At 43.1% G+C, this 144,179-nt stretch overlaps 4 protein-coding genes across 5 annotated transcripts; all 4 read right to left on the bottom strand.

Moving 5' to 3' along the window:
• Nucleotides 1–47,004: 47,004 nt before the first annotated feature.
• Nucleotides 47,005–94,151, bottom strand: LOC311111251 (copine-7-like; the record flags this gene model as incomplete). Its single annotated transcript, XM_084153965.1, has 15 exons — nt 47,005–47,151; nt 47,770–48,006; nt 49,995–50,128; nt 50,488–50,539; nt 51,641–51,695; nt 62,698–62,831; nt 64,151–64,210; nt 64,934–65,020; nt 66,431–66,529; nt 66,682–66,771; nt 66,867–66,950; nt 71,779–71,853; nt 79,847–79,921; nt 80,208–80,390; nt 93,978–94,151. The coding sequence occupies 15 exons, from the start codon at nt 94,149–94,151 to the stop codon at nt 47,005–47,007; spliced, it is 1,686 nt and encodes a 561-aa protein (XP_084010091.1).
• Nucleotides 94,152–106,222: 12,071 nt separating this feature from the next.
• LOC311111478 (large ribosomal subunit protein eL13) lies at nt 106,223–109,420 on the bottom strand. The gene is made up of 6 exons (XM_084154213.1): nt 109,384–109,420; nt 108,788–108,905; nt 108,358–108,499; nt 107,599–107,772; nt 106,809–106,865; nt 106,223–106,429 (listed from the first exon to the last, which is right to left on the bottom strand). The coding sequence occupies exons 2-6, from the start codon at nt 108,889–108,891 to the stop codon at nt 106,271–106,273; spliced, it is 636 nt and encodes a 211-aa protein (XP_084010339.1). The 5' UTR covers nt 108,892–108,905; nt 109,384–109,420; the 3' UTR covers nt 106,223–106,270.
• A 1,468-nt stretch (nt 109,421–110,888) lies between these two features.
• LOC311111784 (glycine cleavage system H protein, mitochondrial-like) lies at nt 110,889–114,932 on the bottom strand. The gene is made up of 5 exons (XM_084154615.1): nt 114,681–114,932; nt 113,070–113,149; nt 112,578–112,641; nt 112,337–112,468; nt 110,889–112,004 (listed from the first exon to the last, which is right to left on the bottom strand). Exons 1-5 carry the CDS (start codon nt 114,829–114,831, stop codon nt 111,907–111,909), a joined length of 525 nt encoding a protein of 174 aa, XP_084010741.1. The 5' UTR covers nt 114,832–114,932; the 3' UTR covers nt 110,889–111,906.
• A 1,194-nt stretch (nt 114,933–116,126) lies between these two features.
• Nucleotides 116,127–126,647, bottom strand: LOC311111719 (lysine--tRNA ligase-like). 2 transcript variants are annotated; one of them, XM_084154527.1, is made up of 14 exons: nt 126,549–126,647; nt 120,545–120,686; nt 120,220–120,385; nt 120,020–120,113; nt 119,733–119,919; nt 119,450–119,575; nt 119,111–119,230; nt 118,866–119,028; nt 118,564–118,737; nt 118,373–118,458; nt 118,191–118,276; nt 117,895–118,021; nt 117,511–117,654; nt 116,127–116,638 (listed from the first exon to the last, which is right to left on the bottom strand). In XM_084154527.1, the coding sequence occupies exons 1-14, from the start codon at nt 126,590–126,592 to the stop codon at nt 116,564–116,566; spliced, it is 1,734 nt and encodes a 577-aa protein (XP_084010653.1). In that variant the 5' UTR covers nt 126,593–126,647; the 3' UTR covers nt 116,127–116,563. The 2 variants fall into 2 exon arrangements, with proteins under 2 accessions (XP_084010653.1, XP_084010654.1); XM_084154528.1 differs by lacking the exon at nt 126,549–126,647 and adding an exon at nt 120,855–120,867.
• Between the last annotated feature and the right edge of the window lie 17,532 nt (nt 126,648–144,179).

Raw genomic sequence — 144,179 nt, 5'->3', positions numbered from 1 at the left:
TTGAACATGGAGTACAGTGGAATGGTGTCTTTTCGGTGCTGACTCCGCAGGTTATTATCATAGCAACTATGCCTGGCAACAAATGGAGTGCCGAGGAGTTGGGACCGGCCCCTGCGCCAACGGATTGGCTGAATGGAGTCTGGACCACACTCAGTCCTTTGCTCTGGTTGGCCAACAGAAGAGGTGGAGGCTTTCTGTCAGAGTATTTGAGAAAGAATCTGTAAACAATCATTCTAGTTAACTGAGTGCCCTGCGTGGTATTTCAGTGGACCCGTATATACGAACCTTCATACTTATCATACATACATTTTGCATATAATAAATTAAGCTTGGATTGAAGATCTCTTGATTCTTATTCCAATACCAGATTTGAATTACGCAATTTCTAACAATTGGTGACCTCCGACTGTGATCTGGTGGCGGAACTTCGCTGGAATTCACCCAGCCTATTGGACATCACTGTCATCGAACTGTGTTTCACAAATTGCCCGGGCTTCTATAAAGGTAAGCAAAACACCTATTGTAATATAACTGAAGTTTTGCACATTGGCTTTATCCAAATTAATTTTGTGAAGCACCTGTTTGATGTAAGTGAACCCTATTATACTATAAATAACGATTACAGTATACTACTTCGATTTCATAATGTACTATGCAAATGTTTGATAATTGTGATGGTTAAACCCATGGAATAGTAGAGGTGGCTGTGTGCCCCATAGTAGAGGTGGCTGTGTGCCCCATAGTAGAGGTGGCTGTGTGCCCCATAGTAGAGGTGGCTGTGTGCCCCATAGTAGAGGTGGCTGTGTGCCCCATAGTAGAGGTGGCTGTGTGCCCCATTGTAGAGGTGGCTGTGTGCCCCATAGTAGAGGTGGCTGTGTGCCCCATTGTATACCTTTGTTATCTGTGTGTCCTAAGAAACTTTAGTTGTGTGACAAAGAATTACGATTGTGTGTCGAGTGTAAGTGTGTCATTTATGACTGTGATAGGATTATGACTGTGTATTGTGAGTGAGTGTGATAACTGTATACTACGTTTAACTGTGTAATAACTGTGTACCATTTTGGCTGAGAATACAAACAATATTTTAAAACAGTAAATAATGAGAATTACAATTAGGAAATAAAGTTTAAATTGTGCAAACGTTAACAAAAGACACCCATAGGAGGTACTTTAAATAAATAGGCAGTGCGACGCTATGGCACATATCAGTTCAGACTAGATATGACTATGTTCAAAGGAGACACTTACAATTCTTTAAGACAGGGGTGACGTATGCATGAGAGTGTGAATGATAAACCTGTATACCTTGATAGAAAACTAATTGGGAATCAAAGACGTCTGTGCCTGTCCAAACTGTATAAATTTGGGGATAACTGTTGGGTTTGTGGTTGCTTAAACCATATAACCCGTTAATAACAATTAGGAACATAAAGCTAAAGTGATGAATGACTAGTGTGACTGAACTGAAACGTTTGAGCTGATATGATTGAACTGTGGCGTTTGACCCTGCAAAATACTGGTTAAACAATTAGACTGAAATAATTTGGTTTATCGTTTCAATATAAACATGCACCAACTTTAACTAATTAGGTGGGATTGATTTGATTTAAATAAATAGATTAAAATACTTTAAATAACGGCAGAATATTTGGAACACTAAAACGAAAAACAGCTCTTCAAAAGAGCCTGCTCTCACCGAAAGCTGAAGAGAGAGTTGCGAGGGGAGGGGCTGGAGACAGCGAGAGTGTGGCTTTTGAAGAGTCAGGAGAGAGAGAGAAGGGGGGTGATTTAGATTGATACAAACAATTATTGATGGGTTAGGGCTGGGGATATCTGTATTTTGTTTTATGTGTACTACCATCTTTAGATAGATAAAGTAGAGAGTATTTATATTTGTATTTTTGGTCATTGAGTTAAATTCAGTGGTCTAATAATATTACCTTTACCCATTTGCGTTTTAAACTAAAAATATTAGACCAATAACATTAAAATCACTTTTTATACAAAATATTGAAGTCAGTAAGGTTTTAAATCAAGAATAAATAATAAAGTTCTTAAAACAAAAGTATAGATACAACAACATTGGCAAAAATGACAGATAAAGTAATTAAAGTGTTGAAATCCACCCTCGAGATAAATGGGGGAAAAGACGGGAAGGAATGGAAGAGGAGAGGAGAAAAGTTATACAAAGAATGGATAGCAGATGGATGGATAATGGCAATGAATGGAATCCCAGGGGAAGGAGAACCGAGGACAATACTGACAGCCCTGAAGAAGAGAACAGAGAAGGCAGTAAGTGAGTGGAAAGAGGAAGGAGAGCCCCTCAAAGGGAAGTCCAAAGACGCGATGGAGAAAGCCAGGTTAAAGGAGCGGATTGGTTTGGCTATGTTGGAGAAACTGAAGAAAATGTGGGAAGACAAAGCACCACCCAAGATAACAAATCGGTTGTATCCAGCCCTGCCATCGGCCCCACCACCGTATGAAAACCCTCCAAAAACAATGGCACCAGTGTTGGAACTGACTGGGCAGGTACAGTATCAGCAGAAAGACGGCGTGCTGCAGGATACATGGGTGGGTGAAGAAGAGGTGAATAGACGAAGAGGTGATATCAAACAGATGTTGAAAACTGCACGAGAACTGAAAGAACAGATTTCTCAGCTGAGTAGACTGGATAAAGAGGGAGAAGACTCAGAGAGAAGTACAGAGTACCGGGACTTGTGTCGAACCGGAGCAAGTGAGAGAGAGAATGAGGAAATAGGAGGTAGAAGCACAGCCAGTTCAACCATTTATGACAACAATGCCGAATTAAGAAAGGAACTGAAAGTACTGGAAAAGCAGGTGAGAGAAGACAGAAAGGAGCTGGCACTCACATCACTTCAAAGAACACCAGAGCGAAGGGGGGGCCATTGTATTGATTTGGGAGAAGAAGAGGAAGAGTATGAAGACGTAAAGCAGACAAAAATGCTCTATGGAGCTTTTCAAGGAGATATTTGGGATGAGGAAGGGCCTGCACAACGCACACGGGCCAAAACTCAAGGGAGAGGGGGTAACTGTGGGGGTCAGTACCCTCTGAGAGAAACAACAGGGGGAGCTTCAGTATACAAGCCCTGGCCACACAGGGATGTGCAAACTCTGGTTGACAGTTTACCCCAGCCTGAAGAATCAGGACACAGGTGGGTGAAGGCTTTTGAGAGCCTTACTGCAGCAGATGAACTCACCATAGGGGATATGGTAGCAGTAATGAACAGGTGCATGGGAGATCATGAATGCAAAGAGATACTCATACAAGCAGGCCTGAGAGGAATAGTAGGAGCAGCAACTGGTTTTGATCGATACTGAACTGTCATATGGGATGCAGTTAGAAGGAAGTATCCCACTCAGGCAAGGCCAGATCTCATGAGAACACTGACGCTGAATGATGATGAAACCATACCAGCCTACATGAAGAGGGCAAAGTGCCTCTGGAGACAAGCATGGAATGAAGAGCCCACCAAAAATACAATGAGTCACCTCTTCCTTGCAAACTGCCTGGGGGCACTCCCAGACCAGGCCCGGGTAGAGTGTGAAAAGGTTGTGGCACTCACAGCAAAATCCATCCCAGAGTTCACAGAGATAGCCCAACATCATGTGGAGCGATGGAGGGAAGGCAAGAGGAAGGAGGAAGATGAACTAAAGCAGCTACAGAAGAAAGTTTTGAAAAAACAACTAGCTGAAGACAAAACAGGCAAACAGATGGTTGTGACCAGTACCCCGAATCCACAGGGTGTGCCAGGTATTGATCCAGCTGCAGCCGCGGCTGCTGCAGTAGTACAGGCAATGGCTGGGATGATGGCACCCCAGATGATGGCTCCTGTGGGGCCAAATGGGTATTTCTCTGTCGGGATGTACACAGAACCAGATTTACCCCAACATCCTGGCTACGTACCCCGTCACAGGAGGTGTTTCAACTGTGGCAAGAACGGACACATGGCTAGAGACTGTTGGTCACAACCCTCAAACTTCAAACGACCAAGAGGACGAGGTTATGGAGGACAGCAAGAAGGGGGTGGGCCCAGATACCCAGGTCAAAGGCCAACCTGGCAAGGCGCCCAACAATTCCAACCACAACCAGCACCCCAATATCCTGGAGGGTCAAATATCCAGCCACAGCAACTACCCAACCCTGAAATGCTGCCAAGTATGTCATGGATGGGAATGCAACACCCCAACCAGGACCCCCAATGAAGCTGCCAAGAAACCCAATCTAACCACACCACCAACATCTACTCATTTCCACCAGGGTTAGAACCGGTAGTGTTATGTTTAATTGGAGGAAGCTATTTGTGGTTGTTGTTTTTCAAATTGGTTTTTCAAACAAAAAACAACACACCTAGTATGATGTTTATAAAGCCTTGTTGTTTCAATTTTGGGGGGGTTTCAGCAGGTCAAGGGTGATAGGTCTTAGAGGAGCACACAGTGAATTTTATGGAGTTTTTTAGCTTTTTGCTGAGTTTGGGGTATATATGATTTCTTATGAGAATGAATGTCATGAGGACTTAATGAACACTTGGGATAACTAACATTTATGAAGTATTTAGAATAATGGTAATGTTTAGTATACTATGGGATTAAACAGTTCGTTAAATGATTTCAATTGCCTCTGAACTCTGTTTTAACATTCTGGTGTTATTTTAATCATCCACACTAGTAAATTCTAAAGGCATGAGAGGAGGACTTTAAGATAGTTTATTTTACTAAGTTGAGGGTAATTTGTAATACTGTGCAAATTGTGAAGAAGATTATAATTTGGTAATAATATATTTAATTTGAACCATAAAATAACAGAAGAGAGAGTGGAGGAATGGCAATTGGATAATGAATTACCAATATTAACTAAAGTGATTGTTTAGGTAGGTGGTAATATTGACACATGGCCAAATCATGTGTCAAAAAGGGGGATGGTTGGATTAAATATTAAATATATACGAAGGAGAGGACAAAATACTTTAAAAAAATAAAAAAAATAAAAAAGTGTATTAACCACACCTGTATGTCAGAGGTTTTGTGCCCCACAGGTGAACTAAAGGAGAAGGTGACCACCTCTATCTAACCAGGAGACTGAATCAGGCCTGGCGGGAAGGGCCCTACCAAGTACTGCCTTTGCCAGCAGAATAGCTGAGAGATCCATCTGGGTGCATGTCACTCACTGCAAAAAGGTAAACCCAACTACACCTGACGAACAAACACAGAGTTAGGAGAAAGATCCGATCACCACAAGGGCTCGGGGGTTGGCTCCTTAACGAAGATTCCCTTACCCTGTCTGATCATCCCTGTGTGAGTTCGATAGAAGGTGAAGCAATGGGTTGGCCTCTGGCGTCTGACATGTTCTCAGGGCGAGGGTGGGGATTCACAGGTCTCCCGACGGTAGGTAGCTGTCTGATTGTGGGGGCCATATTCCTAACACACACGGACCCTCCTGTTTCAGCCAGAAGTGGTAGTTAACCTAACACAAGTTGAAAAGGCATAGGAGACAGCTAGACGTAGGGAAAAGGGGAAATACTAGGGACTTTAGGGAAGGACATCACCAATCTCCATACACAGTTTAGGGTTGTGAAAGTAGGGAATTATCAGAAATGGCAGTGCGACCCATATAAGGGTAGGTACTGTCTGAAAGTCTGAATTATGCTAAAACAGATTACAGACCTGACAGGTGAGATATCTTCATCAACTGGGGCACCCTATAGAGTAAACCTCTCTGAGGGAGGTAGTGAGACAGTGCAAACTATAGACCTGAAGGAAGTAGTACAGATGGAGACGGAGTAAATAGATTTTAACCTGTGGTTGGAATGGATTCAGTATACGGTCTAAAGAGGACTGTTATGCCTGTAGGACAGCCAAACCAAGGTTAACAACTACTCCGTTCCCCTTGACAGGCTTTGACTCTCTGTCAGGTTTATCCTCCATGCAAGCCACCTGGGGATGTGGTGAAAGAGTCTTATGGTAACTTGCACTATCTGTTTCCCCCGATAGCAAAGTCATCCCGACCTGGGTTGCCTCAGTTTGAAGTCACAGGGGATTCTTATTGTTTTTCTAGGACTAATAAGATAGGATACAGGGTAGGGCCTCTTAGCTCCTGCTCCCACACAGAGAATATCACAACTAAAAGAGACCATGACTAATCTCTCCTCTTTGTTGCAGCCAGAGGATTTTAGGAACCAAAACCAGGCCCGTGCTGACATCTGATGGATGTGTGGTGATAACTGATTGTGAACTCACCTACATACGCAAACAATCAAACGTGTCAGAGACTGGTGAGTTGTCACATAGAAAGTAGGACCTCCTCCCGGGATCCTTTGATGAAAGCATATATATTGATGGGATCCACAATCAGATCGCAGCTGGGTTTGAATCAAGTATTTTCTGGTGGTCAACAATTAATAAAAATGTAGATTGGATAAATTATATTTAATATAACCAGCAAAAGATTTATAAACCACACTCGTGATGCAATAAAGGGATTAGCTGAGCAGACAGCGGCAACTAGCTTAATGACATGGCAGAATAGAATAGCTTTAGATATGCTTTTGGCTGACCGGGACGGGGTTTGTGTTCTGTTTGGATATATGTGCTGTACTTTCATCTCCAACAATATAGCACCGGACGGGCCCGTGACCAAAGCGCTTGAGTGACCATCACCACGCTGGCGAACGAACTGGTTGAGAACTCTGGTATTGATAGCTCCATAAATGGTTGGTTTGATAACATATTTGGTAAAATGGAAAACTATTGTTGTGACTATTCTGGGTGAAGTTATAGCTTCTATGGGTATACTTGTTCTTTGTGGATGTTGTCTTATTTCCTGTGTCTGAGGTTTGGTGAGAAAAGGAGATGGAGAAGGTGGTTTCCAAACAGATGGTGAGATACGGCCCAATCCCGGACTCCGACCTAAGGAATGAAGGATATGACCTACCAGGCTTGGTGGAGTGACACTCTAGAGGGTGTCTAAAGGGGGCCAAAATGTACTTCCCTGTTGGTGTTTTATGTTTTAAGAATCTTATGTTTTGTGTTCTATTAATCCTGTGTTTTATGCTTTATTAATCAAGTTAACCATTGAGAATGTTTGTCTTTCCTTATGTGAAGGTTTGAAGTGCCTGGGTGACTTGTGGCCAACCGTTTGCAAAGTTGGGTGTAGATGGAGGGACTGAAGGACTTTTATTATCAAATTGTCTATTAATAAAAGTGTTTATTTTTGTTTGTATTGTATTTTAATGAGTGACACCCTAGAGGGTGTCAAAAGGGGGAATTGTTGGGTTTTATTTTTCTCATAATTGGATCTGTATGTGATGGATAGCTTGGAAGGAATGCATTAATGAACTGTGCTGATATGGATTGTTTCACGTAGCAGGCTGTTATTCATGTGGGGAACGTTGGGGGTAGGACAGATAAGACTTGTGTTTCTTGCAGATGTGAACACTCTCTCTTTGTAGTCTGTGAAGCTGTCCTTGAACATGGAGTACAGTGGAATGGTGTCTTTTCGGTGCTGACTCCGCAGGTTATTATCATAGCAACTATGCCTGGCAACAAATGGAGTGCCGAGGAGTTGGGACCGGCCCCTGCGCCAACGGATTGGCTGAATGGAGTCTGGACCATCTTTAAGACAGGGGTGACGTATGCATGAGAGTGTGAATGATAAACCTGTATACCTTGATAGAAAACTAATTGGGAATCAAAGACGTCTGTGCCTGTCCAAACTGTATAAATTTGGGGATAACTGTTGGGTTTGTGGTTGCTTAAACCATATAACCCGTTAATAACAATTAGGAACATAAAGCTAAAGTGATGAATGACTAGTGTGACTGAACTGAAACGTTTGAGCTGATATGATTGAACTGTGGCGTTTGACCCTGCAAAATACTGGTTAAACAATTAGACTGAAATAATTTGGTTTATCGTTTCAATATAAACATGCACCAACTTTAACTAATTAGGTGGGATTGATTTGATTTAAATAAATAGATTAAAATACTTTAAATAACGGCAGAATATTTGGAACACTAAAACGAAAAACAGCTCTTCAAAAGAGCCTGCTCTCACCGAAAGCTGAAGAGAGAGTTGCGAGGGGAGGGGCTGGAGACAGCGAGAGTGTGGCTTTTGAAGAGTCAGGAGAGAGAGAGAAGGGGGGTGATTTAGATTGATACAAACAATTATTGATGGGTTAGGGCTGGGGATATCTGTATTTTGTTTTATGTGTACTACCATCTTTAGATAGATAAAGTAGAGAGTATTTATATTTGTATTTTTGGTCATTGAGTTAAATTCAGTGGTCTAATAATATTACCTTTACCCATTTGCGTTTTAAACTAAAAATATTAGACCAATAACATTAAAATCACTTTTTATACAAAATATTGAAGTCAGTAAGGTTTTAAATCAAGAATAAATAATAAAGTTCTTAAAACAAAAGTATAGATACAACAACATTGGCAAAAATGACAGATAAAGTAATTAAAGTGTTGAAATCCACCCTCGAGATAAATGGGGGAAAAGACGGGAAGGAATGGAAGAGGAGAGGAGAAAAGTTATACAAAGAATGGATAGCAGATGGATGGATAATGGCAATGAATGGAATCCCAGGGGAAGGAGAACCGAGGACAATACTGACAGCCCTGAAGAAGAGAACAGAGAAGGCAGTAAGTGAGTGGAAAGAGGAAGGAGAGCCCCTCAAAGGGAAGTCCAAAGACGCGATGGAGAAAGCCAGGTTAAAGGAGCGGATTGGTTTGGCTATGTTGGAGAAACTGAAGAAAATGTGGGAAGACAAAGCACCACCCAAGATAACAAATCGGTTGTATCCAGCCCTGCCATCGGCCCCACCACCGTATGAAAACCCTCCAAAAACAATGGCACCAGTGTTGGAACTGACTGGGCAGGTACAGTATCAGCAGAAAGACGGCGTGCTGCAGGATACATGGGTGGGTGAAGAAGAGGTGAATAGACGAAGAGGTGATATCAAACAGATGTTGAAAACTGCACGAGAACTGAAAGAACAGATTTCTCAGCTGAGTAGACTGGATAAAGAGGGAGAAGACTCAGAGAGAAGTACAGAGTACCGGGACTTGTGTCGAACCGGAGCAAGTGAGAGAGAGAATGAGGAAATAGGAGGTAGAAGCACAGCCAGTTCAACCATTTATGACAACAATGCCGAATTAAGAAAGGAACTGAAAGTACTGGAAAAGCAGGTGAGAGAAGACAGAAAGGAGCTGGCACTCACATCACTTCAAAGAACACCAGAGCGAAGGGGGGGCCATTGTATTGATTTGGGAGAAGAAGAGGAAGAGTATGAAGACGTAAAGCAGACAAAAATGCTCTATGGAGCTTTTCAAGGAGATATTTGGGATGAGGAAGGGCCTGCACAACGCACACGGGCCAAAACTCAAGGGAGAGGGGGTAACTGTGGGGGTCAGTACCCTCTGAGAGAAACAACAGGGGGAGCTTCAGTATACAAGCCCTGGCCACACAGGGATGTGCAAACTCTGGTTGACAGTTTACCCCAGCCTGAAGAATCAGGACACAGGTGGGTGAAGGCTTTTGAGAGCCTTACTGCAGCAGATGAACTCACCATAGGGGATATGGTAGCAGTAATGAACAGGTGCATGGGAGATCATGAATGCAAAGAGATACTCATACAAGCAGGCCTGAGAGGAATAGTAGGAGCAGCAACTGGTTTTGATCGATACTGAACTGTCATATGGGATGCAGTTAGAAGGAAGTATCCCACTCAGGCAAGGCCAGATCTCATGAGAACACTGACGCTGAATGATGATGAAACCATACCAGCCTACATGAAGAGGGCAAAGTGCCTCTGGAGACAAGCATGGAATGAAGAGCCCACCAAAAATACAATGAGTCACCTCTTCCTTGCAAACTGCCTGGGGGCACTCCCAGACCAGGCCCGGGTAGAGTGTGAAAAGGTTGTGGCACTCACAGCAAAATCCATCCCAGAGTTCACAGAGATAGCCCAACATCATGTGGAGCGATGGAGGGAAGGCAAGAGGAAGGAGGAAGATGAACTAAAGCAGCTACAGAAGAAAGTTTTGAAAAAACAACTAGCTGAAGACAAAACAGGCAAACAGATGGTTGTGACCAGTACCCCGAATCCACAGGGTGTGCCAGGTATTGATCCAGCTGCAGCCGCGGCTGCTGCAGTAGTACAGGCAATGGCTGGGATGATGGCACCCCAGATGATGGCTCCTGTGGGGCCAAATGGGTATTTCTCTGTCGGGATGTACACAGAACCAGATTTACCCCAACATCCTGGCTACGTACCCCGTCACAGGAGGTGTTTCAACTGTGGCAAGAACGGACACATGGCTAGAGACTGTTGGTCACAACCCTCAAACTTCAAACGACCAAGAGGACGAGGTTATGGAGGACAGCAAGAAGGGGGTGGGCCCAGATACCCAGGTCAAAGGCCAACCTGGCAAGGCGCCCAACAATTCCAACCACAACCAGCACCCCAATATCCTGGAGGGTCAAATATCCAGCCACAGCAACTACCCAACCCTGAAATGCTGCCAAGTATGTCATGGATGGGAATGCAACACCCCAACCAGGACCCCCAATGAAGCTGCCAAGAAACCCAATCTAACCACACCACCAACATCTACTCATTTCCACCAGGGTTAGAACCGGTAGTGTTATGTTTAATTGGAGGAAGCTATTTGTGGTTGTTGTTTTTCAAATTGGTTTTTCAAACAAAAAACAACACACCTAGTATGATGTTTATAAAGCCTTGTTGTTTCAATTTTGGGGGGGTTTCAGCAGGTCAAGGGTGATAGGTCTTAGAGGAGCACACAGTGAATTTTATGGAGTTTTTTAGCTTTTTGCTGAGTTTGGGGTATATATGATTTCTTATGAGAATGAATGTCATGAGGACTTAATGAACACTTGGGATAACTAACATTTATGAAGTATTTAGAATAATGGTAATGTTTAGTATACTATGGGATTAAACAGTTCGTTAAATGATTTCAATTGCCTCTGAACTCTGTTTTAACATTCTGGTGTTATTTTAATCATCCACACTAGTAAATTCTAAAGGCATGAGAGGAGGACTTTAAGATAGTTTATTTTACTAAGTTGAGGGTAATTTGTAATACTGTGCAAATTGTGAAGAAGATTATAATTTGGTAATAATATATTTAATTTGAACCATAAAATAACAGAAGAGAGAGTGGAGGAATGGCAATTGGATAATGAATTACCAATATTAACTAAAGTGATTGTTTAGGTAGGTGGTAATATTGACACATGGCCAAATCATGTGTCAAAAAGGGGGATGGTTGGATTAAATATTAAATATATACGAAGGAGAGGACAAAATACTTTAAAAAAATAAAAAAAATAAAAAAGTGTATTAACCACACCTGTATGTCAGAGGTTTTGTGCCCCACAGGTGAACTAAAGGAGAAGGTGACCCACTCTATCTAACCAGGAGACTGAATCAGGCCTGGCGGGAAGGGCCCTACCAAGTACTGCCTTTGCCAGCAGAATAGCTGAGAGATCCATCTGGGTGCATGTCACTCACTGCAAAAAGGTAAACCCAACTACACCTGACGAACAAACACAGAGTTAGGAGAAAGATCCGATCACCACAAGGGCTCGGGGGTTGGCTCCTTAACGAAGATTCCCTTACCCTGTCTGATCATCCCTGTGTGAGTTCGATAGAAGGTGAAGCAATGGGTTGGCCTCTGGCGTCTGACATGTTCTCAGGGCGAGGGTGGGGATTCACAGGTCTCCCGACGGTAGGTAGCTGTCTGATTGTGGGGGCCATATTCCTAACACACACGGACCCTCCTGTTTCAGCCAGAAGTGGTAGTTAACCTAACACAAGTTGAAAAGGCATAGGAGACAGCTAGACGTAGGGAAAAGGGGAAATACTAGGGACTTTAGGGAAGGACATCACCAATCTCCATACACAGTTTAGGGTTGTGAAAGTAGGGAATTATCAGAAATGGCAGTGCGACCCATATAAGGGTAGGTACTGTCTGAAAGTCTGAATTATGCTAAAACAGATTACAGACCTGACAGGTGAGATATCTTCATCAACTGGGGCACCCTATAGAGTAAACCTCTCTGAGGGAGGTAGTGAGACAGTGCAAACTATAGACCTGAAGGAAGTAGTACAGATGGAGACGGAGTAAATAGATTTTAACCTGTGGTTGGAATGGATTCAGTATACGGTCTAAAGAGGACTGTTATGCCTGTAGGACAGCCAAACCAAGGTTAACAACTACTCCGTTCCCCTTGACAGGCTTTGACTCTCTGTCAGGTTTATCCTCCATGCAAGCCACCTGGGGATGTGGTGAAAGAGTCTTATGGTAACTTGCACTATCTGTTTCCCCCGATAGCAAAGTCATCCCGACCTGGGTTGCCTCAGTTTGAAGTCACAGGGGATTCTTATTGTTTTTCTAGGACTAATAAGATAGGATACAGGGTAGGGCCTCTTAGCTCCTGCTCCCACACAGAGAATATCACAACTAAAAGAGACCATGACTAATCTCTCCTCTTTGTTGCAGCCAGAGGATTTTAGGAACCAAAACCAGGCCCGTGCTGACATCTGATGGATGTGTGGTGATAACTGATTGTGAACTCACCTACATACGCAAACAATCAAACGTGTCAGAGACTGGTGAGTTGTCACATAGAAAGTAGGACCTCCTCCCGGGATCCTTTGATGAAAGCATATATATTGATGGGATCCACAATCAGATCGCAGCTGGGTTTGAATCAAGTATTTTCTGGTGGTCAACAATTAATAAAAATGTAGATTGGATAAATTATATTTAATATAACCAGCAAAAGATTTATAAACCACACTCGTGATGCAATAAAGGGATTAGCTGAGCAGACAGCGGCAACTAGCTTAATGACATGGCAGAATAGAATAGCTTTAGATATGCTTTTGGCTGACCGGGACGGGGTTTGTGTTCTGTTTGGATATATGTGCTGTACTTTCATCTCCAACAATATAGCACCGGACGGGCCCGTGACCAAAGCGCTTGAGTGACCATCACCACGCTGGCGAACGAACTGGTTGAGAACTCTGGTATTGATAGCTCCATAAATGGTTGGTTTGATAACATATTTGGTAAAATGGAAAACTATTGTTGTGACTATTCTGGGTGAAGTTATAGCTTCTATGGGTATACTTGTTCTTTGTGGATGTTGTCTTATTTCCTGTGTCTGAGGTTTGGTGAGAAAAGGAGATGGAGAAGGTGGTTTCCAAACAGATGGTGAGATACGGCCCAATCCCGGACTCCGACCTAAGGAATGAAGGATATGACCTACCAGGCTTGGTGGAGTGACACTCTAGAGGGTGTCTAAAGGGGGCCAAAATGTACTTCCCTGTTGGTGTTTTATGTTTTAAGAATCTTATGTTTTGTGTTCTATTAATCCTGTGTTTTATGCTTTATTAATCAAGTTAACCATTGAGAATGTTTGTCTTTCCTTATGTGAAGGTTTGAAGTGCCTGGGTGACTTGTGGCCAACCGTTTGCAAAGTTGGGTGTAGATGGAGGGACTGAAGGACTTTTATTATCAAATTGTCTATTAATAAAAGTGTTTATTTTTGTTTGTATTGTATTTTAATGAGTGACACCCTAGAGGGTGTCAAAAGGGGGAATTGTTGGGTTTTATTTTTCTCATAATTGGATCTGTATGTGATGGATAGCTTGGAAGGAATGCATTAATGAACTGTGCTGATATGGATTGTTTCACGTAGCAGGCTGTTATTCATGTGGGGAACGTTGGGGGTAGGACAGATAAGACTTGTGTTTCTTGCAGATGTGAACACTCTCTCTTTGTAGTCTGTGAAGCTGTCCTTGAACATGGAGTACAGTGGAATGGTGTCTTTTCGGTGCTGACTCCGCAGGTTATTATCATAGCAACTATGCCTGGCAACAAATGGAGTGCCGAGGAGTTGGGACCGGCCCCTGCGCCAACGGATTGGCTGAATGGAGTCTGGACCACACTCAGTCCTTTGCTCTGGTTGGCCAACAGAAGAGGTGAAGGCTTTCTGTCAGAGTATTTGAGAAAGAATCTGTAAACAATAATTCTAGTTAACTGAGTGCCCTGCGTGGCATTTCAGTGGACCCGTATATACGAACCTTCATACTTATCATACATACATTTTGCATATAATAAATTAAGCTTGGATTGAAGATCTCTTGATTCTTATTCCAATACCAGATTTGAATTACGCAATTTCTAACAACGGATGAGAGGACATAAGTAGCATGCTGTGTCTCACCTAACCTAACAATGTTCTTAAGATTTTCTTTTCATGGGTGAAGATAACTCTGCCCAACTGAGTAGGAGAATCTGAGTATTTTCTGTGCCTTGGAGACTATGTGATGGCAAAAGACTACAGAAGAAAGAACTGGAAAGACCCTATGTGGAGGGGCCTGTACCAGGTGTTGTTGGCTACCTTAATGATGGTAAAAGTGGTGGAGACAGATGCTTAGATCCATGTTTCCCACTATAGGAGTGTTCCAACCTCAGCCATTGGGTAGCATTGTTGTCTTTTGTGTGTGTCTGTGCTTGTGTCTTTGCAGCAGTAACTCCGAGCTTCCCTATGGGTAGGCTGATAGAAGGACACTCATCGCAGACCGATGTCGATAGATTGAGAGGGACTCTGGCTGATCCGGAGACCCTAGTGATGGGAGAAGGTTAGCAGCTAAAGGTGTCCATACATCATCGTCCAGGTTACACCAACAGCGGTACGGTTAGAGGGGAGCGTGATCGGGTGTCATCTAAACCATTGTACCAGAGTGAGGGAACTGATGACTAGGAGACCACCACAGAGACTTCCAAGACCTTCCAGACCACCGAGAGATTCCAGACATTCAAGATGTTATTACAGATGGTGTTGTAATGCATAGTATAAATAATTCGGTCCAGAGCGGTGTGAACCTCAATAAAAACCAAAAACCCTCTACCCGGCTGAAGAGGAACAACAAAGACGTTCCGGTCCGACACCACCTCTGCCAGGAGACCTGAATCCAGCATCAAATCAAGGCAATCAATTGCCTTCTCTTTTGTGCCTTTTCTCTCAGGAATGTGACAGGAGTCCATGTGGAGTGAGCAGGAAGAGAGAGGTCTATGCAAATGCAACGTTCTTCATAGGGTATACTGGTTTGCAAATTGACAAAACAGAATGATGGTGGAGGTGGGGCGGCTCAGGTGTGACATTGGAATTGGGACATTGCCATGGGCAATCCAAGATGAACTATGAAGCTATCTGAAGAACATAATGAAGACGCCAGAAGATTGAGTGCCGGTAGAGTAAGGGAGTGTTAGTTAAGGTAGTATGTTGATTAAGGAGGTATTATACACTGCTAAATTTATAGTAATTTAGACTAGGAATGTATTAAGATAATGATCTGTTGTAATTCTCGTTATGAGGAAGTTAATGCTAGAATTATGATAGTATAAATATACATTCTGCCAGTGTCAATATGTGCCAAGGTGAGAGATTTAGCTTTGAATGATGGAACCAAAGTGAATAACTAAGAATTGTCATTCTAAATTTGTTTTGGGTAATTAATCTGATAATGACTATGAATTATAAGGTGACTGATTGATTTGAATAAGTTATTAATATGTTAATAACTAATGATGTTGACATTGCAATTAATGGATTAGATATTGATATTGATTCTTTTGATTGTTATAATAATTGTGATATGGGTAAAAAAGGTAAGCTAAAGATGTTGACACTATTCTTAACATGTCCTAGATATTATGGTTAAAACAAAGTTGCATTTATTTCTTATATATTTTGATGTGTTAGGATACTACCACGTATATTGGAAATACAACAAAACAAAAAGGGGAGCAATGGTTACAAAGCTCAACAGCAACAATTGGAGGTTAGCTTAGAGGGAAACCTTCAAGACTTGTAACCAATACCTGACTGGGCTCCTTGTCCTCATCAGGATGGGTCAGACAATGAAGAAGATACATTGGTCTGAATATATATTCTTATAAAATGTAACCACAGATGGCAAGGCTAAGAATAAGTATATGCACATGCTTACACTCATTTTATGTTATCTTTTGTTTTATTGGTTGGGACTTAGAAAGTCCCAAAGGGGGGAAATATATAGATGATTTTCAAGTACATATGTCGTAGAATTAAACACCTATATGCCTTAAAATGTTTATGGATTGAGAACCAGTTGAAGGGTTAATACAGAGCAGAGACATTTATGTGTTTTTCATAAACTCCCTGCAGCTGGTCTGGGTATGTCAATGACATGTGATGGAGATACAACTCCTCGTGATGGCTATGTGGAGATTGGAGTAACAATGGAACTAGTGTTATCATTTGTTTGTGCTTATGACCTTATGACCTGACACATGGCCACATGCACATAATCTCAAGGGCCAGGAAGGATGGTAAATGATAAGTGCTTAAATGTATGTGGTTGAGAATGGGTTATGGATGACATGTTTAAACCATGTTTAAGTATTAATTTATATGTTTTATAATGTGTTATGAAATGATAAAGGTGAAACAGAATGAACATGATTGATACTTTGTACTCCAGATGCATGCCTGGATAGTGAATATAGTCAATACAGAGTGTGATTGTTCTTTAACGTACGTTTGTACATACTTTTTTGAGTCATGCCACTAATAAGATACAGAGGCCCCACTTAGAGAAGCGCAAGTAGCCCTCGTGAGTAGCCAACATGTGATACTGAAAGATGTTATTCATTCACATAGGGAGGAGTAACTATCAGTTGTATCAGTGTGACTGTATAAAAGGAGCGCTCCGGTTCAGGGCAAGCAGTTGCTCCATGGAGCAAGCTCGGCTTTGTTATGCAAATAATAAAAGTCTAAATTCACAAGTTCCAGTCTCTTGAGAAATATTTTTAAGTTGACTACTTTTTGAGTCAAATATTTCTACGACACTATCGGCCTGCTACATTGACCACAGGCCTGCAGATTGTTTCAAGGTTAGTGGACAAACAGCCTTGAAATTCCTGGCTTCTGTGAAAGTGAGGAAGAACCACAGCCATATGGAGTTGTCTGGTAGGATATTCTAATCTACCATACACACAGTTAGCTTTGTAATATTGTTAAGATATTTGCAAACATATCAACAATATTCTGAAACATAACATGAATGGGGAGGGGGCAATTATCAATGAGCAACACTTGAGAAGCAAATAATTTACCTTTATTTTAGACACACACAAACACATCCGTACGCACATACCCACATGTGCATACATAGATACACAGGCAGAGAATGAGAGAGAAAGATGACTTTCATTATTGGTCGTTGGATGGCTTTTCTACACCGTCAGTCTCTAAGTACCTTCTGGGCTGCTGGGGGAATATTCAGCACAGGGGTAAAGCGAATGATTGCGACTCCAGTGGACCGGCGAGAGTCGGCCTGCAGGTCATACAGCTTCACAAAGGTAACAATCCACAAAACAGGTGATTTGGAGCAGAAGCATTGTGATTGCTCTGGCTGGAGAACATGGTTTCTATGCCAGTGCTTAAGCAGCCCAGTTACCTCCACGGTCTCAGTAAGTCAATCGCCTCCCTCCACGGCTCACTGCCTGGGCGTCAATCTTGAAAACAAGGGCCAGCTTGGGAGTACATTCTACAGATTGCTTGGGCTTGAAGCCACTTCGTCACACAGAACACAACATAATAACAGTGCTAATTGTTTTGCAGGGTCAAATTGACTCCTGAATAGTTCACTTGTTTTTATTTTATTTTTTTATTTCACCTTTATTTAACCAGGTAAGCCAGTTGAGAACAAGTTCTCATTTACAACTGCGACCTGCCAAGATAAAGCAAAGTAGTGCGATAAAAACAACAACACAGAGTTACATATGGGGTAAAATAAAAAACATAAAGTCAAAAAAAATACAACAGAAAATATATATACAGTGTGTGCAAATGTAGCAAGTTATGGAGGTAAGGCAATAAATAGGCTATAGTGCAAAAATAATTACAATTAGTATTAACACTGGAATGCTTGTGTCCCAGTACCTGAGGGCCTGTCTGCCGTTTGACAGCAGCCACTTGAGGACAATGCAATGATGCGTTAAAGGTGAATCCTGAATCTGATCTGTGTGTATAAGTGTCTGGGGTATGTCATGAATACAGAACACAAGATAAAGGACCACTGTGTCAACAAAAACAACAATGTAGAATAGTGGCAGAAATACAGCATGTGAATAAAAAAAATCACTACCGTAAGTTGCTCTGGATATGAGCGTCTGCTAAATGACAAAAAAAAAGTACAAACCTGTATCAAGCATTAGAACGTAGTTCTGTTTAGTAGGTAAAGTGGTTAAAACAAGACAGAAAAAAGAGGAACAGTTCAAGGGAGTGGAATTCAGGAGAAGATAGTATCATAACAAGAAAATAAGTTCTCCATTGGCAGTCTTCTTTGGGACGTGAAGCCAGCAGGACTGTTCTCTTGTGTGCTCAACTGTATACCTCAGTGCAGTTTGTTCTGACAGGTAGCCTGTGTGGGGGTCAAGGAAGGGGTCAGGAGTGACATGGAGGCAGCCAGCTGGGGACTGTCGGGCGATTGTCGAAAATAGCACAAAATGCTCATACTGTTGCTACCTCCCTCTGTGAATAATAAGGCTTTCACTTTGGGAAGTTTCTCAAATACTTTCTTTTTAGACAAAGGGATTTACCATTAAAAGATATTTTGTTTTAAATGATATAAGAAAGTAAATAGAGAGAGAACGGACCAAATGAGGATTACATTATTCATAACTCCTGTCAGGTGACAATTGAAAGACAGATTGGTCATAATATCAAGTTTAGGCACACAAAAGGTGTCCTTGCCTACTGCATGTTGCCATTTATTTGAATCTTTCTACTACTCATAAAAAACAATAAAGGACATGCAGAATGATACCGTACATCATTTGAATGTAAACCGTCATCAACAGTACAGACGGTAATGGGATTTGTGGGGACACTTGAAAATGGTCTCAATATCAAACAATAAAGGAATTGTAACTCCTACAGCATATGCCTCTGAAGTTCTGAGGAACAATAACCTCCTAGCTTCTGAGGGACATTCTTGCCGTTTACTAAATTCTATTTGTACTTCTCTCCAGTCCACTCTGTCTCCTTTTATGAGAAGCCAGGCCAAGCCTGAGTGTTAAAAGGCAGTTTGATGTCACTCACAGTAGTCAGAATGGCAGCCCCTCAGGCTTATCGCAGCAAGGCTGCCTCCCTCTGGTTCCAACAGACCTCCACCCCCACGTCTCATGATGTGCCTGACATTTAGGGATATTCGCCTAACGCTTTATCACTGCCACAGGATCTGTTTGCTGCAATGACTATGACTATTCCCCATTTTGTTCCCTTTGGCACAAAACACATTTGACTCAGAGAAAAAGATCACATTGAATGCTGTCATGTGGACATCATGGATTACCTGCTGGGACTACCTACATTTGCTCAATACTCTAATCAGTTGATCATGATAGGAGTGTTCAACAAAAAATATGTAATACCTCCTCCCAACTAAGCATAGTGAAACCTTGGCTTATTCTGGGTTGCATTACTACACATACTGCAGCATATTGTATCCAACCAGAAATTTTCATTTTAATGTGAGTGCCGTACCTTCATTTAAAATTCTGTCACAGGTCAGGATTGGCCTTCATTTAGCTCTCAGTAAGAGCTGATGGAGGGGATGAGGCTAGTCTGAGGACAGAGGTGAGACTGTGTAATTGGCTCAGGTTATATGGCCATTGATTAATGTTGTCTCTTCAGGGAGGGCTCTGCTACTGGTCAGGGCTTTTCTGCAATCCAAGGGAGATGCACACTGATAATACTGGTCTACACATCACATGTAGCCTTCCACAGTATACTGTAAGTCAACCAATTCCAGCAGGCATATAACCATGCACTGTCTACTCAGCAGGTAGAATGTATATTGCTTAATCATTGTTAAATAGTGAACATGTATTGAAAACAGGGAGCATTGTGTTGCAGTTGCAAATCAATGAATATCAGAGGCATGTTGTGAGTCAACTGAGAGAAAGATTTATCCTATGTGTCCATCACACAAGCCAAGACCCAGTTACTATAATTCTATCAATCAGATCAGTCCCCAGGGAGTGGCCTATTAGGAGGGACCTGTCCAATCATACATACATACAAGCCTACATGCATACTATACATACAGTTACTGTAGACTATAAATCCACCTTAAAGGGGCTTTCTTTTTCTGATTGTAAATTGCTTACCATGTAACAAACCAACAGCAACAGCAATCTTGAATTATATTCATTAATTTGAGTGAAAGGTCAGTTTTTCTCCTACTATTTACTACAGTATGACAACTATCTATGGTGAGGGACCAACAAGAAGCTCAGAACGTTGTGTCTCAAGTTACCTATTGTTCATTGTTGATTACAACTCATTATTTTTCCAATGCCTGCCCACATTACGTATCCAGTAGTGTTAGTCATCTTGGTGAGGAAATTAAGCCCATTTATCACCAACAGAGACAGAAAGCCATTGGAGGGGAATCTCAATTGGTACCTCAATTAGATTATTTATTCACAAAAATACAGAATGGCTGCGTTACAACACATTAGTACTTTCTTGTGACCGGTTCATCTCTCTCCCTAATGCACTGTGTGCTGTGGGAAAAGTATACGCTCCATTTTTCTTCTCAAGATACACTATTTACAGCCACACGAATGCAATAGCTGTAATGACTAGTCCAAAAAAGGAAGAAAAATCCATCTGTCTAACCCACGACCAGCCCTCAATCCCACCTAACTCTGCAGACCACAGAAAGGTCTGTATTTGCTACTGAACAAATATACTGAACAAGAATATAAACGCAACATGCAACAATTTCAACAATTTTACTGAGTCACAGTTCATATAAGGAAATCAGTCAATTGAAATAAATAAATTAGGCCCTAATCTATGGATTTCACATGACTGGGCAGAGCCGCAGCCATGAGTGGGCCTGGGAGGGCATAGGCCCACCCATTTGGGAGCCAGGCCCACCCACTGGGGAGCCAGGCCCAGCCAATCAGAATGAGTTTTTCCCCACAAAAGGGCTTTATTACAGACAGAAATACTCCTCAGTTTCATCAGCTGTCCGGGTGGCTGGTCTCAGACGATCCCTTAGGTGAAGAAGCCGGATGTGGAGATCCTGGGCTGGCGTGGTTACACGTGGTCTGCAATTCTCTGAAACGACATTGGAGGCGGCTTATGGTAGATAAATGAACATTCAATTCTCTGGCAACAGCTCTGGTGGACATTCATGCAGTCAGCATTCCAATTGCACGCTCCTTCAAAACTTTGCGTTGTGTGACAAAACTGCACATTTTAGTGTTTTATTGTCCCCAGCACAAGGTGTACATATGTAATGATCATACTGTTTAATCATCTTCTTGATATGCCACACCTGTCAGGTGGATGGATTATCTTGGCAAATGAGAAATGCTCACTAACAGTGATGTTGACAAATTTGTGCACAAAATTGAACATTTCAGAGATATTTTATTTCAGCTCATGAAACATGGGACCAACACTTTACATGTTGCGTTTATATTTTTGTTCAGTATATAATGATTGCCAGTATTGAGCTCCGGGCACGAATGAGATCGATGGAGAGAGGTCAGCCAAGTGTACTGTATTTACAACCTTATGAATTCAGCAGGTGCTTTTACTGATTGGAATAGAACCAGTCTATGGCACCAGTTTGCTCAGTTTTAGCAACAACGACAACACACTCTATGATTTGCTCTTTCTCTCTTTGAACACTGCTATCTAGTGATGGTCTGATAACCAACCTCCACAGCACTGTAGTCAGTGACTTCTATTGAAGCCCTAGCTGGTTGGCTTGGTTAATAGGGCCAATTATATGTCCTGGGATTCAGCCCCCTGATTAAGAAATGAATACCCTGAACTTTTAAGATGGGAAATAAAATTAACCTTTCAAAGCGCTTATCTAAGTCCCCACACTAATATGTCTTTCTATCTTTTCCATGGCTTATTGCTGCGCTGGCATTTGAAAGGGAAGGTTAAGTCACTTCAGAAGATAAAGCAATAAAAATGCGCCACCATATATTTTTTTTTGGGGGGGGGGGTCAAATACGCCTGCTCCTGAAATGTCAAATATGAATTTAAATTAGTTTTAATATTGTGAGTTTATCAGATCTATACACTTTTTGTAAAACATCCACAATGACCCAATAGCCAACAGAATACAATTTTCTGATAAGACAATATACAACTCAGAAACACAGTGTAGAGGGCAAACTTGGGTCTAGACATGGCAAAAGGCAAATACACTAATCCACAATATTGAAACATGATCCATATCTGAATAATTCCCCAACACATTAGTGGTGCTTTAATACGCTGATGCATACAGTCACTAAAATGTGTCTCTGACGCTTTGTTGTTGTAGATTTATAGTGTACATACAGAAGGCCTCGCTGTCACAATTACAGTAAGCATATTCCTTCACATGACCTGGAGTTGGATTCATGAGGGCTGTGATGTTACTCTATTTAACAAAAAAAGTTAAATAGAGTAAAGAGTTTTATAACCGCTTATGAGTTATTATGGTTATTATAGTCAGTTTTATAACCACTTATGAGTTATTATGGTTATTATAGTCAGTTTTATAACCGCTTATGAGTTATTATGGTTATTATAGTCCGTTTTATAACCGCTTATGAGTTATTATGGTTATTATAGTCAGTTTTATAACGCATTATAAAGCATTATACGCATGTGCTTCCTAAAAAGGTTTTACAGAGAGATCTCCTGAATAAGTAACAGTTACAGAAGAAAAGACAAGTTATTGTGAGATCTTTTGTAATGTGACCCTATTATCTTTGCAATGTTTCTTATTTTCTCCTTATAAAGAAATATCGACACACCCATTTTAGGGGGAGATCTCATATTGAAGACTCACTCAGATGAAAGTGCATCGTTCCATACATTTTCCACAAGAAGTGACAGAAGCCCGGTCTGATAATATAATAATAACAATAACAATAATAATTTAAACACAATTTTATTTGTCACATGCTTCATGAACAACAGGTGTAGACTAACAAGGAAAAGTTTACTTACGGGTCCTTTTCAAACAAAGATACAATAAAAATACACAGTGCAAAACAATGCAGAGTAAAAATAACATGGCTAGGTGTACCAGTACCAGGTCGATGTGCAGGGGTACATATAGGTAAGGGTAATGTGACCAGGCAACAGGTTAGATAATAGACAGTAGCAGCAGCGTATGTGATGATTGTGAAAGTGTGTGTATGTGTGTGTTGGGGTGTCAGTGTAACTATGTGTAATGTGCGGTGTGTGTGCATAGAGTCAGTGCAAGATGTTCAGGGTCCTGTTGGTCCCAGATTTATGGCACTGGTACCGCTTGCCATGCGGTAGCAGAGAGAACAGTCTATGGCTTGGGTGGCTGGAGTCCGTTTTTTTTGGGGCCTTCCTCTGACACCGCCTGGTATATGTGTCCTGGATGGCAGGGAGCTTGACCCCAGTGATGTACTGGACCGTACTCACCAGTCACCACCCTCTGTAGCGGCTTGCAGTCGGGTGCCTTGCAGTTGCCGTACCAAGCTGTAGAACCTTTTGAGGATCTGAGGGCCCATGTTAAATCTTTTCAGTCTCCTGAGGGGTAAGAGGTGCTGTCGTGCCCTCTTCACAACTGTGTGGGTGTGTGTGGACCATGTTAATTCCTTAGTGATGTGGACACCGAGGAACTTGAAGCTCTCGACCCGCTCCACAACAGCCCCATCAATGTGGATGGGTGCGTGCTCGCCCCTCCGTTTCCTGTAGTCCACGATCAGCTCCTTTGTCTTGCTGATGTTGAGGGAAAGGGGATCAGTCCTACCGCTGTCGTGTCGTCAGCAAACTTGATGATGGTGTTGGAGTCCTGAGCAGCCACTCAGTCGTGGGTGAACAGGGATTACAGGATCCAGTTGCAGAGGGAGGTGTTCAGTCCCAGGATCCTGACCTTGGTGGGGACTATGGTGTTGAATAATGAGCTGTAGTCAATGAACAGCATTCTTACATAGGTATTCCTTTTGTCCAGGTGGTTGAGGGAAGCGTAAAGTGCAATAGAGATTGCATCATCTGTAGATCTGTTGGGGCGGTATGCTAATTGGAGTGGGTCCAGGGTGTCTGGGATGATATAATATATGCCGTTCAGCGGACACTTTTATACAAAGTGACTTACAGTCATGCGTGCATACATTTTACTCATGGCTGGTCCCGGGAATCGAACGCACTACACTGGCGTTACAAGCGCCACGCTCTACCTACAAAAGATGTGAGCCATGACCAGCCTTTCGAAGCCTTTCATGGCTATAGATGTGAGTGCATCGGGCCATAGTCATTTAGTCAGGTTACCTTGGCAATCTTGGGCACGGGTCGGGGACTATGGTGGTCTGCTTGAAAAGAGAGAGAGCGAGAGGGAGGGAGATATGGAGAGAATTCAGACAGTATATTTTGACAATGCTTTATATTCCTGTGGGTCTATTTGCCTCAACTAAAAGTCTATGTGCCACATAGCCATCCGTTAGACAGGAAACAAACATCAGGGTTGTTCGCGTGGAGTTGTCTGCTCTCTGTAAACTATTTTCTCTCATCGCTCTGCTTTGATGACTGCCAACTGACTAACAGAAATGGTCTGCCAAAGACTGTTGGCAGTCAAAGTTATATAGCATGCAATTGCTGCCCCTTTCAGATGACAGATAACGTTTTGGAATACTGCCAGTACCATTTGTCACTATAATGTAAAATGACTATAGTATGCATTGGAAGGAGAAAATAAAACATAGGGTCTATATTATAGAGATGCTGTATATCTTCACTCCCAACATATCCAATCTACTATACCTTTGAGAGGCAATCTCAGCAAGTCTTGATAACCATCAAAGGGACGATATTGGAGGTGTGTGTGTGTGTGAAAAAGATAGGGAGAGAGTGATATTAGTTCTCTGTACATACAGTGAGGTCTTGGTGAGTCATTGCGTGCTATGAATATGGGACCAAATACTTAACTTTTTACTACTTTAATACACATGGATAGAATGGCGCTGGAGGGGATGGCTGCCGTTTTACCGATGCTGGCACTAAGACCGCACTCAACAAGCTGTATAAGGCCATAAGCAAACAAGAAAATAGCTCCTAGTAGCCAGGGACTTTAATGCACGAAAACTGAAATCTGTTTTACCTCATTTCTACCAGCATGTCACGTGCAACTAAAGGGAAAAAACTCTAGGTTACCTTTACTTCACACACAGAGACGCATACAAAGCCCTCCATTTGGCAAATTTGACCTTAACTGTATCCTCCTGATTCCTGCTTACAAGCAAAAACTCAAACAGGAAGTACCAGTGACGCGCTCAATACGGAAGTGGTCCGATGAAGCGGATGCTAAGCTACAGGACTGTTTCGCTAGCACAGACTGGAATATGTTCTGGGATTCATCTGATGGCATTAAGGAGTATACCAAATCAGTCACGGCTTCATTAATAAGTGCATTCACGATCCCCACAGTGACCGTACGTACATATCCCAACCAGAAGCCATGGATTACAGGCAACATCCGCACTAACATCCGCTAAAGGCTAGAGCTGCTGCTTTCAAGGAGCGGAACACTAATCCGGATGCTTATAAGAAATCCCGCTACGCCCTCCGACGAACCATCAAACAGGCAAAGCATCAATACAGGACTAAGATTGAATCCTACTACACCGGCTCTGACGCTCGTCGGATGTGGCAGGGCTTGCAAACTATCATGGATTATAAAGGGAAACCCAGCCACGAGCTGCCCAGTGACGCGAGCGTTCCAGACGAGCTAAATGCCTTCTAAGCTCGCTTCGAAGCAAGCAACACTGAACCATGCATGAGAGCACCAGCTGTTCCGGACGACTGTCTGATCACGCTCTCCATAGCCAATGTGAGTAAGACCTTAAAACAGGTTAACATCCACAAGGCCGCAGGGCCAGACGGATTACCAGGACGCATACTCAGATCATGGTCTGACCAGCTGGCAAGTGTATTCACTGACATTTTCAACCTCTCTCTGACCCAGTCTGTAATACCCACGTTTCAAGCAGACCACCATAGTCCCCGTGCCCAAGAACGCCAAGGTAACCTTTCTAAATGACTATCGCTCCGTAGCACTCACATCTGTAGCCATGAAATGCTTTGAAAGGCTGGTCATAGCTCACATCAATACCATCATCCCAGACACCCTGGACGCACTCCAATTCGCATACCGCCCCAACAGATCCACAGATGACACAATCTCTATTGCACTCAACAATGCCCTTTCCCACCTGGACAAAAGGAACACCTACGTGAGAATGCTGTTCATTGACTACAGCTCAGCGTTCAACACCATAGTGCCCTCCAAGCTCATCCCTAAACTAAGGACCCTGGGATTAAATACATCCCTCTGCAATTGGTTACCAGACTTTCTGACGGGCCGCCCACAGATGGTGAGGGTAGGCAACAACACATCCGCCATGATGACCCTCAACACATGGGCCCCTCAGGAGTGCGTGCTTAGCCCCTTCCTGTACTCCCTGTTCACCCACGAGTGTGTGGCCTCACACGACTCCAACACCATCATTACGTTTGCTGACAACACGACGGTGGTAGGCCTGATCACCAACGACGGTGAGACAGCCTACAGGGAGGAGGTCAGAGACTTGGCAGTGTGGTGCCAGGGCAACAACCTCTCCCTCAACGTCAGCAAAATAAAGGAGCTGATTGTGGCCTACAGGAAACAGAGGGCCGAGCACACCCCCATTCACATCGATGGGGCTGTAGTGGAGACGGTCGAGAGCTTCAAGTTCCTCTGTGTCTACATCACTAAGGACCTACAGTGAGGGAAAAAAGTATTTGATCCCCTGCTGATTTTGTACGTTTGCCCACTGACAAAGAAATGATCAGTCTATAATTTTAATGGTAGGTTTATTTGAACAGTGAGAGACAGAATAACAACAAAACAATTCAGAAAAACGCATGTCAAAAATTTTATAAATTGATTTGCATTTTAATGAGGGAAATAAGTATTTGACCCCCTCTCAATCAGAAAGATTTCTGGCTCCCAGGTGTCTTTTATACAGGTAACGAGCTGAGATTAGGAGCACACTCTTAAAGGGAGTGCTCCTAATCTGAGTTTGTTACCTGTATAAAAGACACCTGTCCACAGAAGCAATCAATCAATCAGATTCCAAACTCTCCACCATGGCCAAGACCAAAGAGCTCTCCAAGGATGTCAGGGACAAGATTGTAGACCTACACAAGGCTGGAATGGGCTACAAGACCATCGTCAAGCAGCTTAGTGAGAAGGTGACAACAGTTTGTGCGATTATTCGCAAATGGAATAAACACAAAAGACTGTCAATCTCCCTCGGCCTGGGGCTCCATGCAAGATCTCACCTGGTGGGGTTGCAATGATCATGAGAACGGTGAGGAATCAGCCCAGAACTACACGGGAGGATCTTGTCAATGATCTCAAGGCAGTTGAGACCATAGTCACCAAGAAAGCAATTGGTAACACACTACGCCGTGAAGGACTGAAATCCTGTAGCGCCCGCAAGGTCCCCCTGCTCAAGAAAGCACATATACAGTGGGGAGAACAAGTATTTGATACACTGCCGATTTTGCAGGTTTTCCTACTTACAAAGCACGTAGAGGTGTGACAGGTTAAAGGACATATTCATAGCCTGTTATACACTAAAAAGTATTAGTAAGTTCATGGTATGTAAGGATCTTAAAATATCTAAGGTTAAAAAGATCATGCATCCAGTACTAGTTCATAGAGATTGATAAAATTCATAAATGTGTTAAAATCCGTCAATTGTAAAAGGGTAAATATTGTAAGAGGAATGTGTAAACGTTATATTGACTACTTTATTTTGTGGTGCCTAATTTAAGGGTAAAAGTGTTAATCTGTGATCTACTAAATGCTCTTAATCTATGAGCCTGAGATCGATTGCTCTGGTCTCCACCCAACTTTCTGGGGAAATCGCGGTCTTTTTCTCATTACACTAAAGTTTTCAGTGAGGAAACAACTGCGTCACTTTCGTGATTATTTCTCCCCTTTTTCAGGTACGTTATTGATATAAAACGAGTTAATTTGAATGTAATAACTTGCTAACATGTCAAGAGAGTTTAAGGTATGTGTTAGTAACATCTTGAGTAAGTTAGAGTTAAGTTGAAGGGAGTACTAGGTGCGTGTGTGAGTGAAACCTGCTTGGTTGCAGCGAAATAGCTTCGTATTGAGAGTAGCTGCCATTTTATGCTAATTGTGAATGAACATGTGCGCTGTTAATAATATATTTTGGGGTTATTTGTATAATGTGTTTCGAATACTTTGTTGACATGGTTGATAAATGTAGTTATGGGTTACTGAGCTAAAGCTACTTTGTGTTTGACAGTTATATTGAAACATTTGTATGTTTTAGTGAATTACAGTTTATGCTGTTGTGACTTGAATAAGCTTTGTACCCTACAAAACTCTGGTTCCTGTAGATCTGTTGTTCTGTAAAAGGTGGTATTTTTGTAAAAGGATTACACTAAAGTTTTCAGTGAGGAAATATAACTGCGTCACTTTCGTGATTATTTCTCCCCTTTTTCAGGGGCGTAACATTTTGGAGGCACCGCTGAGATTGCTGCTCAGATGTCCGGCTTCCACATCCTGGTCGCTGAATTCTGAGCCAGCTAAATCCCTACATAACAACCCAGGCAGGCTGCAGTGAGGAAAGTGTTGCTGTTCGAGGGGAGCTGGAAGTTGGGGGTTAAGTACGTGTCACCTGAGGCCGTTGAGAGACCATCAGAGACAGTAAGGACCATCTAATTCAGAGTCAACTCCTGCACAGTAAAGGTTCCTCCTGTCCTGTCAACATGACAACCGCCTTGGAAGAACTACAGGAAGAGGTAGTAGGAGAATTGCACACCCTGACTAAAGACAAGTTACTAGACGTATGTGATTTCCTTGACATATCAGGCGAACAGAGAAGAGTTATTCAAGACAAATCCCGCATATCACTGATGACTCACATTATGATGTTCCTTGAAAGAGAGGAAGTTGCAGAGTTAGAAGATGGCGGCATGTCGGAATTATTGCTACTTAAAGACAAAATGACAGAGATGATCAGTGGCATAGATAGCAAGACAGGGCAAACTGACCATGATATTGAAACAGCCAGAACACATCACAGAATAGAGGGACTGAGAACTGTAACCCCACAACAAGGGGTGGGAACTGAGCAGAGTACTGCAGACAAAGCCAGTGATTCTCTGCGCCAGCCCCAACCCCCTGCCCATCTTCAGAGGAGCATGCAGCTCTCACCCAGTGCACAGCCCGGCTCATACTGGCGCAAAGAGTTAAAAATTTCTGGTCAGATAGGTGAACCGGGCCAGAAAGATAAACTGACTTTTTCCAGCCTTGCCCATCAGATTGAGAATGGACTTAACAGAGGCTATCCTGAGGTAGAAATAGTAGACGCAGTAATCAGGGCTATTTCTCCAGGCTCACAGCTACGCAGCTACTTGGAAGGTAAACCCCAGCTAACTCTTCCCACACTTAGATGCATCCTGCGTTCCCACTTCCAAGAGAAGAGTGCAACAGAGCTTTACAAACAGCTAGCTTCAGAAGCACAGCATAGCAAGGAGACCCCTCAAAGCTTCCTGATGCGCGTCTTAGATTTGAGGCAGAAAGTACTATTTGCGTCCCAGGAGTCAGAATCAGGGCTTAAGTATGACCCTGCTCTAGTCCAGCGCATGTGTTTACACACAGTCCTTACAGGTCTCCAGAGTGACAGTATCAGGATAGACATGCAGCCTCTCCTGCTTGATAGCGAAACATCAGATGAGGTTTTGCTAGAGAAGCTTAACATTGCTTGTGCTAATGAGATAGAAAGACGAAACAAAAAGCGTTTTAATGCCCCACAGCCTGCTACAACTGTAAGTGTAGTCCAGTTAGAAGATACGCCATCTGCAAAGTGTCCTGTGAAGGAAGCAAAGGCTAAGATACCCGCAGAACTGTTAACAGAGTTAGCTGAACTTAAGACAGGTGTAGCTTCCCTAAAAGGTCTCAGTGCAGAGATTGCTCAGATTAAGGAGACATTACAGCAGCCTATGTTTCAGTCATCGCCTTATGCCCATGCCCCACTTCCAGTTAGGAGGCCAGATAGGGACCCCCAGCCACCTGTTTCCCAGCAGCAGTATTACAGCAACTACAGTCAGCCCCAAGCACCTGACCCTGCGCAGTATCAATATGCACCTAACCTGTATACCAACCGCTCTGCTCAAGCTCCAAGAGGTGTTTTGTCTGCCAGCAGGCCAGAACAGATGCACGCTGCACACACTGCTTCCGATGTGGGAGTGGAGAACATTTCCAAGCTGGATGTAAAATCCGGGGAGTCAGACCATCCAAAGAGGCCCCTTTAAACGGGGAAGGGTTACCGCTGAGGGACAAGTGTTAACCGTAGCTACCAAAAAGTCCCAGAAATGTGCAAATTGTGCCAGAGAAGATTCATTTGAGAACCTGAAACAATGTTCATCATGTAAAGAGACACTGTACTGTTCCAAAGGATGTCAAAACCAACATTGGACTAAACATAAGGAAAAATGCACTCACCTGAAAATTGACTCTACCTGTGAAAAGCTTTCCTGTACAGAAGAAAATGCCCACTCTTTACCATCCCTAGCTCAAGGTTGCCACCCCCATAAGGTCACCTCGCTAGTCGGTAGACAGTGCCTTGTTGAGTGTCACCTGAATCGCCACCACCTCCAAGCTCTATGGGACACAGGCTCTCAGGTATCGGTCATTGACGAACGATGGAAAGCGGAATCTCTCCCAAACGCAAGGCTGAGGGATGTTTCAGAAATTCTGGACTCACCTGATGATCTAAGATTGACGGCAGCAAATGGGACTGAAATGCCGTACCTGGGATGGATCGAAACAACTTTTCGGCTAGCCTCTGAAACTGACCAAACGAAGGAACTGATCATCCCAGTGCTGGTAATGAAAGGCTGTCACCTATCTCATCCCATCATAGGTTTCAATGTTATTGAGCACATCCTGACAAGGACCGAAAAGACTAAACGGTACAGTACAGTGAAAAAAGCTTTCCCAAGCCTCAAAAGAAATAAGGTGAGGGCTTTTATACAGGCTGTTAGCGCAGAACAGACAGATGAATACGCAGTGAAAACCAAGAAAGAGAAGGTTGCTGTACCAAAACACAGTAGCATTCAGATTGAGTGCCGGGTAGCTTCCCAGCCTTTCAAAGATGACATGACAATGCTTTTCCAGCCAGACCTGAACCCGCAGTGGCCAGATGAACTTGAGTTCTTTGACACACTAGTCAGAGTTAAGAAAGGTGTTTTTCCAGTTGTCATGCTTGATGTCTCTAACCCCACTGACCACGACATTGCCCTGCTAGGACGCACCATAATCGGTACAGTACAAACCATTATGACTGTGTTACCTGCCCAAGTCTTTGAAAAAGCTGTCACCCCAGCCACAGTGAATCACACCAGTGTTCAAACCCCATGTACTGCTACTGAACAGTGGGATCCACCAGTAGGTTTAAGTCACCTAACCGAAGAACAGAGAGAGGTTGTTAGGAAAATGCTTAGAGAAGAGTGTCACTCCTTCTCCAGATCAGACAATGACATTGGCTGCATTGAACGATTGAAAATGACTATTTCTCTAAAGGACTCTGAACCAGTCAAGCGCACATACATGTCAGTGCCCAGGCCACTGTATCAGGAGATGAAGGGTTACCTTCATGACCTCATAGCCCAGGGTTGGGTTAGGAAGTCAAACTCTTCATATTCTTCACCTGTCGTGTGCGTTAGGAAGAAGGACGGGACCCTCCGGTTGTGTATAGATTACAGAGACCTGAACAGAAAGACACATCCCGACCGCCAGCCCATCCCTCGGGTCCAGGACATCATGGACAGTTTAGGTGGTAATTCCTGGTTCTCCCTTTTAGATCAGGGAAAAGCATATCACCAAGGGTTCATCTCTGAAGAAAGCAGATCACTGACAGCATTTGTGACCCCATGGGGACTCTATGAGTGGTTACGTATGCCATTCGGCCTCATGAACGCTCCTGCAGCTTTTCAGCGTTGTATGGAGGAATGTTTGGAAGGGCTCCGGGACAACATCTGCATTCCTTATCTGGACGACACGCTAGTTTTCAGTCAAACTTTCGACAGCCATGTGAATGATGTGCAAAAGGTTTTGCAGCGTCTCAGAGAGTATGGCATCAAACTCAAGCCAAGGAAGTGTGATCTCTTTAAACCCCAGGTCCGTTATTTGGGCAGAATAGTGTCTGCAGACGGCAGCAAAGTTGACCCAGCCGATTTTGAAGCAGTAAGAGCATTGAAAGAGATCAGACCACAGACTGTGGGCCAGCTCAGAAAAATGCTTGGTTTACTCACTTACTACAGACAGTACATCAAATACTTTTCTAGGAGGGCCAGCTGTCTGTATGACCTCCTGAAAGCAGATTCAGAGAAATTACCTGACCACCCACGGAAAGCAAAAACAAAGAAAGTAAGTCATGTGGTGCCCTCAAACAAGCCAATCCTGTGGACTGACCAGCATCAACAGGCACTTGAACAGCTGATTGAGTGTCTGCTTCACCCACCAGTCTTAGGTTTCCCTGACTTCACTCAGCCATTTGTTGTACACACTGATGCGTCACACCAAGGCTTGGGAGCAGTTCTTTATCAAGAGCAAGATGGGAAGCTTAGGGTCATTGCTTATGGCTCTCGAACCTTAACAGCAGCTGAGAAGAACTATCACTACCACTCTGGCAAGCTAGAATTTCTAGCTCTAAAATGGGCAATCACTGATAAGTTCCATGATTATTTGTACTATGCTCCGACCTTCACTGTATACAGTGATAACAACCCGCTCAGCTACATTCTGTCTACTGCAAAACTGAACGCAACCACTTCCAGGTGGGTTGCAGAATTGGCTGATTTCCACTTTACAATAAAGTACAGGCCAGGCAGAGAGAACGGTGATGCAGATGCTTTGTCGAGGATGCCACTGGATGTAGAGTCACTGATGAGAGAATGTTCTGAGGAGCTTCCACCAGACACCATTGCCGCCACGATACAAGCAGTAGAGGTACAGAAAGAGCCTTTTGTGCCTTGGTCAATTTCAGCTGCATCTATGTCAGTATCAGCTGAAGGTGAGACAACTACAGCAACAATCAGCTCGATCCCAAAAGAGGGGATAAGAGAGGCACAAGAGTCTGATCCGGTCATCCGTCCTGTGCTCGATTTCAAGCTGTCTGGTTCCAAACCGCCAGTTAAAGAGCAAAAGGAATTCAGTCCAAAGACAAAATGCCTATTCAGAGAATGGGACAAATTGACAATCGACAGTGATGGTATTCTTTACAGAATCACTACAGCCCGCAAGCAGTTAGTTCTACCAGAGCAGTACAAAGGTAAAGTGATGGAAGAGTTGCACAATAACATGGGACACCAAGGTACTGACCGCACTGTATCACTAGTACGTGACCGCTTCTTCTGGCCTTATATGCAATCTGACATCGAGCACTATGTGACTAAAACTTGTAGCTGTGTCAAGCAGAAAAAGCCAGGCCATGAAACAAGAGCTCCTCTGACAAACATTGTGACAACACAGCCATTTGAACTGGTATGTATAGATTTCCTCCATCTCGACAGATGCAAAGGGGGATATGAGTACATCCTCGTGATTGTTGATCATTTTACACGTTTCACTCAGGCCTACGCCACCACATCAAAGTCAGGAAAAACTGCTGCAAATCTCATCTTCAATGACTTTGCCCTGAAGTTTGGGTTCCCCTCCCGCATCCACCATGACCAAGGGGGAGAATTCGAAAATCAGTTGTTCCATCAGTTAAAGAAACTCAGTGGCATGGCGGGGTCCAGAACAACACCCTACCACCCGATGGGGAACGGTCAAGTGGAACGAATGAACAGAACATTGTTGCAAATGCTAAAGACACTAACTGAGACACAAAAGTCAAACTGGAAGGAGTCTCTAAACAAACTGGTTTATGCCTATAACTGCACCCGTTGCGAAGTGACTGGCTATTCACCATTTTATCTTCTGTTTGGGAGATCACCCAGGCTTCCAGTTGATATGTTCTTTGGATTGTGCACAGAGGCAGGTTCCAGTAACCAGCGAGACTACGTGGAGAACTGGAAACGAGGAATGGAAGAAGCATACGCCATTGCAAATGAAAATGCTCAGAAAGCTGCTGAAAGAAGTAAGAAGTACTATGACACTAAAGTTAGGAGTTCAGTGCTACAGCCTGGCGAGCGAGTTCTGATTAAAAACCTGACACCAAGAGGAGGACCAGGCAAACTCCGTAACTATTGGGAAGATCAAATTCACACAGTAGTGAGACAAATGGGTTCAGACCTGCCGATTTATGAGTTGAGACCAGAAAAGGGTAGGGGACGCTCCAGGGTCCTGCACAGAAACCTGCTCATGTCCTGTGACCACTTACCTTTTGAGAGACAACCAGAAATGACTAAAGATGACAAAAGTAAGAAAAAGAGACATCAGCCTGGATCACAGCCTCTAGATTCTGATGAAGACAGCGGGGATGAATATGACCTTCATCATGAGCCGCTACAGGTCCCCACATCTCCTACAGTACCTGAGAGGTATGCTGAACCAGCGAGAGAGTCGGAAAACAGGCCCCCACCAGTGAAACAGACAGTTGCGGTGCCAGTTCCTGATACGCTACCAGCACAGCCTCTTGTTGAAAATCAGCTGGAGGAGAAAACAACAGTTAAAGAACTGCCTGCTGAGGAGATGAACTTGCCTGCTGAAAATGTGCCTGATGATCGTCCACTAAGTGCCTTTCCTTCATTAACTGCTGCTGCTGAACCTGAGGAACCAGCTTACCAGCTGCCACAAAGAGAGAGACACCCTCCAAGACGTACCACCTATGATCAGCTTGATATCCCTTCCTGCTACAGTATCCAGCCACAGCCACAGTTGTTCCCTGTCTACCCTACACCAGGACTGGTTCCATGGCTGCCATCACTACAGCGATATTACCTTCAGCCACCCTACATGTATGGACTTCAGCAAACTTGAGGCCACAGACAGAGTTGACATGTTTGACCATGGACTACTGACTGATTTCACAGACTTTCACGAGACAATTAGCAGACTATGCATATAGATCATTAAAACTGATGGACTGTTGACAATAGTATGAGAAAAGACTGCTTATGGACTGTTTATACAGCTGGTCAACAGATATGGACTGTGAATATAACTTCTTGGTTCTATTTGAACTGTGAACTTTGACCTCTGCTCAAGGACTAGCTTACAGAAGAGGATTTTCTACGTCCAGTGTTTATAGACTGTTTAAGAAGACAATATTGGTAATGTTGGGACAACATTTATTTTGTCGGGGAGAGTGTGACAGGTTAAAGGACATATTCATAGCCTGTTATACACTAAAAAGTATTAGTAAGTTCATGGTATGTAAGGATCTTAAAATATCTAAGGTTAAAAAGATCATGCATCCAGTACTAGTTCATAGAGATTGATAAAATTCATAAATGTGTTAAAATCCGTCAAGTGTATATATATTGTAAGAGGAATGTGTAAACGTTATATTGACTACTTTATTTTGTGGTGCCTAATTTAAGGGTAAAAGTGTTAATCTGTGATCTACTAAATGCTCTTAATCTATGAGCCTGAGATCGATTGCTCTGGTCTCCACCCAACTTTCTGGGGAAATCGCGGTCTTTTTCTCATTACACTAAAGTTTTCAGTGAGGAAACAACTGCGTCACTTTCGTGATTATTTCTCCCCTTTTTCAGGTACGTTATTGATATAAAACGAGTTAATTTGAATGTAATAACTTGCTAACATGTCAAGAGAGTTTAAGGTATGTGTTAGTAACATCTTGAGTAAGTTAGAGTTAAGTTGAAGGGAGTACTAGGTGCGTGTGTGAGTGAAACCTGCTTGGTTGCAGCGAAATAGCTTCGTATTGAGAGTAGCTGCCATTTTATGCTAATTGTGAATGAACATGTGCGCTGTTAATAATATATTTTGGGGTTATTTGTATAATGTGTTTCGAATACTTTGTTGACATGGTTGATAAATGTAGTTATGGGTTACTGAGCTAAAGCTACTTTGTGTTTGACAGTTATATTGAAACATTTGTATGTTTTAGTGAATTACAGTTTATGCTGTTGTGACTTGAATAAGCTTTGTACCCTACAAAACTCTGGTTCCTGTAGATCTGTTGTTCTGTAAAAGGTGGTATTTTTGTAAAAGGATTACACTAAAGTTTTCAGTGAGGAAATATAACTGCGTCACTTTCGTGATTATTTCTCCCCTTTTTCAGGGGCGTAACAGAGGTCTGTAATTTTTTATCATAGGTACACTTCAACTGTGAGAGACGGAATCTAAAACAAAAATCCAGAAAATCACATTGTATGATTTTTAAGTAATTAATTTGCATTTTATTGCATGATATAAGTATTTGATCACCTACCAACCAGTAAGAATTCCGGCTCTCACAGACCTGTTAGTTTTTCTTTAAGAAGCCCTCCTGTTCTCCACTCATTACCTGTATTAACTGCACCTGTTTGAACTCGTTACCTGTATAAAAGACACCTGTCCACACACTCAATCAAACAGACTCCAACCTCTCCACAATGGCCAAGACCAGAGAGCTGTATAAGGACATCAGGGATAAAATTGTAGACCTGCACAAGGCTGCGATGGGCTACAGGACAATAGGCAAGCAGCTTGGTGAGAAGGCAACAACTGTTGGCGCAATTATTAGAAAATGGAAGAAGTTCAAGATGATGGTCAATCACCATCGGTCTGGGGCTCCATGCAAGATCTCACCTCGTGGGGCATCAATGATCATGAGGAAGGTGAAGGATCAGCCCAGAACAACACGGCAGGACCTGGTCAATGACCTGAAGAGACCTGGGACCACAGTCACAAAGAAAACCATTAGTAACACACTACGCCATCATGGATTAAAATCCTGCAGCGCACGCAAGGTCCCCCTGCTCAAGCCAGCGCATGTCCAGGCCCGTCTGAAGTTTGCCAATGACCATCTGGATGATCCAGAGGAGGAATGGGAGAAGGTAATGTGGTCTGATGAGACAAAAATATAGCTTTTTGGTCTAAACTCCACTCGCCGTGTTTGGAGGAAGAAGAAGGATGAGTACAACCCCAAGAACACCATCCCAACCGTGAAGCATGGAAGTGGAAACATCATTCTTTGGGGATGCTTTTCTGCAAAGGGGACAGGACGACTGCACCGTATTGAGGGGAGGATGGATGGGGCCATGTATCGCGAGATCTTGGCCAACAACCTCCTTCCCTCAGTAATAGCATTGAAGATGGGTCGTGACTGGGTCTTCCAGCATGACAACGACCTGAAACACACAGCCAGGGCAACTAAGGAGAGGCTCCGTAAGAAGCATCTCAAGGTCCTGGAGTGGCCTAGCCAGTCTCCAGACCTGAACCCAATAGAACATCTTTGGAGCCCTGAAACCTGAAGGATCTGGAGAAGGTCTGTATGGAGGAGTGGGCCAAAATCCCTGCTGCAGTGTGTGCAAATCTGGTCAAGACCTACAGGAAACGTATGATCTCTGTAATTGCAAACAAAGGTTTCTGTACCAAATATTAAGTTCTGCTTTTCTGATGTATCAAATACTTATGTCATGCAATAAAATGCAAATTACTTAAATTACTTAAAAATCATACAATGTGATTTTCTGGATTTTTTTTTAGATTCCGTCTCTCACAGTTGAAGGGTACCTATGATAAAAATTACAGACCTCTACATGCATTGTAAGTAGGAAAACCTGCAAAATCGGCAGTGTATCAAATACTTGTTCTCCCCACTGTGCATGCCCGTCTGAAGTTTGCCAATGAACATCTGAATGATTCAGAGGAGAACTGGGTGAAAGTGTTGTGGTCAGATGAGACCAAAATCGAGCTCTTTGGCATCAACTCAACTCGCCGTGTTTGGAGGAGGAGGAATGCTGCCTATGACACCAAGAACACCATCCCCACCGTCAAACATGGAGGTGGAAACATTATGCTTTGGGGGTGTTTTTCTGCTAAGGGGACAGGACAACTTCACCGCATCAAAGGGACGATGGACGGGGCCATGTACCGTCAAATCTTGGGTGAGAACCTACTTCCCTCAGCCAGGGCATTGAAAATGGGTCGTGGATGGGTATTCCAGCATGACAATTAACCAAAACACACGGCCAAGGCAACAAAGGAGTGGCTCAAGAAGAAGCACATGAAGGTCCTGGAGTGGCCTAGCCAGTCTCCAGACCTTAATCCCATAGGAAATCTGTGGAGGGAGCTGAAGGTTCGAGTTGCCAAACATCAGCTTTGAAACCTTTATGACTTGGAGAAGATCTGCAAAGAGGAGTGGGACAAAATCCCTCCTGAGATGTGTGCAAACCTGGTGGCCAACTACAAGAAACGTCTGACCTCTGTGATTGCCAACAAGGGCTTTGCCACCAAGTACTAAGTCATGTTTTGCAGAGGGGTCGAATACTTATTTCCCTCATTAAAATGCAAATCAATTTATACAATTTTTGACATGCGTTTTTCTGGATTTTTTTGTTGTATTCTTTCTCTCACTGTTCAAATAAACCTACCATTAAAATTATAGACTGATCATGTCTTTGTCAGTGGGCAAACGTACAAAATCAGCAGGGGATCAAATACTTTTTTCCCTCACTGTATCATGATCCAAACACAACAACACAGTGTTGAAGAGAGCACGACAATGCCTCTTCTCCCTCAGGAGGCTGAAAAGATTTGGCATGGGCCCTCAGATCCTCAAAAGGTTCTACAGCTGCACCATTTAGAGCATCTTGACTGGTTGCATCACCGCTTGGTATGGCAACTGCTCGGCATCCGACCACAAGGCCCTACAAAGGGTAGTGCGTACAGCCCAGTACGAGCTCCCTGCCATCCAGGACCTCTATACCAGGCGGTGTCAGAGGAAGGCCCTAAAAATTGTCAAAGACTCCAGCCACCCAAGTCATAGACTGTTCCTTCTGCTACTGCATGGCAAGCGGTACCGAAGCGCTAAGTCTGGGACCAAAAGGCTCCTTAACAGTGTCTACCCCCAAGCCATAAGACTGCTGAACAGTTAATCAAATGGCTACCTGGACTATTTGCATTGACCCCCTTACTTTATGCACTGACTCTCTTGTAGAGGCTCACACACACACTGACACATACATTCACATTCCTTCAGACTCTTCACATACGCTGCTGGTACTCTCTGTTTATTATCTATGCATAGTCACTTTACCCCTACCTACATGTACATATTACCTCAATTACCTCGACTACCCCGTACCCCTGCACATTGACTCGATACCGGTACCCCTTGTACATAGCCTTGTTATTGTTATTTTATTGCGTTACTATTTTTCCTTTTGTTTGTTTAGCAAATTTTTCTTACTTACTTTAAAAAACTCTGCATTGTTGGTTAAGGGCTCGTAAGCATTTCACAGTATTGTTGTATTTGGCGCATGTGACAAATAAAATTGGATTTGATATAAATGAATTTGTCCCAATACTTTTGGTCCCCTAAAATGGGGGGACTATATACAACAAGTGCTGTAATTTCTAAACGGTTCACCCGATATGGATGAAATACCCTCAAATTAAAGTTGCCAGTCTGCACTTTAACTCATAGTCATTGTATCATTTAAAATCTAAAGTGCTGGAGTGCAGAACCAAAACAACAAAGAATGTTTCACTGTCCCAATACTTTTGGAGCTCACTGACTGTCAGAGAACATCAGAGGAGATGGCCTAATTACTCCTGACCAGCTCCCTAACTCCACCTTGAATCATTAATTTCCTCATTAGACCCTGCTGCCCAGCACTGTAACGCACACCAATCAATATCCCGCCCTGCCTTGCCTGCCTCTCTGCCCTGCCTGTATGGCTGCCTGGCTGCCCTGCCGGCGAGTGGGAACCCAGCTGGGCCTCCCTGCATTAAAGTCAATCTATAACTCGTTGATGAGCTGTTTCCCACTAAACACCACCTTGTCTCAGGGCGCGACTCTGTTGTTCTATTTCCGATTACTGTTTGGCTGTGCTGAGCGCTCTTTAATTGTGGCTGTAAATCAGGTCACAAAGGGGCTGCAGAGAGGAGAGAGTGTTTCCCCTTTACAGAGGAATGGGTCCACTCAGCTTCATGCTAATATAGACAGGAGAACAGTAATGGAGAGTGTGGTAAGTTGAGCCAAACGGGTCAGTTCAGCCACCCTTGTTTCTAGGAAACCATACACAAAATGTATAATTTGACCAAATATTTAGGAAGAGGTCATCATTTCAAGGAGTCTGTGAAGGTAGAAACCACATGGGAAAAGTAGTATATAAGTTAGGTAAAAAAACAAAAAAACGTTAACCAAGTAAAATGAATTTATTGTGCTAGAGGTTTCATGATGCTTGTATCTAAACCAAAGTAGATCATTTTAAGATTGTTCTATACATGAGGTGGGGTCTCTATAAGCTTCAATATGAGGTCCTAAACCTATTATGAAAGTGCATCCTCGTAGCTGTCTGGGCTAATATAGTCAAATTGTTTGCCTTGGTGTAAGTTGAGCCAATGTTTGAGCAAATGGCAATTTGAGCAAATTGAAGTGTTTTCTTCCCAGGCGTAATGCAAGGCATTATCGCTGGGATATGAGGTAACAACAGGGCCTGGCCTATGTTAAAAGTGTTTGTTAGGTAGGCTGTCAGGTAGGTGGCTTAACTTATCCTGTCCCACGGCTCAACTTACCCCATACACTCAGTGACTTTCAACGTGGCACCGTCATAGGATGCCTCCGTTCCAACAAGTCACTTCGTCAAATTTCTGCCCTGCTAGAACTGCCCCGGTCAACTGTAAGTGCTGTTAAAAACCAGTTTTTGCTTTGTCATTATGGGGTATTGTGTGCAGATTGATGAGAGAAAAAAACAATTTAATCAATTTTAGAATAAGACTGTAACGTAACAAAATGTGGAAAAAGTCAAAGGGTCTGAATACTTTCCGAATGCACTATATTACTTTCCGTAGGGAACACAAGATCCTGAAATATATTTAGATATCTTTGTTAGAAATAATATTATATTTCCCTTGACGGAGTGATGCAGAATGTAAAGAATTGCTCAACTTACCCCACTCTTCCCTACAGCCATGCCTGCTGGAGGAATCCAATACCTCTCAATGGTGGGAAGAGCAGCATCAGGATTGTGGGATATCAGTTTTCCAGGATATCACTTCACCCCAACATAATTTGTATCAATGTTACCACCACTTTGACCTGCCGTTGTGAAGTTTAAAAATACACTTCTTTACATGTGATGGAAGGAGCAGGATTTTTACTGTAAGACTTTAAGAGGCATCTTTATCCAGCAAAGCTTTAGCCTCGAGCACAGAGCTCAGCTGGTGTGGCTTGTGGATTATATCTGGCCTTGTGAGGGCACTGAACAACACAGTCAAGGCCCCTGTTAAAAAAATTAAAGTATTTAAAGGAAAACTTCACTCTATTCCGCACCGAGCCCTCCACCACTCCACCTCCCCCCACCTTTGTCCCTGGTTTTCTCAGAACGTAGGTATTCACACAAGTCTCCGTCACCATGGAAACAGCCGTTATTCAGCGCTCTCGCACAATAGCCGTTAAATAAAAGGAACTGTCTGAAGGAGCAGTCTTCCCCCCCATTACATGTACTGATGCTATACAGCCTCATCATCGCTGACCCGGCCACGGTGAGCATGTGCATGGAGTATCACGTCCAAAGCTTCCACCACACCGGGGGAAATCATACGAGAGCAGAGATTGAGTCTCTCAAAAGACTGCTGCATTCCTCTTTCAATTGTATTCCTCTTTCCCATTTAAATTGAACCACAAGGCAAAAACCATGTTATAGGTCACAGAAAATGAACAGGGGATGTCACTCCATCTCTCGGGTGGTTTAATGGTATCAGTAGGTGCTTTGAGTCAGATGTGGGAGTCACAGGGGCCGATGTAATGGAAATCTGTGATAAATTCATATTGTAGCAACATATTATCCCATATTGTCTTACCACCCCCAAAAGGTACTCTGTAAATTCCCACAACCTGAATCGAATGAGAGAAGAAGAATGATCAAATCAAATGGCAATAAATACTAAATCTTTATTTTGTTTTTCCACTTAAAAACCATGGAAGAAGAATAGAGGCGACTATTTCCACATTTTTCACAAGGATGAAACATCACAGACACTATCATGCAGTTGACTGGATTTATTGGCCTAAATGCAAGATAAAGAGAGCATCCACAACATGAACAGAGGTTTGTGCAAATGCAGGCTTGCCTATCAGCATTTCGTACTCAAAGGAATGTACAACACATCTTAACAGAAGTAAGCATGCAATAAATTCCCTTTTTAGAAATAAAATATAATCTATGACCTCAAGATCATCCAGTGGTTCAGGGAATACACCGCAGGGCAATAGACTGGCCTGTATTACCTTCCACCCATTGTGCAGTAGTGTTCAGAGCCCATGTTTGTCAGTGGTGAATGCAAAAGAAATACCTCAGATTATGCACTCTTTGCAGTGCTCATTTAAAAACAGTCATTCTCCCTGCATAAATATTTTAAAGGAGACATTCACCATCCAAATCAATACTGCTAGACACAGTATTCATCAGGGTTAGCAATACCTGCAACTGACTGTGCTTTTGCTCTAAAGGGTTTATTCTTAAGATGAACTAAGCAATGGAGGATTTGAGTTGATGGAGTGTGCTTTGGCTTGTGCCTGAGGGCAACATTAAATGATGAGCCATGTTGTCCAGGGTGGGTCTTGTTGGAACAACAGTACAGTACAGCAAAGATACATCAGAAAGGTGCTGATACTTATGCCTTGAGCATATGATATTCACATCCCGTTCCCCGTCAGGAACAGGAATACTGATTCATATCAGCATGATATCACTTGCTGTTGCTCGGAGTGTGTAATGCATGTATGGTCTTAGTGTGCGCATATGTTGGGGTGCGCACAAGCCAATTTTATGAAAATGCACACTGTTTTAGCTTATAAAGATATGGACCAAGGGGCTGTAACGGATAACAGTGTACCCCATCATCTTGCCAATGATTCATACATTTCTCAATATAGATCTGATAAGGTTTTGTGCCATTGCACAACAGTAATCCTAAGAATGAGATATCCATTCATGTGATAAATAAATCCATGGCAGTATGCCATCATGAGAAATGGTGTCATCATATTCAAACAAACACATAGTAGATATCCAAATAAAAACAAACAATTAATGTAATAAATATAATGTAGAGTACTTCAATATATTACCATTGATGTTGGAACTCAGTCCAACAGAATATTGGCAAATGTTCTACAGCGCATTCGGAAAGTATTCAGACCCCTTGACTTTTTCCACATTTTGTTACGTTATAGCCTTATTCTAAACTGGATTAAATTGTTTTTTTTTCCCCCTCAGCAATCTACACACAATACCCCATAATGACAAAGCAAAAACAGTTTTTTCTACATTTTTGCAAATGTACATAAAAATAAATAAAAAGTATTCAGACCCTTTACTCAGTACTTTGTTGAAGCGATTACAGCCTCGCGTCTTCTTGGGTATGACACTACAATCTTGGCACACCTGTATTTGGGGAGTTTCTCCCATTCTTCTCTGCAGATCCTCTCAAGCTCTGTCAGGTTGGATGGGGAGCGTTGCTGCAGAGCTATTTCCAGGTCTCTCCAGAGATGTTCGATCGGGTTCAAGTCCGGGCTCTGGCTGGGCCACTCAAGGACATTCAGAGACTTGTCCCGAAGCCACTCCTGCATTGTCTTGGCTGTGTGTGCTTAGGGTCATTGTCCTGTTGGAAGGTGAACCTTCGCCCCAGTCTGAGGTCATGAGCACTATGGAGCAGGTTTTCATCAAGGATCTCTCTGTACTTTGCTCATTTAATCTTTCCCTCGATCCTGACTAGTCTCCCAGTCCCTGCCGCTGAAAAAGATCCCCACAGCATGATGCTACCACCACCATGCTTCACCATAGGGATGGTGCCAGGTTTCCTCCAGACGTGACGCTTGGCATTCAGGCCAAGGAGTTCAATCTTGGTTTCATCAGACCAGAGAATCTTGTTTCTCATGGTCTGAGAGTCCTTTAGGTGCCTTTTGGCAAACTCCAAGCGGGCTTTCATGTGCCTTTTACTTGGGAGTGGCTTCCATCTGACCACTCTACCATAAAGGCCTGATTGGTGGAGTGCTGCAGAGATGTTTGTCCATCTGGAAGGTTCTCCCATCCCCACAGAGGAACTCTGGAGCTCTGTCAGAGTGACCATCGGGTTCTTGATCAACTCCCTGACCAAGGCCCTTCTCCCCCGATTGCTAATTCTAAGAAAAGTCTTGGTGGTTCCAAACTTCTTCCATCTAAGAATGATGGAGGCCACTGTGTTCTTGGGGACCTTCAATGCTGCAGACATTTTTTGGTACCCTTCCCCAGATCTGTGCCTCGACACAATCCTATCTCGGAGCTCTAAGGACAATTCCTTCGATCTCATGGCTTGGTGTTTGCTCTGACAAGCACTGTCAACTGTGGGACCTTATATAGACAGGTGTGTGCCTTTCCAAATCATGTCCAATCAATTGAATTTACCACAGGTGGACTCCAATCAAGTTGTAGAAACATCTCAAGGATGATCAATGGAAACAGGATGCACCAGAGCTCAATTTGAGTCTCATAGCAAAGGGTTTGAATACTTATATAAATAAGGTATTATTGTTATTTTATTTTTTATACATTTGCAAAAATGTCTAAAAACCTGTTTTCACTTTGTCATTATGGAGTATTGTGTGTAGATTGATGAGGACATTTTTTTATTTAATCAATTTTAGAATAAGGCTGTAACGTAACAAAATGTGGAAAAGGGAAGGGGTCTGAATACTTTCCAAATGCAATGTACCTCCATTTCCCCAACCTACACGTCACACACTGCAGAGCCCCAGTGTGGAGATGAAAGTCCATCCAGGGTTATTTACATTCAGCTGATCAAGTAGGACTCCAGATCTGGGCCTCCTGAATCAATGGGCCCCAGCTTGTGGTCCTTAGTGACAGATACACACTCACTGTTCTTCAAAGGAGCGCAGAGCACAGCACACAGGAGCACCGTACCGGGGGAGTTTAGCCGCAGTTATGTACATAAGGGCACATGGGCCATCTGGTAGAAGTATTGAGTGACAAGCCAAAGTGAACTTGATAATTACAAAGTTGCATTAACAAAGGAGAGAGGCAATGGCACGGACTGGCATCAACATCTAGAAACCCATATTATGCTAATTGACTCATAACCATCTATACCATTTCAGTGATTCAGGTTACCTCTGTTTGCATCATATCTGACGTAGATACCTAATGAACCTCAACTATGTCAGTAGAATTTTTAGCAGAAGAAGTTTATGGAACTATGTGCAAGACTTCTTACCCATGATTTATACAATCATCAAGTCAAAGTGTCAACAGAGGGAACAGAGTAGTTCCTGGAGGGAGAAAATTGTTACAGTACATATTAATCATGGAGGGATGTGCATGGAAAGCTGCTTATCATAAGTCAGCAGCATCTCATCCAAACAAGTCAATATGAATACAAGGCCATGCACCCCCTCTCTGGTATTTTCTCATTAATGTCAATGTGTACTCCTGTGACATTTGCACTCTTCAAACAATATAAATCATGTAAATTCCACCGTATTTAGATTCTTTACCAGACAGTGCAGTGAGGTCTTTCACATGAGTAATGAGATGCAAGGTTATCTCCCTTGAATAAGATAAAAGAAGACCTACAATATCGTACAGCCTTGTGATATAAACACCATGAAGAGCCCTATTTAAAATGTTCCTCATTAATTCAGTTAAGAAAAGTAACTGACTAAAGCTCCAGATAGGTCAGGTTTAGAAAAAGATAAATCCCTAAGGTATGTTTCATAGGGAGGTAATGGGCACAATAGTTGAAAAATATCTGATTTAATCTTGATGTAGATCTTTATCTTTCATTTATACTGTACATATGTTTGTTTATATTTGTTGACTTATTTATTCTTTATATACTTCGGTAACATTTTATTTGAATGCTCTGCCATAATGCCTGCATAATGTTATTATAAACCTGAGATTGACATAACATGTATTTATGTCACATCGCTAAATCTGTAATAAATCAGTAGGCTTCAAAACTTTGTACTGTAACGTAATATTAGTGTGAGTCATGTTACAAAATGTCAAGTTTGCATGTATATGACTACCTTATCTGTGCAGGCATCATGCCGGAATAGTAAAATAAAGTGTTACCTAAATCTCTTTCCTCAACATTGAAAGACTCATGTGGTTTGATATGTTTAGATCCCCCCCTCCCCCAATCCTTCAGTTGGCAGGCTCTTCACACAATACCAGTAATGGGCAGTAAGACTTAGCAGAGCAAAATGGACACAGAGGAGAAGCAGACTGAAGCCTTGGAGAGTCTTGAAAGTAATAGAAAACCAGTTGAGGGCCGAGGTGCCAGTATCAGGGCAGAAGGGAACAGAGAGCCTGTGATCATAGTTGATCAACTCTGGGAGGGATTCACCTGCATGCATCCCCAAAACAGGAGGAAGAGGATGAAGGCTCCAGCATCATGCTGAACAGGCAGATGCATGCACAGCCAGGCAGAGGGACATGATCCGAACGGAGAGAGAAAACAATCCAAAGGTTTCAGTCTGTGTGTAAACGATGTACGAATGAAAAAGGAATGATAACAACACTAATATCAATGACCATGGTTCTTGGTCCAGAGCAGCAATCTGCACCCTCTCTCTCTCTCTCTGCTGGACTGAGATGTGGTCAGGCCGTGGTCCCCACTGCTGGCAGTCATTCTGTAGGGGTGTTGGCAAGGGAGGTGGGAGAGTCACATGATGGGACGGGCGGCATGGGGCAGATGGCCTTGTGACTGTAGTACTCCACCACCTGGTTGGGCACCTCCGCCAGGACACATTTGGCCAAGGCAGCTGGCGAGGCCTGTGAAAAACAGAACACAACTGTAGTCTGGACAGTTCTGACACAAGACCCCAAAGGGTTAAAGCAATCATTTTCAGTGGCACCCAAATCCAATGAAACTCCAGGCAAATTGTTTTTTAATCTAACAAAGGAAGAATGGAACGAGTGATTTGTGTTTTCCGTTGTTTGGGCAGCGGTCAAAAGGAAAGAGGGCTTTGGGGAGCACACAGACAAATCGCATCAAGCTTTTGGAGGTATTTTCTGCATTTTTCATCGTAACTTTTCTAAATTAATGGATTTTCTTTGCTGGTGACATTTTTTTTTTCTTCTTAGGAGGTATTTCTGAAGCCAGCAGATGAGAGGCTGCCTGGCTGTTAGCTTGTCTTCAAAGCCCCATTGGAGGGTAATGCTATTACTGAAGGGGCTTTGGAGGTCACACTGGGAGACTTAATGGCCGCCAGCATCGCTATTATAAAAAGTACTTCAGTTTCTGAGACCTTGGAGACCCACACCTCTCTGTTCTTTTGCCTTGGTTGGAATATGACTGTGGCATAGCAGAGTGTAGAGGGAGGTAGGGAAGGAAGGAGAGTTGGAGTGATGGAGGTATAGAAAGAGGAAGGGAAGGAGGGGAATACTGACCGTTTTGAAGTCTCTGAAGGGCACAAACTGCACAATGTCCCTGAGGACGGGCTCTCCTTTGGGTGAGCGCAGCACCCCGTCATCCCCGTCCAGGATCTGCATGTCTGTGAAGTCTGCATTGCCCACGCCAACGATGATGATGGACAGGGGCTGGTAGGAGGCGCGTACGATGGCCTCGCGTGTGTCCGCCATGTCTGTCACCACGCCGTCCGTGAGGATCAGCAGGATGTGGTAACGCTGGAGGAGAGAGGAAAGAGGAGAGGAGAGGGTTGCGGTTGCGTGTTAACCTTTGTCACCACACACTTCAGTGCCCTTGGCTTGTCTGTGTGTAACACATTATCCTCTGAAATCTGATTGCTCCCACTGAGAAACACTGAGAAACTTCATCCTGTATTAATCTCTAGTCTCATCAACACCTCTCTCTCTCCCTGCAGGATATCAATATGAATGAGAAAATCCTCAACATCTACAGATATCCTACATTTGCAAAAGTCGGAATCAGTGGATTTTACATATGAGGTCTATGAGTGTATTCCTATGTATTCTGCTCTCAGATGTCCCATGAGTCCCTAGTGATGAAAGTGCCCCGGCTGCAGTTTTAACTCGTCCTGAATTCTCTTTGCATTGATCCTTTGGTCTCATTTATTGATCAGAAGAAGAAGGGATGATTGAATAATAAATGAAGATCAGTACAAGGACGAAGCAGAAGAAATGGCCAGAGTAATGGAAAAGTGTTTAAAATGTAATGGGAATAGCCAGAGGGCAAACTAATGTAGGAACACATTGATATTAATGGCCTTGGGCATTCTTGTTAACTCAAACCTTACCGCATTTAATTGAGAGATTTTAAAGGTTCTTATGCAGAACCTCAAGAAATTATTACAGATTTATACAATGGGTGAGTCTAATCCTGGATGCTGATTGGTTAAAACCGAGTTCCAGCCGGTGTCTATTCCACAAGTTACCACCGGCTAAGGCTATGAAATGCCTATTTACTGTTCCATCTCACTGCGCAATCCACTGTCTCATCAGCCCAAGCAGGCAATTTATAAACTTGATCTCCACTGTAAAAAAGCATCTAGACATTATCTCCCCTTTCTTTTAGACTAGTATTTGGTTTTCAACAGCAGAGATTTATATAAACCTTGCTGTCTGTCTCTCTGATATTTGCAACATTGTTTCAATATTGAAATTTGATTTCCAGCTGTCTGATAGTAATCAACGTGTTGGGACTTGGGAGTCAGGACGAGACAGACAGGCAGGCAGCTTTTCTCAGCCAGTTGAAATCATAAATCAGCATAATTTTGATGGATATATACACAAAGAAATGTCCATAGAAAAACAGGTCAAACGAAACGAAATGCAGCTAGTTTGCTGTCTTTCGAGCTTCAGTTTGAAGTAATTGTGTTAGCTGTGCCGTTGGCTAGCTCCTCCAAACAGTGTCCTGGTGAGAGACCAAATGTTCTATGCCAGGCAAAATCGCTCATCATTAGCTCAATGTCACTAGAAAAGAGCTTAAACAAACACAAATGCAGCTACTTTTCTGTTATTCTGGCTGCACTGTTTGATATGACTGTGTTAGCCCAAGTTGGCTAGCTAGCAATAAGGGGATAAGAACGTTGCCAGCCAGCATGACAACGGAACATTTAGAATGAACGTCCATAGATATAGAATAAAAAGACTTAACGACTGGGTCGTGTCTCTGGCAACCGAACCAGCCGGCTTGGGTAGCAATCCTAGATTTGTGCCGGGACTATATCTTGTGAAAGGACAAAATAGTATGAATAAATTAATCAAAATAACTTTTAATGGAAATATGTCAATCATTATTTGAATTTGTTGGTAACCCATTGTATAAAAGTGATAATTCCCTCAAATACGGTGTTTGGAGGATATATTGGCACGGTTTGCTGGCCCGAGACTAACAACACCGTGCCAATATCCTCCAAACACCGGCTTCTTGGGCATTATCACTTAAGTAGACAAACACATTTAATAGTGAATGACATCACTATCACGTTTTTCATTTCTACACTCAATCATACACCTACATGGTCTGTCTTGGCTGACTGGTATTAATTGTGTAAAAGCTGAGCTGAGCCTGGGACAGCTCATCCAGGGAGGCTCAATGGGTGGGATATCAGAGTTATGGAGAATTTTTTTTAATCCATATCATGCAGGCCTGTACTGTACATCGCTCCATTACAGCAGTAAAGGACACTTACTGAGGCATCTTTGATGGTCTCCTCTCCTGCTGACAGCTTGGCTATCCTGCTGATTATGGGAGTGACGTTGGTGGGGCCGTACAGCTGGATCTTAGGCAGGCAGTTCTGGTAGGCCTCCACCACCCCCTGGATCTCTGATCACACACGCACACACACACACACACACACACACACACACACACACACGTTCTACTGTGGGTACACACCTTGAAGTAGCACATTGAGGGACCGAGGGAGGGAGGGAGGGAGACAGGTGGGCTGGAGCATAAATAACTAGGGATCAAAGTATTACTGGAAATGTGAATTTGTAGGGCTCTGTGTTCATTAAAGATGGATTCTGAGAGCGGGAAAAGCACTCTCAGGCTCCACATGCTATCCAGTATGCTCGTTTTTCATTGTAAAATGTCAGCGGTAGAGATTGATGGAGGGTCGGGCAGAGCTGCTGAGAGGTTCAGAAGTATAAGGTACCCAGAGGAGGCTTCATCTCTCTTACCTTCACATTCATCGTCCTCTGGGTTGAAATTGATGGCAAAGTCATGGGACACCTGTTTGTTGGGGGGAAAAAACGAGGTCAGACATTGTTGTACTGGAATATTAGTGTAGACACAAAATCCCTATGCCTCATTCGATATACAAGGACACATTTATTTCAGTCCACATTTTACGATCTTTTGAAAGTCTGGAGTAGCGCTGGAATAAATGAAAGTATATGACAAGTCCACATAAAGCTTACTTTGAGTATGAGAATTACCCTGTTCCTGATACGAAGTGGTCCAGTTATCTTATTATACAAAGCCACAGACACACAGCCTTTTGACATCTTTTACTATTTTGGGTAAATACAACAGCTTTGGGCTCTTGGTCTATTGTAAGTGACTGCAACAATGCTGAATTTAGTGATTTGGATTTGTAGCATTTTAGCGGCCTGGGGTACAGAAATAGTTCAGACGTGGCATTTTTCTATCCTATCAAAACAACAGTATTTTCTGTCCAATGTGTGTACCTTTGACAAGACAGATGTCATTAAGCCATAATTACAGAACGTACAGTAGTCAAGACTATTTATAAGCCAATGCACAGAACAGAACAGAAGCAGATCCTGATAGCCTTCTTTTATCTTTTCTCTGTCTGTTGACCTGCCAGTACTTCCAGTGTGCCTGTAATGTGACTCTCCATCTCTGGAAGCAGTCTGTGTGTCTGAAAGCGATGTGTGTGTGTGTGTGTCACTTCAAACCCTCTCCCCAGGGTGCTAGTTAAAACAACAGCCGGGTCTCTGTTCTCCAGGCCAAATCTGCTTAAAGAAACGCCCCTCTCTCGCTCCTGAAACCTTCTGACAAGTGGCCATCAACACCAAGGAACCTTGCTCCACACTGCCCGCTTGTAATTATTCTAACTTCCTCAGAACATGTTATTTTCTCGTGGACAGGTTGGCATTTCCAGAGAAGGGGCTGATGAATAAAAATAAACTCAATTATGAATCTGAAATGTGAGATTTTGACAGAGTGACAAATGGTGTCAGGAAATAGGGCAATCAGCCCGTTCAATATATAGACTCAGGGCATGGGCAAATACCAAGAGGAGGGAGGATGGAGGGAAAATAAGCAGTGGGGGAAAAGATTATAACAACTAAACAAGATAACACTCACCTCATAATTGGGTGGAATTCTGGCACCAAATCCCAAGGCGGAAAATCTTTTGTCACTAAAATGTAAAGTAGAGTAAATCAATCATACAATAAAACTGTTGTTGCTGTTACAATGGAGAATACACTGTCACTGATCAAATGGAAGATACTTGTCGATACTTGTCGAGAACATTATTGTAATTTATCTCTTCCACTCATGAAAAACTACACTGCAAATCCGTCCTTTTAAGACTTGTTTACAATTCAACCAGTTAGGACACTCATTAAATGACAATTTAAGAATTGCTTCTATGTGCCAGCTGTCATTTTGCATCTATGGGGTGAGATTCTGTTACTCTCCGGCACTAAGTGGTAATTGTGCTGTCGCAATTGTTGTATTCTCCACATCATTATCGGTATCATTTTAATTTGATGAGCTGATGTAGTATAATATGCTCTGCCATATTGAATGCATTACTCTTTGTCAGGAGGGCAGTAGAGCACAGCACTAGAGGAATGAAAGCAGGAACAGTGGGGGAGAATGAGAGTGTAAGACACAGTAGGACAGAAGCAATGCCTGCTGGGAAATACCACTAGACATACAGTACATCTGATGACACAGTGAGTTGTGGGGCTCACTGAGCAGTGTGCGAGCTAGGACAAGAAACAAAACACGAGTCCTCATAGTGCAATGGCAAAAAGAGGGGTTTGAAAGAAAACAGGATTAAAATGTGATATGGAATGATTAGTGAGTTACAGCTCTCTCTCTGACAGGAAATATGTGTATCTATCACTCTCCAATCCATGGCACTGTGAACATGTGTGCTGGGCTGTGTTAGCTTCTTTTCAATCACATTAGTACTTGTGCCTAAATACATGATTTTGTCTCTGCTATCAGGGCATTTCTTTCATGCAGAAAAAAAGTGAATTCTCGAGCACCGTGACAATCTGAATGAACATCTCCATAATAACATCTTGGTTTCAGTTAGCAACATTTGAAAGGAGCTGTTTTAATTTATTTACTGCAGCAGGAAGGGGAGAGAGTGATGACATTGGCTGGGAACACTAAAGCAGGAAGTAATAAGCATTCAATTGAAGATTTGGCTGTAAGCCCTCATTAGAGACAACTAAAGCTTTCCCTTTACTCTAAACTTTAATTGCCCATCGCTGGCTGATAGATACATTCTCCAGCACATTAAAGGCAAAGTAATGGAAAAACAGATAATAAAACCCTTCTGGTCTCATCCTCCACCCTTGGGAATTAAGAATGATCAACTCTGTGCTAAACATAGTAATCTTCAATTGGGCTTCCTTTGTCTCAGGAGATGGTAAACTCTCTCAGGATGCCGCTCTCTAGCATGGCACCTATAGATGAGCAGAAACATCTCAGCCATGAGAAAGAGAGAAGCTGTGCGCACAACCAAGGCAACTGCTTTCCAAATGTGCAAAGGCTGCTGCCATCCCCGATATTCACAGTTTGCTTATAGCTGCTCATTATTTTCTATATAAAGACTGACAGGGGAGTGTCTAACACGCAAGCTAATCAAAATGGTATTTCTTTTTTCAATTCAAATTGGGCTCTGTGGATGTCCAGTACAACACATCTGGAATGTCATCCCCAAAACCATAGTGCATTGCTCTAGCAGGCCTAGTAACGCACGAGGGCACGCACAGACACACACAGACACAGACTCCGTTCTGTCCATTATCACAGATTAGAGGAAGATGCTCAGACAGCCCTCCAGGCACAGAAACTCAAGGCCCCATCTCTCTATCAACCCATGGAAAAGAGAGCTGGTAGAAAAGCTTGGATCAATTAAGGAAAGCAGCAGACGTGATTTCTCTCTCTCTGCCCCCAGGTGAGTTATAGAAATGCTCTCTTTTTGTTCCCTCCATTAAGACTTTGGTCCTTAATCTCCTTAATCCTCAACTCCTTCATCCTCAGCTGAAGAAAGAGGGGAAAGTGGACCTCCTCTCTACCACCACCCTGCATGGGGAGATTTACAGAGATGCTGTAAATGGCTAATCCTGCTTTTAATGAATCCCACAGGACAGCGCTATACAGGAGAAAGGACAGGAATAACCTGTAGGAGCAACGGAGGTGTACGAGAACAAAATTGGCTGCAACACAACGCACCGAAAACACATTTTCTCTGACAGTGTCAGGTTCGTTGAAGGACGGGACGGACCAAGGCGCAGCGTGATATGCATACATGTTTATTATAACGAATAAACACAATGACCAAACAACAAACTAAGTCCAAGGTAGACACAAACAACATACCTTACACGGAACAAGATCCCACAACCCACTAGTGCCAATAGGCTGCCTAAGTATGGTTCCCAATCAGAGACAACGAACGACAGCTGCCTCTGATTGGGAACCACACCGGCCAACATAGAACCATACATACTAGATCGTAGCACATACACCACAAAGAATATACACACCCTGACTCAACATATAAGAGTCCCCTGAGTCAGGGCGTGACATTACCCCCCCCCCCCAAAGGTGCGGACTCCGACCGCACAACATAAACATAACAGGGTAGGGGCCGGGTGGGCATTCCGCCTCGGAGGCGGATCCGGCTCGGGGCGTGACGACCTCTCACTCTCCGCCTCCCTGTTGCGCCCCTGGTCTGGTCTGGACCTCGGCGCGCTATTTCCCCTCTCCTTCCTCCCACGATACGCCAGGCCCTGTCTGGACCCTGGTGTGGGAGACCCCGAACCTGGAGAGGGGCTGACGTCATGGTCTGGACTGGAGCCACTGACCGGAGCTGGACTTGGCACCGGTGGAGCGGACTGCTCTGGCTCCGGAGTGGAGCCGCTGACCGGAGCTGGATCAGGCAACGGTGGAGCGGACTGCTCTGGCTCCGGAGTGGAGCCGCTGACCGGAGCTGGACTGGACCCCGGTGGAGCGGACTGCTCTGGCTCCGGAGTGGCGCAGCTGACCGGAACTAGATCAGGCACCGGTGGACCGGACTGCTCTGGCTCCGGAGTGGCGCAGCTGACCGGAACTAGATCAGGCACCGGTGGACCGGACTGCTCTGGCTCCGGAGTGGCGCAGCTGACCGGAACTAGATCAGGCACCGGTGGAGCGGACTCCTCTGGCTCCGGAGTGGAGCAGCTGACCGGTGCCGGACCAGGCACCGGTGGAACGGGCACGGGCCGTGCCGTACTGGACAAACGCACCACTGGTCTGGTGCGAGGAGCAGGCACGGGCCGGACCTGACTAGGAACACGCACCACTGGCTTGGTGCGAGGGGCAGGAACGGGCCGGGCCGGACTGGCGACGCGCACCACTGGCTTGCTGCGAGGAGCAGGAACAGGTCGGGCCGGGCTGGCGACGCGCACCACTGGCTTGGTGCGAGGAGCAGGAACAGGCCGGGCCGGGCTGGCGACGCGCACCACTGGCTTGGTGCGGGGAGCAGGAACAGGCCGGGCCGGGCTGGCGACGCGCATCACTGGCTTGGTGCGGGGAGCAGGAACGGGCCGGACCGGACTGGCGACACGCACCACTTTCTTGGTGCGAGGAGCAGGACAGGGTTCCTTTATTAACCCCTGCTCCTTCTGCTGCCTAACCAGCTCCTCTCGCCGTGCCTCTACACCTTCCTTCTCCCTTCTAGCCTCCTGTAGCGCCTCCCTCTGACCGAATACCTCCTGCTCCCTCTGAACCAATAGCCCCCGTAATCTGGTGGCCTCCTCTCCTAACCAGCAGATCCGCCCTATCGCGGCCTCCTGCTGCCTCGTCGTCCACACCGTGTGCCCCCACCCAACATTTTATTGGGGTTGCCTCTCCACCCTGATCCCTTTCAGGGCCTCCATCTTTCATGCCAGATCCTCTCTTATCTCCTGCCAAGTCCATCCTCTCTGCTCCTCCTCGGCACATTGCTTGGTCCAGGTCTGGTGGGATCTTCTGTCACGTTCGTTCAATGACGGGACGGACCAAGGCGCAGCGTGATATGCAAACATGTTTATTATAACGAATAAACACAACGACCAAACAACAAACTAAATGAAACGTGAAGTCCAAGGTAGACACAAACAACATACCTTACACGGAACAAGATCCCACAACCCACTAGTGCCAATAGGCTGCCTAAGTATGGTCCCCAATCAGAGACAACGAACGACAGCTGCCTCTGATTGGGAACCACACCGGCCAACATAGAACCATACATACTAGATCGTAGCACATACACAACAAAGAATATACACACCCTGACTCAACATATAAGAGTCCCCTGAGTCAGGGCGTGACAGACAGCAATTAATTAGAAATGAGTGAATAAACTGCATGCAGGGTCAGGTTTGTTAATTATTGTCTGTAATGTAAGGGAGATCCATCACCATGGGCGAATGAGAAATGGGCCTTCAACATACGGAGAAGCCAGTTTCAAGTTCTCTAATACAATTCAAACCACTCAACCACTGATGTCTGATATCTCTGCCTTGAATAGCTATCTTTTACATATTGCTGTTGGTGCTTGTTGTTTATTTGTCTCGTATCTTTCTGTTCTATCTAGTCCGTGGTGTTTTGTCAAAACAGAAAGCTCATTACAATACATCAGACTTATAATTTTAACATAACAGCGAGATCGACCTGAAACAACTTCTCAATGTTGCCTCAGCGATTTATCTTACTTTTCTCCTCTGACGCAAATGCTGTCAATATGTTCCAAAGCTCCTGATGTATCAAGAGAAGAGGCTGTACAAATGCTTCCACTGGAGCTACTAATACTTAGTTCTGATGCTTGGCGGTTCTCTGTTCTATCAGTGAGTGCTTTTAATACTTTGTGGGAATAGAACCTGGTGTTTGAGAAAATGTAGAGGTGCCACAGGTACCGAGCACATACACAGAGTGAAAGAAACTGGCTTTCAAGTCTGTCTATGGTTTCCTCAGATAAAGTAGACATTCTCTGGGAAGTGGCCTTTCTGTGAAGTTACATACATATTCTCTTTGATTGTGCTCAACGTTTTAGGATTCTCATGCCTTTTCCAATTGAGCCTGGATTAAACATCACAACATTGACATTTTACATTTTTAGTCATTTAGCAGACGCTCTTATCCAGAGCGACTTACAGGAGCAATTAGGGTTACAGTGGGGAAAAAAAGTATTTAGTCAGCCACCAATTGTGCAAGTTCTCCCACTTAAAAAGATGAGAGAGGCCTGTAATTTTCATCATAGGTACACGTCAACTATGACAGACAAAACGAGATTTTTTTTCTCCAGAAAATCACATTGTAGGATTTTTAATGAATTTATTTGCAAATTATGGTGGAAAATAAGTATTTGGTCAATAACAAAAGTTTCTCAATACTTTGTTATATACCCTTTGTTGGCAATGACACAGGTCAAACGTTTTCTGTAAGTCTTCACAAGGTTTTCACACACTGTTGCTGGTATTTTGGCCCATTCCTCCATGCAGATCTCCTCTAGAGCTTCTTACGAAGCCACTCCTTCGTTGCCCGGGCGGTGTGTTTGGGATCATTGTCATGCTGAAAGACCCAGCCACGTTTCATCTTCAATGCCCTTGCTGATGGAAGGAGGTTTTCACTCAAAATCTCACGATACATGGCCCCATTCATTCTTTCCTTTACACGGATCAGTCGTCCTGGTCCCTTTGCAGAAAAACAGCCCCAAAGCATGATGTTTCCACCCCCATGCTTCACAGTAGGTATGGTGTTCTTTGGATGCAACTCAGCATTCTTTGTCCTCCAAACACGACAAGTTGAGTTTTTACCAAAAAGTTATATTTTGGTTTCATCTGACCATATGACATTCTCCCAATCCTCTTCTGGATCATCCAAATGCACTCTAGCAAACTTCAGACGGGCTTGGACATGTACTGGCTTAAGCAGGGGGACACATCTGGCACTGCAGGATTTGAGTCCCTGGCGGCGTAGTGTGTTACTGATGGTAGGCTTTGTTACTTTGGTCCCAGCTCTCTGCAGGTCATTCACTAGGTCCCCCCGTGTGGTTCTGGGATTTTTGCTCACCGTTCTTTTGATCATTTTGACCCCACGGGGTGAGATCTTGCATGGAGCCCCAGATCGAGGGAGATTATCAGTGTTCTTGTATGTCTTCCATTTCCTAATAATTGCTCCCACAGTTGATTTCTTCAAACCAAGCTGCTTACCTATTGCAGATTCAGTCTTCCCAGCCTGGTGCAGGTCTACAGTTTTGTTTCTGGTGTCCTTTTACAGCTCTTTGGTCTTGGCCATAGTGGAGTTTGGAGTGTGACTGTTTGAGGTTGTGGACAGGTGTCTTTTATACTGATAACAAGTTCAAACAGGTGCCATTAATACAGGTAACGAGTGGAGGACAGAGGAGCCTCTTAAAGAAGAAGTTACAGGTCTGTGAGAGCCAGAAATCTTGCTTGTTTGTAGGTGACCAAATACTTATTTTCCACCATAATTTGCAAATAAATTCATAAAAAATCCTACAATGTGATTTTCTGGAGAAAAAAAATCTCATTTTGTCTGTCATAGTTGACGTGTACCTATGATGAAAATTACAGGCCTCTCTCATCTTTTTAAGTGGGAGAACTTGCACAATTGGTGGCTGACTAAATACTTTTTTTCCCCACTGTAAGTGCCTTGCTCAAGGGCACATTGACAGATTTTCCACCTAGTCGGCTTGGGGATTAGAACCAGCGACCTTTCGGTTACTGGCACAACGCTCTTAACTACTAAGCTACCTGCCGCCCCAACCTACATGTTGGTTCAGTGTGTGTGGCGTAGTGGTCTACCTCTGTGTCTAGTTTCCTAAAGTGTATTCTTAAGCAGTACATGTGTATACTAAGTGATAAGTCCCAAGTAGAGAACTAATTATGTTTCAGACTGCCATGCTCTGGAGGACTGCCAAACCGGTAGACAGCCATATTTCAACGTGACACCAGTAAGGAGAGTGGGAGAGCCAGATGTGATGCTGTTCCCAGGCCTGTTAATGAGGATGGCACCAACGTGTGGGCTCCACGGTGGCACCTCTTTTTCACTTCCACGTGACATGATGTGAGAGCGGATCTTGCAGGCGGGGGTCTTCACTGAGCCCCGTTCCCCTCTCAGTAGGAGAACGCAGCCACTTCCCACTCAGAGCAAAAGGTGCCCGGCTCCTAATCCAGCTGCTACTCTGTAAATGGGATCACACATCACCTGATATTCACCACAAGAGGCCTGCAAGCCCACGTTGTGCACCTTAATAACAGCCTGATGTGGGAAGAAATAACCCACAATACGTAACGTAGGCGCATCACCTAAAGGCATGTACGTGACACCCAACACCAAACTGAGTTAGCTACCTACACATCTCTTTTCCAGGTAGCTAGAGTTTGTGTCTCTCCAACACGTCTTCTGCTGTTCTAGAGTTATCTCTTGTATTCTTTAATTAGGCAGCCAGCGTTCTCCACACATTCAACAGGAGGAGCCAACACTGGCATGATTCACAGTGTAAATCCTCATTTGGCTCTGTGCCGACAGACAAGATGATCTTTCCTCAAAAATAGACCAAATTCAAAATAATTAGTTTCTAATTAACCAGTGTCTGACAAGACTGCCTCCGATAATAAATATTGAATTAGTGATTTAGAAATGAGGAATGTAACTATAATATAATACCAGTCAATTCCATACAGTGGGGAAAAAAAGTATTTAGTCAGCCACCAATTGTGCAAGTTCTCCCACTTAAAAAGATGAGAGAGGCCTGTAATTTTCCTCATAGGTAAACGTCAACTATGACAGACAAAATGAGAAAAAGAAATCCAGAAAATCACATTGTAGGATTTTTTATGAATTTATTTGCAAATTATGGTGGAAAATAAGTATTTGGTCACCTACAAACAAGCAAGATTTCTGGCTCTCACAGACCTGTAACTTCTTCTTTAAGAGGCTCCTCTGTCCTCCACTCGTTACCTGTATTAATGGCACCTGTTTGAACTTGTTATCAGTATAAAAGTCACCTGTCCACAACCTCAAACAGTCACACTCCAAACTCCACTATGGCCAAGACCAAAGAGCTGTCAAAGGACACCAGAAACAAAATTGTAGACCTGCACCAGGCTGGGAAGACTGAATCTGCAATAGGTAAGCAGCTTGGTTTGAATAAATCAACTGTGGGAGCAATTATTAGGAAATGGAAGACATACAAGACCACTGATAATCTCCCTCGATCTGGGGCTCCACGCAAGATCTCACCCCGTGGGGTCAAAATGATCACAAGAACGGTGAGCAAAAATCCCAGAACCACACGGGGGGACCTAGTGAATGACCTGCAGAGAGCTGGGACCAAAGTAACAAAGCCTACCATCAGTAACACACTACGCCACCAGGGACTCAAATCCTGCAGTGCCAGACGTGTCCCCCTGCTTAAGCCAGTACATGTCCAGGCCCGTCTGAAGTTTGCTAGAGTGCATTTGGATGATCCAGAAGAGGATTGGGAGAATGTCATATGGTCAGATGAAACCAAAATAGAACTTTTTGGTAAAAACTCAACTCGTCGTGTTTGGAGGACAAAGAATGCTGAGTTGCATCCAAAGAACACCATACCTACTGTGAAGCATGGGGGTGGAAACATCATGCTTTGGGGCTGTTTTTCTGCAAAGGGACCAGGACGACTGATCCGTGTAAAGGAAAGAATGAATGGGGCCATGTATCGTGAGATTTTGAGTGAAAACCTCCTTCCATCAGCAAGGGCATTGAAGATGAAACGTGGCTGGGTCTTTCAGTATGACAATGATCCCAAACACACCGCCCGGGCAACAAAGGAGTGGCTTCGTAAGAAGCATTTCAAGGTCCTGGAGTGCCTTAGCCAGTCTCCAGATCTCAACCCCATAGAAAATCTTTGGAGGGAGTTGAAAGTCTGTGTTGCCCAGCGACAGCCCCAAAACATCACTGCTCTAGAGGAGATCTGCATGGAGGAATGGGCCAAAATACCAGCAACAGTGTGTGAAAACCTTGTGAAGACTTACAGAAAACGTTTGACCTGTGTCATTGCCAACAAAGGGTATATAACAAAGTATTGAGAAACTTTTGTTATTGACCAAATACTTATTTTCCACCATAATTTGCAAATAAATTCATAAAAAATCCTACAATGTGATTTTCTGGATTTTTTTTTCTCAGTTTGTCTGTCATAGTTGACATGTACCTATGATGAGAATTACAGGCCTCTCTCATCTTTTTAAGTGGGAGAACTTGCACAATTGGTGGCTGACTAAATTCTTTTTTTCCCATTTTTTTTACATTTTCGTCATTTTAGCAGACGCTCTTATCCAGAGCGACTTACAGTTAGTGAATACATATTTTTTTTATACTGGCCCCCCGTGGGAATTGAACCCACAACCCTAGCGTTGCAAACGCCATGCTCTATCAACTGAGCTACATCCCTGCCGGCCATTCCCTCCCCTACCCTGGACGACGCTGGGCCAATTGCGCGCCGCCCATGAGTCTCCCGGTCGCGGCCGGCTGTGACAGAGCCTGGATTCGAACCAGGATCTCTAGTGGCACAGTTAGCACTGCGATGCAGTGCCTTAGACCACTGCGCCACTCAGGAGTACACTGGAGTCCCCACTGTATCCTTAACAAATACTACATACAGAAAGTAATGTGACACACACACAAATTATAATATACAGCCTGTCGCTCCAACTCTCCCCAGCCATTGAAACCATTATCTCCCCAAACCCTTGAGAGCCCTGTGCATCCTTCTTCTGCCTTCTCTCCACTGCTGCCCATGGCTCTGCTGTTGCCTCTCCTCTGCACTTTCCTCTGTCCCTCCCTACCCCTGCCTCTGCCCATCCTGCTACTGTCCCTCCCTGCCTCTGCCCATGCTGCTGTGACTGCGCTAGGTTGGGTGTCCTCTCCTCTGGATCGGGTTAATGATCCCCTGCCAGCCATGGAGGGGGATTTGGCTGCTCCGTCAGGCACAGGCAGTCTTTGCCAGGCTCAGAGACAGAATAGGATATCACAGGGTGCAGTGAGCACCACAGGACAGAGGACATGCTGCATCCGCTGCCACGGGTGGAACAAAATCTGCTGTGTCCATTCCAACAACAGCAGCAGAAAGCAGCGGCAGCAGTAAATCTAAGCAGACCAGCCTCATCTCAAACACTGATTCTGCCTCCAAGCAACTTCATCTGAGATTTCCCCAGGGCCTCCTCATGCATTGCTAATGTCTGTGTAAAGCAATTTGTTTGCTCTAATTTCCTCCTGTTGGCAGTGGGCATGAGAATTGCAGATGGACCATAATTTAATTAATGCGTAAAAATTATTGTTTCTATTTTTTGGGATGTTTTTTTTATTTTTTTGCAGTTTCGTATTATCTGGCAGAAGTCTTAGATTTCATGGAGGAAATGTATGACATCAAGTGACTGACTTAGGGTTAGATTCTATCAGATCCATGCTAGCCGACATCCGCATAGCGGTTGTTTTGGCGGTGTCAGAGGTGGAACTGCATTAGAGCTGCTCCTTACCTTATCTCGGACACTGCCATTGGCTGCAGCAAAACCACACCCGACTTTATATCTGACAAATCCCATGCAGCCGCATTACAAGTTCAGACACTCGAATGCGTGATGTTATATTGTCTACACCCCCATTAGACTGATAGCCCATCCCAATCCAAATTAACATGAAAACATGCACCCTTTCTATCGCCGTTTTGAACTTCTAACGCGGTAGGGATAATAGGAAGGGAGTGATTTTTAACACACAAGAACAGCCACTCACTGATTTGCCAGCTGATACCGCAGTTACACCTTCAACACCGCCAAAACAAGGTGAGTTATCACTCGATCTGATTGAATCAAGGCCTTATCATTGTAATAATTGTTCAACTCTATCATTCATTTTCCAACTCATGCTTCAGTGAGTAGTAGAAAGAATCCTCAGAATTCTATTCCACGATTTCCATTACATCCTCATGGCTTGGAATTAGATGAAGTAGAGCCACTGGCTCGGTACATTATGAGACATCTACCAAATGTAAAAAGTTCAATTTCCCATTGGTAGACATACAGAGAGCAGCCCCACAGGATAGAGATCCGGCTAAGGCTGGGCAGAGAGCCGTGGTGCTGACTAACCTGTCATAATCCTGACAGATCTCCCCCACTGCTATCAAAGCCTTCAGATACTCGTTGGGCTGGTACGGGTTGATGTAGTGTAGGGAGCAGCTATTCCGAGGGTCTCCGTTGGAGGCCGTGAAGTCAATGGCCACCTAGAGCAATGACAGATTCATAGAAGACACTAAACATTGCAAGTAAAACCAAACACCATAAACACTAGACCTAGGGTCTACCTGTCAATGCAGGTTGTGTTGAAGCAGGCTATTCTGTACAGTTCTCTGTCAAACTTGTGTTTCTATAGAGGAAGATTATGACATGTCAACTGACTTCCATTGTGTAAGTGTCTGGAGCCTGCGTCATTGAGTGACTTGACTTTGCAACCCGGGAGCAGCCTCATAAAGTCTTAAATACTGTAACATCATCGCTTTCATGTCCTCAAGCATAATTGTATAACTGCTTACGCAAATGAATCTGTATAATATATGGTGAAAACTGAGATATCTAAGATATGTAAATGAACATTGCTGAAGCCGTCTGTTAAATTTCCATTTTAATGTCCAGTCATTGAACAGATGTTCTCAGAGCAATTTATACGACCAACATATGTGCAGGATACATTGAGGGCATGTAAGAAGGAGTGGCAAAGGACATAGATATTTCACTTCTTTGACGTCAGCAGTGCTAAAGATACGAGCACAGGGAGAACTGCAGAACTTCTCAACAAGGGAAATGATCAAACAAATATTCTGCAGGTATTTTTTTTAAAATCATTAGTGCATTATCAAAGGACTTCTATAGTGTTCTATATCTGTGGTAAGTGATACCAAAGGATGTCTATGCAACAATGAAGCAGTGCTCCTAACATAGCAGTTCCCCTAAATTAATATGAATTATTGCCTCAGTTATCCTTCTAAGGAGCTAGCCTCCAGTGAGAAAAGTATCCGGGTACACCGGAAAATGCCAGTCAGCAGGGTAATGTTTCATTAGTTAAAAAATGCAGAATGTAATGTTTCACACATAGAGAATGTAGCATTTAATCAAAACACTGGCCTTGATCACAGCACGTAGCCTGGAAATTTATTTATTTAGGTCATTTAGCAGACGCTCTTATCCAGAGCGACTTACAGGAGCAATTAGGGTTAAGTGCCTTGCTCAAGGGCACCTCGACAGATATTTCACCTAGTCGGCTCGGGGATTAGAACCAGCGACCTTGCGGTTACTGGCACAACGCTCTTACCCACTAAGCTACCTGCCGCCCTAAAAAACGGAACACTGATTTAAATTTCACAGGCAGGTTAAAATACTAGGCCTATTGTCTATTCCAACACCTTAACGAAGGCAAGCAACCATTAATATGTACTGAATGTGTAGGCAGTCAGTGGATCGTACACCTTTGAAGGTTAGCATAGCATTGTACCACGCTGCTAAGTGATGATGACATGCTAGTGCACGCATTGGCTGCTCAACTTACTGTAAAGTGGATTTGGCATCCTCCCATGATGTAGTCCAGGAAGGAATACACTCTGTGAAGCTGCAGAACAGAGAGGAAGCTTTTAAACTAAACCCCAGAGGGTGGGGGTTCGGATTTGGTGGAGTACTCAATGTTTTTAGATGGATTCCAGTTTTAACCAATGGCTGTTCCATTTACAAAAGAACATGTATTTTAAAACTGTTATTAAACCACTACTCAGTAGCAACTACTGTTAAACAAACATTATGTAGTAAGCATGAAAATGGAGAATGGTGATGATTTAATTTAGTCTGAAGGCAGCAGCTCTGTGATGTGCAGTGTGTGATCTGCATGCCCGTTAGAGATCACACACCCAGTGGTGGCGACAGGGGATTCAAACTGAGACAGCGGCAATCAAATGAGCTGGGCCCCAGTAAACTAATGAATCCAAATAAAATAATCTAAATGATAAACTGCCTAAACAGTAGGCCCAAGAGACACAAAAACAGCTATACCAATAAAAAACGTTTCATTTTTAAAAGACCTGTGAACTAAAAACATAGGGGGAAAGAATGGTGACAGCCATCCACAGATGTAGTCATTTACAGAATTGGGTAGCGGGGGGTGGACAGTAAACTGAGTATGAACACATTTCTAAAATGAGCAGTACAAATTAATTACGAATTAGCACTATGTGTACATGTTGTGAGAGAGTACAACAGAATAGCACAGAGATGGGGATGATTCTCTATGTATTAGATAGTGGAGAGTTGCTGAGCAGGAGCTGAAACGGTTGGCTCTAACCTTGAGATCACTGAGGATGACCACCCCAGAGTTTTTGTAGTTCTTCTTCTTCAGTTTGTACTTTGGATTCATGCAATCCCATGTGACCTTCAATACAAGAGGTAGACAGATCATACAGAAACATAGTTATGAGTTATGAAAGAAACGGAAATATCACATTTACATAAGTATTCAGACCCTTTACTCAGTACTTTGTTGAAGCATGTTTGGCAGCGATTACAGCCTTGAGTCTTCTTGGGTATGACGCTACAGGCTTGGCACACCTGTATTTGGGGAGTTTCTCCCATTCTTCTCTGCAGATCCTCTCAAGCTCTGTCAGGTCTCACCAGAGATGTTCGATCGGGTTCAAGTCCGGGCTCTGGCTGGGCCACTCAAGGACATTCAGAGACTTGTCCCGAAGTCACTCCTGCGTTTTCTTGGCTGTGTGCTTAGGGTCGTTGTCCTGTTGGAAGGTGAACCTTCGCCCCAGTCTGAGGTCCTGAGCGCTCTGGAGCAGGTTTTCATCAAGGATCTCTCTGTACTTTGCTCCGTTCATCTTTCCCTCGATCCTGACTAGTCTCCCAGTCCCTGCCACTGAAAAACATCGCCACAGCATGATGCTACCACCACCATGCTTCACTGTAGGGATGGTGCCAGGTTTCCTCCAGACGTGACGCTTGGCATTCAGGCCAAGGAGTTCAATCTTGGTTTCATCAGACCAGATAATCTTGTTTCTCATGGTCTGAGAATCCTTTAGGTGCCTTATGGCCAACTCCAAGCGGGCTGTCATGTGCCTTTTACTGAGGAGTGGCTTCCATCTGGCCAATCTACCATAAAGGCCTGATTGGTGGAGTGCTGCAGAGATGGTTGTCCTTCTGGAAGGTTCTCCCATCTCCACAGAGAAACTATGGAGCTCTGTCAGACTGACCATCGGGTCCTTGGTCACCTCCCTGACCAAGGCCCTTCTCCCCCGATTGCTCAGTTTGGCCGGGCGGCCAGCTCTAGGAAGAGTCTTGGTGGTTCCAAACTTCTTCCATTTAAGAATGATGGAGGCCACTGTGTTCTTGGGGACCTTCAATGCTGCAGACATTTTTTGATACCGTTCCCCAGATCTGTGCCTAAACACAATCCTATCTCGGAGCTCTACGGACAATTCCTTCGACCTCATGGCTTGGTTTTTGCTCTGACATGCACTGTCAACTGTGGGACCTTATATAGACAGGTGTGTGCTTTTCCAAATCATGTCCAATCAATTGAATTTACCACAGGTGGACTCCAAACTAGTTGTAGAAACATCTCAAGGATGATCAATGGAAACAGGATGCACCTTTGCCAACATTTCTAAAAACCTGTTTTCGCTTTGTACATATTTAATCCATTTTAGAATAAGGCTGTAACGTAACAATGTGCAAAAAGTCAAGGGGCCTAAATACTTTCCGAATGCACTAAGTGGCACATCAGTGACACACATCAAACATTCAACAGTGACTGACAGCACTCTCTCTCCTTTCGACTGACCTTGCTTCCACCGCCAATTTTCTGCATTTCTCGGAAGGTGGCATAAAACTCTCCGATGAAGTCGTGTTTTCCCCTGGAGTCGTAATCCCAAACTAGACACTGTGACACAACCAGACAGTGACAGACAGAACCCTCTAATATTTACTGTTCATTCACCAGTAAGTTAGTTCATTCACCAGTTCGTTCATTCATTCATCACTACCACAGCAGCAATGTAAAACCATCACACTATGACTTCCTGTGTTTCTTACCTTGAGCTTCCTGTCCTCATCACAGCTACACAGAGAGATGAGAGACACTTTAAAGGGCTCCCACACGGGGTTCAGGTTGTTTTTGATCACCTGCAACAGCAAGAGTACATTAGACATGAGTAACTTTCACCACACATGGAGAAGGAGAGGTAGATACAGAGAGGAGGAATGAATGGGTCTATTACCTCAGTTCTGTGAACGAGCTGTTCCGTCCCATCATCGTTGATTCGATATATTTCCAAAAAGGGGTCTGACTTACTGAAGAGATCCTGCCAAATATACAAACCAGTCAAACATAAAACACTAATCCTGGTTGAGAAATTCATTTATCTCAAACAATCAAACAACAAACAGGTCCCTGAAATCACACGTACACAGATGCCATCATGTCAGCTTGGTCCTCCTGGTGCTACATTTGACACAGCTTGTCCCCTGCCTGTGCATGTGGTGCATTGTTCACTGCCGTGACAAATCAAATCAGGAAAAAGGCGTGAAAGAGTAATTTGACATTGAGTCGCAAGTTAAGGCTGAGAGCATCTACAGCTTATTTGGGTCAATTGATTCTTCAGTATTTCTGTACATTGTGTAGTGTCTGTGTGTGAGAGAGTGTTAGAGAAAGGAAGGAAAGGAGAGAGAGTGTGTGAGAGAGAGTGAGAGGGGGGCACATTAGCCTGATACATCTCCACAGGGACAGCCAGGGAGGAAAGCAAGGGAGGTAGCTCCCCCATCTCGTTGTCAAGGCAACCTTTGCCAGCGGCGTCCCTGTGGACTGACGTGCATTGCAAGTGCATTTGTCTGTCAACATTTAATCCCTGTCCAGCAATAACAGCTCTCACCACATATATAATCAGCACCATTAATTAAGTTACCTATACCTATACCTTTGACCAGCACGGTCTACTGAGTTTAATAATGTTCTAAGTTCCATAATGTCCTCCAACAGTTTGTTCAGTACCTTGGATAGCGTTTCAGGCAGCATTTCAGTATTATAAATAAATGGGGGATATTTCATTGCCTGATCCATGTTGGGCATACTGTGGTTGTCACAGCAACTCTTTGCAACTACAATAAATATATAATTTCTACGAATCTCACTTCTTAAGTACTTTGAAAACAACAGGTTAAACATTCAAGACGTTTAAATGCAAACCTTTGAAAAGGTACTTTGTCTGAGCCATCAACCATTGTGCTGGTAAATCAACTACAATATTAAGTGCCTTAGCACAGCTGATCGCCATTGTGAAGCAGGCAGTATTTATAGCCTGTGTGGTATAGATCATGTGCATAGTCTATTAGAGTCATATCTCTCAGTGTAATGGGATCCTCAAAGTCATTGGAACGGACAGATTCCATACAAAGATAGTAGCCTGGCAATTAATCTGCCTGAGCATGTGGCCATCCCCCCACATCTCTCTCTTTCTCTACCTCCTGCTCTCTCTCCCTCCCTCTCTGTTTCTCCCCCCTCTCTCTCTCCCACTTTCCATCTCCCCCTCTCTGACTCCCCCCCCCCTAAAAGGGTGCTTCAGCTTTCCCAATAGGAGAACCCTTTGAATAACCCTTTTTGATTCCAGGTAGAATCCTTTTGGTTCCAAGTAGAACCGTTTTGGGTTCCATGTAGAACCCTTTACACAGAGGGTTATACATGAAACCCCAAATGGTTCTACCAGGGACCAGAAAGTGCTTTTACCTGGATCACAAAAAGGGTTCTCCTATGGGGACAGCCGAATAACCTTTTTGGAACCCTTTTTCTAAGAGTGTAGAGTTAAAGTAGTTTGCTGACAGGCTCGGGCATCTCAAATGTAATCATGTCAATAAGACAAGGAAAGAGAATGTTTTAAACCACACCATACCACCATTGATGAGTTTCCCTGCCTCCAATGTACACTGAAGATTCGATTAGCAATATTATTTGTGTCTAAATCACAAACAGTGCAATTAGAAATATGTTTTTATTTCCACATGGAATTGCTCATCATTACCCTTTTTCTATTGGGTTAGGTCCAATCAGCCAATCAAAATGACTGTAAATTGCTAATTCTAATAAATGCATTACAAACGAGCCTGGGCTCTGCTCTGATGAATACACACTAAGCAGAACTTTACCTCCACTCCCTGTTAACTTTCTCCAACACTGCGTAGAGTCCGAGGCCAATTGCACCCTTTGCTTGGTAGCATTCTGAGAGCATAGAGAGGCAGGAAGAAGATTTCTGCTATAATCATTGATGTCAGAGAGTTATTCCAGTCTTGTTGACTGAGATATGAACCTTCTGCCTTGAGCCTTGTGTGGGTGTGCCAGCTCTGCTGTAGGTGCCTCAGTGCTCCAGCTCCCAAAATCTGGTGCCAAATATCTTTCGTAACCCTCCTAAATGCTCTACCGACAACAAACTCCCTCTTTCTGAGCTCACCATGCATTGTCCATAGCTTTTCTCCGTCAATACATTTATTGAAAAACTACCGCTGTCTGTGCCGTCTTTGCACAGAGAGCCCCATGTTGGATTGATTTCCTCATCATGTGTGAAGGCGCAGGAATTTAGAGTTGAAAAGGACAGGTCGATCATGTCCTTTGGATATTGCAAGGCAGCCTTTCAGAGCCCGGCTACTTGAAATGCGTAAATTCATAAATGGCAGACAAAAATGGAATGGTAGAAAACAAAACACATATACATATATATATACACACATACATACACATGATATGCAGAGAAAAGGAGGGAGAGAAGGAAAAAGACAAAGATATTAGCTGAGAGACAAGGAGAGAGATTTGCGAGAGAGAGAGAGATAGAGAGCGAGAGAGAGAGAGAGAGAGAGAGAGAGAGAGAGAGAGAGAGAGAGAGAGAGAGAGAGAGAGAGAGAGAGAGAGAGAGAGAGAGAGAGAGAGAGAGAGAGAGAGAGAGAGTGGGAGGATAAGCGCAGAGGCGCTCGGGTACGGCTTGTTGCTGTTGTAGGAAGAACAGACACCTGCAGAGCTTCAGGGCCAGTGGTGCATTGTGGGATGCTTTGTGTGGAGGGGCTGTTTGCAAACAGAGAACCACGCAGTAACACCCCTTACACACACGCACGCACGAAAGCACACACACACAAACACACACACTGAACTAAGCAAACCTCACACTGATCTCACCCTCATATTCCTCTGGCTCTCTGTCAAGAGTCCATGACACACCATTCTCACAATGCTTGTCTCAACGGGGAACCAGCATTTACAGAAAGCCAAGTTCAATTCAGACTTAATAGAACAAATGCTGAAATGTATATTGTATGCCTTTATGTCATATGCCTCCAGTAAATACAGTGTGAAGCATATGGATCTAAATAAATGTTGCATTTATACAGTGGGGAGAACAAGTATTTGATACACTGCCGATTTTGTAGGTTTTCCTACTTACAAAGCATGTAGAGGTCTGTAATTTTTATCATAGGTACACTTCAACTGTGAGAGACGGAATCTAAAACAAAAATCCAGAAAATCACATTGTATGATTTTTAAGTAATTAATTTGCATTTTATTGCATGACATAAGTATTTGATACATCAGAAAAGCAGAACGTAATATTTGGTACAGAAACCTTTGTTTGCAATTACTGAGATCATACGTTTGCTGTAGGTCTTGACCAGGTTTGCAAACACTGCAGCAGGGATTTTGGCCCACTCCTCCATACAGACCTTCTCCAAATCCTTCAGGTTTCGGGGCTGTCCCTGGGCAATACAGACTTTCAGCTCCCTCCAAAGATGTTCTATTGGGTTCAGGTCTGGAGACTGGCTAGGCCACTCCAGGACCTTGAGATGCTTCTTACGGAGCCACTCCTTAGTTGCCCTGGCTGTGTGTTTCGGGTCGTTGTCATGCTGGAAGACCCAGCCACGACCCATCTTCAATGCTCTTACTGAGGGAAGGAGGTTGTTGGACAAGATCTCGCGATACATGGTCCCATCCATCCTCCCCTCAATACGGTGCAGTCGTCCTGTCCCCTTTGCAGAAAAGCATCCCCAAAGAATGATGTTTCCACGTCCATGCTTCACGGTTGGGATGGTGTTCTTGGGGTTGTACTCATCCTTCTTCTTCCTCCAAACACGGCGAGTGGAGTTTATACCAAAAAGATCTATTTTTGTCTCATCAGACCACATGACCTTCTCCCATTCCTCCTCTGGATCATCCAGATGGTCATTGGCAAACTTCAGACGGGCCTGGACATGCGCTGGCTTGAGCAGGGGGACATTGAGTGCGCTGCAGGATTTTAATCCATGACGGCGTAGTGTGTTACTAATGGTTTTCTTTGAGACTGTGGTCCCAGCTCTCTTCAGGTCATTGACCAGGTCCTGCCGTGTAGTTCTGGGCTGATCCCTCACCTTCCTCATGATCATTGATGCCCCACGAGGTGAGATCTTGCATGGAGCCCCAGACCGAGGGTGATTGACCGTCATCTTGAACTTCTTCCATTTTCTAATAATTGCACCAACAGTTGTTGCCTTCTCACCAAGCTGCTTGCCTATTGCTGTAGCCCATCCCAGCCTTGTGCAGGTCTACAATTTTATCCCTGATGTCCGTACACAGCTCTCTGGTCTTGGCCATTGTGGAAAGGTTGGAGTCTGTTTGATTGAGTGTGTGGGCAGTTGTCTTTTATACAGGTAACGAGTTCAAACAGGTGCAGTTAATACAGGTAATGAGTGGAGAACAGGAGGGCTTCTTAAAGAAAAACGAACAGGTCTGTGAGAGACGGAATTCTTACTGGTTGGTAGGTGATCAAATACTTATGTCATGCAATAAAATGCAAATTAATTACTGGATTTTTGTTTTAGATTCCGTCTCTCACAGTTGAAGTGTACCTATGATACAAATTACAGCTCTACATGCTTTGTAAGTAGGAAAACCTGCAAAATCGGCAGTGTATCAAATACTTGTTCTCCCCACTGTAAGTGTAGAAAATCTATATCATCATTGTTTAAATCTTTCTTGTCTGATTAATTACTGATTATGTCAAAAAGAGATAGATACAATCTTGAAATCATATTCACAGGAGAGAGGTTCAACAGCCAGCAAACACAAATTCACCCATGATCTATATTGGCATTTCCATCAAGAGAAGGCCCATAATCCCTTACCTTATCATCCAGTTTCTTGGCACAGAAGAACAGTTCAACATATCCATTGTTGCCAGAAATTTCTTCAGCATGTACCTGAAAGAAAGAAAAAAAAATGTGTAAGTAACATTTTTGCCCAATGACAATATGTTATTTTCCGGAGGCAGACAGCCTGTCATATGACATGTGGAGGGAGAGAAGGAAAAAGACAGAGATATTACGACCCACGTGGAGTTCCAGGTCTCCGGCAGCCTCTGGAACTGCCGTTCTGCGGCCAACAAGGCAAAGTTCATCTCGGCCTATGCTACCCTCCAGTCCCTCGACTTCTTGGCGCTGACGGAAACATGGATTACCACTGAAAGCACTGCTACTCCTACTGCTCTCTCCTCGTCTGACTATGTGTTCTCGCATACCCCGAGAGCATCTGGTCAGCGGGGTGGAATCCTCATCTCTCCCAAGTGGACATTCTCTCTTTTTCCCCTGACCCATCTGTCTATCTCCTCATTTGAATTCCATGCTGTCACAGTCACTAGCCCATTCAAGCTTAACATCCTTATCATTTATCGCCCACCAGGTTCCCTTGGAGAGTTCATCAATGAGCTTAACACCTTGATAAGTTCCTTTCCTGAGGATGGCTCACCCCTCACAGTTCTGGGTGACTTTAACCTCCCTACGTCTACCTTCACGCATTTCTCTCTGCCTCCTTTCCACTCCTCTCCTCTTTTGACCTCACCCTCTCACCGCCACCCCTACTCATAAGGCAGGCAATACGCTTGACCTCATCTTTACTAGATGCTGTTCTTCTACTAATCTCACTGCAACTCCCCTCCATGTCTCCGACCACTACTTTGTATCCTTTTCTCTCTCGCTCTCCTCCAACACTACTCACTCTGCCCCTACTCAAATGGTAATGCGCCGTCGCAACCTTCGCTCTCTCTCTCCCGCTACTCTCTCCTCTTCCATCCTATCATCTCTTCCCTCTGATCAATCCTTCTCCCTCCAATCTCCTGATTCTGCCTCCTCAACCCTCCTCTCCTCCCTTTCTGTATCCTTTGACTCTCTATGTCCCCTATCCTCCCGGCCGGCTCGGTCCTCCCCTCCTGCTCCGTGGCTTGACAACTCATTGCGAGCTCACAGAACAGGGCTCCGGGCAGCCAGGCGGAAATGGAGGAAAACTAGACTCCCTGCGGACCTGGCATCTTTTCACTCCCTCCTCTATACATTTTCTTCCTCTGCTTCTGCTGCTAAAGCCACTTTCTACCACTCTAAATTCCAAGAATCTGCCTCTAACCCTAGGAAGCTCTTTGCCACCTTCTCCTCCCTGCTGAAACCATTTCCAGAGACCTTCTCCCTTACCTCACCTCGCTCATCAACTCATCCTTGACCGCTGGCTATGTCCCTTCCATCTTCAAGAGAGCGAGAGTTGCACCCCTTCTCAAAAAACCTACACTCGATCCCTCCGATGTCAACAACTACAGACCAGTATCCCTTCTTTCTTTTCTCTCCAAATCTCTTGAGCGTGCCGTCGTTAGCCAACTCTCTTGCTATCTCTCTCAGAATGACCTTCTTGATCCAAACCAGTCAGGTTTCAAGACTGGTCATTCAACTGAGACTGCTCTTCTCTGTGTCACGGAGGCTCTCCACACTGCTAAAGCTAACTCTCTCTCCTCTGCTCTTGTCCTTCTAGACCTGTCTGCTGCCTTTGATACTGTGAACCATCAGATCCTCCTCTCCACCCTCTCCGAGTTGGGCATCTCCAGCGCGGCTCACTCTTGGATTGCGTCCTACCTGACAGGTCGCTCCTACCAAGTGGCGTGGCGAGAATCTGTCTCCGCACCACGTGCTCTCACCACTGGTGTCCCCCAGGGCTCAGTTCTAGGCCCTCTCCTATTCTCGCTATACACCAAGTCACTTGGCTCTGTCATATCCTCACATGGCCTCTCCTATCATTGCTACGCAGACGACACACAACTAATCTTCTCCTTTCCCCCTTCTGATAACCAGGTGGTGAATCGCATCTCTGCATGTCTGGCAGACATATCAGTGTGGATGACGGATCACCACCTCAAGATGAACCTCGGCAAGACGGAGCTGCTCTTCCTCCCGGGGAAGGACTGCCCGTTCCATGATCTCGCCATCACGGTTGACAACTCTGTTGTGTCCTCCTCCCAGAGTGCAAAAAGCCTTGGCGTGACCCTGGACAACACCCTGTTGTTCTCCTCTAACATCAAGGCGGTGACCCAATCCTGTAGGTTCATGCTCTACAACATTCGGAGAGTACGACCCTGCCTTACACAGGAAGCGGCACAGGTCCTAATCCAGGCACTTGTCATCTCCCGTCTGGATTAATGCAACTCGCTGTTGGCTGGGCTCCGTGCCTGTGCCATTAAACCCCTACAACACATCCAGAATGCCGCAGCCCGTCTGGTGTTCAACCTTCCCAAGTTCTCTCACGTCACCCTGCTCCTCCGCACACTCCACTGGCTTCCAGTTGAAGCTCGCATCTGCTACAAGACCATGGTGCTTGCCTACGGAGCAGTGAGGGGAACGGCACCTCCGTACCTTCAGGCTCTGATCAGTCCCTACACCCAAACGAGGGCATTGCGTTCATCCACCTCTGGCCTGCTGGCCCCCCTACCTCTGCGGAAGCACAGTTCCCGCTCAGCCCAGTCAAAACTGTTCGCTGCTCTGGCACCCCAATGGTGGAACAAGCTCCCTCACGACGCCAGAACGGCGGAGTCACTCACCACCTTCCGGAGACACTTGAAACCCCACCTCTTTAAGGAATACCTGGGATAGGATAAAGTAATCCTTCTACCCCCCCTTACCCCACCCCCAAAAATAAAATAAAAAATAACATATTGTAAAGTGGTTATCCCACTGGCTATAAGGTGAATGCACCAATTTGTAAGTCGCTCTGGATAAGAGCGTCTGCTAAATGACGTAAATGTAAATGTAATGTGGACAGGACCTTGAAGCCAATCTAAATATGTCACATAAAATGTTGAGGAGTGTTATTACTTTTAAACTTCAACAGAAAGCTCCCTCAAGCCCAGAAATGAATGTGGTTCCATTACTGTAATACAGAGCTGGCCAAACGACTGCATGGGATCTGGGTCCAAAGTTAGTCCACAAGACCATTTGGTTGGCCCCCAAAAGGAATGTACTAATCGCAAAAAAGTGTATTATTCTGCATATTTAAATGAATATTACAGACAAGCTAAGTTTTGCTAAAAAAACACACATGTTTTTTGTGTCTGAGGTACAAGAGAGAATGAGATGGAGGTGATAGTGTGAGAGAGCGCGAGAGAGAGAGAGAGAGAGAGAGAGAGAGAGAGAGAGCGAGAGCGAGAGCGAGAGCGAGAGAGAGAGAGAGAGAGAGAGAGAGAGAGAGAGAGAGTTAAGACTGGCAATAAACACAGATTTTCTTCCTCAAGGCTGTGGGGTGAGACAGGGATGCAGCTTGAGCCCCACACTATTCAACATATACACAGAGTGTACAAAACATTAGGAATGCCTTCCTAATATAGATTTGAAAGCATTTCACAGAGATGCTGGCCCATGTTGACTCCAATGCTTCCCATAGTTGTGTCAAGTTGGCTGAACCATTCTTGATACACACAGGAAACTGTTGAGCATGAAAAACCCAGCAGTGTTGTAGTTCTTGACACACTCAAACCGGTGCGCCTGGCACTTACTACCATATCCCGTTCAAAGGCACTTAAATATTTTGTCTTGCCCATTTACCCTCTGAATGGCACACATACACAATTGATGTCTCAATTGTCTTAAGGCTTAAAAATCCTTCTTTAGCCTCTCTTCTCCCCTTCATCTACACTGATTGAAAAGGATTTAAGAAGTGACATCAATAAGGGATCATAGATTTCACCTGGATTCACCTGGTCAGTGGAAATGTTTTGTACACTCAGTGTACTGTATATCAATGAATTGGCAAGGGCAGTAGAACAGTCTGCAGCATTCGGACTCACCCTTCTGGACTAAAATCAAATGTCTACTGTTTGCAGATGATCTGGTGCTTCTGTCCCCAACCAAGCAGGGCCTACAGCAGCGCCTAGATCTTCTGCACAGATTCTGTGAGACCTGAGCCCTGACAGTGAATCTCAGTAAAGAGAAAAATAAGGTCCCTTAACCAGGACAACAAATACAAATTCTATCTAGACACCTTTGCCCTAGAGTATACAAATAACTATTCCTACCTCGGCCTAAACATCAACAAGACAGACTAGGTACCTTCCACAAGGTGGTGAACGATCTAACAGATAAGGCAAGAAGGGCCTTCTACGCCATCAAAAGGAACATACAACTCGACATCCCAATTAGGATCTGGCTAAAAAGACTTCAATCAGTTATAGAAGCAATTGCTCTCTATGGTTGTGAGGTCTGGGGTCCACTCACCAACCAATAATTCACAAAACAGGACAAACACCCAATTGAGACTCTACATACAGAATTCTGCTAAACATATACTTCGTGTACAATGCAAAACCCCAAACAATGCATGCAGAGCTGTTAAATTCTACAACCGCCTAAAAGGAAGCAATGCCCACACATTCCACCACAAAGCCCTCACCTACAGAGAGATGAACCTAGAGAAGAGTCCCCTCAGCCAGCTGGTTCTGTTGCTCTATTCACAAACACAAACAGACCCCACAGAGCCCTAAGACAGCAACACAATTAAACCCAACCAAATTATGAGAAAACAAAAAGATAACTATTTGACACATAAGTGTCATTATACACTGGAAAGAATCAACCGAAAAACAGAGCAAATTGGAATGCTATCTGGCCCTTAACAGAGAGTACACATTGGCAGAATACCTGTCCACTGTGACTGACCCAAAATGAAGAAAATCCTTGACTATGCACAGACTCAGTGATCATAGCCTTGCTATTGGGAGAGGCCGCCATAGGCAGACCTGGCTCTCGAGAGAAGACAGGCTATGTTCCCACTACCCACAAAATGAAGTGGAAACTGAGCTGCACCTCCTGACCTTCTGCCAAACGTATGACCACATCAGAGATACATATTTACCACAGATCACACAGACCCACAAAGAATTTGAAAACAAATCAAACATTGATAAACTCCCATATCTGTTAGGCAAAATACTAAAGTGTGCAATCACAGCAGCAAGATTTGTGGCCCGTTGCCATGAAAATAGGGCAACCAATGGAGCTCAAACAACACTGTAAATACCACCAATATCTGTTTATTTATCTTCCACTACTACTCGTACTACAACTATTGGCACATTGCTAAAACACTGTACATAGCTGGTAATATAACACCGTTTTGAGTTCAATATTTTCTGTTAAATTCTAATAGTTTTTGGTTGATGTTGTTTTGTGTCTTCTCACTTTTGTTTATTGTTTATTTCACTTGCTTTGGCAATGTAAACTTGTTTCCCTGCCAATGAAGCCCCTTTGAATTGAATAGAGGGAGAGGGGAGAGGGGAGAGGGGAGAGGGGAGAGGGAAACTTAGGGAGAGGGGAGAGGGGAGAGGGAGAGGGGAACTTAGGGAGAAGGGAGAGGGGAGATAGGAACTTGGGGAGAAGGGAGAGGGGAGAGGGGAACTTAGGGAGAGAGGAACTTAGGGAGAGGGGAGAGAGGAACTTAGGGAGAAGGGAGAGGGGAGAGGGGAACTTAGGGAGAGAGGAACTTAGGGAGAAGGGATAGGGGAGAGGGGAGAGAGGAACTTAGGGAGAGAGGAAGTTAGGGAGAAGGGAGAGGGGAGAGGGGAACTTATGGAGAGAGGAACATAGGGAGAAGGGAGAGGGGAGAGGGGAACTTAGGGAGAGAGGAACTTAGGGAGAGGGGAGAGAGGAACTTAGGGATAAGGGAGAGGGGAGAGGGGAACTTAGGGAAAGAGGAACTTAGGGAGAAGGGGGAGAGGGGAGAGAGGAACTTAGGGAGAGAGGAAGTTAGGGAGAAGGGAGAGGCGAGAGGGGAACTTAGGGAGAGAGGAACTTAGGAAGAAGGGAGAGGGGAGAGGGGAGATGGGAGAGGGGAGAGGGAGAGGGAAACTTAGGGAGAGGGGAGAGGGAGAGGGGAACTTAGGGAGAAGGGAGAGGGGAGAGAGGAACTTGGGGAGAAGGGAGAGGGGAGAGGGGAACTTAGGGAGAGAGGAACTTAGGGAGAAGGGATAGGGGAGAGGGGAGAGAGGAACTTAGGGAGAGAGGAAGTTAGGGAGAAGGGAGAGGGGAGAGGGGAGAGGGGAACTTAGGGAGGGAGGAACTTAGGAAGAAGGGAGAGGGGAGATGGGAGAGGGGAACTTAGGGAGAGGGGAGAGGGAGAGGGGAACTTAGGGAGAAGGGAGAGGGGAGAGAGGAACTTGGGGAGAAGGGAGAGGGGCGAGGGGAACTTGGTGTGGTCAGGGCCCAAAGAGTTCCAGATACACTACAATGAGCCCATTACAATGAGTTCTGCTCACCTTCAGAACCCCTCCTGTCGAACAGTTAGAAGGTTACAAGTCATCTCAGCACATTAGGACAAATTGTGTTGGCCCTTTATAGCCCCTCACCTCCTAAATAAGTGTCATTATACGCCGGTAAGCCAGTGAATCAAGTGCGGTCTATAAAAGAGGACTTTATCTGTGTTAAAATGCATGACTGCTACAATAATGATATACAGCCTAAATAAATTAAAGCTGAACAACATCTGTTGACTCAAAACAACAAGAAATGTTCTACAGTGAAGTATATGGTTTCTGTAATTCAAACAAAAGTGTGGCAATGGTCCAGAAACAAACTCTATGGGTCTCTAAGCTTATCAATAATACAACATAGTAAAGCTATAACACTTGGTGCCTGTGTCGTATCAGCAGCTTGTCAAGCTTTCTGTATGTACAGTATGAATCTTGGATGAAAATTATTTATTGTATCTCATATCATGGTGCCATTGTCCTGGTGAGTGTTGTGTAGGCATAATGTGTATTGTGTATTGGATTGTGGCCCGGCTATGAACGTTTCAGTTCGAAGACTATTGGCTATTGATGCTTGCCAGTGGGAGCCACAGTAACTGCATACAATGGTACCTTAATCCCTACCATTTTATCAACTTTTCTCCACATCCCATGTCCCCATGTGCATGATGGACATCTGAGAGATGTGTTACAAACACTGGGGAGCGATTTATCACACAAAACAAAACAGTTGTCTGTTGTTCTGCCACCTTCCAGATTAGCCTGCAGGCACATTACAGGCAGACGCCATGCCATTGGGATCCATCTCACAGACAGACCTGACAAAGCCCAGGGCCATTATCATATCAGTAAAAGCCATTTTCAGAAACGCCATGACACAGGTTATCACTAATTCACTAGAACGCATTAAGCCCACACTGCTACAGGACTGTGCTTAAACAAACCCATTATATCCCCCATAACCGCCTCACAGCAAGCTGCCATCACGTGATCGCATCCAATCAATGGTCATAATGGCAACACTAGCCAAAGGGAAAGATCCTCAAATACCATCTTTACTTTGACCATTTCCATCACAAGCAAGTCATTCTCAGCCCTTCTCTCGAAGGACAATTTATGCGTATCAATAAGGCGAAATGTCTGTTGTTCCCATTATCTGATTCACTGCTTGGGCAAAACCCCTTCTCTTTTCTCCTCTCATCTCTACAGTAGAAGAAGGCACTGAGAGATCAGAGAGACTCTGCACCTCTGACTTAACAGAGCAGTGAGGAACACTGACTCTTCCTCCCACTCCACTGAAGGTCAGATTTGCAGGCTTGTTAAACACAGTTTCTCTGTGTTGTTCCCTTTTGTATGGCAATGTAATGTTGGCCTGGCAGATGGTGTTGAGACCATCCAACAGAAATAACACACTGTGTTTTAACGTCCCCCTCTCTTTGTCATCACAGATATTGTATATGAGTCATGATTCTTTGTACAGAGAAGCATCCTTACATCACAGGATTCACATCAGCTACTTTGCTTTAATTGCTTGAATTGATTTAACAAGTCATTACATTTGATTTTGCTTGCCACTGTTACTGCAACAGTGAGCCAATGGTGAGCTGGGAGTGAGATCAATAGGATGATGAATAGGTGAACCCTACCGTGATGGTGGATTTCCCAGCGTACTTTGCGTACTTTAGGAATAAAGGCTTCATCATCTTCTTCTGGGCTACAATCTGTGGACACAGGAAAACTATGAATGACTGGTGACTAGTGAAGCAGTGTATTACAGGACAATTAGTATGAAAGCAGTTTGAGAGCAGTATGAGGAGGACTGGTGACCTCTAACCTTTACCCTCTGACCTCTACTAAGTAAGTGTTGTTGGTAAGCAGCAGCTCGGCACACTGATCATACAGTGGCTCTCTGTTCCATTCAGTTTATGTGTGGTGAGTGATTTGATTAGACATAAGAAATGATACATTGGATAACTGAGTGGAAGGGTCAGACATTCAGTACAGGACCTGGCCGAGCGTACACTCCACCCCACCCAGGAAGTCGTCATCGCGGGTACCAATACTGTGGGTGCCATGGATGTCGTAGACCTCGAACCGCAGCTTCTGCACTTCCTCAAAGTAGTAGTCCAGGGTGAAGACCTTGGCAAAGACCGGGTGCAGGTTGCTCTTGATCACCTCTGTCCTGTCAAGCTGAAGCGACAAGAGGGGAGAAAAAGGCACTGTATTAGAATGTAGATGTGGACACGTTGTTGGATGTTACTGGAGAAACTCGGACCTCCAACTCAAGGTCTCTCTAATGAGAGCTTCCTACCAATTAAACATCAAAAGTGCAGTTTTATATGCAATGTACATCGTATCAGTTCATTTGCAATGCTAATTAATGGATGGGACATGGTGATGCATTCATGGGCACATGGGAATGCAGGAAGTACAGCCAAAGACCGGTCTGCACCTGGATCACTGCTACAGCCACTGTTGGCGTTCTTGTTTGTTTACCTGTTGATTAGACCAAAATCTACAGAGAGTGACAGCAGATATGATTTTAGTGGACTGAGGGCTGAGAGCTCAGCACACACACAGCTCATCCATTGGCATGCTTGGACGTTCATACACCTGTTTATCTAATACACCTGGTTCATGCCTGAACTCTCCACATCTCCACCTGCTTTCAGTGGAGCACAGAGGCTGTGTTTACACAGGCAGCCCAATTCTGATCTTTGACCAATCAAATCAGCTCTTTTGCCAATATTTGGGCAAAATATCAGAATTTGGCTGCCTATGTAAACCCAGCCAGAGTCTACCCATCTAGCACCCAGACAAATGATGTCCCATTCAGTAGCATCCAGCATCCAATATATTCCTTATAATTTAACTCCAAACTAGGAATATTGAGGGGATCCTACTCATCATCAAAAGCATGTGTTCACTAAAGATGCTATCAGTAAATTAAAGGGACCTAAAAAGCTGTGTTTGAACCATGGTTTAAGTGTTTCATGGTTTAAGTGAATCAATGGATTTCCAAATGGAGCTACTGAAAAGGCATATAAAAAAATAATTCAAGCCTAAGGCAACTGTCAATCTAAATCCGCTAAGGAAACGTAAAAAGCCATAAATCTTTCACTCTCGTTTTCCTCCATTTCTTTGAATTTGAGGAAAAAGTTGTGACGGTAAAACAGAAGATAAAGTCAGAAAGTCATCAAACACAGGTAGTTAAATATAAAAGGCAATTTTACATAATCTCCGTAGTTTGACCTGAAAAAAGAAATACTCTAGAGATTGCCATCAATCTCAATCCAGGCCTAGCCATCAATCTCACTAACAACTTTACCAAAGCCAAATCCCACCCGTCCATAGAGCACAAATCAAGAATGAAGTTCCCTGATCAGCAGCTCTGTCAAGGCTCTCTAAAGTCAACATGGGCCCCACACATCAAACACCACGAACATACATGGCACACTACAGTACACACATGCACTTCCACATTAACATTCAGATATTCATGAGTTAATCCTACTGCTTTGCCTCATGCTGTTGGTCTTGAGCTGATGAGAACACACACACACACACACACACACACACACACACACACACACACACACACACACACACAATGGTTGAGGAGAAGCAACAGAGCAAGTATGCACCTTTTCTCACTGTCAATTACTGTGGAATAAAGTGTCTAGTCTGCCAGTCCTAATCAAAGACACCTCAAGAGTGTTAAAGACAATGTTATTAAGTGTACTAATACAGGTGACCTGAGGATTGGGGGTGTGTTGTCTTGTTATTCATTATTGACCTTGCAAACAGTACAAAGAGTGGTTCATTTCTCAGGAGATTACAAAGAGTGGTTAATTTCTCAGGAGATAACAGCTAAGATGTTTTAATTAGACCTTTCTCTTGCTGTTTCTCTCATTCTCTCTCTCATTTTCTATTGCTGTCTTTCTCTCTCTCGATCTCTTTCTGTGCTATCTGGTTGGACAGATTTGTGAACACGGACAAGTTCGTTTCCGTGTGTAATGAAAGCTACCCAGAGCCACAGAGGAAGGGCTCTGCCTGTGTGATGAAAGCTACCCAGAGCCACAGAGGAAGGGCTCTGCCTGTGTGATGAAAGCTACCAGAGCCACAGAGGAAGGGCCGTGCCTGTGTGATGAAAGCTACCAGAGCCACAGAGGAAGGGCCGTGCCTGTGTGATGAAAGCTACCAGAGCCACAGAGGAAGGGCTCTGCCTGTGTGATGAAAGCTACCAGAGCCACAGAGGAAGGGCTCTGCCTGTGTGATGAAAGCTACCAGAGCCACAGAGGAAGGGCCGTGCCTGTGTGATGCCTACCCCTGTGATGCCCATTCATCTGGGGTGGCAGGGAGAGTCTACAGAGAGGTGACTGTCTGACGTAGGGAGGGATCTCTGAGGTCCCAGGGAGTCAGCTCCCTCTCTCCTCCCTCTCTCCTGCTTGCCAGTAGCATACCACCCTGCATCCCACTGCTGGCTTGCCTCTGAAGCTAAGCAGGGTCGGTCCTGGATGGGAGACCAGATGCTGCTGGAAGTGAGGTTGGAGGGCCAGTAGGGGGCACTCTGGCCTAAGGAGCTCCCAATAGAGTACCACAGTATGAGTCATAATACCCATAAAACCTAGTGGTCAATCAAGGAAATGGTTCCAATAGTTTTTCCACCATTCATTTTTCCCCTAGGGGATTTTAGAAACACTTAAAATAAGGGCTGTGTTTCGTGTAGGCTTACCCTGGCGAGACGTTTTGATAACCATGTAAATCTCTTTAGAACGAGGTGACTTTTATCAATATATTTGCCTGTATTTACCCCCCAAAAAGTAAATGCTTCTTAGCTGCTAATGTGGCTATCATAAAGAACTACAAATGCCATGATGATTTGGAGGAGACTGCCTAATCGAGGTAAATGTAAGAATCTCTGGATTAACTATCTAATGTTATCTCAATTTAGGAATAAATAAATTGGCTAAATTTCTTTAAATTGACAATTCTGTGAACTGTTTTGTGCAATTTTTAAATTGACACAATCCCTGTTAGCAAAGGTGTCAGCTAGAGATGACTTGCAGGAGCTTGCAGGGATTTGTACTTGCATTATGTCTACTTTGATGTTAATTAGCATTTTCGAATCTGAGAGTAAATAGAGCCGAATATATTGATAAAAATCACCTTGTCCGAGAGAGATTTACATGGTTATCAAAAAGTCACACCAGGGTAAGCCTACACGAAACACAGCCCTTATTTTTAATGTTTCTAAAGTTCCCTATGGGAAAAATGAATGGTGGAAAAAAACGATTGGAACCATTTCCCTGTTTGACCGCTAGGTTTTATGGGTATTATGACACCTCTACTGTGGGGCTCTATGCCCCAGGGCAGTGAAGGGGACATTTCCCTGCGTAGGGTCTTTCAGATGGGATTTTAAATGGGTGTCCTGACTCTCTGTGGCCATTAAAAATCCCATGGCACTTATCGTAAGAGTAGGGATGTAATGCCGCGTTCAAAACAACTGGGAACTCAGAACTCTCCGACTTCAGTGTGTTCAAAACAACTGGGAACTCTGAAAAAAACTAGCTCCAACTGTGAAAAATCTTTTTGAACGGTCATCCAACTCGGAATTCCAAGTCGGAGACTCAGGCATCTTTCTAAAGCTACGACCTTCCGACCTGAAGATAACTGACGTCATGATTTGACCTCGTTTTTTCCCCCCCTCGAGTTCCCAGTTGTCTTGAAAGCACCATTAACCCCAATGTCGTGGCTATATTCCCAACCTGGCTCCATTCCATAACGGCCACCTAATCATCCCTCTCATTCCTAATTGGCATATATCACTCCTCACCTCTCCACCTGATACAGTGGCTTGCGAAAGTATTCACCTCAAGAATTTCCCTGTATTTAGCGCCATCCATCATTCCTTCAATTCTGACCAGTTTCCCAGTCCCTGCCGATGAAAAACATCCACCCAGCATGATGCTGCCACCACCATGCTTCACTGTGGGGATGGTGTTCTCGGGGTGATGAGAGGTGTTGGGTTTGTGCCAGACATAGCGTTTTCCTTGATGGCCAAAAAGCTCAATTTTAGTCTCATCTGACCAGAGTACCCTCTTCCATATGTTATGGGATTCTCCCAAATGTCTTTTGGCGAACACCAATCGTGTTTGCTTTTTTCTGGCCACTCTTCCATAAAGCCCAGCTCTGTGGAGTGTACGGCTTAAAGTGGTCCTATGGACAGATAATCCAATCTCCACTGTGGAGCTTTGCAGCTCCTTCAGGGTTATCTTTGGTGTTTTTGTTGCCTCTCTGATTAATGCCCTCCTTGCCTGGTCCGTTAGTTTTGGTGGGCGGCCCTCTCTTGGCATGTTTGTTGTGGTGCCATATTCTTTCAATTTTTTTATAATGGATTTAATGGTGCTCCATTGGATGTTCAAAGTTTCTGATATTTTTTTATAACCCAACCCTGTACTTCTCCATAACTTTGTCCCTGACCTGTTTGGAGAGATCCTTGGTCTTCATGTGGCCTCTTGCTTGGTGGTGCCCCTTGCTTGGTGGTGTTGCAGACACTGGAGCCTTTCAGAACAGGTGTATATATACTGAGATCATGTGACAGATCATGTGACACTTAGATTGCACACAGGTGGACTTTGTTTAACTAATTATGTGACTTCTGAATGTAATTGGTTGCACCAGATCTTATTTAGGGGCTTCATAGCAAAGGGGGTGAATACATATGCACGCACCACTTTTCCGTAATTTTTTTCATTCCACTTCACCAATTTTGACTATTTTGTGTATGTCCATTACATGAAATCCAAATAAAAATCCATTTCAATTACAGGTTGTGATGCAACAAAGGAGGAAAAACGGGGATGAATACTTTTGCAAGGCACTGTATATGATGTGAGGTGAGCATTCTGGCACAAAATGGTCGCTGTGCATTATCCAGGTGGGTGCTGCACATTGGTGGTGGAGGAGGTGAGTTTCCCCATACAATGTAAAGTGCTTTGAGTACCTCAGTTGGTATAAAAGAGCTATATAAATCCAATCAATTATTATTATTCTCCCTCCAGTCCTTTCAAACAGGGCTTTGCATCTGTGGCTCTGGTAGTGAACTCATTGATACCCAACAGAGAACAGAGGAATCTCATTATGTAATTTTCATACAGTGAAGGTAGTATCAGTGACAAACACTAGAATGCAAAACCGCTACATGTGGAGGGGGATTCAGATATGAAAAATGTGAGTCGATTTATTGATACCTAAATTTTATAAAATAAGTATAATCACATCGTCAACTAAAAAAGTTATGAGGGTTTGTCCTTGCGTCCATCGAAGCACTGCTGCAACGCATTATATTTTACAGTGATGGCTGCAGAAGCAAACTCCTTTGCAGTGGTGACCCGTCATTTAGTGCAGGTGGAGCAGAGCCACACATTTTTAGCAAAAAAATAAAGTTATAATAATACTTTTTTGGTGGGGGTTACCTGTTTGAAATGGTATTTTGCAAACAATGTAAAACATATATACAAAAATAAATCTTTGAGTTAATAAAATATTTTTCCAACCTAATTGAGGAGAATAAGAACAATCCAACATTTCTATTTGATACTGTCGCAAAGCTAACTAAAAAGCAGCGCTCCCCAAGAGAGGATGCCTTTCACTTCAGCAGTGATGAATTCATGAACTTCTTCGATGAAAAGATCATGATCATTAGAAAGCAAATTATGGACTCTGCCAGGCCCTAGGATCAACGGAGACACTCAAGTTTTTTAATCCTATATCTCTTGACACATTCATGAAAATAGTCATGGCCTCTAAACCTTCAAGCTGCAAACTGGACCCTATTCCAACTAAACTACTGAAAGAGCTACTTCCTGTGCTTAGTCCTCCTATGTTGAACATAATAAATGGCTCCCTATCCACTGGATGTATACCAAACTCACTAAAAGTGGCAGTAATAAAGCCCCTCTTGAAAAAGCCAAACCTTGACCCAGAAAATGTAAAAAACGATCGGGTTATATCGAATCTCCCATTCCTCGCAAACATTTTAGAAAAAGCTGTTGTGCAGCAACTCACTGCCTTCCTGAAGACAAAAAATTTATACGAAACGCTTCAGTCTGGTTTTAGACCCCATCATAGCACTGGGACTGCACTCGTGAAGGTGGTAAATGACCTTTAAATGGTGTCAGACCAAGGTTCTGCATCTGTCCACGTGCTCCTAGACCTTAGTGCTGCTTTTGACACCATTGATCACCACATTCTTTTGGAGAGATTGGAAACCTTAATTGGTCTACACAGACAAGTTCTTGCCTGGTTTAGATCTTATCTTATTTCAGAAAAATCTGGCCTTAATGGCCATGTATTGTTATAATCTCCACCCGGCACAGCCAGATGGGGACTGGCCACCCCTCAGAGCCTGGTTCCTCTCTAGGTTTCTTCCTAGGTTTCTGCCTTTCTAGGGAGTTTTTCCTAGCCACAGTGCTTCTACATCTGCATTGCTTGCTGTTTGGGGTTTTAGGCTGGGTTTCTGTATAGCACTTTGTGACATCTGCTGATATAAAAAGGGCTTTATAAATCAAATTTGATTGATTGATTGATTTCAAAATCTTAGCTAAAAGTCATCATCATGAATCAAGTCGACAATTTACTGCCAAATCCTTTTTAATGCTTGTCATATGAAGATAAATAATTAAGAGAAATTATAGATAAAACGTATCGTTGCTCATCGGCCATTGGACATAAACATTACACAACAAGTTGGAAATCGCAAATTCAACAATGAGTGGTCTGCAAGCATTGCAAAGCAATCACTAGCCTGCTATTCAGTGGAGTGGGTGTGTGGTCCCAATTTTGGGTTTAAGGGTCTCTTTTCCAAGCTTAAAATGATAAACATTCAACATTGGCCAGCATGATTTCTGCCACGCTCAAAACAACTGTTAACTCGGAACTGGGAAATCTGACTTCAGTGAGTTCAAGACAACTGGGAACTCAGGAAAAAACTAGCTCCAACTGGCAAAATACGTTTTGAACGGTCATCCAACTAGGAATTGTAATTCGGGAACTCGGGCCTCTTTCTAGAGCTACAACCTGAAGATCACTGACATCATCATCATCATTTTTTTCAGAGTTCCCAGTTGTCTTGAAAGCACCATAAATCCAGAGAATGCCAGACTTTGATGACAAAATTTGCCCACGAAGGAGCGCCGCACCACCTTCCTGTTCACAGCACAACAAGGTGAGTCCAAAAATGTATTGTACACTGCTGCATAAATGATGTAATATGCCAGGTAGATATGTATATTGTAGCTAGGAAAGTAATACTAAGTGTATGTTGTGTAGTAAGCTGTTAGTAGCCCATGTGCCTTACCCTAATAATTAGGTCTATTTTCCCCTCTTAATTTCGCCTACTGTTCTGACTTGGTGGTGCACATGTATTCTATAACCTGTTTTAGAGAAATGTAATCATCAAATATTGTAAGAGCTTTCATTGTCTGCTTATATGCCCCCTTCATTTATCCTACGGTTCTGACTTGGTGTACAGGGAGAACACTGTAAGAACGGCTCATGTTCTGAATTCAGTCGCTGTACATTTAAAAAATGCTGAACAAATAGTTATATTGACTACGTCTGTCCTAGCTCGCTCATTAATGTCTTAATTGAAATTACGGATTGCCTCTTATCTGCTTCTCATCCCCTTATGCCATAGTTTGTACATCTCAATTGTCAGTAGAAACCACATTTGTTTAAGCAAGTCATTAATATCAGCTATGTTTTTTTTTCAAAGGCAGTAAATGAGGCTGAATTAACTGTTTCGCTGCCAGACAAGACTCCGCTGATAGGCAGGTGTAGCAGTGGTAAGGTGTTGGGACTGCTGTTGGGACTCTGCAGTTGGGACAGCTTTATGTAGGCCCTAACAGTTTGTGGGTACCGTTTGTCACCGTTATAGTGCAATTAATGTATTGTTTAGTGTTGTGTAGTGGCTTTGCTGGCATGCATCCCCAAAAATGTTTTACGTTTGCCCCACCAAGATTTACATGCTAAAATCGCCACTGCTCCTTTGTTGGTGACTCTTTCTTCTGCACACCCACCACGTGTGCGAAGTTGGCTGGAGAACAACGGCTGGCTGGCGGCAGAATATTGTATATACATTTGTTCATATGGGCAGAATATTGTATTAAATAAATAAATAAAAATGCGCTGCATTCGTTCGGCAGGAGAGAGAGAAGCGAGATGTGTGTGGATTTAGCTACTCGCTTTCACTCAGCCTTTGGCATGATGAGCAAATGATTTGCATGACAATGTTGCTTCCCTGTTCAGATGGATTTGAGAGCAAAGGAGTGGGCCACCAAAGACTCAAATACAGAGCAGTACAACACATCATATCACAAGGGAGTGTTCATTCAAGGGCCTCTTCCCCAGCCCAACTATCTTGACACAGCTCTCTGTTTTGCTGAATTCTATCTTTAGTAAAACCATGAAGTGGCTTCTACATCGACAAACATGCTCCAACCACTGTGTATCAACAGCACTGGTATGGTTAAGATCAGTGGCATGTATTAATGGATGCCAAGGGAAGCCAGGCTTTCCCAAATAATTTACCAAGAAAAAAACATAAAATAATGTATCTTTAGTCTCTCTGTGTTTTCATAATTGTCCTTCAATTTGCAAGAGGCTTAATGTATCTCACCAGAGAACGCATCAGAGCGAGAGAAACAGCGCCCCTCTGTCTCTGTATATGTAGGCCATCTACCTGGTGCAGTCTGGTCATAAAGAGTACGATATTGCTGCCGCCCATAGCATTGAAGGCAAGGGAAGCCAGCGAGCATCTGGCCTCCCTTGATAACATTTTTAAAATAAAATAATAGCCAATCAGCATTGATCTCAACTATGAATGGTCCTGGCACACCAAAAAAAAAGGGTAAAGGGAAGCCAGTTTGGATTTGGCTTCAGTCCTATCACAGAAACAACTTGAATTGTTGCATCTCATTGTGTTGTTGTCCTCCGGTGGCTAGCTGGCTAGATAAAATTGTCCCTTTCCTAAATTAGCCATGGATGGAGATAGGGATTTGGAGTTGTGGTTTTACTTAGTTCTCCGTACTGGCCAATGATTATAAAGGCGATTCTGATCCAACCATAAAATACATTGTGCCCCTGGACTGAGAGGATGGAAGTTCAATATGTAGCTAGATGTAGAAGGCTAATGTTAACTAGCTAACTGCCCATGAAAGGAAGTTAGGCTAGCGAGCAAGCATTTTAGCCAGGTAGCCTAGGACAACAAAAAACTAAAGAGTGTACTGTATGACAGTCATAGACGTTTCGGCAACATGAAAGAGAGGAGGGTGGCAGTGGCGTTTCTCTACAAGTAGGGTGAGTCAACATGTTTTTTTATACTTGCACCAACACACACACACACAAATAAATCAGAACCATGGACAGCCACATCATATTTAGCTTACATTGATTGGACTAAATAGTTTTGGTATCTTTTAGTTGTCACTGTATTAGACTATGCATAGGTGATTTGATGATGTTGAAATGTTGATGTTGAAATGGTGCTGGAATAGTGGCGGCAGCTGTTTTCTTTGCGACTTGCAGTAACTCTCTGTGGTTCTAAATCGTAGTTGTTTAGTAATCTGAAAATGTCAGAAACATTAACTTTCTTGACCAATGTTTGTTACATGCTATGTGCTTTGTGGACTTCACCGGGCAGCGGTTGTGCTCCGTTTTTTTTAGGAAACAAAGGTGTGGTTGAATTTGTCCTTCTTAGGCATATATCACGGGTTATAGCACAAACAACACAATTATTACAACACATAGGTTGGCTTGGCTTCCACAGTGATTTTACCCACGCACCGCTTCTGGTTAAGATACACTACATGTCCAATTCAATTGTCCCAAATGTATGTGGACACCTGCTTGTCGAACATCTCATTCCAAAATCATGGGCATTAATATGGAGTTGGTACCTCCTTTGCTGCCATAACAGCCTCCACTCTTCTGGGAAGGCTTTCCACTAGATGTTGGAACATTGCTGCGGGGACTTGCCTCCATTCAGCCACAACAGCATTAGTGAGGTCGGGCGCTGATGTTGGGCGATCAGGCCTGGCTCGCAGTCAGCGTTCCAATTCATCCCAAAGGTGTTTGATGGGGTTGAGGTCAGGGCTCTGTGCAGGCTAGTCAAGTTCTTTCACACCGATCTCGACAAACCATTTCTGTATGGACCTTGCTTTGTGCACGGGGGCATTGTCATGCTGAAACAGGAAAGGGCCTTCCCCAAACTGTTGCTACAAAGTTGGAAGCACAGAATCGTCTAGAATGTCATATGTATGCTGTAGCGTTAAGATTTCCCTTCACTGGAACTAAGGGGCCTAGCCTGAACCATGAAAAACAGCCCCAGACCATTATTCCTCCTCCACAAACTTTACAGTTGGCACTATGCATTCGGGCAGGTAGCTTTCTCCTGGCATCCACCAAATCCAGATTCATCCATCGGACAGCAAGATGGTGAAGCGTGATTCATCACTCCAGGGAACACGTTTCCACTGCTCCAGAGTCCAATGGCAGCGAGCTTTACACCACTCCAGCCTACGCTTGGCATTGCACATGGTGATCTTAGGCTTGTGTGCGGCTGCTCAGCCATGGAAACCCATTTCAAGAAGCTACCGACGAACATTGCTTCCAGAGGCAGTTTGGAACTTGGTAGTGAGTGTGGCAACCGAGGACAGACGATTTTTAGCACTCAGCACTTGGCGGTCCCGTTCTGTGAGCTTGTGTGGCCTACCAAATCGTGGCTGAGCAGTTGTTGCGCCTAGACGTTTCCACTTCACAATAACAGCACTTACCGGGGCAGCTATAGCAGTGCAGAAATTTGACGAACTGACTTGTTGGAAAGGTGGCATCCTATGACGGTGTCACATTTAATGTCACTGAGCTCTTCAGTAAGGCCATTGTACTGCCAATGTTTGTCTATGGAGATTGCATGGTTGTGTGCACGATTTTATACACCTGTCAGTAACGGGTGTGGCTGAAATAGCCAAATTCACTGATTTGAAGGGGTGTCCACATACCTTTGTATATATAGTGTAGCAGTGAGTTTAATGCTGCCAGGAAGATGCAGGCCAAAAAAGAATGTAATTAATTAAACGCACTGCATGGACTACATTGATGAACTACCACTTATATCAGTGACAATAAAACACAATATTGTCTTGTTCCTCTTCCTCAATTCCGCGAATTAAGCGTCTTCCCAATCTCCTAAATCTGATGGACAGACACCACAAAGTACTGTGTGTGTGTGTGTGTGTGTGTGTGTGTGTGTGTGTGTGTGTGTGTGTGTGTGTGTGTGTGTGTGTGTGTGTGTGTGTGTGTGTGTGCGTGCAAGTGTGGTAGTGTGCGCGTATGTGTGTGCATATTTGTATGTCTGTGACGCGCAGCTAATGAATGTCTATCACACAGGGGATTAAACTCATTTGAATGCAGTTACTGTAACAGTGTGTAACACAAATAACTAAAGGCAGCCCTCAAAGAACAGAGAGCCAAAGCTGTTGTGAGAGTTATATATATTTTTTAGGTATAGGGTAAAACAGACCATTGCAAACAGTAGATAGCAGGGATGCAGTCTTTTTCTCCCCCCCCTCTCCCTCCCTCTCGCACTCTCTCTCTCTTTCTCTCGCTCTCTTTCTCTCGCTCTCTCTCTCTCTCTCTCTCTCCTCCCCTATTTCTCAATTATTATTCTTGCACACTGACATTCAGTATTGACTGGGCTTGACAGACTCACATTTCAGAATTCTTGTTTAGTGGCATTTATTCTGCTGTAACAAATTGCATTCTCCACTGACACGGATGATATGGTTATTCGGAGCATTAGGTTGTATCAATTATATCACCTCCTAATTCTCTAGCTGCATTTAGGGGAGTTATGTAAACTACTCAAATGCTCAGCTTGCAGAGAACCCAGGTTAATTTCCTCATGCATTGTTGTTTTATCGCATTACCAAAGCGACAAATTGATTAGTGTATGCTCAACACTATCAGCCAAGCTTCATTATTGTCAAATCCTCGGAACACATTTCTCACCTTACCTCATTCATAACCATTAACTGGGCCTTTATAAATGCTTCCCATCGCAACAGACTGCAATTTGGCATTGTCAATGTTAATCATTATCTGGCAATGCCTGGAGGAGAGGAGAATACATTGGGGCATAATTGCAACATACACTGAATGAACAGCCTCAATTCGTCGGGGCATGGACTCTACATGGTGTCGAAAGTATTCCACAGGGCTGTTGGCCCATGTTGACTCCAATGCTTCCCAAAGTTGTGTTAAGTTGGCTGGATGTCCTTTGGGTGGTGGACCATTCTTGATACACACATGTTGAGCGTAAAAAACCCAGCAGCATTGCAGTTCCATACCCCGTTCAATGGCACTTCAATCTTTTGTCTTGCCCATTCACCCTCTGAATGGCACACATACACAATCCATGTCTCAATTGTCTCAAGGCTTAAAAATCATTCTTTAACCTGTCTCCTCCCCTTCATCTACACAGATTGAAGTGGATTTAACAAGTGACATCAATAAGGGATCATAGACTGACCAGGTGAAAGCTATGTCATGGAAAGACCAGGTGTTCCTAATGTTTTGTACACTCAGTGTATACGCTCACGACAAGCATCGCTGCATATCATTACACACACCCTCATGGTCTTCCACTTTGTTAACATATTGTCTGGCTTAATTAACAAGGGAATGGGAAGTGTAGGCTACTGTGCTTACTACCACGGATTCATATCAACATGTATCAGCAATGCCAGGCTGGAATCCCATCTCAAATCATCCCATCTCATATGGGAATACAATGGGCTGAAGGAACACAGATGGATTTCTTTGGCAACCACCAATTAGTCAAACTGCCTTATAGATATACAGAATATCAGTCATATAGTGGACTACTGCATCATGGGAAATATGCTATTCATAGCTCACACACCCCCAGCTCATATTACAAATAGTGTACCAGTGTAATTCCGAGAGAGAGAGGTGAAAAGGAAAATAAGATAATACGATTTCCTGTCCTCCTCCTATGAACAATGTTCTCAGTGCTGTTGAGAATTTCAATTAAGTTTCAGGTAGCTACTCTATAAATCAGAATCCATTTCAAAAGAAAAGAAGACAGCAGCAATGCCACCAAGCCAGCACCAGATATGCCACTTCTCCCTGGCTCTACTTTGTTCTCTGTGATCTGGGGCACTGCCCAGCTGTTAGGATAATGGGAGCAGGATTAAGATTTCATCCTTCAGTCTGACATGTTCACACAAACAGCTCACTCCTTAAAACTCACTCCTGTCTTCAAGCCACCACTGCTGTTCCAGGTAATACTTTGATTTTTATAATTTTTTTTATGTGGCTCAGCTTTGATATTGAGAAATAGAGGGCGGGGCGAGAGGGCTGCCCCACCCACTGTGCCGTCCATATCCTGCTGGGTGACAATGCCTTCCATTCAAGCACTCACTCTGGTTCACCTCATGCTATCCAACTCTGTCAGACATGGAATCATTGTTATTTGAGTAAACTGGGGTCATACTACCTAATGTTACATGTCAACATCATAGAGATACTTATGCAGCTCATTACTGGGGTTTGAGTTTCACTGGCTTAGTTGTTTTAGCATCAACATCCATTGCTTATTGTTCATACCATCAGCACATTATGGAGTGAACAATGTTAGTTAAGACTTTACCAGGCCAGTAGGTTGGGGACATACAGGGGATGGGGGGTACTCACCTCTGTCCACTGTCCCTGGTTCTGCACCATGAGTATGACACATGGGTCAGACTTGTTCAGTGTGTCTCGGTCCAGCAGAGCCTTGCAGGCGACGCGCAGCTCCACTTTGGAGACGCAGGCGACAGGGCCACCGAGGGCACCCCCTGGGGAGGTAGCATCCTGGATGTCATTCATCCTGGCTCAGGATCCGAGGAGCCAACCAGTAAGGAGCAAGAGATGGTAGGTGCTGCCGAGAGCTCAGAGTGATGGGAACTACTGGGGATGGCTTAGTGATTCAAGCCGGGCGAGGCACTGAAATCTCACAGAGTTAGATACATAGAAGAGAATAATGGATCCTTGGACTTGCTAGTGAATGTTACAAAAGGGCAAAGAGTTCTCTCAGAGGTCTGTATTTGAGATGAAGACAGGTGTCATTTAATTTCTGCAGAGATAACAGACAGGGTGGGCCGAGCTGGATGGAGGCTGGGGAGTCTTGATTAGATGACCAGAAAGCTGTGGAGAGTCACTTGCGATTCAGGATCAGCCAAAGTGTGTTTTCATGTGTTCTTCATGAAAAAGTTGTCCATGAGCATCACAACTGGGTTAAAAAAGAGTATGCTCCCGATCATCCTTCAAAGTCCACACAGGTACTGTATCTATGTAAAGAAAACACTAATTAAAGGTCCACTGCAGCCATTTTTATCTCAATATCAAATCATTTCTGGGTAACAATTAAGTACATTACTGTGATTGTTTTCAATTAAAATGGTCAAAAATAAACAAAAATAGCTTCTTAGCAAAGAGCAATTTCTCAAGCAAGACTTTTGCTAGGACTGTCTGGGAGTGGTCTGAATAGGGAAAACTGAAAACTAGATGTTATTGGCAAAGAGGTTTGGAACTGCCTTTCTTATTGGGCTAATTTACCACCTGGTGATGTCACCAGGCAGGCCAAAACTCAATCCCACCAAAACAGGTTGACATTTCAGGCAGTCTTTTCAAACAGCTCTTGTACTAAAATGGCATAATCATTTTCACAATTTCACAGTATTATTCCAACCTCATATTGTGAATATATATATAAAACACAGGAAAATCACGTGTTTGACTGCACTGGGCCTTTAAGTATCTGCCAAATAGCATATATCCACAAACAAAATGCTATTGAACCTTAACATCATCCTAATCTTAAAGGAGCAAATTACTGGTACCCAAATAAATATTAGCAGAATCCAAGTTCAGACTGGAAGACGTTTGCATATGAGGTAGGCTATGAAGGTGATTGAATGATAACAGGTGAATTGCTACTCAGTAAAAAATATATAATATTGACAAAGTCTGGCCAGGCGCATGAATCCACATTGCCCTATTTCAGCACCACGGCCAATGGACAGCGACCTTCAGTCACTCGGCTGCTGCTCTCCAGTAGGGTTGAGGCTCGGTTAAAGCAATTATGTTACATTAGATCAGGCGCCGTTTGCAGCAATCATAAGTGTTTGATGAGGTAGTTAGAAACAATAAGAACAAACGTTAACGGCTCGATATGACTCATAAAATAAATTACAATTTGAGATTATTGGCTTCTATAAAACAACCAATAATCCCCTGAGAGTTGTAATTAGCTCGAAACAATCTGCTCAAGCACTTGTAACGTTCAGTTGGTTCCATGTTCTTATAATTATTTTTGTATCTATTGCATTGACATATAATATGATGATGGAACATAAATGCAAATAATAAGCGTGCTGATCTATAAATGTTACAGATAAAAAGAAAATGTGGAGAGGAGATTCTCATATCCTATTATTGATCAGCAATATGTCTACAACCTGTTGTCTGACAAAATAACCAACAACTGCATGGGCACACACCCCTCCCTGGTCATGTTAAACCAGGTGTAGCACGTGCATTTTATATATACTGTATCCAACTAGTATATATTTGCGTTATATCTGGTTGACAGTCAGTTATAGACAGATAAGCTTGATAAATGACTACTCAAGGCTTGTAAAATTGTAATTGTCATGACTTCTATCCAACTAAGCAACTCATAAAGATTTTGTTCTCAACTTTGGTCTCAACCTAAATAATTTCCTACGATAACCATACTATGATTTGTTGAGGGTGACAGAGAGAGGCGCGATTGCCTTATACATTCAATTATCAGCACAACAAAATTATAAACTGATCTACATTACTGGCTGAACTGGTCGTTTATCAATGCAACTCCATTGCCTCTGAATGAATCCAAGCATTTCACAATGAATCATATAAGAATAAATAAATGAACGTATACTATTCCAAAAATGCTCTGCAATAACATTATTTTGTTCGATTACCTCAATCATTCAGATACTTGCATCATATGCTTCAAAACAATCCACCCAAACTCTTGCTGCTTGTTCCTACCTGTCGTGGTCCCCTGGACTTACACTTGTTGTTACCTTTCATTCAACGCACTGCTTGATTTTCCGAAACTCAGGAACAGTGGAGGGAAGGGGGAAGAAGCAAGAGGTGTGTGATAGCGGAGCGAGGGGGTGGATCTGCCTAACCACACCGATAAAGCTCGCAATGTCACCAGAATCCGCTGGAGGGAGACGTAGAGGTGCGGCAGCAGTTCACAATAGTGATACATGAACACATTTTCTTGGCGCCTGTTCCACACTGATCATCTCACCTTTCTGCTCGTTTTCACGTGAGCTTTAGCTAAAGTTGACCACCAGAGCATTTATGCATTTGTTGATTAGCCTTTTGATTTAATCTGCTATAGATCAAATAAAACACAGTCACAGTGACCAACATACAATTAAAAGCATACAGATTACACATATACAAACACAAATGTTTTCCTCATCACTAATGGCCTACATATTATACTGTCCACATGCAATGTGAGTCTTTTCCCCCCACAAAATTCCAATGGCTTGCGTTTGTATTGCTAGCTTGTCTCTGCATATCAAACACTGCAAGATAGTACCTTGTTGCCAGATAATATCTGCTCAGCTCAAAGGCAAAATAAGTGTCTGCAATCCACCAAAAAATATTCACTCAATTACATCAAGTAAGAGATACATAGTCTCTCCCTCCAGTAATTGGCCTATTAATATGACACAATGTAACTATATTACTCCCAGTGGCTAGATATTACATTTAGTATCAATGAAAGGACTGCTGTCTTTCACGGAGCTCAATAACTACAACCCCAGGAAACACAGGAGGAGACACTTCACAGCCAGGCAACAGAGATTGAGTTAGACAGATCCTCAGGTGATGGCACAACAAGTTCTGTGTGTGAGCGCCCTGATGTGACTGGCCAGACAGCTAAGGATCCTAAGTGACACTGAGCTCAAATTGAGAAACAATGGAGATGAATCGCAGTCAGTGCTACTCTTGTAAATGACAAGCAACGTCTCATACTCTCTTTCTCTCTCTCACCCTTCCTCTACCTCTCCCCCTTCTCTCGCTCTCTCTCTCTCTCTCACACCCACACACCACATCAGGTTTTAGACTATTTAATACTAATAAAGGGGCTATAGCTAACGCTATAATGATCTGAATATCAACAAATGTTGGACAGGTTTTAAAATCATTTGACACCCACACATACTCTCTGTCAGTTCTCTTCAAATGAAGCCTTTTTCAGCCCACCCACAAGGCCTATATCTTTTTTGTGAACTCACTAAAACTGGCTAAAGATTATATAACATGATAGCTTATCATCTGACAATTAAGTGTATTCAGAGTTGTACATTTTCCTCTCAAAGCACTTAACTGTAGCAATTAAGTGGTGGGGGTCCCACCTACAGCACATATCCTTTCTGCCGTCCCACTTGGATGACAATAGTCTGGGTGAAAGAATGAAAGTACACTATATGCCTGCTCCCATTGCTTCAGGGCAAAGCCTATTCTGGGATGCAGAGAAAATGTCTGAATTAGCTATTCCTCTCCAAATGTTCTCTAAGAGGATACATCATCATTGGTTGCAATACAGCCTCTGGGCTCTGTTGTTGATTTCAAGAGAAGCCTTGCTAAATTCACTGAGCCCCTCCTTCAGGGGTGGCCAGTCAAGGAGCACTCCGTAAAAAGTATTTGCAGCGAACAGGGAGGCTAATCAGCATTGAGCAGAGGGCTACTTATTCAAACAGCACTCAACTAAATGTTTGGCTCTATTTTAATTATTTGCTTTACTGGGCTGTTTATCCCTCATCATGATCACATCAACAAACCCTGCAGCAGGAAGCATCCTCCCCTCCAATGCTTTCTGCCTCTTTAAAACAGAGATGGTGCTGTTTCATTGTCCTATGACCCTCTGGTGGTGATCAACTGATTTCCTTTATGTTATTATTCTTATAAGTAAATGTGCATGGACTTACATGAATACCAGAATTAACATGGCAAAGACAGGGGTTTGTTGCAGTTGTAGCCTAAAGAATGCGTTTTAACTCTGTTACCCTATCATCTTACATTCTCACCTCCTGCGTCCCAAACTCGATGGGAATTCATTGCGAGTAGGAATCAACAGTGCCCCGGGCCATACACCTGAGCTCCGTTATGCTGTAGCTCTTAACCAAAACCATTTGCTGCCGCTGTGCCAACACTAAAGCTTCCCTCTCCAGACTCTTCCTGTGTATTTATGCATATATTTATCAAGAGTCCTCTTGCTATCTAGCTGTTTATACCACTCCAGCTCCCAGCCAGACATTATACTGTTGTGTAGTTCAAATGTTTTCCCGTAAAAATTGATCGCTTGTTTCCAACATAACAGAAAACTATTTTGATAACGAGAGCTACATACCAACCAACTTTAACGATTCCTGCCATTCAGGTAACAAAAAGAATGGAAAACAAAATGAAAATGGAATTTGTGCAGGCACTGGTGAGGAGTTTGTGTAACTTCATATGTAATCATCAACCTAGCAGTTCCCCAGTGTTAAGATATTATTAGACACATTGACTTACATGTAGGTTTTTGGGCAAAATCCCAATACTTCATTGATTCTAGAGGCTCCCATATTGGCTATGGTTGCTATAATTTCCACAACACTATCTTTTTGGTGTGCTTTTGTTTTAACATGATCTAGTTGATCTCAATATAGCCTATCCTCTTCTTACCTCATCACTTTTCATTGAGTGACCTAATATGAAAGCTGTCAGTCACGAACCATTCAATCAATTCCTGTTGGATCCTAAAGCTATGATACAGGCCTAGGGGAGAACATTCAAGAAATAAACACTAGTAAATACAGTCTTTCCCAAAAAAGTAAGTCAAAGCTACATGAACAGATTGTATCATCATCTTACAGTTTAAACACTCAAAAGGTCAAAACATGAATATACAACCAGCAGCACAATCTGAAGTAAATAATTAGAACAGAAGACATTAAAGAAGCAAACCTGGTAGAGACAGAATCTTGTGCGGTTCTCACCTGATCTTTTATTCTGCTCAGGTCAGAGGTTGTCATGGCTGACATAGAGAATGCAGGAGCAGAGGAAATGTGATGTTTGCATAATACTCCCACTGCCCTCCCCACCTCTACCTATGATCAAGAGACATGACATCATACAAAGCCTGCATACACTCAATTTGATATGCATTCATTTTTAAGGTATAGCCCACACACACACACTTCAAGGCTGCCTTCCTTTACATAGGCAAAGCTACAGTATATTGGTTATGTATAATTGATATTACAGCATACATTGCTACAGTTGACATTCAATTAACCTTAAGACATTATGCTGTGGCACAGTGGCAGCCATTCTATCAGAGGGGCATAGGAACAATGCTGTCAGACCTAATCACCAGACTTATTTTTTACCTTGAAGAAGTTGTATGACCTGCACTGTCGGTATGTTACCACTGATTCTGCCGTTACCATGGTGATAACCTCATCCCCAGGATATTACTCACAGTGCAGAAGTGTCAGGTGCATGAGAATACCATGATGATGGTAGAATGTTAATGTACAGTGCCTTCGGAAAGTATTCAGACCCCTTGACTTTTCCACATTTTGTTACTTTACAGCCTTATTCTAAAATGGATTAAATTGTTTTTCACCGCTCATCAATCTACACACAATACCCCATAACGACAAAGCAAAAACTGGTTTAGACATTTTTGCTCATTTATTAGAAAGAAAAAAACAGAAATGTCACATTTACATAAGTATTCAGACCCTTTACTCAGTACTTTATTGAAGCACCTTTGGCAGCGATTACAGCCTTGAGTCTTCTTGGGTATGACTCTACAAGCTTGGCACACCTGTATTTGGGAAGTTTCTCCCATTCTTCTCTGCAGATGCTCTCAAGCTCTGTCAGGTTGGATGGGGAGCATCGCTGCACAGCTATTTTCAGGTCTCTCCAGAGATGTTTGATTGGGTTCAAGTCCGGGCTCTGGCTGGGCCACTCAAGGACATTCAGAGACTTGCCCCGAAGCCACTCCTGCGTTGTCTTGGCTGTGTGCTTAGGGTCGTTATCCTGTTGGGAGGTGGACCTTCGCCCCAGTCTGAGGTCCTGAGTGCTCTGGAGCAGGTTTTCAACAAGGATCTCTCTGTACTTTGCTCTGTTCCTCTTTCCCTCAATCCTGACTAGTCTCCCAGTCCCTGCCGCTGAAAAATATCCCCACAGCATGATCCTGCCACCACCATGCTTCACCGTAGGGATGGTGCCAGGTTTCCTCCAGACGTGACACTTGGCATTCAGGGCAAGGTGTTCAATCTTGGTTTCATCAGACCAGATAATCTTGTTTGTCATGGTCTGAGAGTCTTTAGGTGCCTTTTGGCAAACTCCAAGAGGGCTGTCATGTGCCTTTTACTGAGGAGTGGCTTCCATCTGACCACTCTACCATAAAGGCCTGATTGGTGGAGTGCTGCAGAGATGGTTGTCCTTCTGGAAAGTTCTCCCATCTCCACAGAGGAACTCTGGAGCTCTGTCAGAGTGACCATCGGGTTCCTGGTCACCTCCCTGACCAAGGCCTTTCTCCCCAGATTGCTCAGTTTGGCCGGGCGGCCAGTTCTAGGAAGAGTCTTGGTGGTTCCAAACGTCTTCCATTTAAGAATGGTAGAGACCACTGTGTTCTTGGGGACCTTTTATTTCTGCAGACATTTTTTGGTACCCTTCCTCAGATCTGTGCCTTGACACAATCCTGTCTCGGCGCTCTACGGACAATTCCTTCGACCTCATGGCTTGGTTTTTGCTCTGACATGCACTGTCAACTGTGGGACCTTATATAGACAGGTGTGTGCCTTTCCAAATCATGTCCAATCAAATGAATTTACCACAGGTGGACTCCAGTCAAGTTGTAGAAACATCTCAAGGATGATCAATGGAAACAGGATGCACCTGAGCTCAATTTTGAGTCTCATAGCAAAGGTTCTGAATACTTATGTAAATAAGGCTTTTCTGTTTTTTATTTATTTTTCAACCTGTTTTCGCTTTGTCATTACGTGGGTATTGTGTGTAGATTGCTGACAAATTATTTTTAATCAATTTTAGAATCATGCTGTAACGTAACAAAATGTGGAAAAAGTCAATGGGTCTGAATACTTTCCGATGTCAATTAAGGCAGCCCCTCGCACCTCTCTTATTCAGTGGGGTTGGGTTAAATGCGGAAGACACATTTCAGTTGAATGCACTCAGTTATACAACTGACTAGGTATCCCCCTTTCCCCTTTAAAGTGTTGATCCCATGTTTCATGAGCTGAAATAAAAGATCCCAGAAATGTTCCATACACACAAAAAGGTGTGGCATATCAACAAGCTGATTAAACAGTTCATCATTACACAGGTGCACCTTGTGCTGGGGACAATAAAAGGCCACTCTAAAATGTGCAGTTTTGTCACACAACACAATGTCACAGATGTCTCAAGTTTTGAGGGAGCGTGCAATTGTCATGCTGACAGCAGGAATGTCCACCAGATCTGTTGCCAGAGAATAGAATGTTCATTTCTCTACCATAAGCCGCCTCCAACGTCATTTTAGAGAATTTGGCAGTACATCCAACTGGCCTCACAACCGCAGACCACTTGTAACCACGTCAGCCCAGGACCTCCACATCCGGCTTCTTCACCTGTGGGATCGTCTTGAGACCAGCCACCCGATGAAACTGTTGGTTTGCACAACCAAAGAATTTCTGCACAAACTGTCAGAATCCATCTCAGGGAAGCTCATCTGTGTGCTCATTGTCCTCATCAGGTCTTGACCTGACTGCAGTTCAGTGTCGTAGCCAAATGCTCACTTTCGATGGCCACTGGCACGCTGGAGAAGTGTGCTCTTCACGGATGAATCCCAGTTTCAACTGTACTGGGCAGATGGCAAACAGCGTGTATGGTGTCATGTGGGAGAGCGGTTTGCTGATGTCAACATTGTGAACAGAGTGCCCCATGGTGGCGGTAGGGTTATGTTATGGACAACGAACACAATTGCATTTTATCAATGGCAATTTCAATGCACAGAGATACCATGACGAGATCCTGAGGCCCATTGTCGAGCCATTCATCCGCCGCTATCACCTCATGTTTCAGCATAATGCACAAGGATCAGTACACAATTCCTGGAAGCTGAAAATGTCCCATACTCACCAGACGTCACCCATTGAGCATGTTTGGGACGCTCTGGATCGACATGTACGACAGCGTGTTCCCATTCCCACCAATATCCAGCAACTTCGCACAGCCATTGAAGAGTGGGACAACCTTCCACAGGCCACAATCAACTCTATGCAAAGATGTGTTGCGCTGCATGAGGCAAATGGTGGTCACACCACATTCTGTCTGGTTTTCAGATTATATATTTTTTTTAAAGTATCGGTGACCAACAGATGCATACCGGTATTCCCAGTGATGTGGAATCCATAGATAAGGTCCCGTGTAGTTCAGTTGGTAGAGCACGGCACTTGCAATGCCAGGGTTGTGGGTTCGTTTCCCACGGGGGGCCAGTATGAAAATGTATGCACTCACTAACTGTAAATCGCTGTGGATAAGTGCGTCTGCTAAATGACTAAAAATGTAACATTTCAATTGACTGATTTCCGTATACGAACTGTAACTCAGTAAAATCATAATTTGTTGCGTTTATATTTTTGTTCAGTGTAACTGCACCCCTACAAATACCGAACTGGAACTCTTAGGGCTAGGATGAGAATCTCTAGGAATTCCACAAAGAACCTTTCCATCGATTCTTTGACTACATAACTCAAAACCACATATCATATACTACTAGAAGGCTGGAGCATTGCTCATAATAAGTCCCTAAAACATACACTGTTCTGGCTTCGTTAACAGTAAAACGAATGTGAGCAGTAAACTATTTCGGAGGCGTTATAACCACTCCAAGGGCACCACATCCTACTGAGATTTTGTAGATTGACTACTTTGTGAAAGAACAATCCATTTCATATTTTGGAATTCAAAGTATGCTAAACAAAACCCCTGTGAAAGTAACCACCACTTCTGCTTTACATCCCCTAATCTTTTGAATGGGCTTGAAGATTACATCAAATTCATGAAAAACAGTCATTTAAGATAAATGATTGAGCTGGTGGATTAATTTACTTCTGCCAGATGCATTATGAATTTTTTGGCTTGAGGACCATTGTGCTACATTTGACTCATTGAAGACGATTCAAAAAGCCTACAAATGTACAAAAACTACAAGGCCACTTCCTCGAAAATGTCACCTCCATATCATATAATTCATATTCAGGAGACAGGTTTTCACATACAATTTGAAATTGCCAGGTTGAGGGATTATCAACGTGGCACAGCTGCCACCTGCTGGTAATGACTGGGCAAGATATATTGTATCCATTGGTCTCTTGGGCAACACAAGAAAGCAAAGGCTAACTTTTTCAAACAGAAATTTGCATCCTGTAGCACTAACTCCAAAAAGTTTTGGGACACTGTAAAGTCCATGGAAAATAAGAGTACTTCCTCCCAGCTGCCCACTGCACTGAGGCTAGGAAACACTATCACCACCGATAAATCTACAATAATCGAGAATTTCAACAAGCATTTTGCTACGGCTGGCCATGCTTTCCACCTGGCTACCACTACCCCGGCCACCAGCTCTGCACCCTCCGCTGCAACTTGCCCATGCCCCCCCCCGCTTCTCCTTCACACAAATCCAGACAGCTGATGTTCTAAAAGAGCTGCAAAATCTGGACCCCTACAAATCATCTGGACTAGACAATCTGGACCCTTTCTTTCTAAAACTAGCCGCCGAAATTGTCGCAACCCCTATTACTAGCCTGTTCAACCTCTCTTTCGTAACGTCTGAGATCCCCAGAGATTGGAAAGCTGCCGCGGTCATCCCCCTCTTCAAAGGGGGTGACACTCTAGACCCAAACTGTTACAGACCCATATCCATCCTGCCCTGCCTTTCAAAAGTTTTTGAAAGCCAAGTCAACAAACAGATCACCAACCATTTCGAATCCCACCGTACCTTCTCCGCTATGCAATCCGGTTTCCGAGCTGGTCATGGGTGCAGTTCAGCCACGCTCAAGGTCCTAAATGATATTATAACCGCGATCGATAATAGACAGTACTGTGCAGCCGTTTTCATTGACCTGGCCAAGGCTTTCGACTCTGTCAACCACCGCATTCTTATTGGCAGACTAAATAGCCTTGGTTTCTCAAATGACTGCCTCGCCTGGTTCACCAACTACTTCTCAGATAGAGTTCAATGTGTCAAATCGGAGGGCCTGTTGTCTGGACCTATGGCAGTCTCTATGGGGGTGCCACAGGGTTCAATTCTTGGGCCAACTCTTTTCTCTGTGTATATCAATGACGTCGCTCTTGCTGCTAGTGACTCTCAGATCCACCTCTACGCAGACGACACCATTTTGTATACATCTGGCCCTTCATTGGACACTGTGTTAACAAACCTCCAAACGAGCTTCAATTCCATACAACACTCCTTCAGTAGCCTCCAACTGCTCTTAAACACTAGTAAAACAAAATGCATGCTCTTCAACCGAACGCTGCTTGCACCCGCCCACCCGACTAGAATCACTACTCTAGACGGGTCTGACCTAGAGTACGTGGACAACTACAAATATCTAGGTGTCTGGTTAGACTGTAAACTCTCCTTCCAGACTCACATTAAGAATCTCCAATCCAAAGTTAAATCTAGAATCGGTTTCCTATTTCGCAACAAAGCCTCCTTCACTCATGCTGCCAAACATGCCCTCGTAAAACTGACTATCCTACCGATCCTCGACTTCGGCGATGTCATTTACAAAATAGCCTCCAACACTCTACTCAGCAAATTGGATGTTGTCTATCACAGTGCCATCCGTTTTGTCTCCAAAGCCCCATATAATACCCACCACTGTGACCTGTACGCTCTTGTTGGCTGGTCCTCACTACATATTCGTCGCCAAACCCACTGGCTCCAGGCCATCTATAAATCACTGCTAGGCAAATCCCCGCCTTATCTTAGCTCATTGGTCACCATAGCAACACCCACCCGTAGTCTGCGCTCCAGCGGGTATATCTCACTGGTCATCCCCAAAGCCAACACCTCCTTTGGCCGCAATTCCTTCCAGTTCTCTGCTGCCAATGACTGGAATGAACTGCAAACATTTCTGAAGCTGGAGACACTTATCTCCCTTACTAACTTTAAGCATCAGTTGTCAGAGCACCTTACCGATCACTGCACCTGTACACAGCCCATCTGAAATTAGCCCGCCCAACTACCTCATCCCTATATTGTTATTTATTTTGCTCATCTGTACCCCAGTATCTCTATTTGCACATCATCTCTTGCACATCATTCCAGTGTTAATACTAAATTGTAATTATTTTGCACTATAGCCTATTTTATTGCCTTACCTCCATAACTTGCTAAATTTGCACACTGTATATTAAATTGTATTTGTTGTATATATATATATATTTTTTTTTGTTTTGTTTTGTTTTACCCCATATGTAACTCTGTGTTGTTGTTTTTATCGCACTGCTTTGCTTTATCTTGGCCAGGTCGCAGTTGTAAATGAGAACTTGTTCTCAACTGGTTTACCTGGTTAAATAAAGGTGAAATAAAAAAATAAAAACACTGGATTTAGTGTTTGCATTGATGCCTGTATTTCTATAATCCATCAAATGTGCTCATTTAAATACTTAAGCATTAAAATAGATTTTTCTAATGTACCAAAGTTGAGTGTTTAACACCGTTAATCAGAAATGTCTGCACAACTGCAATAAAAAATTAAAAGTCCAAGATGCGAGATGCTAACAAACATGACCCTTCATATTGAAAAATGACCAGCGAATTTGTACATGTTTTTATTTTTGAAAGTTCCATAGAAACTAACGGTTTATTTCTTCTTGTCAATACTCTCTGCTTCCGCCTCCTTTGCCCTCTTGGCACGGATACCGAAGAGACGAGCATTGGCACGGGCCATACGCAGGCTGGCGAAAGCCTTGAAGTTCTTCTCATCTTCAGAAATCACCCTGGCCTTCTCCTTCTTATGCACCTGCAGCACAGGGAGAAGACCCCAATTACAACCATGTTGATGTAAAGATACACTCAAGAATAGAAGGGCTAGTAGAGGGCATTTCAGACAAAGAGAAAGTAAAATACAATTAATGGATTAGGCTCGAGTCCCATGTTATTACTCAATTATTGAATTATTTATGTGTCCACGTCTGTAAGTTAAGGCACAGCACACAATCTGGCAGTCATCAGATAATAGGTTCAAAGAGAATCATCAAGGTAATACAGAGATTCCGGAGAATTTGTCATCACTTGACTGCTGAAAGAGCTCTAACAATGTATTCAATACATATACTCAAGATACTAATCTTACATCCTCCAATTATGACCATTTTTTGGGTGAATTGAGTGATACGTACATTCTTGATGGGCATGACAGCCCCAGAGAGCTGCGTGGCCATCTTGAGTTCCTCCTCCTGGAGAAAGGGAAAGGTTTTAATACGCGCAGGAAAAGTAACATCTACCATGAGCACATTCAAGACGGTGCAGTCAATCTAAAACGCTACTGGGGTGAAGAGAAGACATTTCAAACATTTAATTGCACACCACCAACTGATTCTAAAACTACAATGGCGCACGTAAACAAAGTAGTCCCATAAGTTGTAGTCCAGATAACCATGCAGAGCTGTTATGTGTAAACAATATTTTTAATGACATTCCAACACTGTCCACCAATATGTCTAAGACAGCACAAAATGCAGTAAAAACTTCTCAAAGTCTCCACAGACTAGCTTGAAGCCCAATTTCCACACCTTAACTCCAAAATGTCTTTGCTAACAGGTCATTCCAGAAACTACAGAATGGGCACTGGACACATGAAACCAGCAGTCATCAGATAATAGGTTCAAAGGTAATCATCAAGGTAATACAGAGATTCCGGAGAATTTGTCATCACTTGACTGCTGGCCCAGTGCTGCTCACAATCCAGGTTTCCTCATCACAATTTCACTCATTGCCCCATTTATGAGCAAGTTTTCTGAAATCACTTTTAACAGGGAATGTTATGCATGACTGCTGAAATCATCACACTGCAAATGTTTATAATCTGACCCTCAAATTAGGCAATCACTTTGAATCATTTGACAATATGGTTATGCGTGCCCATATGTTTATAAACACTCAACCCGATGTTCTATGACTGACACTTACAGTGCTGTCTCCCTTCTTGGGTGCGGAGGCCTTCCTGGGGAAGAGGATGAGCTTGGAGCGGTACTCCTTCAGGCGCTGTACATTGGCCTGCAGGGACTCCGATGACCTGTTGCGACGGCGGGAGTCAACCGAGATGCCAATTGTGCGGGCTGTCTTCTTGTGGATACCGGCGGCCTGGAATACACAAAGCACATGCAAGACAGTGAACCAAATAATAATAAGCCATTTATCAGACGCTTTTATCCAAAGCGACTTACAGTCATGTGCGCATACATTTTTACATATGGGTGGTCCCGGGGATCGAACCCACTACCCTTGGCGTTACAAGCGCCGTGCTTGAGGAATGTTGGACATTTAGTTGCTAGCCATGCCTACACTTTTAGAAGTGTGAAGGCTTGCACATAAATCAATACAAGTAGATTTGCTACATTCAGGCAAAAAGCATGCAAAAAATAAAATTGGTTAATAACTGGCTCGAGACCCATATTATTACTCGATTGACTAGCTTTAATTGAGTTTTTTTGATATGCACAACACATTAAATTAAGCAAACATCAGCAAATAGGTTCAAATTGAATCATCAAGGAGGTACAGAGATTCCGGAGATTTGTCAACACTTGACTGCTGTAAACGGTTTTAGTAGTCAGCAAGCTAAAATATATGCAATAAATTCACACCGGTCTTTCACTCTGTCTAAACACTGCCTAAACCGGAAGGATATTATTCAAAAGGTAAATGTACTGTTAATATTCCTCTTACCTTGAGCTCCTCCAGGGTGAAGCCACGTCCGGCGCGCACCTTGGTGTGATACCTGATGGTGGGACACCTGACTTGAGGCCTAAGGGGTCCGGCCACAGGACGTGGAGCAATACGACGAGCCTTGATCTGACGGGCCTTTCGCCTGAAAAACAAATACTCTGTTCATATATAGCAAGTTATATTTGAATGATCTCCATCACATCCATACAGCCGCAGGCATGTCTTGCACAGCTACACACCAGAATTACACCATAGCATCATTCAATCCATACAGCTAGTTAACCAACTAGGTACGTCACATAAGCATGTTAGTTAATAGCTGTTAGGTTTGCATACAGTGGACGTTTGAAACGTCAGACACTTCAACCAAACGTTAGCATTTATCCAACCATTATACTATATTTAACCAAAGTAACTAATCAAGGGCTACCTGCGAGTCTTCCTTGCAGGCTGGTTGAACCAGGTGCGCACCCTCGTCTGCCAGTCTTTGTGGAAGTGGGGGTTCAAAAGCATGCCATTCCGGCTGGGTGCCATGGTTGCCTACTTCCCTGAAACAGAAGTCGACACTAACACATGTAGGCGTAGAAGCTATTCACATTTAGCAATAAGATCAGACCATCTAGCTGAGGAATAAATGGCTGACGAGTTTGGTTTGGTTTGGGGGGTCAACGATGGATTACAACAAACAGACGGAACAATAAAAGTATATTTTACTGTGATAATGACTCCGTAAACTTTTGAGGTAATTGTCGATAATCAAGATCATTATCGACAGGTTGGTGACAATGAAACGTGTAACGTCACTGACAACACAGATATACATGCGTCTGCAACCCAGGTAGGTTATGACTGCTAACCAATTTCAAGTACTGAGCCTTAATCTCAACAAACTCATCAATAGTAATATATTCGGAACGGCAACATCATACACTTTCGCAATAAATGCATAACAGTCACACCAACTTCGATATATTGGAGGATTAAGAGCGATTTCGTTTGAAAGATAGTGAGCTTATTTTCACATACCGTCTGGGGCGGAAAATGGCCGAAAGGAAAAAGGAAGTCCTAAAGCAGTGCATTGTGGGATATATAGATGGCACCCAATGGTAGACGCAATGGATTGTCAACCGGATGTACTACATTTCACGTGTGAAGAGTGGTATAAAAATATACAATCAATCTTTGATTATTTATTTGATTATTTCTTTATTTCTTTATATCTTGTTCAGAATACATTCAGATCGAATGAGTTTTTTGGTTAGTAAATCAAATCTTCTTAGTTTTGGGATAATGCTGAGTAATAACGTGCTTTTTATCCCGAGTGGTGCAGTGGTCTAAGGCACTGCATCGCAGTGCTAGCAGTGCCACTAGAGATCCTGGTTCGAATGCAGGCTCTGTCGTAGCCGGCCGCGACCGGGAGACCCATGGGGCGGCGCACAATTGGCCCAGCGTCGTCCAGGGTATGGGAGGGAATGGCCGGCAGGGATGTAGCTCAGTTGTGGGTTCGATTCCCACGGGGGGCCAGTATGAAAAAAATAACAATAATGTATGCACTCACTAACTGTAAGTCGCTCTGGATGTAAAATGTTATACCCTAATACAATACATATTGAAACAACCATTATGCATGCCTGACAGTTTATTTGTTCAATAACTAATGGTCGTCCACCCAAATCTGAGTTATTGCTGATGTATGTTTGTAGGTACACCACAAGGGGTCACTGCAGCCCCACAATAAAGTTACACACATTTCACTTATGGACCTGTTCAGACAGTCTTTTGCATATGAGCCTATTTCTCTGAGTATCCCCCAATTTTCCATTCTCATTGTTGTAATGATAATTATAAATTACATGTTTTCATTGTAGGAGTGTTGTGTATTAAACCCTAATACTTTATTGAAATCATAGTAAAGATATGCGGCATGCAATATTTAAAGTGCACATAAACAGCAACCCCATCACTCTGCTCATTGTGTCAAGAGAGGACCATCCCTGTCCGACAGCCAAATTCTATTCTCCTGTAAAGTAGTAAATCCCCATGCCCCTTCATAATCAAAGTCAAAGATATGCTCTGTTTCTCTGCTGCACTGATTCTGTGCCCACTTTTGCCATTAATCATTGATCAACCCTCCCCTGCACCTCATCTCTATCTTAATCTAAGGGCAAAAGTCAAGGTGTGCCGAGCTTTAATGTAGCAACGAGAAGCAGCCAGTGTCATCAGCACGCGTTTCACTAGTGCTTCTATCCCCGTGGTTTTTCACCAGTTAGGCATCAGAACAAAAAGGTATAGTGTATAAAGCAGGGTAATTTCTAGGAATAGGTCCACACACACCCTTTATAGAATGGGCAACTTGTCATTTATAATGTAAACTACTGAACCATTAACTGACTGGGCTGACTATATGTTAATATATCAATGATGATACTGTGTAGCTATATTAAATGTGTTAATATCACTGAAGTGTAACTTTCGGTAACTTGTTTTCATCTATTAGCTTGAATCACTTGGGTTGGAAAATACAGCAGCAGTATATCAAATAAAATTTTATTGGTAGCATACACAATTTAGCAGAGGTTATAGCAGGTGCAGCGAAATGCTCCTAACAATGCAGTAAAAATGTCAAACAAGTACACAAATAATCAAAAACAAGATATCATGTCAGGAAAAATCCAGTTAACCCAAATAACACTATCAGTAATCCAAATGCAATCTATGCATATATAGGCCTACACCAAAAATATATACTAAGAATTATATGTATAGCAGTAGATATATTAGTAAGCTATGTCAACAATCCAGTATAATAATACAGGCGGTGTAACAAAAATGCAATATATCCCACATATTCCAGATGTCACCTCAAAATATGAAAATATCCCAAATAGAATTGATTCTTGCTTAATTTGTGCTTTAGTCTTTTGTTCTAAAGAAGGTTATCTTGCTGAAGAATGTGAATCTACAAGTGTGGGAGTCTTTGGAAGTGCCAGGCTGCCAGCCAAGGTTAGGTTTTGACTAGTCTTGCATTGCCAGACACCAAACTAGGTTTTGACTATTAGATAAGGACTCAAGGTGGTTTATGTAAAGCAAGTGAATAGTACTGTATACAATTCTTCCCACCAGAGGGAATATAAAAGTCATAATGAAAAAAACAATGGATTGTCTGTTGTATTTATTTTATCTGACTTCATTTCCAATCACTTTCCAACCTGTTGCCACTTCTCAATTTTTTTTTCAGTCCAAACAAAGCACCTGAAATAATTAAACCTTATGGTCGTACCAACAGGATTTATCGTTGTGTCAACAGGACTTATCGTTGTGCCAACAGGACATGGGAACAAACACATCAGGTTGTCTTGTGGTTTCATCAGCAATAAGCACCTAGGTTATCTTGGTGATTAAACAATTACAGTCCAAATAAATATGGCTACTTTACATAATCTCATTTTAGCTGAGATTTTACAGCCAGTCCAGATAGGATTAGTGTGAAAGACCTGTAATCAACATTAAAAATAACATTTAAAAAAAGAACATGGAGAGTCGAGCAGTCTACTCATCAAGTGATTTGACAAATTTCTCATAGGAACCATCGTCCATGAGGCCATCAAGTTCTGCTGGGTTGTCAATAGTCATCTTAATTAGCCAGCCTGAAAATCAAAGAGGAGAGCAACCATCAGTAACATTGTCAGGAGAGGGGGTTTAATAGTGTGTCCACTGATTATTCAACAACATAAAATCATATAAGGAGGTGGCAGGTACCCCAGCCACTAAGAGCGTTGGGCCAGTAACTGAAAGGTTGCTGTTATCGAAACCCCAAGCCGAATAGGTGACAAATCTGTCGATGTGCCCTTGAACAAGACACAACCCTAATTTGCTCCTGTAAGTCGCTCTGGATAAGAGCATCTGCTAAATGACTAAAATGTCAAACATACTTATCAACTGATTTGTTATGTCACTTTGTCTTGCCTAAGATACTCACCCCCTTCGTAGCAGGATTTATTCACTAGTCCAGGGTTGTCTGCCAGCTCTGTGTTGATTTCAGTTATCTCTCCAGTCAGAGGAGAGTACAGCTCACTAGCAGCCTTCACGCTTTCCAAAGCACCAAACTCATCTGCAACACAAGCAAAGGACATGCATGACCCTCCTTATTGGCAACAAAGCTTGTGGTCACAATAGTAATTTACTTGTGGGAGGAAACTTAAAACCTGAAAAATACTCACCCATTTGTTCAAGTTTTTGCCCCACCTCAGGGAGTCCACAATACACCACATCACCTAATGCTTGCTACAATGGAGGGACACAAATTCTAACATTTTAGCAGATACAGCTTTCAGAATTTGCAACACAAAATATTCATATTTTAAGTATAGATTGAGGAAATTCTGGGAAGAATCCTAACGTCTAACTGATTTCATAAAGCATAAAATAAGGCCAATGAAAGTTGTGGTAAACGTCAAGTTAGTCCACAAATATCAGATTGGCCCTCAAATAATTTTAAGCCAGGCGTAATACAATTAATCAATTACCCTAAACAATAGTCATACATTTCTAAAATTGCCCATTCTGGTATATGTCTTTGTATTGCAGGACAAAGTACAAAGTTCCAAAATAAATCTCAAGACAATACAGGCATTATGTAGACCAATAAATGTCAGATTGTCAGTAATTTAGCACACTAAATCATTGATAAAAGTATCAACCAAACTGCCGACCTGAGCAAAATTGCTGATGCCAACTGTGCCAACTCCTCCCTCTACTCGTACCCACTCATGCTTGTCTGTGAATTTGAGGGCTGTAAAAATAGATTCACGTCAGATAACGGGATGCATGTGCATAAACTAAGTACCCATCCCAAACATTGTCCTTGTTATTGACTGTCCAAAGGACACTAATGTACTATGGACCAGAGCCAAAAAGTACTGTGCAAAACTGCAAACCTTATTTAAAATACTGCACAGTGGCAAACTATACCATTCATGATTCTGAACATGCACTTTCCCACATTCAGTCCTGTAATGTCAAACAAGATGTGAATTGTATTACTATCACCATGGTGATGCCAATTGCTCATTCAGTGTACCACGCATTCTCTAGCTATTACTGTATATTGTAGTATGGTTGTACACAGTATGGGTGGTGGGAGGGAGCACCCACATTTAACAGTTCTCTATTGGTTGAAATGAAAAACATCCTTCCTCTAATCTGCTATGTGGGCTGTTCATTCTATTAAATTAACTAATAATCATTTTATACTATTTTGGACAGATGCAATCCACATTTTAAGCAAGAAACATTAAAATATGGTTTATGTCAAATGCTGTCACGTTTCCGATACCCTGGGGAGGAATTAAATGCCTCAACAGTTTCCAATGCTAGCATCAGTTCATGCAGAAAAAATACAGGTTTGAACCAGATTGTGAACTGTGCAAAATGCTGAGGCATGGCTGGATTGTCTAAAATACTCAGGGGAGAGCCTTCCCTTAATAGAGATCTTCAATATAATTTATAGAGTAAAACACCCCCCACATAAAACACCATACATGTATTTGCCATTTTCAGCCTACAAATTTAGGAAATAAAGTAAATATGCTAAATATAGATGTATGCTCAAATGTGTTAGTTCAGGCCAGTATTTCACTGGCTATGTCCAAACTCGTGTGTGACTTGCTCTATGTAATTATCCACTACATTGGGGCACGAGACAGTGGGTGTCTGAGTGCCTAACAAGCCCTAATGTTTTTTTAAGGCCGTGGATAGTAGACCCAGCAAATCGTTCCAAGGTCAAGTTAAACCTCTGATAGATTACACTGTAAAACATTGTTTAAGAAAATGAAAACTTTAATTCGACCTGGCTACTTTTGGGGACAGTTTATGTAAAGCGACCATATAATTCAAAATGTTACGGTTAAACCAACCTATCGCGGGGACCGTTGTTCGACAGGGCTGGTCAGGGAATCCCAAAATTCCATTGGAATTCCATAAAATGAAAGAACTTGATTTCTGTCTGGGAATAACTACAGAGAATATTTTACTTTTAGACCACGTAACGGTCAGCATTAGGCTACTTTTTATTTGACCCATCGACCAAACTTTATCGTAGCAGGGCATGCGTTCTGAACTGCTTACAAAACTGGACATGTTGATCACAAAATTCAAATCGCAGTTCACGCTCTCTCACTGACGTGTAAAAATGTACGGTGGTAAAGTGACCAAAACAGCGTGAGATTATTCCCCCTCAGCGACTGGAATGTGTAGCCACAGACCCGTACATCAATTGTAATGTTGATAAATCTAATTTGGGCAACATTGTAACAAATTGTTACCTGTGGACAGTCGCGAGGCCGTGCTCAGTGTCCGTGCGGTGTTGGCCTTCCATAAGAACCGATTTGCGGAGATCTGTACAGGTCGAGAAAGCTGAAGCAGTACTGGGGAAAAGTTGGCAGAAAGGCACCGGAACGCTACTCTCATCGCCATCTTCACAGTGTCGGCCGAAAAGATTACACATGCAATTGACTGAGTGGAGCGCGCACCATTACCATTTGCGCGCTCTCGACATGAAATAGAAGCGGCTTTTCGTGCACTGCACCCGCAGGACTTTGTGGAAGTTGGACCGTATTTGCCGATAAGGGTTTTCCTTATATGGATACTCTGAAGGCGTAATAGATGCACAACATAATATTTAGGATACTAATTGTTTTTTCGCATAGTTGGTAGTGTTAGATGTTCTTCTGTCTATTGGTGTACTCTGCATCTTTATGGCATTGTAGACCTAACCATAAGGTTTTCGGCGCGTTCCTCTGCCCAGGCGTTGCTGAAGCATGCCATATTTTACACCGCCTGGGTATGTATTTTAACTATCAGCAAACCACATCAAATGTTATAACAATCTGTCAATCGATGACAGTCGATGCCGTGGCACGCAACCATTGGTTGATTCATGCAGCGTCTGAGCAGGGGAACGCGACCATTCTCTTATGCTTGGTAGATCGTATAAACTGGGTTGATTCTAAATCGTTTTCCCTTCATGAATATTACAGCTCTAACCCCATCACTGTTTCAATTGTATCCGTGTTCTATTGTACTGTAGTACACAACTGCTGAGATCGGGCAACAGTTCCTAGGACCTAGTGTTGCTTTCATTAAACAAATGCTGGTTTTCTTGGTAGACTTCACACTAGGGTCCTACAGTACTTTGCAGCATGACTAGAAAGTAACTGGACTGCATTCACTGAAAATGAACTTACCAAATATCTACCTCCTCTAAAGGTATTGCACACAAGTCATCCCACATAATCCTTTCTTAGGGGATCCAAATGGGTGGGGTGCACCTTGGCCATCAAGAGTTCAGTCACCAGGGGTGTATTCATTATGTCTTGCAATGGAAACAGTTTACCATTTAAGAAACAAACAGAAGCAGAATGAAACAGATCTACCTGAATTTGTCCAATAGAAACTCTAGTTTGTTGCTAAATGTTTTCCATTTGGAAAGAGGCAACGTTTTGCAACAGAATAGGTGTAGTCATTCTGCCAAACAGTTTCTATTGGACAAATTCAGGTATGTCCCTCCATGTTTCGTTCGCTTCCGTATAAGAAATGTTTCACAACAGATTTGGCTGAATGGCTACACCACTGCTTTATCCAAAAGCTTATGAAAATGTACATAATGAAGACCATGGTTAAAGAACACAGACCAGTAACTTAGGCCTACTGCAACAGTAGATCAGCTGCAGACATATACTTTGACATAACGCAATCATGGGAATACAGAATCACATTTGTCATTAAGTTTATTTTTGTGCCAATGGCAGTTGTGTGGGTGAACAATTTTTTAAAAAGTAGTCAGACTGCATGGCATACAATAACAGAACACAACAAACATGTCCAGAACCCTTATTCACTGACATTACTTTGGGCTTGGATGTCCACCACACTCTGAGGGAAGACAGAAAAGAGACAAAGCGCAAGGTAATACAAGGCAACAACAGCACACAATTTATGTTTTCAACTATGTAATGATGGAAAAACAATTTAAAATTAACTTATTTCCCTTAATGCAGATTGCAAGATTCAAACCATATGATAAAATAGAAAACAGTCAATGCCACCGGGACCCACAGTGAGACCAACAGACCAATCTGATTATTTCCCCAGGCTTCATCACCATGCCAACCCCTGCAGAGATCTGCCAGCAGGCGAGGTCACAATACTACACAGAGGTGCCCTCTGTGAGAGGGGCTGTCTTGTTGTCATCAGGCTTCATGGCAGGGAAGAACAGCACCTCCTGTGAAACAGAATTAACATCAGGTGGTTTCACACACACAGAGTCCTGCTGAAGTGTATTCAAGTTTGTAGTGTATGTGCATGTGTGTAAACAATCAGATACAGTGTCACATACCACATAATAATAAACATGCATGTCTAAAGCCTGAAATCCTTTTTATTTTTTGCAAATCCATTTCAAATCTCTTATTTTTCCTGCAGTCTGAACAGCCAAAAAGCACATGGAATCGGATATTTCAAGCCACATTTCAAACCACCTTCGTAGGTCATACAAATCTAAGTCTTGGCCATGCAACTTGTGTCTGAACGGTCAAATCTGATTTATTTGGCATATCTTGTTGCTTGCTAGCTACTCTGTTGACAGTTTGATAAGAACATGTGGTAGCTAACTAGCTTGTTAATGGTTTACAAACAAATAACTGAATGTGCTAGAAAACTAAACAGCTACCTAGCTAGCAGACTGTTGTGGTTAGCCAAAATTGACTCCTTTTGAAAGTTGCATCATCTTATCCTTTGAGGCTTTGTAAGTGTTCTTACACTATGACTTTGAACATTTAAAGCAACTGGGAAACATCCATGGCAGGCATTGTAGTCACCTTAGCTGGCTACATAACTTCTGAGTGATAGGAAGCAGGAGCACCACCACCAATCAGCCTACACTACTGCGCACACATCAGTCATTACTATGGCAACTAGCATAGCCATGACAGCAAATTACTGCCGTCTGAACACACACAAATCCTATTTGGTCACTTGAAAAATAGAACTTGAAAAACTACATTGATTTGAGCATTAAGGCCTACAGTGTGAACCAGGCTTTAGAGATTGCACAGGCTCTATATTGGCCTCTGCCTGTATGTATTATAACTGTACCTTGATGTTGTTGGAGTCTGTGAGGAACATGGTAAGGCGGTCAATGCCCATGCCCCAGCCAGCAGTTGGTGGCAGGCCATACTCTAGTGCCGTGCAGAAAGTCTCATCAATGGACATACTCTCGTCATCACCCTCTGCCTTGGCCTAATAAAACAAACATACACACAGTAGCTAGATGAGAAACAGACGGTACTAAAACTAAATAGCTCATCAAGATTTACAGGGTGGTGACTCATAAACAGGAAAATATCACAAAGAAAATGAAGCACCAATGGTTACTAAGTTGACGTAAGGCAAGAATTTGGGGGAAATGTGTCAGTTTAGTGGCCCCTACTACTACATAGTTTGTAGCGTTACTCAGTCGACTCGCCAAGGCACACTGACCTTAGCCTGTTGCTCAAAGAGCTCCCTCTGTCTGATAGGGTCGTTCAACTCAGTGTAGGCATTACAGATCTCCTTCTTCAATACAAACAGCTCAAAACGCTCCGTCAGGCCTTTCTCTGACCGGTGCCTGTATGGGGAGAGATCAAGGAGAGCACAGCTAGAGACATCTGCATTGACAAGCAGGGGGCACTGCAAGACCTATGTTGACTGTTTCAAATGGTAACCTGCAGTCCATTGGAATGTGAATAAGAGCATTGTTGCTTGTTTTTAGTGTAATATGGATAGGAAGAGCTCACCATTTGGCCAGGGGGCTCATGATCTGTGGGTGGTCACAGATGAACGTGGGGTTGATACACGTGACTTCCAGGAAATCTCCCACCAACTGCAGGGATAAACATCAACTTCAGTTTAGTCATGATGTCAACAACACGGAAGGGGTATAGGAGGGGAGTTTCCTGATGTAGATTAGAATGGGCACCTTGTCAAGGAGGCGGGCAGTGGTTCTAGGAGGAGGGCACTCCACTCCTTTCTGGGCACACAGTTCATCAAAGAATTTACGGGTCTCTGGGGTGGGTGGAGAGGGACAGGTCAGTAAGACAACCTAGGAAATTCTATAAATATATAGAGGTATAACTGTGGCACTGTATTGACCGGCATTCATTCTCTTACCGTCACTGTCGTAGGTGTCAGCAGCTGGGAACTTGACGCCCATCTCCTTCTCCAGGTCGTGTGTCAAGCTGACCCTCCTGAAGGGAGGAGTGAAGTCAATCTCACAGGTCTGGCCCTCTGGACCCTCTGGATGATACTTCACTTTGTATCCTCCAGTGATGTGCTTGACCATCCCTGATGGGAAGAGAGAGAGCGGACCAGTTAGTAATGGAACCTAGCAGCTACACACCTACATGTCACTGTGAGTAACACTATATATTCACATTCCAGAATGTTGAAGTAGAAACACCCTCTTCATTCACCCGAGAGAAGCTTCTCTGTGATATCCATCAAGTCATAGTAATCTGCATAGGCCATATAGAATTCGCAGGTGGTGAACTCTGGATTGTGGGTGAGGTCAATGCCTTCGTTTCTGAACTGCCGTCCAACCTCATACACTCTGTCAAACCCCCCGACCACAAGCATCTGGGGAAAGAAGACACGGAAATATGAGCATGGAGTTTATTTTTTTAATGCGTTGTTGGTCCTTCCTCGGGGGACATGTTACCTTGTGGTAGAGCTCAGGAGCGATCCTCATGTAAAGGTTCATGTCTAGGTCGTTATGGTAGGTCACAAAGGGTTTGGCCACGGCCCCTCCAGGAATCAGGTTCATCATGGGCGTCTCAATCTGTAAGAAACGTGTGTTGTGGTTTTACAGTCAGTTACTCATCACCAAAACCCTGTTTGTGAAAAATAACCCTTTAAAATGTACTTTCCAAATCAAAGAGAAGACAGCTTTACCACTCTTGAACTCTTAACCTGAACTCCTCCACACTCCCTCATTTCCCTGACATCCTTTTAAAAAAATTGTTAAACACAAGTGCCCCCTACTGGCCATTTCCCTCACCTCCAGGAATCCCATCCCGTCCAGGAAGCTGCGGAGGTAAGTGATGATCTTGGCACGTGTTACAAACTTCTGCCTCACAGAGTCATTGAGAATCAGATCCAGGTATCGCTGGCGGAATCGTGTTTCCTGGAGGCAATGGGTTAGAGAAAGGGTGAGGATCCCTAAAAAAGGCAATTTCTTCTGCTGGTTACATGAATTAAAAGGTGTACTCTATCATCTCTCATTCATATGAAAGCCTGACATGTTTTCTGTATGTCCACTACAGGATTGTGAAGGTGCTCACCTTGTCCTTGAGACCAAAGTGGAGGTGGGGCAGCATGTGCAAGCAAGGTGAAAGCAGGGTCATCTCTATGGGAATGATGCTCAGCTCGCCCTTTTTGGTCTTCCCCGGGTTACCACGAACACCAATGATGTCACCACGCCGCAGCTTGTTGTTGATGCGCACAAACTCCTCCTCAGACTTGTAGCCCCTAACAGGGAACATGGACAGACAGGGTTAGAAAATATACATGTGGGAGGTATTTGAGCCCCCATGAATAGTGGAGTTCTGGGAAGGGCCATGTTCTGTACCTGTTGGTTGCCATAACTTGCAGCTTGACGCCTTCCCCTCGCAAGTCATAGAAGATTAACTTGGCCCCGGACTCTCTCTTGGCATGGACACGACCTGCCAACAACAGAGTTTCACATATGTCAAAAATACAGCTTGACCATCAAATGACAACATCATATTATTCCAAATCACAATAGTTGAAAACAGTTGTTGTCAGTACCTGATACACTGAGGACAATGTCTGTTAGCTGGTCTCCAGGCTGTAGGTGGTTGTACTTCTCAATGAACTCTGTGAGCGACAGATCTACATTGTACTTGTGAGGGTATGGGTCCTCTGCTGTGCCCTTCAGAGCCTGGATGGCTTGGGTGCGGATCTTAAAGTATTGCTTTTGGGATTAACAATATAAAGTGAGGTTACTGCAAATGTTCAAGAGCTCAATTACTGCAACCCTATTTAAAATATTCTACTAAGATCAGCAGTCAAATGTTCTCAAGCAAATCACAAGAGGGAATGAAGGACGATCATAAACATGCATATAGCTCACGTTAGGGTCCAGGGTCTCCTCATCTGCCCCGCATGCATTCTGATCCGCCTGGTCATTGGTCTCCGTCTGCTCAACCTGCTCTTTGACTTTGGCTTCCTTCTCAGATGCCTTCTTCTCAGCTTTCATTCGCCTCTTCAGCTCACTGACAACAACACAGAGGGTAACATCAGGGTATCTAGTGGACTCAGCATCAGGGTTAAGGGGACTACTCAGGAGACTACTTTATAAAGCCATGCAAGTAACGCCTAAAAGGGAATCATTTATGACAAAAGGTTGGTTGTTTTTCTCATTGAATGGAAAAGCCACCAACCTTTTGTCACCTCGCCAGCAATTCCCCTGAATTAGAGCTGGGACTGATGCTGTGCTGGGGAGAGCAAACTTTACCCCCTGAGCCCTGACCCCAAAGGCTTGGCACACCTGGTGCCTGGCAGTCCTGACCACCAGAGCATGGTGAGGCAGGCTGACCTACTGAGCTACACCAGTCAATGACCAGACCTGGAGAGAGACCGAGCACAGCCGTCTTTGGCCCACGTCATATTATTTCTAAGGCACTGAATGTTTTTCTAATAAAATATAAATGAAAAGGCCATGTACTAAAAAAAGAATGATGCTTCTGCTGCTTAACATGTCTCTGCGTAAATGACTATGCAGGGTTAGATGTTTTTATACTCAACAAAAATATAAAACGCAACATCCAAAAACTTTAAAAGATTTTACTGAGTTACAGTTCATATAAGAAAAATAAATCAATTTCAAGTAGTAAATTAGGCCCTATTCTATGGATTTCATACAACTGGGCATAGAAATAAGCTTTTTCTGCATATGGAACATTTCTGGGATTTTTTATGAAACATGGGACCAACACTTTACATGCTGCGTTTATATTTTCGTTCAGTGTAAATGGGTTTAGTAACAGTAGTGTAAAGTAAGTAGAAATACTTTCTGGGGGGGGTATTTATATATATTTTTTACTTTTACTCCACTACATAGGAGTAAAAGTTGCAGGACTTTGCAGTTCGAAAACTCTGCAGTCATCTTCAAATGGCCCTGAGATATATCGGGAGGTCTCTCTATAAAAGTCCCTGGCCTCACACCAATACATGGATTTGAGAGTCAAACTATCATTCAAAATCAACAGGCAACCCTTGTCAGCGTTGATATCCTATTTCGGGTCGTGATTCGGTTAAGTTAAATAACAAAGCAACTGATTTGCTTCTTTCCCGTTTCGGCAGCCTCCCAGAATCTCCATCCGACGTCTTAAGTAAATTATCTTCTAACCAGGTGATATAAAAACGCTCAGATTTCGTGTGGCATTTGAATATTGTTAGTTTAAAGTGGAACTGACAGCATTTTAGCAACAACTTTTATTTTCATTTATTTTTTACATTTTCTGACAATGTGAGCACTTAGATATGGTCATTTTCACGTCTTAATAAATTAATAGAATGTTTGGGAATGCCGTTTGAAAACTATCGCAATATAGAGTGGGAAAGTGGCAAAGCGTTTGGACAATTAATAGATACTGCAGTAAATAAAACCTAATAAAAACATCTGTTTCATCCAGGACCGGAGTCTACGCAGACCGATGCACAATAGCCATATCAGAGCTACAGTAGGCCTTTATGCCACACAGGCCTCCCATCATTCACGTTGAACTGGACTGTGTTGACAAGCAGTGGCAACAGCGCGATTTTAGATAATTTGAACGCATTCGCCAAAAGCCACAAAATACACCTGAATGGATTTCTATAAATATGTAAATACCACGGGAGTCCTCTTACATTTGGAAACTTTACATTCCTATTGATCAAACAACGATGAAAGGGTAGGCTCCCTCTCCCTCAGTTATGCACATTAACAACAACAAGATCAACAACTAATGCTAGCCAGAGCAAGATGAGCTAAACTCTAACGAGGGAACAATAGATAAACCCTCTCAAACCTTTTCAGCAAGTTAGCCGTCAAAATTACACTGATAAACAATGGGGAATAGTAGCCTGCTCGTCCTTCTCCAGCTTGCTTGCCAATGCATGCTTGTCCCCAACCCACATTTTGACAACTGAATGGGAACTTGCCTGCCCGCCCATTTGATCGATGCCAAATACATTTGATTGATAACTAAGGGTGCGTTCATAAATTACCTTCAGTGGGTCAGCGCGCTCTGGGTCATTCGTAAATTCAGCGCTTTTTCAGATGATCCGTTCGTAAATGCAGAGCGTTTCGCTCTTCGAGCATTCAGAGCCACACACACACTGGACGATATGGCTGAGGAGTAGGGTTGATCTGAGCGTTCCTCACAATGGCAGTCAAACACCAAGCTAACTGGCCACCTCACGCTGACCATTTTACTCGCCCTAGCAGAGCTGGTTAGACTGTTTACATGTTATCTAGAGCGTTAGTGACTAACTGTGCTAGTGGCAACAATTTAATTACTTTTTTTGCCCACGTTTACTGACACCAGGCATATTCAGCGGGTGTTGAGTGTTCATAAATTCATCAGTTATTCTGCGCTCTGGCACACTCAGATGAGAGTGCTCTGAAATCGGAGTAGATAGCCACATTGAATTTACGAACGCAAGAGATATGCTAACTGGATAATAATCATTCAAGTTCAGAATAGCTAACTAGATAGCTAGCAAAGTGACTCACATTTATTGATAGCTAACCAAATGACACCTGCATCTCTAGCTGTAGCCACCGAAAAACGATATGAGGGGAAAAAGTCGGCCACTCACCCAATGACATCCTCCTTAGCTAGCTAGCTAACATTTCTAACCAGGAGAGAGCCTGTAGATTCGTCAAACAACAACTTTATTATAAGATTTGCAAAAACTTAGCAATCAACAATCTCTAAAATAGTGCAGAGTGAAATGCCCAACAAACATGGGTCTCCGTTTTTATAGAAAAAGTGCAACCTCTTGTCTACGTGGCAGTTTAGCAGATGTGTGGTAACAGGAGCGGAACATAGTGTAAAAGGCGATTGGTTTGTCTGTGCAGATTAAGATAGGAAGGGCTTAACCGCATAACTGCGTTTTGTCACAGTTCACAATATAATGTGCTAGTTTCTGCAAGTTTCCATACAGCTGACTTCCTGCAGATAGTAAAACCACGGGATGTCTTACATGCTGCGGTCGCACCCAAACGGATCTTATATGTACGCCCAGACTTATGACTAAGTCACACAAGACAAGCCTGCAACAGCAAAAAAAATTACGTTATGACTGACATGTGACCATTGCCCTTGCTAGTTTAATTGTATCGTCTTCCCAGGATTATTAGTTTTTTTATCCATATTTGCAAAGTAGTTAAAGCGCTGTCAGTTCCACTTTAAACAGCGCATACAACCCAAATGTTTGCCCCTGTTCTATTGACGTTAATGTGATATCAATATGAGTGATTATCAAAATAGTGTTGTGTTTACCTTTCCGCGTTGGCGACCCACGCTGCCTGATTTCTACAAGTTGTCCTCTAACCAGTGATATGCACATTATTCCCAGATTCCGTGTGGTCTTTCAGTAGGGTTCGTTTGAACAGGATTTTCAACCTGACCCCCCCCCGTTCTATTGATTACAACGTGATATCAATGAGTGATTGACAAATAAGTGTTGCATTTCCCTTTCTGTTTAGTGACCCCCAAATCAAAATGTGACACGTTTCAGGAAGCTAGGCGAATGTTGCACGTCACTACTTCACAGGATAGCCTTCTGGAACATGTGAACGTTTATGTGCCTTAATAACAAACTTGTATGCCATCTGTAATTTAAATTTTAAAATGTAAATTACAAGCCTAGTTGGTTGAGCCACGGAAAAAGACAGGAACCTTCTCACTGGCCATGATTGGCTGAAATAATAGATGGGCTGGACATGCCGAGAGATGAGTTCGGATTGGTCTGCCATGTAGCATGCTTCTGTCTATAACATGAGCTGCTCAGTATGTCCTTCCGTTTGTACTGTATGGGTTGGGATTATGGTTCATATCTAAACAAAAAAGACTCCACGTCGCCAGATGATTACACAACCCATCAAGTTAGCCAGGTGTGTCTGGGGGTGATTATGGCCATCTATTGTATTTCATGAACATGTGTACATGTCTAGACAATAGTGACCCATCCACTTAGATAGATGTGGCTATAGCATTTATTTCACATTACCCATTAATTTAGACAAGTGTGTCTGGGTAAGCATAATCTAATAATTATAAAAGATTCATACAATATTTTTATGTGGACACTTTACATTTTTGACATTGCTACTATGCAAATATCCATTTCACTGTACCGTTTACACCTTCTGTAATTTAAGATTATATTTGATATAGTGTGTGTTTACCAGAGACGGTAATGTAAAGAACGTCAGATTAGGATATAATCCTAGATAAAGTGTATTTTTACTACTACTTTCACCACTTTTAGTCTTGAAATCTTTGGTTGTTTCCTACACTATTGTTACTTTGTTTAGCACATGGCCTTACATTTGAATCCTTAAAGAGATGGGTGGGGCGAAGGTTTAATAGGGTGTGAACTATGCTGAATGGTGTAGACAAAGAAGAGCTCTCCAGTAGGTGTATCAAAACATTCAATGCCCATTTCTCAAAAGTGGTGCTATAAGTTTATTAACTTTCAAAGCAGAATTACTTTCCCATTGTTACTCAACTGCAGTGTATGATACACCTATATATATATATATATATATATATATATATATATATATATATATATATATATGATTACTATTGTGGCACTATGATTACTATTTTCAACTTAAGTTCCATTGTTATTCCTAAAACATAACATTCATTTCCAATAGTATTCTAGTTAAATAAGGTAAAAACTATTGAATGAGTCTAAAAATGTGCTGTGATTGATTTATTTTGATGATATACCAGAAATCTTGAAAACGGATGTCCATGTTTGAGTGTTCAAAAAAACAAGCATTTTCTTTTGATAATTACGTATATATATAAAACCAAATACTTTTAGACTTCTACTCAGTGGTGTAAAGTTCTTAAGTAAAAATACTTGTAAGTACTACTTAAGTAGTTTTTTCGGGTATCTGTACTTTACTATTTATATTTTTGACAACTTTTACTTCACTACATTGCTAAAGAAAATTATGTACTTTTTACTCCATACATTTTCCCTGACACCCAAAAGTACTCGTTACATGTTGAATGCTTAGCAGGACAGGAAAATGGTCTAATTCACACACTTATGAAGAGAACATCCCTGGTCATACCTACTGCCTCTGATCTGGCGGACTCACTAAACAAATGCTTCATTTGTAAATTATGTCTGAGTGTTGGAGCATACCCCTGGCTATCTGTCAAATGTAAAATGGTGCCATCTGGTTTGCTTAATATAAGGCATTTGAAATTATTTATACTTTAACTTTTGATACCCAAGTATATTTTAGCAATTACATTTTGGTTTTAATTATACTAAAGTATCAAAACTAAAGACTTTTAGACTTTCACTCAAGTAGGATGTTACTGGGGTGACTCACTTTTACTCGAGTCCTTTTCTATTAAGGTCTTTTTTACTTTATATTTAGCTTGGATGCATAAAGATGATTACTTCAATATTTCCCCACATAAATAGCATGAGTATGACCTGAAAGTTTGGTGAGCAACACTTATTTAGCTGAAACGTGGTTTTGTCAATAAACCTACATGAAAATAAGGAACTTCAGATCAGCAAATTAGCTTGGGTAATTTCTACGATGAAATATAGGTTTTGTAGTTATCTCCATTCACAGACTAGGATGAAGAGCATGTATGTGCGATATGCCGTTTGAACCGAAAGGACCATTGGAAAATGTGTATACACATTCGCTATGGAACACTATTTTTTCCATCGAGCTTTATCCGATCTGACGCAACTGTATGCAACAATATCCTACTATTTTTTATCGAATAATAACACGGAAGTGAAACACACACCATCAACATGTTGCACACGTCTAAATAAATTTTTTCCAATAGAAGAGTGAATCGACATTGGCTTACTTTTTGCTAAGAGTCTCTGCGTCCACCTCTGTAACGTCTGCCATCGTTTTCCTGCAGCAAGTGAGTGATACGCGCAAGTTCACCCCATATATAACTGTCGGCAATGAACTGTAACCAATGACGTTCCAGCGCGTTCGAGGGGATCAGTCTAACGCAAGACGCTGCGCAAAATAAGTTATCCACTCAGACAGGGGATCATATGAGTTTATTTTGTTGTTTTTAAATAACTCTATGGGCGGTTTTCATTTTTATCTTCATTGAAAAACACAGGTCCTTTACTAATTATAAATGTCTAATCAGAATATTAAAATACATGTGAATATGTGATCATATTCATCTGGTTTCTGAGCATGTCTGTCCTTTCTTCTTCCCTTGCTCTCCTCACTTCATCATTTTAAAACATGTTTTAGATGGACAACTAGGGTAAGGCCATGATGCATTTAATTTATTATTAGTTATGTTACTCTTCAAACGTAATTAGATTGATGTGCTTGTGATTTTGCCATTTCAAATATTTCACAGTATGGGAAATTCATGATGTCTTGTGTGTCTCCTGGACAAAAACAAAAGCTGATCAATACAAAAATGAAACCAAAACCAAACATCAGAGGGTGGGGAAATCAACTTGAAAAAGGAAAACTGATCTATCTTTATTAATATATATACCAGAAGGTTTACATAAATATAACTGCAAGAGTATACAAATGCCCCAACAAAAGCAAAAATACATTTATATAGTAATTTTTTCAAAGGTAATATTTCACCTTTGTTCACATGGTAGCTAAAAACAGATAGGTGATACGCACTCCCCATACCTATAACCTGTCACTGCTATCAACAGGTTCACTCCTGATGCCCAGAAAAAAATACATTAGTGGAAATAAAGCAGACTTTCACATCAAACCAAAGCCATACAGGTTAAAAGGACACAAACAGAACAATGTGTGAAAAGACTAACTGATGACATTTACTATAAAAACAAAACACCAATGATGAAAATTCTGAACGACAAGTTTGTTTGAATTTGGTGAAATGTGTGTTTGTCTTGACAGACATAAGCCCAATCATAACGACTATAAATAATCCAGGTGGAACAGTTTCAAATCTATTTCAAAAAGCTGCATTAATAATTAACAGAATTACAATGTTTCGTTAGAGTTTCCCTTTTGCAATGAAGAATCAAGAGAGGCTAGATAGATAAAACATTTAAAAAGTAACAGATATACATTTACATTGAATCAAGACGCATAGCAGTTTGATACAACACTTCAATTGCAGCTACAGTGCATTCGGAAAGTATTCAGATCCCTTCCCTTTTTCCACATTTTGTTACGTTACAGCCTTATTCTAAAATTTATTAAATAAAACATTTTCCTCATCAATCTACACACAATACCACATAATGATAAAGTGACATTTTAGCAAATGTATTTACATAAGAATTACATAAGACCCTTTGCTATGAGACTCGAAATTGAACTCAGGTGCATCCTGTTTCCATTGAACATCCTTCAGATGTTTCTACAACTTGATTTGAATCCACCTGTGGTAAATTCAATTGATTGGACATGATTTGGAAAGGCACACATCTGTCTATATAACGTCCCACAGTTGACAGTGCATGTCAGAGCAAAAACCAAGCCATGAGGTCAAAGGAATTGTGGTCCCCAAGAACACAGTGGCCTCCATCATTCTTGAATGGAAGACATTTGGAACCACCAAGACTCTTCATAGAGCTGGCTGCACGGCCAAACTGAGCAACCGAGGGAGAAGGGCCTTGGTCAGGGAGGTGATCATGAACCCGATGGTGACTCTGACAGAGCTCCAGAGTTCCTCTGTGGAGATGGGAGAACCTTCCAGAAGGACAACCATCTCTGCAGCACTCCACCAATCAGGCCTTCATGGTAGAGTGGCCAGACGGAAGCCACTCCTCAGTAAAAGGCACATGACAGCCCACTTGGAGTTTGCCAAGAGGCACCTAAAGGACTCTCAGACCATGAGAAACAAGATTATCTGGTCTGATAAAATCAAGATTGAACTCTTTGGCATGAATGCCAAGTGTCACGTCTGGAGGAAACCTTGCACCATCCCTACGTGAAGCATGGTGGTGGCAGCATCAGGCTGTGGGGATGTTTTTCAGCAGCAGGGACTGGGAGACTAGTCAGAATCGAGGGAAAGATGAACAGCGCAAAGTACAGAGAGATCCTTGATGAAAACCTGCTCCATAGCGCTCATGACCTCAGACTGAGGCGAAGGTTCACCGTACAACAGGACAATGACCCTAAACACACAGCCAAGAAAACGCAGGAGTGGCTTCGGGACAAGTCTCTGAATGTCCTTGAGTGGCCCAGCCAGAGCCTGGACTTGAACCCGATCGAACATCTCTGGAGAAACCTGAATATAACTGTGCAGCGACGCTCACCATTTAACCTGACTAACTTGAGGATCTGCAGAGAAGAATGGGAGAAACTCTCCAAATACAGGTGCCAAGCTTGTAGCGTCATACCCAAGAAGACTCAAGGCTGTAATTGATGCCAAAGATGTTTCAACAAAGTACTGAGTAAAAGGTATGAATTATTTTGTAAATGTAATATTTCAGTTAGATTTTAAAAAAAGAAATTAGCAACAATTTTGCTTTGTCATTATCGGGTATTGTGTGTAGTTTGATGAAGAAAAAAACAATTTAATCAATTTTAGAATAAGCCTGTAACATAACAAAATCTGAAAAAAGTCAAGGGGTCTGAATACTTTCCGAATGCACTGTATGGTACGCCCATATGGTTATGATTTAGGTATGCATGCATGTACAGTTGAAGTCGGAAGTTTATATACACTTAGGTTGGAGTCATTAAAACTCGTTTTTCAACCACAAATTTCTTGTTAACAAACTATAGTTTTGGCAAGTCGGTTAGGACATCTACTTTGTGCATGACACAATAAATGTATCCAACAATTGTTTACAGACAGATTATTTCACTTAATTCACTGTATCACAATTCCAGTGGGTCAGAAGTTTACATACACTAAGTTGACTGTGCCTTTAAACAGATTGGAAAATTCCAGAAAATAATGTCATGGCTTTAGAAGCTTCTGACAGGCTAATTTACATCATTTGAGTCAACTGGAGGTGTACCTGTGGATGTATTTCAAGGCCTACCTTCAAACTCAGTGCCTCTTTAATTGACATCATGGGAAAATCAAAACAAATCAGCTAAGACCTCCACAAATCTAGTTCATCCTTGAGAGCAATTTCCAAACGCCTGAAGGTACCACGTTCATCTGTACAAACAATAGTACGCAAGTATAAACACCATGGGACCACGCAGCCGTCATCCCGCTCAGGAAGGAGACGCGTTCTGTCTCCTAGAGATGAACGTACTTTGGTGCGAAAAGTGCAAATCAATCCCAGAACAACAGCAAAGGACCTTGTGAAGATGCTGGAGGAAACAGGTACAAAATTATCTATTCCATAGTAAAACGAGTCCTATATCGACATAACCTGAAACGCTGCTCAGCAAGGAAGAAGCCACTGCTCCAAAACCGCCATAAAAAAGCCAGACTACGGTTTGCAACTGCACATGGGGACAAAGATCGTACTTTTTGGAGAAATGTCCTCTGGTCTGATGAAACAAAAATAGAACTGTTGGCCATAATTACCATCGTTATGTTTGGAGGAAAAAGGGGGCGGCTTGAAAGCCGAAGAACACCATCCCAAACGTGAAGCACGGGGGTGGCAGCATCATGCTGTGGGGGTGCTTTGCTGCAGGAGGGACTGGTGCACTTCACAAAATAGATGGCATCATGAGGAAGGAAAACTATGTGGATATATTGAAGCAACATCTCAAGACACCAGTCAGGAAGTTAAAAGCTTGGTCGCAAATGGATCTTCCAAATGGACAATGACCCCAAGCAAAGTTGTGGCAAAATGGCTTAAGGACAACAAAGTCAAGGTATTGGAGTGGCCATCACAAAGCCCTGACCTCAATCCAATAGAAAATGTGTTGGCAGAACTCAAAATGTGTGTGCGAGCAAGGTGGTCTAAACACCTGACTCAGTTACACCCAACTTATTGTGGGAAGCTTGTGGAAGGCTACCCGAAACGTTTGACCCAAGTTAAACATTTTAAAGGCAATGTACCAAATCTAAACTAATTGAATGTATGTAAACTTCTGACCCACTGGGAATGTGATGAAAGAAAGAAACGCTGAAATAAATCATTCTCTCTACTATTATTCTGACATTTCAAATTCTTAAAATAAAGTGGTGATTCTAACTGACCTAAGACAGGGACTTTTTACTTGGATTAAATGTCAGGAATTGTGAAAAACTGAGTTTACATGTATTTGGCTAAGGTGTATGTAAACTTCCGACTTCAACTGTATACACATACATGTATGAAAAGCACAAACAACAATATTCAAACTGTACGCCTATTATTTAATTATGTAGACTGGAAATGAATGATTTAAAGGCTGGATGATTTATTCTCTTGATCTACATTTATCCTAATCTAGAGCATCTCTCGTACTCCAGAGTCTAATCAGGGAGAGAATTCCACAAATACTTCGAGCTATTCTCAGGCATGGGTAATGGGTGGATGGCTGACTGGCAACAAGAAAATCCGGTATTTCATGAATGGAACAATACAAAACTAAAGCCACAACTCAACACACATGTATGAGTAATAAAATAGTTGAGATGTACATTCAGTAAACATGAGACGAGATAAATAGCTGACTAGTGAATGCATGGGCCAATTTAATTAGTAACTGGTCACAAAGGAAAGCATCGTAAAGTGCTAAAATAATAAGTGTATTTTTTACGAATTGTATATTTTCTTTTGCTATTTAGTTTTCCTAAAATACTTTTAATACAGTATAAAAAGGACAACAATGCGTTATAAACAATTGTGATCCCCCGCTCTATTGATTTTAATGTGATATCGATATGAGTGATCAACAAAATAGTGTTGCGTTTATCTTTCCGCGTTGGCGACCCACTTGAAACAAAATGCAACAATCCAAAATGTAGCTGGCTGTTTTCTACAAGTTGTCCTCTAACCAGTGATATGCACATTATTTCCTGTTTCGGTGTGTTTTTTCAGTAGGGTTAGTTTGAACAGGATGTGCAACCTGAACCTAACAACAAATATCAGTGATAAAAAGTTGTGATGGACTACATGCTGCACACGGTCAGTGTGAACCGAAGTGACTTGACACAATGGGCCAAACAAGCTTTCATCCATGTATACGGGTAAAAGTCTATCTACATTTTCAAATATTATAAGTTTAAAATTTGGTCAGAAAGTAGTTTTCATTGCAAGATAATACATACTGTTAGCCAGCTAGCTAACGATAGCATGCTGGCTCGCTAGCTAACGTTACGGGTATGATCTGTGTAGTAATATTATTTGTATCTCAGAAGTCCATTCATATTGCTAGTTATAGCCTAGTGTTCGCTAACTAGCTAACATTGCACCTAATTGGTTAGCTTTAGCTACCTGCAGATTCATACTACAACATTGTATGCATGGTGGCTAGCTATGACTATCTGTTTGTCCAGTATGGGTTGGGATTATGGTTAATTGTTTAGCTAGCTAGATGGTGAAGTGTGATTAATCACTCCAGAGAACACGTTTCCACTGCTCCAGAGTCCAATGGTGGCGAGCTTTACACCAATCGCATTGCGCATGGTGATCTTAGGCTTGTGTGCGGCTGCTCGGCCATGGAAACCCATTTCATGAAGCTCCCGACGAACATTTCTTGTGCTGACATTGCTTCCAGAGGCAGTTTGGAACTTGGTAGTGAGTGTTACAACCGAGGAAAGACAACTTTTACGCGCTACGCGCTTCAGCACTTGGTGGTCCCGTTCTGTGAGCTTGTGTGGCCTACCATTTGGCAGCTGAGCTGTTGTTGCTCCTACACGTTTCCACTGCACAATAACAGCACTTACAGTTGACTGGGGCAGCTCTAGCAGGGCAGAAATGTGATAAACTGACTTGTTTGAAAAGTGGCATCCTATGACAGTGCCACATTGAAAGTCCCTGAGCTCTTCAGTACGGGCCATTCTACTGCCAATGTTTGACTATGGAGATTGCATGGCGGTGTGCTTGATTTTATACACCTGTCAGCAATGGGTGTGGCTGAAATAGCTGAATCCACTCATTTGAAGTGGTGTCCATATTTATTTAATGAACATGTCTACATGTCTAGAGAATAGTGACCCATCCACTTAGCTAGATGTGGCTGAGGGGTGGTTATAGAGTTTATTTCACATGACCCATCAATTTAGACAAGGGTGTCTGGGTAAGCATCATCTAATAATAATATAAAAATATTTTCATCTGGACACTTTCTATTTTTTATATTGCTACGATGCAAACATGCAAGTAATCATTTCACTGTACCGTTTACACCTTCTGTATCCTCTGCATGTGACAAATAAACTTAGATTTTATTTGAACTATAGTGTGTGTTTACCAGAGACGGTAATGCGAATAACATGACCTGCACCAAAGTCAGATTAGGATATAGGTCAAGGACTAAATAAAGTGTATTTTTACTAATACTTCTTGCTACTACTTTCACCACTGGGTGGGGCTAAGGCTTAAGAGGGTGTGAACTATACTGAATGGGTATAGACAAAGAAGAGCTCTCCAGTAGGTTTACCAAAACATTCAAGGGCCATTTTCTCAAAAGTGGGGTTACAAGGTAACCAGCATGGGCGGTGTGTTCAATAGGGCGATATGGGCGACGCACTGCCAAACGGGAAAAGGAAGGGATTTTTTTTCTAATCAATTATATCACGGCAACAGTAGTTATCAGTGTTCACGTCTGATCTGCCAGCCACTAAATATCAAATCAGGCTAAAGTCGTGCTTCAAATGGCCCCGCCCGTTTTTGGGGCGATTTCAGTCAAGTTGAAAATCGCCCAGAAGTCTCTCATAGCCTGTCATGTAAAATCTATTTTTTTCAAATTTCAAAGCTTTCAATACATTCTCTATGGGTGTCTGTGGGCATGCACTTACGCGCTTTCGTCATACGTGACGTAACCATGAACGTAACTAAGACAATGGCGGCTAGCAGCGTCTCTGTTGTGACCTGCAGTGTGGCGTTATTTTATGTTTTTAATTTGTAGACTTAGTTTACAAACATTCTGCAAACATTCTGCTTTGAACTGATCTTTCGGTTTTGGACTGATCTTGTTGATCGTGTACATACCCGCTACGAACGGACTAAATAATGAAAACGCTGCAGGCAGCTGTAATCCCAATACAGCTGGGAGACTTGGCTGGATGACAGAGTCCCGGACAGAGAAGTGGAGCCGGCCACCTTCACCCTGGTCAGAGCGGACCGCGATCCTGGTAAGAGAGCGACTCTGTACCCCGACATTGAACTGCTTTCTGTGTCATTGCGACCTTACTATCAATTCAATTCAATTTAAGGGCTTTATTGGCATGGGAAACGTGTGTTAACATTGCCAAAGCAAGGGAAGTAGATAGTAAACAAAAGTGAAATAAACAATAAATATTAACAGTAAACATTACACTCAGAAGTTTCAAAAGAATAAAGACATTTCAAATGTCATATTATGTATATATACAGTGTTGTTACAATGTGCAAATAGTTAAAGTACAAATGGGAAAATAAATAAACATAAATATGGGTTGTATTTACAATGGTGTTTGTTCTTCACTGGTTGCCCTTTTCTTGTGGCAACAGGTCACAAATCTTGCAGCTGTGATGGCACACTGTGGTTTTTCACCCAGTAGATAAGGGAGTTTATCAAAATTGGGTTTGTTTTCAAATTCTTTGTGGATCGCTGTAATCTGAGGGAAATATGTGTCTCTAATATGGTCATACATTTGGCAGGAGGTTAGGAAGTGCAGCTCAGTTTCCACCTCATTTTGTGGGCAGTGTGCACATAGCCTGTCTTCTCTTGAGAGCCAGGTCTGCCTACGGCGGCCTTTCTCAATAGCAAGGCTATGGTCACTGAGTCTGTACATAGTCAAAGCTTTCCTTAAGTTTGGGTCAGTCACAGTGGTCAGGTATTCTGCCACTGTGTACTCTCTGTTTAGGGCCAAATAGCATTCTAGTTTGCTCTGTTTTTTTGTTTGTTCTTTCCAATGTGTCAAGTAATTCTCTTTTTGTTTTCTCATGATTTGGCTGGGTCTAATTGTGTTGTTGTTGTTGTTGTTGTTGTTGTTGTTGTTGTCCTGGGGCTGTGTGGGGTCTGTTTGTGTTTGTGAACAGAGGCCCAGGACAAGCTTACTTAGGGGACTCTTCTCCAAGTTCATCTCTCTGTAGGTGATGGCTTTGTTATGGAAGGTTTGGGAATCGCTTCCTTTTAAGTGGTTACTATCTGCCCCGTGAGTTCCCCCAATTGTTTGTTACCGTTGTGTACTGTTGATAATCACAAGTTTACTGGAGAACTGAGACCAAGTAGAGACTTTGGACAGGGTGGATATGGTATAATAAAGGCAGTTTATTCAGAGGTAAAGATATCTGGAATCGCGTGCACGGACTCGTTCGTGCACGCGAGTAAAGTAAAAGTGTCCTGTCTTAGGTCAGCTAGGATCACCACTCCTTGGCCACCTGCTGACAAGGCTGACAAGATAGGACTCTTTTGTCCATTGTTATAGGATAGGAACAGAAACAAACGCCCAACACAAAATGGGTCATGCACAAGATTTTAGTCAGACCAAGCTATAACATTATATATTTACTACGACAGTACATTCAACCAAAAGCTAATATAACAAAGGCATCAGAGATTATTTATAATCTGTCACAGAAACTGGAATCCATCTCCCCAGATCAGTCAATAAATGCTTCTGGTATTGACTTATATGCTGCCCCTGTCTTCATGTTGTTGCTGGACATATCTTTTTTAAAATGTGTGTAGGTCACCTAAATCATCAGAAAAATTGCCCCTCCTGAGAATTTTTTCAGGAGCCGCCACTGGTAACCAGTGTAGTGTATGATATTCCATTTTGTAGCTCTGAGTCTGTATTTTTATCCAATGTAAAAAACACAATTTCAAATGTTGCTACATAAGACTGAATTGAGGTGGTGGGTCAAAAATACATCACTTCAAAATGTAGCTGGCCGTCTTCAGCAGGTTGTCCTTTAACCAGTGATGTAAACAATATTTCCAGTTTCTTTTTTTGGGTTTCAACAGCGCATACAACCTGATTTCCCCCCTAATTGATATGAGTGTTTTCAATATATCACAAACTGTTTCTGCATATTGATTTGGACACTTCGAAACGCTGTTTTGACATTGACCTATTTATCAAAAGTTATTGTCAACAGGAAGCAGCAACAGAATCATTTTCAAATTATGTTTTAGGAATAACAATGGAACTTAACATTGATTTCCAATTATTCTAATTAATCAGGTAAAAACAGCCGAATGAGTCCAAAAACGTGCTGTGATTTATTCATTTTTGATAAACCCGTTTTCTTGATTTCTGGTATGTCATGTCTAGTCAGTGTTTGAGTGTTTAAAAAAACCCAGAAAAATCATGCTGTCTGTAAACAAATGTGTACTTTTGAGAAGTATATATAAAACCAAATACTTAGACTTTTACTCAAGGAATATTTTACTCTGTGACTTTCACTTGGGTCATTTTCTATGAAGGTAAATTTACTTTTACTCAAGTATGACAATTGGGTACTTTTTCTACTGGGTAGGGAGAACATTTTCACTTTCATTCTGAGTAGTGAGAATATTTTCACTTTCATTCTGATCTGATCAGTCATTAGACCATGTAGCCTGCTAGTAGCTAGCTAAATCCACTAGCTAGCAAACCATCCCATTAAATAAGTGAGATTATAAAATATTTAGCTTGGAAGCATAAAGCTGATGAATTCAATGTTTCATAATATAATATAATAATAATAATAATAATATGCCATTTATAATAATATGCCATTTAGCAGACGCTCTAATCCAAAGCGATTTACAGTCATGCGTGCATATATTTTACGTATGTTTCCCCAAATAAATAGCATATCAGTATGTCCTGAAAGGTTGGTGAAGTTGGCAAGCAACTCATTACGGTAAAGCCAAAAAGGCAAACACTTCTTTCGCTAAAACATGGTTTTGTTAAATCAACCTACACAGAAATAAGAAACTTAAAATCAGCAAATAACCTTGGGTAATTTGTACGATGCGGTATGGGTTTTGTAGTTATCTCCACTCACAGAATAGGATGAAGAGCATGCATACGTGAACATTAAAGGACTACAAGCAGCACGTGCGATATATTGCTTGAATGGACCATTGGAATATATATGCACATTCGCCATGGTACATTCGTTATTCCAATGTGCTTTATCCGATCTGATGCAACAACACTATCCTACTACTTTAATCGAATAATAACACGGAAGTGATCAACACACACCATCAAAGTGTTGCACACGTCTTCATAAATGATGTCCAATAAACGAGTGAATAGACAATGCCTTACTTTTTGCTGAGTTTCTCTGCATGCACCTCGATAATGTCGGCCATCTTCTTCTTTTTTAGGCTTTGTCGGCCGATGGCATCCAACGTTATGGTGCATTACCGCCATCTACTGTACTGGAGTGTAGGCCAGAGACGGGGAGACGTTATTTACATTTACATTTTAGTCATTTAGCAGACGCTCTTATCCAGAGCGACTTACAGTTAGTGAATACATTTTTATACTGGCCCCCAGTGGGAATCGAACCCACAACCCTGGCGTTGCAAACACCATGCTCTATCAACTGAGCTACATCCCTGCCGGCCATTCCCTCCCCTACCCTGGACGACGCTGGGCCAATTGTGCGCCGCCCCATGAGTCTCCCGGTCGCGGCCGGCTGCGACAGAGCCTGGATTCGAACCAGGATCTCTAGTGGCACGTTATCGTAAAATGCTTACTTACAAGCTCTTAGCCAACAATGCAGATTTAAGAAAAATAAGATTTTAGAAAATATTGACTAAATAAACAAAAGTAAAATAAATAAATAAAAGTAACAATAAAATAACAATAGCGACGCTAAATAAAGGGGGTACCGGTACCGAGTCAATGTGTGGGGGTACAAGTTAGTCGAGGTAATTGAGGTAATATGTACATGTAGGTAGGGGTAAAGTAACTATGCATAGATAATAAACAGCGAGTAGCAGCAGCATAAAAAAAAGGGTGGGGGGGTCAATGCAAATAGTCCAGGTAGCTATTCGATTAACTGTTCAGCAGTCTTATGGCTTGGGTGTAGAAGCTGTTAAGAAGGCTTTTGAACCTAGACTTGGCGCTCCGGTACCGCTTGCCGTGCGGTAGCAGAGAGAACAGTCTATGACTAGGGTGGTTGGAGTCTTTTGGAATTTTTAGGGCCTTCCTTAGCCTGGTATAGAGCTCATGGACGGCAGGAAGCTTGGCCCCAGTGATGTACTGGGCTGTACGCACCACCCTCTGTAGCGCCTTGCGGTCGGAGGCCGAGCAGTTGCCATACCAGGCGGTGATGCAACCAGTCAGGATGCTCTCAATGGTGCAGCTGTATAACCTTTTGAGGATCTGAGGACCCATGCCAAATATTTTCAGTCTCCTGAGGGGGAATAGATGTTGTCGTCCCCTCTTCACGACTGTCTTGGTCGTGAAGAGTGCACACCAAGAAACTTGAAGCTCGCAACCTGCTCCAATACAGCCCCGTCGATGAGAATGGGGGCGTGCTCAGACCTCCTTTTCCTGTAGTCCACGATCATCTCCTGGCAATAATCACACTTTCCTGTTGGATGCTTCCCTGTCAAATTTAAAGTCTTATTCAACTGGCTGTGTTCCAGCCTTAGTCTTGTAAAAATAACCTCCTCTCTTCTGTCCCTTCCTGCCGTCCTCCCCTCCCGGACTTTCATCTGTACTTGCAATAAATGCCTGCCCTTAGTATCTCTATTCCACTGCTCCTGCCATCTCTGCATCATCACTGTCCATATCAGGGTTTTTGTCTCTGCCTTGCTCATTGAATCTACAACATCAACATCCCCAAACAAAGTGATTCTTTAGCCAGTCCATCAACTGTCTCTTTCCCCTCCACCCCCACATTGACTGGAACCCAAGTAAATCTTATCTGTATACCCATCTATCTAATCCTGCCATGGGTTTGTAGCACATCATAAAGCAAATCTTGTCTGCTACGTGAGCTAAAGGACTGAAGACTCATCAACACTGCACATGAATCAAAGCAAATAACTACCCTGTCTGGCTTGACTTTCTCCACCCACTGCAAGGCCAACAGTATGGCCATCAGCTCTGCCATATATAGAGCCAGATGATCTGTAATACGTTTCCTGAATGTCACCCCACATTCCTGCACTACAAATGCTGACCCAGTACGTCTGTCCTTGGATCTTTTGTACCATCTGTGTAAATGGCCACAAAATCCTGATACACAGTATCCAGAGGTGTATTAAACAAATCAGATGGATCAACACCCTCCCTATCTTTCCGTAGTCTCTCCAACACTTCTAGGTCAACTACTGGAGGCGGGAGTAGCCATGGTGGGTTTACAGGAATAGCTACTGTTGGACTAAACTCCCTTCCATACAGTCCCATCTCCCTCGTCTGAGTATTACCCACCCACCCAAAGCTTGTGTTCTGTCCTTGCTCATGTTCCCAGCATGCCTGTAAAATCCCATTCGCAGGATAAGACACCCCATGTCCCTTAAGGTTGACCCAATAATTAATTGCCAGCAGCTGTCTCCTAATCTGCAATGGCATATCCCCCATCTCCACCTGTAGTGCAGACACTGGGGAGGTCCGAAATGCCCGACTACATATTCTGAGTCCTTGCCCCTGTATGACATCTAGCCTTTCCAATGAGGTCCGGGCTGCCGAACCATACGCTATACTGCCATAGTATATTACAGATCAGATCAATGCAACATACATGGTCCTCAATGAGGAACGCCCAACCCCCCATTTCTTCCCCGTCAGACAGCACATCACATTTAGCATCTTCTTACACTTTCCCACCACTCTCTAAATGTGTTCTGCCCAGGTCAGCCTAGTGTCAAAGTAACCCCAAAGAACCTGAAGGCCCCCACCCTCTCCAAGTTTCTCCCATATTCTGTAACCTCAAGCATACCTCATCTCCCACCTTCCTACTGGTAAAGAACACAGAGTTTTCTCTACAGAGAACCTGAATCCCCACATTAATGCCCACCGCTCTACCTCATCAATTGCCTCCTGTACCTTCCTGACTATGTATGGCACCTTTCTTCCCCTCTTCCATAAGGCCCCATCATCTGCAAATAACGACCTCCCAATATCCGTCCGTACCTGAGAGTAAACATCATTGATCATGAATGAAAACAACAGAGGCCTAATCACACTCCATTGCGGTGTGCCGTTATCCACCTGGTAGCTGCCATGTCCATCCCATCTGGACAAGAGGAATACCTATGTAATAATGCTGTTAATTGACTATAGCTCAGCCTTCAACATCAAGCTCATCATCAAGCTCAGGGCCCTGGGTCTGAACCCCGCCCTGTACAACTGGGTCCTGGACTTCCTGATGGGCCACCCGAGGTGGTGAAAGTAGGAAACAACACCTCCACTACGCTGATCCTCAACACAGGGGCCCAACAAGGGTGCGTGCTCAGCCCCCTCCTGTACTCCCTGTTCACCCATGACTGAGTGACCACGCACGCCTCCAACTCAATCATCAAGTTTGCAGACGACACAACAGTAGTAGGCCTGATTACCAACAATGACGAGACAGCCTACAGGGAGGAGGTGAGGGAAAAGCTTCAAGTTCCTCGGAGTACACATCACTGACAATCTGAATTGGTCCACCCACACAGACAGTGTGGTGAAGAAGGCGCAACAGCGCCTCTTCAACCTCAGGAGACTGAAGAAATTCGTCTTGGCCCCTAAGACCCTCACAAACTTTTACAAATGTACAATTGAAAGCATCCTGTCGGGCTGTATCACCGCCTGGTACGGCATAAATCTGGGACCGAGAGAGTGAAAAACAGCTTCTATCTCAAGGCCATCAGACTGTTAAATAGCCTTTGCTAGCCGGCTACCACCCGGTTACTCAACCCTGCACCTTAGAGGCTGCTTCCCTATGTACATAGACATGGAATCACTGGTCACTTTAATAGTGGGACACTAGTCACTTAAATAATGTTTACATACTGCTTTACTAATTTCATATGTATATACTGTATTCTACTGTATTCTAGTCAATGCCATTCTGACATTGCTCAACCTATTATTTATATATTTCTTAATTCCATTCTTTTGCTTTTAGATTTATGTATTGTTGTGAATTGTTAGTTACTACTGCACTGTTGGAGCTAGGAACACAAGAATTTCGCTACAGACGCAATAACATCTGCTAAATATGTGTGTGACCAATCAAATTTGATTTGATTTGATAGACTTCCCCACCCTCACCTGGATAGACCTTCCAAACAGGAAATCCTTTATCCAGTTGTACGTTCTTCCTCCTACTCCCATAATATCAAGCTTAATTAACAACCCCTCCTTCCACATCATATCATATGCCTTCTCCACATCAAAGAAAACAGCTACAACATTATCTTTGTTCACCTGAGCCTTCCTGACCTCTGATTCTAAGCAGAGCACTGGGTCCATAGTTCCCTTCCCGTTCCTGAACCCACTCTGATGTGGCGATACTAGCCCTTTGCTCTCCAGGAAGTAAGTTAGCCTCTCCGTAATCATACGTTCCATAATCTTACACAAGTGATGTTAAAGCTATTGGCCGATAACTTGTTGGCCTCGTTGGGTCCTTCCCTGGCTTCCGGATTGGTACCACTACTGCCTCCTTCCAGATGCCTGGTGGTTTCCCCTCCTCCCACACTCTGTTGTACACACCAATACCTTATCCAGTGCCTCATCATGAAGATGGGCCGACATAACATATCACACCTCATCTTTCCCAGGTGAAGATAACCCAGCCTTACCTATTGCCCTTTTCATCTCTGCCACGGTAAATGGCAGTGGTGTAAAGTACTTAAGTAAAAATACTTGAAAGTACTACTTAAGTAGTTTGTTGGGGTATCTGTACTTTACCTTACTATTTATATTTTTGACAACTTTTACTTCACTACATTCCTAAAGAAAATAATGTACTTTTTACTCCATACATTTTCCCTGACACCCAAAAGTACTCGTTACATTTTGAATGCTTAGCAGGACAGGAAAATGGTCCAATTCACGCAATTATCCCTTGTCATCCTGGCTGCCTCTGATCTGGCGGACTCACTAAACACACATGCTTTGTTTGTAAATGATGTCTGAGTGTTGGAGTGTGCCACTGGCTATCCGTAAATTAAAAAACAAGAAGATGATGCCATTTGGTTTGCTTAATATAAGGAATTTGAAATTATTTGTACTGTTACTTTTCATGCTTTAGTATATTTTAGCAATTACATTTACTTTTGATACTTAAGTATATTTAAAACCAAATACTTTTAGACTTTTACTCAAGTAGGATGTTACTGGGGTGACTCACTTTTACTCGAGTCCTTTTCTATTAAGGTATTTTTACTTTTACTGAAGTATGACAATTGGGTACTTTTCCACTGGGTAGGGAGAATATTTTCACTTTCATTCTGAGTAGTGAGAATATTTTCACTTTCATTCTGAGCTGATCAGTCATTAGGCAACGTAGCCTAGTAGTAGGTAGCTAAATCCACTAGTTAGCAAGCCATCGCATTACGGAAGTGAGATAGGATAGGACTTTTAATCAAGTAGTATTTTACTGGGTGACTTTCACTTGAGTCATTTTCTATTAAGGTATCTATACTTTAACTCAATGGGTACTTTTTCCACCACTGGTAGATAATAATAATAATAATAATAATATGCCATTTAGCAGACGCTTTTATCCAAAGCGACTTACAGTCATGCGTGCATAATTATTATTTTTTGTGTATGGGTGGTCCCGGGGATCGAACCCACTACCTTAGTGTTACAAGCGCCGTGCTCTACCAGCTGAGCTACAGAGGACTACAGAGGACCACATGGTGCATTCAACACATCATTTACATCCTCCCTCCTATCCAACACTCCAAGGTGCTCCTCTCTCGTTCTCTCTCTCCCTCTCTCCTCCTCCTCCTCCTCTGACAAATTTGCTGAGCTATGCTCTTGGACAAATGCTTTGGCCATCATCTCTGCCTTCTCATCTGTTACTGCCATATCCTCCCCACTCGTCAACACTGGATAATCTCACTCCTTTCTAACCCCACTTCTCCCACAGGTGTCGCCCTTCCAATGGTGTCACAGAACCGACGCCAACATGACCTCTTTGTATGACGGATAGTTCTCCTCACCAGGGACTGCTTATGCTGAATCAGATGTTGGAAGTTATGCGTCCTTTTCCGTACTCTAAATGCCCTGTTCTTACTCCTCACCATTGCCCCACACTGCTCCGTCTACCATGGGACTGCTTTCCTCCTCCTCCCTGAACTCTTAGATATAGCCTGAGTAGCTGCCCCCACTCAGTTATTCATACTATCCACATCCCCTCTCATATCCACCCGAGCCATCACCTGCTCACTCAGCTCCTGAAACGGATCCCACTTTGTCCTTCCAAACACCCACCTGCCTACTCCACCCACTGACACCTCCTCCTCCTACTGTACATACTATGGGGTAATGATCACTCCCTCCTGTCGACTCATCCCATGTACTAGAGGTTGGAGGGAATGAACTATAGAGAGACACAGTGAGCCTCCTGATACAGAACACATTGATATGCGTAGAGCCCCGTGAAAAGGTTTTCTGGGCAGAGTGAGAGAAGGCAGGGCAATATGTTCTGAAAACGGGACAAAATTTGCCAGATATTTTATTTGATACAGTACATAGGCCTATGTGTAGTTGTCGTACTCTGTACATCGTATTTCATCTTATTCGCTCTACATGTTCTCTATCAGATAATATTATCAAGACTATTCCCCCATGCAATTAAACGCCCACATTCAGGTTCATGGCCATACAGATAATATGATTTGACTTCCCGTTCACTGTTGCCCCAGAGCTTTCCTTTAGCTGTCATTCATCCCGTGGATCCATGTCTTGAACAAAGTGGACCTGACAGCCTGAATTTCCATTGAACCATGCATTCATATTTTCTCATCATGTGCACTCTCTTGACTGCACATGTTTGCACCCTGCCCTCCTACGTCAAACCTGTCTTCCTGCTTTCACGTGGCTCAGCCATGGCTATACTGTTTTCATGGAAAACAGTTATGGCCAGGGACGGCCTGTTCAATAGGGCGATATGGGCGACGCACTGCCAAACGGGAAAAGGAAGGGATTTTTTTTCTAATCAATTATATCACGGCAACAGTAGTTATCAGTGTTGTAATCTATACGTCTGATCTGCCACAGTGCCACACTGCCACTAAATGTCGAATCAGGCTAAAGTCGTGCTTCAAATGGCTCCACCCCCTTTTGGGGCGATTTCAGTCAGATTGAAAATCGCCCAGAACTTCTGTCATAGACTCCCATGTAAAATCTATTTTTTTCAAATTTCAGAGCCTTCAATACAATCTCAATGGGTGTCTGTGGGCTTGCACTTACGCGCTTTCGTCATACGTTACGTAACCATGAACGTAACTGAGAAAAGAGTGGATTGTT

This window comes from Coregonus lavaretus, assembly GCF_964263955.1.
Source record: "Coregonus lavaretus genome assembly, chromosome: 37".
Taxonomy (NCBI): domain Eukaryota; kingdom Metazoa; phylum Chordata; class Actinopteri; order Salmoniformes; family Salmonidae; genus Coregonus; species Coregonus lavaretus.
The sequence above is the reverse complement of the archived record's forward strand: the minus strand, read 5'-3'. Positions and strand labels throughout refer to the sequence as shown.

Bases quoted from the DNA above. Each gene is read 5' to 3' on its own strand.
- LOC311111719 (XM_084154527.1), bottom strand. From the start codon at position 126,592: ATGGCAGACGTTACAGAGGTGGACGCAGAGACTCTTAGCAAAAA. The intron at 119,576-119,732 runs GTGAGCACCTTC...CATTGCCTCCAG, and splicing joins ACTTTGGTCTCAAGGACAAG to GAAACACGATTCCGCCAGCG. The intron at 118,022-118,190 runs GTGAGCTCTTCC...CTCCCCATACAG, and splicing joins ATGAGCCCCCTGGCCAAATG to GCACCGGTCAGAGAAAGGCC.
- LOC311111784 (XM_084154615.1), bottom strand. From the start codon at position 114,831: ATGGCGATGAGAGTAGCGTTCCGGTGCCTTTCTGCCAACTTTTCCCCA. The intron at 113,150-114,680 runs GTAACAATTTGT...CTATTTTTACAG, and splicing joins GGCCTCGCGACTGTCCACAG to CCCTCAAATTCACAGACAAG. The intron at 112,469-112,577 runs GTGAGTATTTTT...CTTGTGTTGCAG, and splicing joins GCAAAAACTTGAACAAATGG to ATGAGTTTGGTGCTTTGGAA.
- LOC311111478 (XM_084154213.1), bottom strand. From the start codon at position 108,891: ATGGCACCCAGCCGGAATGGCATGCTTTTGAACCCCCACTTCCACAAA. The intron at 107,773-108,357 runs GTAAGAGGAATA...TGTGTATTCCAG, and splicing joins TCACCCTGGAGGAGCTCAAG to GCCGCCGGTATCCACAAGAA. The intron at 106,866-107,598 runs GTAAGTGTCAGT...CCCTTTCTCCAG, and splicing joins CCAAGAAGGGAGACAGCACT to GAGGAGGAACTCAAGATGGC.